General features: G+C 44.2%; 2 protein-coding genes and 1 long non-coding RNA gene across 6 annotated transcripts; 2 read left to right on the forward strand and 1 right to left on the reverse strand.

Moving 5' to 3' along the window:
* TTI1 (TELO2 interacting protein 1) lies at window positions 636-38,007 on the reverse strand. Of its 2 annotated transcripts, none has more exons than XM_005688546.3 (8): window positions 37,969-38,007; window positions 28,509-30,848; window positions 23,075-23,284; window positions 20,044-20,192; window positions 16,539-16,679; window positions 14,047-14,251; window positions 13,668-13,755; window positions 636-1,384 (listed from the first exon to the last, which is right to left on the reverse strand). In XM_005688546.3, exons 2-8 carry the CDS (start codon window positions 30,805-30,807, stop codon window positions 1,201-1,203), a joined length of 3,276 nt encoding a protein of 1,091 aa, XP_005688603.2. In that variant the 5' UTR covers window positions 30,808-30,848; window positions 37,969-38,007; the 3' UTR covers window positions 636-1,200. The 2 variants fall into 2 exon arrangements, with proteins under 2 accessions (XP_005688603.2, XP_013824371.2); XM_013968917.2 differs by lacking the exon at window positions 636-1,384 and adding an exon at window positions 11,686-12,448.
* Window positions 38,069-93,842, forward strand: RPRD1B (regulation of nuclear pre-mRNA domain containing 1B). 2 transcript variants are annotated; one of them, XM_018056846.1, is made up of 7 exons: window positions 38,069-38,659; window positions 43,600-43,729; window positions 52,686-52,819; window positions 60,790-60,902; window positions 62,441-62,567; window positions 68,847-69,022; window positions 92,547-93,676. In XM_018056846.1, the coding sequence occupies exons 1-7, from the start codon at window positions 38,509-38,511 to the stop codon at window positions 92,562-92,564; spliced, it is 849 nt and encodes a 282-aa protein (XP_017912335.1). In that variant the 5' UTR covers window positions 38,069-38,508; the 3' UTR covers window positions 92,565-93,676.
* Window positions 112,789-115,727, forward strand: LOC108637373. Of its 2 annotated transcripts, XR_001918978.1 has the most exons (4): window positions 112,789-112,967; window positions 113,101-113,214; window positions 115,097-115,161; window positions 115,422-115,727. It is a non-coding gene; the product is annotated as an uncharacterized LOC108637373 (long non-coding RNA). The 2 variants fall into 2 exon arrangements; XR_001918977.1 differs by lacking the exon at window positions 112,789-112,967 and having other exon boundaries at window positions 113,043-113,214.

Genomic DNA, 130,410 nt, shown 5'->3' on the forward strand with positions numbered 1-130,410 from the left:
AAATTTTTTGAATGCTATTCTGTGGGTTAGTTGCTCACTCGTGTCCAAGTCTTAACAACCCCATGGACTGTTGCCCCTCAGGTTCCTCAGTCCATGGGATTCTCCAGGCAAGAATACTGGAGTGGGTAGCCATTCCCTTCTCCAGGGGATCTTCCCGACCTATGAATCAAACCCAGGTCTCCTGCATTGTAGACAGATTCTTTATCATATGAGCCACCAGGAAAGCCCAATCTATTCTGGTTGTCCGTTAAAAAAAAAAAAAGTTTGGATATGACATCTGGGATTTGCTTCAAAATAATGCAGGGGCTGAGTGGGGGCGTGGAGGTAACTGGGAAGGGGAGGGATGAAGCAGGGCTGGCCAAGTCCTGACTGGTGCAACTGCGCCACGGCCACCTGGCCATCAGTAGACCATTATCCATGACAGACAGTTGGAAAATACTTAAAAGGTATCCAAACAATTATCAGGAGTATTTGCTTCTAGAGAGGGAAATCAGATGTCTGGTGAATGAGGATGGGAAGAATGACTTCTCAGTGTTTTGTACCACTTGGATTTTATACCATGAGTCTGTATTATCCCTTTACAAACATAAACTCATTTTTAAAAAGTCACCCAATTGAAATAACAAACTTCAAAGTGAGGTCTTGATCATACTTTTCATCCAAGAAGTGCCTTTATTTCACCTCCTTCCAAAGAACAGTGAGGTTCCATCTCCTTATTTGAGGAGAGGGAGGTCTGTGAGTTGGCGCTGCCGGCCAGTGACCAGAAAACTCGTGGATGGGTGTCACTTCCACGTGGTCCCTGAGTGCTCACAGGACACACACGATGCACAGGCCTCTGCCCAATGTGTTCCCAAGCTCTCGGGTATGGGTGTGTGTGTGGGGTGGCCTGTGAGGCAGCTGGGGACGCAGAGGTGGTGCGCTAAGGAGTTAAGCCCTTAGAGCTGCCAGACAATGTCATTTGAAAACACCAGGTATGAAATATAAATAACAGTCGGCTGCTTTCCTTCAATCCAATTTCTGAGCAGTTGTGTGATCGATCAATTTATAAATCGATCGGCTGTCTAATCCACCTTGGCAGCCTTCTCCGCTGCCACCGCCACCGCCCTCGCCAGGGTGGGGTCGGCCCCACGTCCTCATCCTCCTCGGCAGGGGAGGGAAGGGACCTCCTCTGGCGTCCACTTGGCTGCCCGGGGAGGGGAGTCACTGCAGCTCCGGAAGCAGGCGGAGCACGTTAGCTGAGTAGGGGTTCTGCTGCCTGGTGGCCCCTCGCAGCTGCACAGGGTGGAGGCTGGGGTGGGGAGGCGTGAACTCCTCTGGGCAGTAAAGTTCGTTCAGGAGGAACCAGGTAGAGTCTGGGTCGACCTTCATCAGGTGGAGGAAAACGCTGTGGAGAGATGGAAAAGGACTATGGGGGTGTGGAGGGCTGCTGGGCTCCCCGCACCCCCAGAGGCTCTATACTGGGCGATTTGTGAAAAAAACTGATAACCACATCACTTTGAACAGCAGAACAAAACCCGCTTTAGTTCTGAAGACCATTATGATGGTCCCAAAGTCTAACAGAAAGAGAGGTAAAGAGTTTCATTTCCGTTGACAGAGAGAAGGAAAGTAATTAGTCTGAGCGGAACCATATTGACATCAAACAAGCTCTTGGCAAAGAAAGTGGTTAAATTCTTGGCTACAAAGCAGTTTTTAGAAGGAAGGAAATGGATAAGGCCCACCTCCATTACAAGGTCCTCTTTGCTCACAGCACCAGTCATGGGCAGGGACTCTCTGTCCTGCTTGGGGAGCCTGGGCAAAACCCTCAACTCGTGGGCCTCAGGTCCTTATCTCTTCCCTCCAGCAAGCTGCTGAACTCAGTAGTCGAGGCCTCTGACAGCCATGGAATTTTGGTGGTCTGGATTCACCCACAGAGAGATCTGATCCAGTTGTTTCCCATGGCAGGATCGGCTAAGCCCTGCCCTGAGACCTTTAGGAGACACCAAGTACTGGTCACAAACACAACACAAACACAGTGGAAGGGCCTGGGCTACCCAGCGCCAGGCACCCACCACAGGTGAGGTTCTTTATCTTGGTCTGAATCATGGGGTCACAACCCTTGCCTCTTATCTGCTCACATTTCATTTCTAAACAATGCCTGGGGCCATGGCACTGGGCAACCCAGGTGTAAACTTCTTACGCTCGGCTGACTCAGCGATGCAGTGTCTGGCTTTTCAGTCTCAGGAAGGGTGAGGCCCTTCCCTAGCTGGGTGGCTCTCTTGCAGCCATCCTGCCCATCTCAGCACCTGTGCCACCTGCACAGAGAGGGCGGCCTTCCCGGCCACCTCGCCCAGGTGCTTGCCCGACTTTTCCTTCTCAGGATACTCTTCCCAGCATTTGTCAACAGCCTCTTGACTGACCATCTCCCTTCCTTATAGCACAAGCCCCTGAGGCCAGGGACGCCTGTTTCCCTGCTGTATCTCAGGTGTTTGGTGTGCCCATGGTAAGCACTCAACCAACATTTGATTGAACCGGTTTCATGTTTAGTAAGGAAGGGACTTATCACGCTGCACACTCATGACTTAAGATAGCATCCCTCGCTGAAATAGTTGTTCAATCGCTAACTCATGTCTGACTCTTTACAACCCCATGGACTGCAGCACGCCAGGCCTCTCTATCCCTCATCATCTCCCATCGTTTGTCCAAGTTCATGTCCATTGCATTGGTGATGTCATCCAGCCATCTCATCCTCTGATGCCCTCTTCTCCTTCTGCCCTCACTTTCTCAGCATTGGGGTCTTTTACAACCAGTTGGCTGTTTGCATCAGGTGACCAAAATATTAGAGCTGAAATAACTATATTCTATAAAATGACCTAAAGAAGAGGTGAATGGCTCACCACTAAGGAAGGATCCACTGATGTCACTAACGGGAGTCACATTACCACAGACGTCACTAGCTGCGTGATTTATCTTCATCTCAGCTTCCTCATTTCTGAAAACGGGAGATACACTTCACCCAGGGCTCTGCTGGGGTTTAATAGGGAAAATGCAGATCCGGCCCTACACAGGGCTGCCCGCATGGGATGCCTGTCTACCAGCTAACAGCGGACAGAATCTATCTGATGGATCACGTTTTATTCTTGATGACCATTCTGAGGAGCCTCTCCCCTACTACTGGGCGTTGGATAGAACTTAAACAGTTGTGGCGTGCCTGCTCTGTCATGTCCAAAATGGTTGCTAACTGGTGCTAAATTCTGGTTTTTAATTTTGTTAATCTGAAAAGCCTGTGCCCTTGGGGGACGGATTCAGGATGTACTTCAGTGGAGCCAGTTTTGCTTCCTTCCTTGGGTTTAACAGATGTGGGCTCAGGTGGCCAGGGAGACAGGTGGAGGGGGCACTCTGGTTTTCTGACCTGTCTAGTGCCTGAAGTTTTCTTTACCCAGGATAATCTTGGGTTTATAACCTCAGCGGTGGCTCCTGGAGAAGTGATTAGAATATTCTAATTCATTGTTTCCACTTCACCGCAGAAAGGAGATGGGGCCTGCGTAGGAGACAATTTTTGTTTAAAAACAAAAATATCTTTGATAATTACAGTGGCGAGGGAAGTGATGAAAAAATGCACCAAAACTGGGAAGCAGACTTCTATTTACACGTGATACAGTTGACAGTTTTCCCTGGTGCCAAAGGCTGTTAGAATGCAAATGATTTCATTTGATTTTTTTTTTTCTCCCCCTTCAAGAACTGGAACAATTCTTCAAGCGTCAGCATGGGTGCACACTCTCAACTTCAAGGAGTATTTTGATCTGGGCGACACCCAGCCAAGTGGTGCTGCAGCCCAGATCAGTCACCACTCTGTTCTGCAACGCTGAAGTTCATTTTCGGCATCCCTTTTTAACTTGCTAAATTCGGGTGTTGCATTCGTTGGCAGGAAAGGAAAAGGAAGGAAGCCACTCTTTCTGCCCTTCAGGATCCCTAAATAAGACACTAACAGGGAAGAAGCAAAGGAAAAATCACGTGCAAAGTTCATCTTCTTCTAGAAGCCAGGGCCAAACTCTTGGAAGAATTATTTTGGGTCTCATTCCCGAGCTCCTAAAGTGATAGAATCCCCAGAATGGCAGGTTGGCTATGCTGGTTTCTTCTCCCTGCGTCTGGAAGCAAATTATTTTGCCTCTGTGAACCTGTTTTCCTCTTTCTCCAAAGGAAAATAATCACACTGGCCCCACCCTCTTCACAGGTTTGTTCAGAGGCTCTAAGGAGATGAGGTGCAGGAAAACACTTTGAAGTGTATGATGAAAACAACTGTTCCTTCCAGAAAGAGTGTGTGTGTCTCAGGAATAACTATCACTACCAACCCCGGCAGGACTGCCACACCATGGAAAAGTCTCAGATACTCTGCAAGGGGCGGAACGTTTGTCTTTTGCTTCAGGCACCATCTGCTTCCTGTTGACTTGGTAGGGGCCCCAATTCTCAGCCACAGGGGCTGTGATTTTGCCCATTATTTTCGGGAAGGAATGAATGCGCTGTTCTTTGTCCTCCGTGTGCCTGAGGTCGGCAGCAATTACTGTGCCGTGCAACTGTGCCAGGTGGCTGGTAGACAGAGCTGTGCTCTTTGCTTAGCAAAAGACATGCGACCTGCTGAGCTCTAAACACTGACAAATTCTGAACCCAGACCCTCGTTCACTCTGAGGCCCTGGGAGCTGAGCCTGAGACCCAGGAGATGTTGTCTGACTACTCAGAGGCCCGGCTTTGCTCCAACCTCTAGGACCACCCTGTCCTGGGCCCGGTTCCTGCCCTTTTAGGGGAGAGGGGCATCCAGACAGGGAAAGGCAGAAAGCTGAAGACCCTGAAAGCATCCTTCTGCATAATCGAAAGATGAAAGACAAAGAGGAGACCTCTGTTTTGAATTGATTGGAGTAACTGCCTGGAAAATGTTCCTAATACATCTTGAGACATGGCTGGGATGGCTGGTGAACACGCCAAATGGCCAACTCCATCTTTTTTCAAGCCCCCCCAAAACACTTAAAAAAAAATATATATATATATGTACACCATTTAACTCCTGCACAAAAATTTCTTTCTCCTTCCCCCAGGCCCAAATCAGTGGCTCCAGGGGGCACAGTTATCAAGAGATTATCTGGTCCCCAGAGTTCTGGGAGGCACTCGGCTGGGCCTCTTGCCTCCGAGTGTCCTGAGGCGAGTGATTATCTCTCAATAACCTGTAGGGCCATGTAGCTTAAATGATAACTTGACTTTAAAAAATTTAGAACTCGCCGTTAGGCAGTTTCTAAGCAACCTCTGTTTCCATGGCAAAGAAGCCTGGTGTTTATACTGATTTTTCACTTAAAATGCGGTTTTATTGAATTTCACTTCATGCAGGCAGCCATTTCCCTGCACTTCAGCCCTATCTACAGTTGACGGGTATCAGTAAGTACCTAATAAACTCCAGACACCAAACCAACAGAACGCGACTCATTCCTTTACGATCAAGATCAGGTGCTCTGAGTGACGAAGCCGGGGGTGGGGGCACCTGGGGGGCTGGGAAACGTGCTGCTCGAATCTGATTGGCTGGGTCTGGTCCCATCTCTGCATGGTTCACCAAATGTTTACTGGCGCCTGGTCCAGCGCAGGGAGCTGCATCAGGTGTGTGGGACACAAAGATGGGTGGACAAAGGCTCTGGCCTCAGGGTTCCCTGTCTGGTGGGGGAGGACAGATGGACCACAGACACCCACCATGCGACATGAAGAGGGCCAGGCTCAGGTCACAGCTGGGACGGAGCCGGGGAAGGGCTCCTGAGGTAGGGACCCAGCAAGTCTTTCCTGGACATCAGTGGGATTGGTTCTAAGCCCCTTCCAGCTCCAACATGCCCCAGCAGTTCTCAAATCTGGGGGCTGAATCCTGGGCCTGTCCATCCCAAGTGGGGCAGAACCCAAAAGACACCCTTCTGCTGAAGACGCGAATATTATGGAGTACGTCCTCACCATCTCATGCTAGACCGCGCTGGCTTCAAGGGGAATTCTAGAAAACTGCCGGCCAATCGAGGCTCGGCAAAGCTAAATAAACCGTAACTGAAATTCAGTGCTCCCAGTTCTCCTGGGTGACAGGCTATTCTTTCTCGTCAATTACTTGCTTGAGGGATCTGCTGCTCCTTGTCTCCTTCTGGATTTATAAAATGCTCTCATGAGCTGTCTGCATAAATGCCAGTGGTAAAGAACTTGCGGCTCTGAGAGGTTTATTTATTTATTTATTTGGGGCATTGAAAGAAGTTACTCAGGGTGTCTCCTTAGGGACATGACACAGGCTGTCTCTATGTGGGTGTGACTAAACGCAACTGGAGGATAAACTCACTTGTTGGAAAGCAGGCATACTGCAAAGTGATTTTGGCTTCCCTGTGGTTCCCTTTCTGGCAGAACAGCCACCACGCTCTTCTCTTCCCCGGCCACCTCTTCTCCCATGATTCTGTACCTGCTGACTCGGTACATGCTGATGCTACAAATGAGGCTGTGTGTTTCCTTTTAAATAAACGGATGCTAAGGGTATCCATGTGTCGGAGTCATCAAAGCAGTGGGGCGATGCTTCCATACTTGGTAATTTACTCTAATGGGTCTCGCTTCATTGGTTAACCAGTATTTCAAGCCTGTCCTCTCTTGCTATTCAATTTAGCCATCTTCCCCTGCACGGAGGCTGTTTTTTGTTTCTAAATGTTGGAAATGGAGGATTATGACTTGGAGCAACGATTTACTCTCCAAATAAATACCACCAATTGCCTTTGCAGCTATACATACTCGTTCGACTTAACTATATTTACCTGTTCACAGTCATTCATCTATCGATCGCCAACCTGCACACTCACGCAGAGGCCGGTATTAAAAACATTTTTAAACGCAACCGGGACAGGAATTAAAACCATAAACACTAGGGGAAGCTTATGATGCTAATGCAGTCCCTAAAGTACCAGAAGACAAAGTATCATAGTTGCAGTGGAATGACTCCATGGCTTTGTGCATATTTAAAAAGATATGGCACTGAGAGGCCCAATCTGTTACCGACAATTCAAAAATAAGCCAGAGCCGAGAAGGGTTTAAATCCCACTGGGGCCGGATTTAAAAGCAGTCCTTCCCATCTGGCTAGCTCTTCCGGCTCCAGGCCCTACTGACAGCCCAGATCCCACGATGGCAACGCTGCTGGGCATGGATCTCAAAGTGGCCCTGGCCGTCTGTACTCTCCGGCTGCCCTCCCTGGAAGATTCACACCCTTGCAGAAAAAGACATCTTCCTGGTAGCCTACCTGTTTTGCGCCCCCTTCCCTGCCACCTTCGAACTCTTGTCCTGCAACCCACACTTGGGCACCAAGCCAGCAGCCTCCACTGATGGAGCTGTAAGAAACAGCTCTAGGAAATGTGTTTCTGTATTTACTGTTAGGAGGCTGTTAGGAGTCATCAGTCACAAATGTACCTAGTGTTCTTCTAAGATGACCCAGGGGTTCAGTACCAAGGGAATTCCAGAGAGGGCTGCCTTCTAAAAGCTTTCCGTTCTGACTTCAGTAATGACTAGAAGTCGCACAGCAGGTATGTCTTCCTCTCTGCCTCCTCTGTTAGGAAGCCCAGAGCCTGCTGCAGGCTCATCTCTAGCAGAGGTGAAGAGTTCCAAGTCTGTGTTTTACAAATGAACCTCAGCCCTGGCTTCACTTTGTTTTCCCTCTTCTTATTTTTCCTTTAAAAAATGTCTTCGCTTCTTATTTACCTTGTTGCGTACACTTTGTTTGTAAGATACTCGAGGTCTTTTTGGAATAAGGAGGAAGTTTAAATAATGATGACTACTACTGATTGACTTTTTACTCTGGGCTGACATTCTGTGTTATAGACTAATATACATGACTTTGCTAAATTTTTGTAATAATTTTATCATGCAGAAAAAAAAAGATATGCTTATTCTAGTCTTGTAGATGAGGAAACTGAGACTTCCAGAAGGAAATTAATTTGCCCAAGGTGATACCACTACTAAGCAGTCATGTGAGGCCAACTCTACTGTGGTCTTCACCTTTGAACTCTCAGCACAGTATCTGGTGAATAAGAGACTCTAAAGCATCTTTTGAATAAATACATATATAATAAGATAATTGAGGCCATGTCCCTGGCTACTTCACTTGGCACTGAGATTGTCAACATTCACTCCTGCCTCTTAGGTGTTCATGTCAGACCTCAGACTTCACAAAGGGATAAAATGACCACTCTGTAGTTGGCCAAGGCTTTTGATATCTGAAATCCACTTGGTGCAGGCTGTCCAGCTACCAGGCTCGATCTCCCATCATGAGCATCACGGTTCCCGACCCAGTATGGCACATATCAATTGCATGCAGGCCCCACACTGGGCTTTACCACTGGGTGGTAGATTGGATGACCCTGGCAGATTATCTGTCACGTGACAACACCGAGAAAGCAGGGGAAGGATTGGTAGCATTTGATTTAATTGGTAGCACAGAGGTCCCTGGCTTCCGATCTGAAACCCAGCAACCCACTTCGTCTGTAATTTGCATGGCAGATGTCTCTTATCTTTGACACCAGGAAATCATGCCTATATCCACACAGTGAACAGCTTCAGATCTGAGTACATTTTTAGAACAGTGAGACTTGAAAAGCAGCAGTGCCTGCCAAAAGATGGATAATAGGAAAGCTAACTACTGGGTCTGGATTTGTCCACTATTAATCAAATGTCAAAGGGAAAATATTAGGAGTGCCCTCATTTCCATGCTGGGTGTAGTCTGAGGGGGAAACAGCTCGGCAGCCCAAGCTCAAACACATTGCCCACACCGTTTAAGGGGGTGAGCTGCTAATTTCAAGCTCAGCTGAACTAACGGATCACCTCTGTGGCTGCTGATCCATTCAAATATAATAAGCCCACATGTGGGTAAAGAGAGGAGTTGGGGCTCTGACGGGGATGAAATGAACAAGCCTCTGCCAGTATGAGTTCGTCCAGGGTTTGAGGCAGTGGCTGCATCTTTGATGGGCTGAGATCCTACTGCTAGAAAGAATGTGGGGAAGTCAGTCAGCAAATGAACATTCAAACTTGGTCCTGGCTGCTCGAGCAAAAGTGGTAAGGGAAAGGTGGAACAACTAACATGAAAAAGATCTTTCAGGGACTTCCCTGGAGGTCCAGTGGTTAAGATTCTGCACTTCCAGCCCCCAAAATACCATGCACAAGGGTATACATGTATGTGTAACAAATACCCAACACATCATATATTTGGCAAATTTATATATCTCCCCACATGGATGATTCCCTGGTGTCTCAGATGGTAAAGAATCTGCCTACAACACAGGAGACCTTGGTTTGATCCCTGGGTCAGGAAGATCCCCTGGAGAAGGCAATGGCTACCCACTCCAGTATTCTTGCCTGGAGAATTCCATTGACAGAGGAGCCTGGTGGGCTACAACCTATGGGGTCACAGAAGAGTCAGACACGACTGAGCGACTAATGCTTTCCATACGGGTGTGCACATACAAATAAATAGAACTCCAGAATGGGAGCATCATGAGGGCACAGGCCTCCTCTCTCCTGCTCCCCTCTAGTTTTCATGCCTGGAACAGTGCCAGGCACGGAGTAGCTGCTCAGTCAATCAGCAGCATGAATGATTGCCGAGTGGAGTCTTACGCACTAACACTAAGCATCGGCGTGCCATGTCTGGAGGAAGCTGTTATCACCAAACCCAGTTTACAGGGAAAGGAGATGAGGGGCAAGGAAACAAAGCCACCTGCTCAAGGTCTAGTCGCAGAGCTAGGAAGATGTGAACCTGGGTTTGCCTGCGTCTAGGACTGGAGCCCCGGGCCTATCTACACAACGTCTGTGGGAGGCTCTCTCCCTTTCCCACCACATGCATAAGATCCGCAGCATCCCGCACTTGCCCAACCAGGAGGTGTACCAGCTGGTCACCACCTGCTGGCACCTTGCACCCCCACCTGGCGCCTCAGGGTGACAGGTGGAGTTAGGACTGGGGGGGTGGAAACCGGGTGGCCTGAAAGCATTGTCCCTCCCTTGCTGGGCATGGGCTTCCAAGTTTGAAAAAACAGATATTGCCCAGTTCTTGTTCCGTTTAGCCTGAGGGTGGGAGACTGACTGGATGATGCATGCAAAAGGCAGGGAACCTCAGAGGCTGCTCGGAGAGAGGCCTGAGGAGTGTGGTTTTAATGGAGCTGAATTGAACCAGGTTGAGAGCATGTACTGATTGGAAGGAAAAACAGGAATTTGGGGGAATGTGCACTCATCTCAGATTCCTTTCATGTAGGAGAAGGAAAAGCTCCATGGTCAGAAAGACACAGAACCATGGAGGCCCACTGCATGCTGGGAGGTACCTCAAAGGCCACTGGGGCCACTGGGGAATTTATGTCAGTTAAGTTCTCCAAGGCTGAGATGGGGGTGTGGCTGATAGAACATGTTATTTTGTACTCAGTGCTTATTCTCAGGGACTGGGCCTTATTTATAGCTCCTGACATGCTGACCCCTCCTCCCACACCCCAAACATGGTTTTCTCATTTGTTATCCACTGAAATCACTTAACTAGGTGAACTCTGGGAGAGTTGGTATGTTTTCTTGCACAGCCAGTTAACAGTGACACCTGGTGGTAACAAACAGCAAGATTATACCCCTACTCCTACCACCCACCCCCATGCCCCCCATCCCGCCCCCTCCCCCCAACCAAGCTGCAAGATTTATATTCCTCCTTACAAGGCACATTCGCTAGATAAAAGCATTAAACTGGAATGGCATCTCCGTTCTTAGCATTTATGGCCTTGGTTATATCAACCACCCCCTGATCAATTTCCATTTCTAGAGTTTACAGCCGGGATGTAAAAGCCTGCCACAAAGGCTATATTTAATATGACAAATTAAAAAAGCAAACACAGGCTTGGTCATTCTTTAGAGCCAGGAGAAGTAAACAGGAGGAAGGAAAAATCCAACTGTGAATACACACAAAGGGGAACTTGCCTGGAGCTGCTGAGTCTGCCTCCATCCCCACATGAGGCAGGCCCCCTGCCGAGGTCTCACCGAACCCCCACCTGCCAGACCTACAGACACAGCTGCTCCTCCATCTCCTTTCTGCACTGGGTTGGGGGCGGTGGGCCTCAGAGCAGCCACCTACCCTCCCAGGTTTCTTCACCAGCCCCGCCACAGCCAAAGCGAGCCAGTCACCTGCCCAGTGCTGGAAAGTCACTACCCCGGAGGGAGTTGGGGCATCTCTGAACGGCTCTAGTTTGTACTAGTTCTTTTGAATACGGAGCTGAGGTTTGAGTTTTTGTAACCCTCTGGTTACAGAACTCCCTTGTGGGCCCTGGCAAAGAACACACCACCTTTTCTTCTCCCCCAAGTGCGTAGGGGTGTCACTGACAGTTGCTGGGGGGGGGGTAACACTGAGGGGCAGGAGTGGAAGCAGGGGTCTGGGGTGAGGCTTCTGCAGGGGATTGCGTAAAGAGATGAGGGTGCCTGGCCTGGCAGCTTGGAGGTAAGGAGAAGCAGACAGTGTTAAGAGAGATATCGCAAGTTCGATAGACAGGCTTCACTTCTGGAATGGATGCGGCGTGTGAAGGAAAGAGGTGAATTAAGGGCTAACAACTGGATGGATGTGCGGTCATTTGCTGAGCTGGGGCCTGTGTCTCACTCAGGGGACCTCGTTCGTTAGTCCCTGGAGGTCTGACTGCTTTCATACTCATTGGCCCACCCTTCTCCCTGTCTTTGCTCTGCAATCAGACTCACAAAGGGACCAGGCTGCCTATTGTCTCACGCTTCTTCTCCCATTTAGAGAGCTTATTAATTTCTGAATCAAGATGCCAAATCAGCTCCGAATCAAGGACAACACAGGTATTTTTTCCCCCTGACTTCAAAATAAGTTTACAGATGATGCGTTTGTGAAGCAATCAACCTTGCACTTCCTCCCTGCCTGGCAGAAGGAGGTCATCTGACTCAACCCTGAGTGGAATGTGGTGGAGCAAACAGAAGGCACTGCGGTCAGGCCAGGCCGGCTGGCAGCAACCTCCTCCTTCCCCATCCGCCTCCTCCCGAGGCACCTGGAATTACAACTCAAGAGTCAGCAAGGTCCAGTTTGGGTTTGATTGCTTTCAGTGGCAAAAAAGAAAAGAAAAGAAGATTAGAAATGAAAAGATAATGAATTGTGAATATTAGCCTGTTTGATGGGTCTGAATTTGAAGGACAGCTATGGGGAGGGTGGAGGAAAAGTAGAATGAGATGGGAGATGAGAAAAACCAGACCTTTCAGACTCTCGCTCGTAGCAGACACCCAGAAGAATCTGCTTCCAGATGGATCCGTCATGTTCGTGAGTTGTACTTTAAATCAGAGCACAATTAGCTTCAGAGACTCTGCCTGGGGGAGGACGATTTTCATCTTTAAGGAACAAGAATGTCTGGGGACAAGAAGCCGGTTGAGATGCGCCCCTGTGCTCGAGAAACCACGACTGATTCTGGGCCTAGAGGATGTGACAGGAAAGGGACAGAAAGAAAAAAGGGAACTGGGGAAATCAAGAGCAGAAAACTGCAAAGGATAATAAATCAATTCGAAGAGATATTTCCATCACTCCCAGAGAGCACAAGGTTTATAAGGGAGCAAGTGGGCTTTCCTCACTCACAGACAGAGAGCAGCCTTCCAGCCCTTCAGGGGGCGAGATGACGCCAACCCTACCAAGGAAGATTAGGGGCATGTTTCCAGAAGCTGATGGAGTGGGAGGGGCTGTTTCTTTGCCTGGGGAGGTGGAACCGTAAGGCCCAGGGCAGAAGGCAGTGCCAGGCAGACCAGCCACCTTTTGCCTCCGCTGCAGACGTCCAAGGATGGCAGTTCCAGCGCACAGGCTGCTGCCGGCTAGAAGGAGGGCTCAGGAGAGGGGGGTCAGGGTGCACTGTGGGTCTCAAGTCGGGGGAAGGCTGCTGTGCTCAGTTTTAGTTTTTGCTGAATATTCCTTAGGACTCTAGGAACCAGACATAGGTTCTTCTGTTAGAGGTGGTAGAGCTATTCTTCAATAAGCAAATCTCTTAGAAATGAGAATCACATAATTTCAGAGTTGAAAAGGCCCTTTAAATCATTAGTCTAGGGGTTTTGAATGATTCTTGGTTCACAGACTCCTATTATATATCAGATGAATGATGTAGACTCCATCTAGGAAAAGACATGCATGTGTCTGCTTGCGCGCGTGCATGCATGCACGCACATGCACACATGCGCACACACACACACACACACACACGCACACAGTGCTACATATGATTTGTGAGGGTCTGTGGCACCCGAAGACCATTAAGACATTCTGTGGAGCCAAGGTTTGCTAAATCAATAACCCAGTGCTTTCGCTTGGCGAGTGGGGGAGCTAAGAGAGAGGTGCCAGGGTCACCAGGGAGGAGAGCTAGAAGCCAATCACTCTCTGCCTGCTCCCCTCCAGGACACTGTCTTTATGCTTTTGGCCCCTTTGGAACTGTTGCTGACGCTGCACCAGAGGAAAAGGTTACTTTCAAAGAGAAAGGCGTCTAGTCAAAATGCCATCTCTGGATGTTGGCACAATTAAAGAACCCATCTTAACCTGGCGAGGAGAGAGAGAAGAGAAAGGAGCAGAGATGCCTCCACTCTGCTCGCCATTAGCAAATCATCCATAATTTAGGACAAACGTAAAAGAGATGCGGGTGATCAAGCAGACGTACCTCCTGGCCGCCTCTTGTAATTTCACAGGCTGTTTGGCACTGAGGTAAATCAAGCAGGCGTCCGCCACTTTATTCAGGTCACCCTCACCTGCAGAGAGGAAAAACAAAACAAGCGTTGGCCCTCAGACTTCATCAGGGACGAGCAGTAACCCTCTGCTGCTGCATGAAACTGGAACAGCTCGGCAAGATGCATGGGCTGTGTACTCCATCCCCAAGTCAAAAAACACAGCAAGGTAAATGGATAAATGAGGCTGAAGTGAGACGGAAGGATGTGCACAGGAAGGGAGATTGAGGGGAGCAGGGCCAAGTAAAGAGGGCAACAGAGGGGTGAGACAGAGAGGATGGGGTGTGGGTCCAGGCGAAACTGGCTGGTACCTACCGAGGTCCAGTCTCTCACAGAGGGGGCCCAGGCCCTGTAAGACGGCCAGCTGCAACTTGAAGGCCAGCGTGTGGGAGTAGACTGGTCCAGCTCTGGCACTGACGGGAGCCTGGCTGACCAAAGAGCCAGCCAGCTTTGGCAAGACATCTTTGCAGAACCGGCTCCTTAGAAAATCGCCACACTTGCCTCCCAGGGTACGCAAAACCTGCAGAAACAGTGCCTAATCCGGTGACTGAACATTGCTAAGGCAGCAAGAGCATTTAAGAGGATGTTTGGTAATTCAATTTCATCTCAGTCTCTGCTTGAAAAAAAAAAAAAAAAGAATTATTGCTGTGAATTCCTTGCCCATGGTTTGTGATTCTGACAGTTATGAATTCGGAGGTCTCTGTTCCTGAGGCATGGCTGCTTCTATCCATAAATACAGATTACGTGGAGAATAATTCAAAGGAATCTTGAGTTGGATGAATAATATGGTTAATACCTGGATTTTCCTCCCTTTTTTGTTTAAAAAAAAAAAAAACCCAAGAGCTTAAAGCAGTTCACATAGATCATCTCTTGAATCTTCCTAACAGCCCTTGAAGGAAAGACTTGTGCTTGTTAACTCTAGCTGGCTGAACACACACAAACCAGCCCAGGAGCCCAGGCCCAGCTCAGCGGCTGCCATGTGTAGGCATCAGGATGGCAGTGACTGGCCGAGGTCCTTGGCTGGGTCTGGGCAGGGACCCTGGTGGGCAGAGCTGAGTCAGAGTTCCTTCTGTTCCGTGGCACAGTCTCTTATGTACATCATCCTCATTCCAACTTTCACAACAGGCAGTCTCTTTGCATGTCTCGTTTCAAACTTTCTCTAGCAGAACATATTGAAACGTTTTGCCCCACTGCACAGGACCAAGTGTACAGGATAATAAGAATTTCTTTAAAAATTGGTAAGCAAGGCATATCCAGCACAGAGAACATTTGCCGACTTTGTAGAGAATGAGGCACTTATTTCAGGGCCCTCAGCTGGACTGCACAAGGCCTGACGGAGCTTAAGGGTCACCAGTGGGTCTGGCAGTGGGAAAGCAGCCTCAGTTACAGCGCATACACCTTTATATTTTTTGGTTTTTCCACACTTGCTGTCATTTCAGATAACCTATTAATTTTCTTAAAGGAAACAGCACAGATGAGTACAATTTGAGCAAGACCTCCTTCCTCCTCCCTTCCCCTAACTTCTCTTCTTCCCAACCCGCCCCACCACCAGCACATCTGTGTGTCACCTTGCACATTTTGCTTTTGAAAATACATCAGCAATTTTGTATGTTATCAGTGTAAGCTTGCATTTTGGTCCAGTATATGTTGAAGAATCTTACAGAAACACAATATACTTCTGCCAAGCATATCTGTTGCATCCCTGGCTTCATTTTATATCCCTACACATCTTTTTTTCTTTGCCTTATCTTGCTCACCCACTTCTAATTTATGTTAGCTTGCCATGGTAAATGTATCTCTGTAAGCTGCCTTAAGTGCTTTTTAGAACAAGGAAGGATATAAATAAATAAGCCGAAATATGTGTGCTAACATAAGCCAAACTAACTCAAGGAGAATAATACCATACATACACAGAAGCCTTTTACCTTTTCGAAGCATCTCATCAAATAGTCCCATTTTATCCTCGACATCAACAACTATGAGAAAGGTGGGCTAGGTGGCCACAAGCTTCGTCCAGAGTTGCTCAGCTGTACAGAGGATGCCCACTGCTAGACTGCAGACCCTCGGCCTCTTCACCTTGACTCTCTGTGCCATGCACAGAAGGTGGGCATGAGCTCACAGATTCAGGTTCTATCACTCACTATCTGTGTGATCTTTGTTTTGAATTTTGACTGTGCTGGGTCTTTACGGCTGTGTGAGGGCTTTCTCTAGTTGTGGTGAGCGGGCGGTGTGTGGGGTTCTCACTGTGGTGGTTTCTCTTGTTGTGCAGCGTGGGCCCCAGACTGTGGGTTCAGCAGCTGTGGCACAAGGGCTTAGCTGCCCTGAGGTATGTGGGATCTTCTGGCACCAGGAATTGAACCTGTGTCTCCTATATCAGCAGGCGGATTCTTAACCGCTGGACCACCAGGGAAGTCCCTAGCTGTGTGATCTTGAGGAAAGTTCCTTAAAATCTCTGGGCTTGTTTCCTGCTCTGTCAAAGATGGGGATGTTAGTATCTTCCTTGCAAGGGTGTTGTAAGATGAGCTCACACATGGAGAATTGCCAAGGGTGCTGCCTGGGGCACAGGAGGTGCTCAGTGGATACTGGTGGCCCTTTCATCTACTAGCTCACTCATTCTGCTTCAAATTCAAAAGGAAACTGACTTTCATTTTTTTTCTCTGTGCTTTTCTTATTTTTCTGTACTTTCTTCAAGGTATAGTAGGTCACATCAGATAAAAAGAGAACCAATCCCCTCAAAACACTGCTGAGCTTCCAGCTTACATCCCCCCATCCCTATGACTGATGGCAGTGGGGCACCAGTGCGGTACCTTGAAGGCTCTGAGCACCGCCAGGGGGTCATCGTTGGTGAGTCGGTGTACGAGCGAGGGCCAGGCCCGATGAGCCAAGGGAAGCAGCTGGTTCTTGTGGGACTGCAGAACAACCACGCACAGATCCAGCACATCCAGGACCTGAAAGGGAAGAGGACGTGATTGCAGCAGACCGTAAAGGCTTGAAACCAAATATCTGCAATCAAGTCGCCACTTAAAAAGAATAAAGCTTAGACCCTCATAAGTCAAATAAACATTCATGAGTTCCTGACTACATGCCAAGCACTGGTGAGGTATACTGGGTGGGAGGCACACAGGAACAAAATACGTACGTTCATGATACATATGTTTCCTTGCCTTCATGGGGGGCTTATGGTCAACTGGGGAAAGACCCAAGGTCTTAGACCTTAGCTAAGACAAATAAAGGGATGAATGAATGCTAACTGTGACAAGTGCTACAAAGGACAAAGTCAAGGCAGAAATGCAAAGACACTAAAGGGAGGGCTCTACACCACACAAACTGCCAGGAGGGCTGCTGGGCTGGCTTCTTCCTCTGTCAAAAGTGGGGAGGCCAGTATCTTCCTTGCAAAGTTGCTGTAAGGAGATGAGCAAGGCAGAAACAAGGTAGTTAACTTCCACAAGGAGGTATAAAGGATGAGCAGGAGCTAGTCACATAAAGAGCGGAAGGGTTGGGACTTCCCTGGCAGTCCAGTGGCTAAGGCTCGGCACTCCCAATGCAGGGTGCTTGGATTTGATGCCTGGTCAGGAAACTAGATCTCACATGATACAACAAAGATCTCGCATGTAGCAACTAAGACTCGGTACACCCAAATAAATGAATAAATAAAAAGAAACTAGAGCAGGGCAGCCTGGAGCGTGACAGAGGAGGGGTAAGATGGGGCTGGACCATGAAGGCATCACGTTAAGACTTTTTTATCGGGTACTAAATGCAGTGGGGAGCCAGGGGAATGTTCAGGAATGTGATATGATACAATTCATGTTTTAAAAAGGTCACTCTAGATGCTGAGGGGAGAGGGGACTTGAAGTGGGAGGGAGAAGAAGTGAGGAGGCCCTGGAGGAAGCTGAGACATATGTCCACTTGGGTGGAGTCACACGGCCACATGCTGGAGACAGAGGCAGGATGTGAAGCATTTGAGATCTGTTTTGGAGATGAAATGGCTTAAATTGCTGCAGGACTTGCTCTTTGGGGAGGTGAAGAGAAGTATTAAAAAGAGCTGCTTGGATTTAGGCTTAGCAACTGAACAGATGCAGGTGCAGCTTTATGAGACAGGAACAGGGGAAGGGGAGGAAACTGGGAGTGGCGAGGGAGATCGGGTTCTGTTGCCTCTAAGCAGAGAGGTCAAGTAGGCAGCTGGGACATTGGTCGACCTCAGAAGAGAGGTCTGGGGTAGCCTAGATGTCAACTCGTTTTTTTACCTTTCCTGAAAATATGTCTCCTGATCTCTCACGTCTCAAAGTTCACTGAAGACAGACGGCCTGCTCAGGGTCACAGGCAGCAGTCACCATGATGAGCAGGGCAGGCTGTTCCCCAGCACAGAGGGGGTGAGGGTGCATATGTGAGTTAGGAAGACAGAGTGAGGTCATGCAGATTGGATGCCTAGTGTGTGCTGGTCATAGGAAGATTGGAACAGAAACAGAAAACAAAACAGGCCCTGCCCTTGAGGGCCGAATAGTTAGGGGAAGAAGAGAAGCCTCAGGAGAGCAGGGTAGTACTCGGGGAAATGGCTTTGGATTTCTGTTCCGTCACTAACCAGGCAAGTTAGATCATACCCCATTGACTCAAAGATGCACGCTTTCCCCCTTCTGCCTGAAATGTTCTTCCTCTCCATTTTGCCCCTGCAGGGCTGGTTCCTTCTCAGCCTTCAAGCTTAAACATCACCCAACAACCTGGTCTAAATCAGAACGTAAGCTCCCTCTTATTCAATAGGCTGTGGGAGAGTAGGTTTCTAAACACGTTTACTACAGGGGTGAGTTTTCTATCACAGAACCTCTTATACCCTCACAGCATTTCCTCCATGTACATGTGTGTTTCCGTGCATCACCTCTTTCCCCTCGAGAGTCAGAAATTTCCATGAAGGCAGGGATCACGTCTGCTTCATTTCCTCCTACACACCCTCTCATCTGTAGCAGTCCTCAATAAGTACTGAGCGAGCAAGTGAATGAGTATAAACGCCACATCTGATGCTGCTTTTCATTTATAGCCAACAACTCAGTGAGGTAGGTCATCATCACGCCTACTTTATAGATGAAGCAGAAGATGCTCAAAAAGGTACACTGATCTACTCCAGGTGATGTGGCTAGTGAGGGGCAGAGCCAGGATTTGAACTCGGGTATGCCGATCTGACTCCAGTGCTGACGTTCTCCATAGCTACAGTGTTTACATGGCAACTGGGCTTCCCTTGTGGCTCAGCTGGTAGAGAATCGGCCTGCAATGCGGGAGACCTGGGTTCAATTCCTGGGCTGGGAAGATCCCCTGGAGAAGGGAAAGGCTACCCAGTCCAGCATTCTGGCCTGGAGAATTCCATGGATTGTGTAGCCCATGGAGTCACAAACAGTCTGACATGACTGAGCAACTTTCACTTTCATACATGGCTGCTACAAAGTGTCCAGAAGAGGGAAGACACTTTGTTAATGTATCAACCAGACACCACTACCAAAGGCACCTGAAAAATGACTCCTGAATGGAACAGAAAATACTAAGTATCTCTGGGAAGACTAAACAAGTCCCACAAAACCCAGATGCTGAAGTTTGAAGCAATCTGTGGGCCAGGGTTTCCCAGCCCACTGCCCCTGGTCAGGGCAAAGTGCCCTCATTGCTATCAGTAATTCATGGAGGCGGCTGTGTTTCTCACTCCTGCTTGGGGGTAGGCAGGAGCGGGTCAGGCTGTGCTTTCCTTTGGGTGTCAGATCTGCCCCCAGGTGATCTGAAAGCTGTGTCCCCCATGCTCACCCTGCCCCCATGCCCCTGGCCTGTTATCAGAATCACTACTGTATAGTTTAAGACCTTGGTGATGGGGAGGCTGCTTCAGAAACTGCCAGCAAGTGAGGATGTAAGATTAATAAAAGTGTTGATGCTTGGCCTAGGATGAGAATGGAAGCGGAAACAGAGATAAGGGCTACAGTCAGGCTTGGAAGAATGACCACTTTAAAGTTTTAAAACCTGTGTCCCATATTAAGTTGGCACAGAAAATGATATCCTTCCCAAAGCTTATGACTCCCCCACCCCGCCCCTTGGAGATGCGATGACTCTCTGAAACTTTGTGCTTTTTAATTCCATCAAGGGGATTCAGCTCCCTTTTGGCATCTGGGTCGATACAGAAAGACTAAGATGGCATCCCACAGATAAATTCCTCCTGGGGCCTTCTCTTGGCCACCGCACATGCACCGGAGATAAGGGTGGCTTCTGCTCACCCTGCAGTCACTGCCCGCAGACCAAACCTCATCCCGCTGCTCTGTGAACGCAGGGGTAGGGCTGCACACTGACCTTCAAGCGGATTTTCAGGCTTTTATCTGACATCAAGTGGATGCAGCGCTCCATCACGTCCGTGGCTATCTGGATCTGCACCGGCAGTGGTGGCTCCACATGGGGACCGGTGTCATTCCCCTCCACTTCGGGAGGGTCTGACTGCTCCTCTGGAAAAAAAGGATAACTGGGGGCAGTGTTTTCTGAGAGATGCTGCACCTCAACTTAACCTCCCAATCTCAGATCTGGAGTAAGACTTTAGAGGGAAAATGTCAAGGAACTGATCCCAAGAAAACCATGTAAAAAAGGTGGGTCAAGCTCTGAGTCAAGATATTCACCAAAGTATTACCTCTAATAGCTAGTGAAACCCTCCATGTCCACTGTAGGGAGATGGTTATATAAACCACGGTATGATCCATAGAATGAATGGCATGTTATGAAGGCCTGAAAATTTGTGTGTAACAAGGGTTTTAAGGATGAGGGAAAATGCTTATGAAATACATTGTGTTAAAAAGAGAAAAGCAGGATACAAAATTGCATACACAGTGTGAGTACTATTATATAAAGTTTTATATAAAGACAGGAGGAAGTACAAAATATTAACAGAGATGGGGTCACAAGACAATGATTTTTATTTTTTCCCTATACCATTAGCCTTTTCTAAGTTGCCATTCATAAATATTTAAAATAAAAACATAAGAGGGCAAGGTTCTAATTGGGAGCCCTGAGGCTGGGCAGTTTCCTGGTGGGCCTCTGGCCCTTTATTCTCTTTCCTCCCCTTTTGACTAAGGGGGTACGTGCTGTCTTCTGTACCAGCCTGGAAGCTCTTTTGAGGGCCAAGATCAAGCCTTGTACATCCTGGTATGAGGGATAACACCAGGGCAGCTTGATACAATATACAATGATGGGGTTTGGTCAGAGGACTAGTCTTGCCTCCACATCCTACTAGCAGCTCCTCTCACCCCATGTTACCTCACCTGAAAAAAATGGGGATAAAGCATGTATATCTCATTGGCTTGTTGAGAGAATTAAATGAGATGAATGTCATCAGTTATTTATCTTCACTGCCTGGAGTGCTACATTGCATGAGATAAGTGTAAGTTTGTAAATTAAAACAAAAAACACTTGAGTAGTGTGAAACCCAGGCCGAAATTCCTTCCCTGAAATTCTTCCTCCCTCTGCTTATAGCCTCTAGCCTCCCCCACCATCCTCAATATCAGCTGTGCTCATTTCTATGGAGCTGAGCATTGCTCCCCTAACTTTCTTCCATTTCAGTTTCGTCTGCTGGAAAAACAGAATCTTAAGAGTCTACATCTGTCTCTAACAATGCTGAAAAGATAAAGGAAAATGTGTTTATAGGATGCTTGGATTTCCTGGTGAAAGGGGCCTTAGATACCCAAGGTGCGCTTATGGCTAAGACAAAAAACCCATGTCAAACCACTATCAATCTAAACATTCCTTGTAACGCCAAGTGTGTGTTGTGTACTTGATGAATGATAATGATAAGAACGACAAGGCTGTGCTCTGCTTCTAGAGGAGGACTGGTTGTTTGAAATTCACCTACTGTGGAATGCTATTTGAGAGCTGTGGATTCTTGCTACTGGAATAAAAATTTGATTCATTCACTCCACTCCTGGCGAACATCAACTAGAACCAGAAGTTCCTAATCATGAAAGAATGGACTCAGGGATGATGCTAGAATTTCAGACAGGAATGGCCAATCTGGATTACCAGGGATCAAGATGCCTCTCCTTCACGGTTTCTAGGCTTGGTTAAGGGGTGCAGTTTACAAGGATTGGGTTGGCTCCAGAAACAAAAAGGAGAAGAAAAAGCTGGATGGATTTCTGATTAGAAAATTCTGTTTCTAGAGAGAAAAACAACTCAGTTCTGCATAAACTTGTTTCTTGGTTGTCATGCTTCCCTGCTATTTAGAAGGAATTTGTTGTAGTTAGCTGCATTGAACTACTATTTTCTGTTATCCTGAAAAAGTATTGGCTTCAGTTCACCAGAGCCTCAGAGTAGAGACTGCCAAAAAAAAAAAAAAAAAAAGAGAAATCTGCTCAACTCCAACCTAACAAACTAATTTGGGACTCAGTTCGATTTAGGATAGTTCTGAGACCACCAAGCTCATTATGACTTGGCATTTTATGTTTGCAGAGGAGATTCTAATAATTTATTAATCCTTCCGTGACCTGAAGCTCCAGATTGAGCTTGTGAATAAAACAACAGGCCAGAGCTTCAACTAGCCTAAACTCCCTTCTTCTTTATCATATCAGTTGGTAAGAAAAACACTGGAATCTCCTCCTACCAATAAATAAAATAAATGGACAAAGCGTATGAAAAGATAATGGGCGTAAGAAAAAAAAAAAACTGTTAGGAAAGATGCATGCAGAAAGATGTTCAACCTTTCTAGTGATCAAAGACATGCAAAGTGAAATAACCAGAACCAATCTGATTCAGCGAGAAGTAAAACTGGTGACAGCCGTTGTTGGCAAGGCTGTGGTGAAACCAGTATTAATCCTGTACTGCTAAAGGGAAGGCGTAAATTGACACAACCTTTCTGGAAGGCAATTTGGCAGGCGTAAAATAATGTTCATATCCTTGACCTAGAAATCCCACTTCTGGGATTTATAAAGAAATATGCAAAAGGAAGGAAAAGGTCACATGCACAGAATCATACACTGAAGCACTGTTTATCAAAGTGAAAGCAACCTAAACTTCCCACGGGGGAATGGATGCTTAGTAGCAGCTATTAAAACATTAATTATGAAAACTCCATAGCAACGTGAAGAGTTCTTTCTTATATAACTGAATGCAAAAAGGGTATCTATACATTTCAACTGCGGCTGCAATCAAATAAAAACAGGCGTGCAACAGAAAAGGATGGAAAAAAGGCAACACACAAAGTGAGAATGCCTATGTTAGCACGGTGGGCTATGAATGACGCTTATTTCCAAACTTTCTATAACGATGTTTCATTGTTTTTACAATAATCTGCTTCAAACATTAAAAAAAAAAAAAAACAGTTGAAGCCAAAATAAATGATAGTTACCGTCTTCATTATCAAGATCTGAGACATTCCCAGCTGCCACATCCTTTTCCTTGAGGTAGTTCAGCACGAACTGTTCAATGTCTTCGGCTGTCGTGGGGTTCTCAAGGCCTTTCTCAAGACTTGCTGATCTCTGGCTCAAAGGACTTCCCTCTTCCCTTACACTTTGCTCCTGGAGTTGCCCGAGATGACCCGTGTCTGGGAACCACTGAACTGTAAATAAAGTGTTATAACGATCACCTTGGTCATTGACAATAGGCATTAGTCCCTTCTAACTAGAATAAGCTCTTTGCTGTGGCCTGTGTGGCCACCACAGGATCCAGTCTCTACTTCTCTCCAACCTTCTCTTCTAACCACTCCTGGCTGCCTGTTCACTGACTGTCTTCTGGTTCCTCCAATCTGTCAGGCAGCCTCCCACCTATGAACTTCTGCACGTGCTGTTCTCGTTGTCTGGAATACTTTCACCCCCTACGTCACATCTGGTTAATTCCAACTCACTTTTCATGTCTTAATACAAATATACCTCACCCAGTAAAGCCACTTACAAGTCTCTTATATGCTATATTAGACATGTTCTTCATGTCAACTCATCACCATTTGCAGTCACTGTATTTACTTTCTATGTATTGTTTAGTGTCTGAATATCCCATTAGACATTGTGCTCCAGTGATCACCCCTGCAAAGTCAATCTGCCCAGCATGGAGTGGATGCTCAAAACACATGCTGAAGGAATAAATATGCCAGACTGAAGGACAGCTACAAGAGACAAAATTCTAAGTGCAGACTACATTGCTCATCAGCAGAAGAGAGGTTCAGCAGAGCCTCGAGAACTAACAAGTCTCACACAGGTGTTTGATACAAAATGCTTCAGAAGGCTGGCATTTTCTCTCCAAAGCTTTTCCTTCTTCAGTGATTCTCCAATACTTTTGATGTGTCACCACGTAATAAGCTTCAAATGGTACCGAATCAGTGGTTTTCAAACTGTGCCTTGAGGAGCCCTAGGGCTCTGCAGAAATGTCTCAGGGTCACAAGAGGAAGGGCACCCAGAGACAGCAGGTTAAAGGGTGGGAACAGGGTTTCTCTGCCTTCTGCGGCCAGCACTGCTCTAGTTTTAACTCTTTTTATATATTGGGGTCCCCCAGGGCTTCATTTCAAAAATGGCACTTAATACTTAAAGAACAAACCAATAAGAAAGCCCTGTAGCCTGAATTTTTGTCCTCCTTTTACAGACAGCAGGGGAAAGTCTCTGATGACCGTTGGCACCTGCTAATCTCCTTTCTGCTTCCCTGGTGGCTCAGTGGTAAAGAATCCACCTGCCAAAGGAGGAAATGTGGGTTTGATCCCTGGGTCAGGAAGGTTCCCTGGAGAAGGAAATGGCAACCTAGTCCAGTATTCTTGCCTGGGACATCCCATGGACAGAGGAGCCTAGTCCTTGAGGTCACAGTTGCAGTCCTTGAGGTCACAAAGAGTCAGACACAACTTAGCAACTAAGATAACAACAGCAACAATCTCCTTTCTATCGAGGAGTATCTGCAAAGAGTCACAGCAGTAGCAGATGGGCTATGCCCGGGCCAGGCAACTGGGAATGGCAGAGAGCGAATGCTGGACATGAGAACCCCTGGTTCAGTATTTGAAGGTTCCTACACAAAGGGATTGATTACGCCAGTGCCTCACTGCCCAGACCTAAACCTGTCCTTACTGTACTCTGAGGGACTGCATTCCCAGTGAGTTAAGGCCAGTACCCAGCATTTACACTGCTGAAAGCAGACATGCTGCGAAGATTATTTTCTAGATTTAAGGCTACTGCCAGACATTACAAAGTCTTTGCTCACAAATGGCTTTTAAACATACGAAAAGAAGCTCAACCTCACTCTTAATGCAAATTAAACCATAATAAGGTGCAATTTTTCTCCGACTGGATTAGCAAAGATCAAAAAGCTAAGGTAATATACAGGGTGGGTGGGGGGGGTGTGTGACAAAATTGCTGCTCTCTTATACTGCTGATGGGAGTTTAAATTGGAGTAACCTCTTTACAGAGCAATTTGAAACTGTATCTCTCTATCAAAGACTTAAATGTAACACTCTCTAAGCCAGCAATTGTCTTAGGAATTTACCCTATAGATACACTTAGACATGTCCAAAATGACCTACAAAGATACTCACTGCAGCATTCTGCCGGGGGCGGGGGTGGGGGGAGCGGGGGTGGGGGGGGCGGGGGTAGGCAGCGGCACGAAAAGATCAGAACAAACAAAATGTCCACCAAGAAAGGACTGCTTAAATCATGGTGCAGCCACGCTACAGAGCACTATGCGGCCACCAAAATATGGCAGCTCCGTGTGTGGATGGCACGTTCTTCGGAGGCCAAGGTGTGTGGCATGGATGCTTTCTCATTTTTCAGAGACTCAATTTTTTGTTGTTGTTGCTGTTACAAATAATCAGCCAACCAGTAGCTGGTGCTAAGCAGTAATTTAACTGACAGTTCTTGCCTTCACTATGGAACCTTATGGCTTTTTAGTCAATGAGTGTGAAACGCTGTGCTTATAGTAACTCGGTTTCCTAAAAGGCATACCAGGTTCTTTAAAAACCTTTAGGAAGTTCCCTGAGACCACACTTTCACTCCCATCTTAAGAGAACGTGACTATCAGTTAGAAGAAGAAAAGCCAGCAGGCAGTGCTACTTTGCTTCATGCGGGGCTGATCCGTTCCCCACAGTACTGCTTACCATTCAAAATGCAAGTGTTATCTGGGTTACTTTGAAACTTCTGGAATAGCTATCCCCACTTTGGCAGCTTTTCCTAGGATGTTCTCAAGTCAAGCTTTTGCCATCTTCATTTCCCTTTCTACAATTTAAGGAAAGGGTGCTATATAGGATCCCTCCTTTAGAAATGATCAAAGACACTGGCAATCTAAGGCAATTCCATTTTCAAGGCCCAAAATGAGATATCTCCTGAGAGAATATATATATATATATATAAATAATTCCATAGACAGAGGAGCCTGGCAGGTTATAGTCCATGAGGTTGCAAAGATTCAGACATGACTGAGTGACTAACACACTTTGGCCTTTCTTGATGGCTAAAGTGGATAAAGAATCCATCAGCAATGCAGGAAATACTGGAAGAGGGTTCGATCCCTGGGTCCAAAAGATCCCCTAGAGGAGGAAATGTTGACCCATTCCAATATTCTTGCCTGAATAATCCCGTGCACAGAAGAGCATGGCGGGCTACAGTCCAAAGGGTCATGAAGAGTTCACAATTGAGCAGGCACAACTATCATAGGTGTGTGTGTGCTGCACAGCATGTGAGATCTTAGTTCTTCAACCAGGATCAAACCTGAGACCCCTGCATTGGATGCATGGAGTCTTAACTGCTGGACTGTCAGGGAAGTCCCGAGGATATTTTTAATAGGCCTTTTCTTAACATATTTTTAAAAACTCAAATTAAGAGATAGTAGAGTTCTCCAAAGCACTAAGGGCAGGAGTCTAGGCCCTGGAATATTTGGGCCATGGAAGCCATTCATAATCTAAGATCTACAAGCAGTCAGCAAGTGTTAGCTGCACTTCCATGAGGGCAAGGCCCTGGAACATTTGGGCCCTGGAAGCCATTCACATCTAAGATCTACAAGCGTCAGCAAGTGTTAGCTGCACTTCCACGAGGGCAGGGACCAGGTTCTCCTTGGTCATCGCTACTATCCCAGTGACTAGCCCAGGACACAGGCTTCTTTGTGGTTGCAAAATACAACCCTGACTTTCCTTTGGTCTACAAGGCCTGTGGGATTCACATTTACCCACCCTTTCAATTTCATCTAGTGTCACTCTCTCCACAGTGACCTCTCTCCCATTCTCCAAAGACCCCAAGCCCTTTCTTCCCTCCAGGTCTTTGCCCCTGCTATTTGCTTGGCCTGCATATTCTTAAAAACCCTAAAAAGAACATGACAGCTCCATGATGAGCCCTTCTCAAACTTCGGGTCATAGCTATAATGTCCCTTCTTCCGAGAAGCCCCTCCTGACCACTCTGCTACTGTTCCTGTTACCCTCTCACAGGAGTAGGAAAGCTCCTTGAGTTTATCCGTCCTGTTCACTGCTGTATTCTGATTATTTAGCACAGTGTCTGACATCTAACAGGCACCGTTTAATTAATGAATGAATCACAGAACATTGACATTGTATGTTCATGAATGAATGCTGGAAGCGGGATCAGCTACAGGGCAGAAGACTATCCCTGTTCAGTCATCTTCCTTGAGAAACTTTTCTTATGTGGTCTTGGCTTTGTCAGCTGACAGAATGAGGTCAGCGATCTTTCCACCCTAACTCTTGCCTGGAAGATCCCATGGGTGGAGGAGCTGGAGGCTGCTGTCCATGGGGTCGCTAAGAGTTGGACATGACTGAGCGACTTCACTTTCACTCTTCACGTTCATGCATTGGAGAGGGACATGGCAACCCATTCCCGTGTTCTTGCCTGGAGAATCCCAGGGACGGAGGAGCCTGGTGGGCTACTGTCTATGGGGTCACACAGAGTTGGACACGACTGAAGTGACTTAGCAGCAGCAGCAGCAGCAGCAGCGGTACTGAAATAAATACTGGATATATGTTCTTTGCATAAAAGGAGCTCATGTATATATAGCTCGTTTTTTAGTTTTTTATTTTTTTCATGCAAAGATGGACTGTCCAGTGGAGGGATTCTTTTTCTTAGAGTCCAAAACTTTGCCATTTTAATGGTGGCTAATACCTCCAACAGACACCCAACAAGGTCAAAGGGAAGGAGAGAAATTCAAACCAACTCATACAATTAAAAGGTTAAAGTTTCTAGGCCTGCTCTGACGTGGCAGTCGCTAGCTACATGTGGCTATTTAAATAAAAATAACTCAGTCCCTCAGTTGCACTTGCTGCAGGTAGTTAAGTGTACTGGACAGAACACATATAGAACATTTCCACCATCACAGAAAGTTCTGTTGGACAGTACTGTTCTGGATTATCTGCGGACTGAATAATTCATGCTAGTTCTGTTCTCCATTAGCAAAGGTACTGCTAACTCTAAATACTGTCAGAAGCAGTCTGGTATATTGAAGAGATCATAAATCCTGACTTTCCTCCTTATTAATTGTGTGACCTCGGCTAAGCAGGAGCTCATTGAGCTTTACTTCTCCTCTGTAAGATAAAAATAACGTTTACACTTATAGTGTGCAGGGTTTATGTCCCTGGGATAGAGCAGGGGCGTTGAGCCTCTTGGGATGAAAGAGACTGTTACAAGCATAAGAACATAAGCAATGGAACCCTAGCATAACATGTGGGACCAGATAAACAACTATACAGATAATGAAACAATGTCTTTCATGGCATAACCACAAATAAACAAACTAACCAAAAAAAAAACAAGATGCAGTAAACAAGGATACTAGTCCTTTCCTCCCATCAGCATTAAAAGGGGCTCTCGATTTACCTAACGCTGCCATCAGGGCGTGCAGGACACTGACAAAAGTTGCAGCTTTCTTATCATAAAATTGGTCCAGGGTGGTCAAGACATCTTGAACCACGTCTGCCACCAAAGGAAGCAGGCTTGCATCCGAGTTCTGTAGCATGACTTCCAGGACCTTCGGGGTGTGGGGGTGTAGAGAGAGATGACGCAGGTTTAAAGAGATCCCGTTCACCAAATAGTCGGAATTCTCATTGATCAGGTGCTGCAGGGAGTCGTAGCCACAAGCCTGGCAGATGTCCGTCATGGTGCTGATGGCCGCCTGACTGATGAGCAGGGTTTGGTCCCCAGCCTTCTCCAGTACTGGATAGAGGGCTGACATCAAGAGCAAACGGAAGTCCTTCCCTAGTGCGTGTGCAAAGTGGCCGATCCCTTCCAACTGGATGCATATCTGCCAGATGTTGCTGTTCATGGAGCAGACCGTGGGACTCGGCTTTGAGAATGCAGGGGAAGAGGTAGGCGGGCAGCTGTGTGCACCAGAAGCGAGGGCCTGAAGGCCTGTCCACCCCACCGTCAGCTCCTCTCCCGTGTCTTCAGTTTCCACACAAGTGACCAAATACCAGTTTTCTTGGCTTGTGTATACTTCAAGTATGGAGGTCACAATCTCCCTCAGCTCCTCCGGGTCAGCTGGAGTGTGTTTTTCATGGAGATTCTCCACCCCTAGCCCAGCAGCTCCCACGACCAGCTCATTCAGAATCATGGCGGCCTGCTTCCGGTACACCACGGACTCGTGGTACAGTTCCATAAAGTGATCCACAAGCAAGTAGAGGTTCCCATAGAAACCAAGCAGCTGACAAACCTGCCTCAAGAGCAGAAAAACCCTCTCGTCGGTGAAGAAGCGGAAATATCTCCTCTGCATCTGAGCCCAGGGCCTCTCGGTTGGAGTCTCTGGAGAAGCCAGACGTTCGGAGTTCCAGCGCCGCTCTTCAACAATTTTGACGTCAGCCACGTCTAACTCCAGGACTTGGATAAGCGCTTTGGAAAGGCGCTGGAGGTGGGCCACCGAGTTGAGGACGAAGTCTACTTTGGGGCCCAAGAGTTTCAGGTACCCGAGTAACAGGGAGAGAGTGGAGAATCGGCCCTGGTCGTCTTGGGAGCTCATCAGGCGGGGAAGGGACGTGGCCAGGGAGTGCAGATTTTCTGACAGGACGTCAGCGAAGGCTCTGCTGCCCACCACCACCTTCTCATCTGCAAAACACCTCAGGGCTTTATCGCACTGGGCTTGGACGTCAGGACTCTCATCGTTTACCAGACTCACCAGGGCCTTCAGAAGGGGACCAGCTGACTCGATCAGTGACCGACTACACTTTAACAGAAGGGCCTCGACAAAGTCTATCAGCTCCAGCCTGACCTTCCAGTGTGGGTGGACTGAAATGCACTCTGTTATCTTTTTAATAAGGATGGTCAACTTGTCACCAGTACTTTTTACCCAGCTAGCCTCCCTGTGAACCATCAGCTCTGCTACTCTGCGCTCCACGGCAGGCTTCGCCCGGACCTCTGAGACCCTTCCGAGCTGGTCATCGGCCATAATGAAACTCACTGTCTTGTAAAAGACCTTGAGGGAAGACACGACGATGCTGTGCCCCTGTTTGAAGTCTCCTGTGATGACTCTGGTGAGGGTAGTGGAGAGTCCAGGTAAAAAGGAAGCAAACAAATCCCCCAGCTGCTTCTGCTGGAGGGCATCCAAGGAGTGGGGATGGTCCTGACAGTCACACTGAAAGAGCAGAACCTGCAGACATGTTAAGGCAGCCATTTTAATTTCCTTGGATTTCTCCTGTTCTGCGAGGCCCAACAGCAAAGATACAGCAAATCCTAAGCGAGGCAGAATGGAGGGCTCATAAAAAGTCAGAAGGATGTCCCCATAAGCCGAGTGCATCAACGTGCCGAGGCCCCGGATCACAGCCAGTTTCAGCTCCTCGGACACAGCCGCAGGTTTCTGAGAGCTGGGCGAATACAGGCAGGCAGAGAGCTCCGAGAAGAGCTCCTGGAGGAGCTCTTGTTCCTTGACGCATGTTGAAGAGAGGACAAAGGTGATGCACTCCACCACGCTCTGGATCAAGCGCTCTCTTTTGGGGCCTGGGGTCTTCAGGGTAAATCGCAAAGGGAAGAGGATGTACTGCTGAAGTTCCTGAAGGGCAGAGTCACTCACGGCTTGTAACTGGGCCTGAAGACGCTCCACATTCTCTACCGTCTGCGTCTTGGTGAGCTGAACACAGACCGGACGCAAGACACTGAAGGCCTCCTCCGGGGTATCAAACACTGCCATTGTGCAACAGCCTTCCTCTCATTGAGGAAACATCCTGCAGGCTGGAGGGAAGGAGACTTTTCAGTACAGAAGGCCACGCTCAGAGCAAATACAAAGTGAACTCGCACTCATCACTCAACAGACGTTCGGCAGGGGCCTAAGCGCCAGTCACTGCACGAGGTGCTGGGGGAGCAACAGAATGGAAAAGAGCCGGTTCCTGGTCTTCAGGAGCTCCCAGTCCAGTGAGGGAAGCAGATATATAGTGACAACACGGTCTATGAAGAATTAGGAGAGACCGGTGCTTACTGTCCGACATGAGCCTGGAAGACCTACATGTCTTACACTCAGACAGCCTGGGTTTCACAGGAGGAAAACGCTGAGGCAAGACTTGATCAAGGGAGGAGTGAACAGAAACCTCAGTGAATTTCAACATATGCAGAGGCCCATGAAACACTACCCAAAATAAGATACAGAATTATTTCCAGCACACTGAACGGTTCCCTCATTCCCTTTAGCAATCAATTCCCACTTCCCCTACCCACTGGTTACTTACCCAGAGGTAACCATTACTCTGACTTCTACCAGCATGGACTAGTTACGCCTGTTCTTATCATAGACAGGTTCTAAGCAGAGGGTGATTGGATCAACTTTACTCACTGAAAAAGACTCCCTGGCAGCTAGTAATACAGGAGAAGACTCAGAACTGGGTGGGACTGAAAGCGACACAAAATGAAAGGGAGCGGCCGGAGAGATGGGAAAACCAGGAGCCCACACGATCACAGAGACCACGGGAGAAGAGAGGTTGGGGCAGGATGGAGAGGTGGAAGGCAGGCAGGCAGGGAAAGGAGACAGGTTTATAGGTAATCAAAGGAGCTCAGCAACTTTACGCAAGAGAAGCTCTTTTTCTCTACGAGGGGAAATGCAAAGTCATGGGCTGACAGTGAACAAGAAGGAGGGGAAACAGAGGGCTTGAGGAGAGAAATGAAAGTCTCCAATATTCCCTCTGGGGAAAGCAAAGCATGCTGGGAAGACATTAAAGTCTGGTCCCAGGGTACTGAGGATTGAGCTGAAGCTGGAGACCATAAATACATGTGGCTGTAAAAGGCAGGCACTGGATGGAGGCTTAGAGATCACCTAGCCTGGTGGTGTGTCTCTCTCTCTCTATTTGCTGGGGGCTTCTGAACAGATGATGACAAGAAAGTGTCTGCTGGCACTTCCCTGGTGGTCTAGGGGCTAAGACTCCATACTCCTAATGCAGGGGACCCAGGATCGATCCCCGGTCAGGGAATTAGATTCCACATGCTGCAAATAAAAATCCTGCATGCCATAACTAAGACCCAAGGCGGCCAAACAAATAATTTTTTATATTTTTTTAATAAAGGTGTCTGTTGCTTCTCCCTGTCCCAATACAGCTGGCAGGCAAGTGGTGCCTGGTAGGTGTGGGCAAAACCTGCTCAGCCCAGAGAGAGACAGCTGGTCCTGGATTTCTCCCCTGGGGTCAGGAGGGGGCTCTGGGGCAACGATTAGGTTCTCATATCCCGTATAGAGTTTGGTCCCCAGAGTTCTACGAGAGGAAGGGCACCGCTGGTCTGTGAGGTTCCTAGTCTCTGTGACCTCCAAGAAGCCAGGGAAGGGAAGAAGCTCAAATCTTCTCTTATTCAGGCTAACAAAATGCCAGGTATGGATGCCAGAAAGCTAAGTCAAAGACTACCGATGCTCCATCAGCACCAGCTCACACACCGATGATCTGGAGGTACTAGTAACTGTGACAACAGAATGAAAGAAGTAACCACTTAATGGGACACAGACGTCAGGAGTAGGAAAGGCAGACAGAGCAGCCCTGAGGTGGTGGACCTTAGAGTAACAGAACAGCTAAAGGAGATCCAAGGTTTCCCGGTGGCTCAGCAGTAAGCAATCCGCTTGCAAATGTAGAAAACACAGGTTCAACCCCCCGGTTGGGAAGACCCACTGAGGAAGAAAAATGGCAACCCACTCCAGTATTGTTGGTTGGGAAATCCCATGGACAGAGGAGCTTGGTAGGCTACAGTCCATGGGGTCACAAAGAGTCAGACAGGACTTAGCGTGACCCAAACAACAACAAAAGGAGATAGATAAAAATCTGAAAAACAGTAATAAGGAAATTCAACTACAAGACAAAAAGATATCTCTTAGAATTTTAAAAACATGTCTTTCCATACCAAAAACACTCAACTGATTAAAAAAAACTTTTTAAAGACAGTTAATCGCTGCGATCCTATTAGTGATTGGCAAGATCAAGTAGAGCTATCTTAAAACTGAGCATAAAAACAAAGAGACAAAAAATGTGAGGCTTGGAGGACAGATCTGGGAGAACCCACATATAAATAGCTGGGAATTCTAGAAGGAGAAAAAAGAACAGATGGAAGAGCTAAGACAAATAAACAACTGAAACACTTCCCTGAGCTGCAAAAGGATTTACCTGGAGATTGAAAAGACTGGAGGATACACGTCTAGTCACATTCTGGTAAAATTCCTGTACACTAAAAAATAAAAGCGGGGGGAGATCACATATGCCTTCAGGAAGAAACAACATATAACTTAGAAAAAGACCAGCTTTGGACTTCTCATTTGCAGTAGAAGACAGTGGAATAGCATCTACTGACTGCGAATAAAGGATTGTGGCCCCCAAACCCTACTTACAGTAAAGAGATGCAGCCGTCAGGGTCAAAGAGCCACAGACAAGGATTCAGAGAGAGTAGCTCTGCACGTCCTACCACAGGACTCCATTCAAATAAGTGACTCAAAACAGACTTAAAATGGGAAGATGAATGAAGACGGAAACACTACTTAGTAACTTTTTTATCTTTTAGCATAGAAAACTTCCTTCAAATAGAACAGTTTAAATGGAAGCTCAGCATGTAAAACTGATAAAAGCAGTGTCTGGATAAAGCTGGGTGGAAGGCCTGGGGTTCTGCATTTCTCTTATTCATCTCAGGAGTTTCAGGAAGATAACCTGGGGGTCCCAGGATCTACGTTCTCAGATTACATGACGAAAACTGTAACAAAGCTAGTGAAGTGAGACCACGGCCTGTCCCAAACTGAACTCATCTGCTCTTTCTGCTGTATTCCCTTCGTGATTTATGGTCCTCGCCTGGGCTAGACACCTTAGACTCTGCATTCTTTCACCTCCCTTTAAAAAAAGAAAAAATTTATTTTTGGCTGTGCTGGGTCTTCGCTGCTGCCCAAGCTTTTCTAAGGTTGCGGCGAGCAGGGGCTACTCCTCATTGTGGTGGCTGGGCTTCTCACTACAGGGGCTTCTCCTGTTGTGCAGCACAGGCTTCGGTGGGTGCGGCTCCCAGGTCCAAGAATTCGCAGGCTTCAGGAGTTGCGGTGGGTGAGCTCAGTAGTTGCAGCTCCCAGGCTCTAGAGCACAGGCTCAGTAGTTGTGGCGCACAGGCTTAGCTGCTCTGCGGCATGTGGGACTCTTCTGGACCAGGGACTGAACCTGCATCTCCTGCTTTGGCAGGTGGATTCTTTACCACAGAGCCACTGAGGAAGCCCCTCACCTCTCTTAATTCCACTCTTCCCTTAAGCTTCATCAGTTCTACTCCTTCAAACCTATTGATGCTTATAATCATCTGTTTAATATTGGACTGATCACAATGGTTTTTCTTTGGCAACCCTTGCCTTGTGTGTATGTCCTTCTTGAACCCACATTTCACACTGACATGTAAGTAATTTTTTAAAACGAAAACCTGGATCACTCTTTTCCATGGTTAAAATCTGTCACCTGTTCTTTGTAGCCTGCCTAAAGTACAAATGCCTTTGTACCATGGCGTACAGGGCTCTGCACCATCAGGCCCATGCTCATCAACTTCATTTCTCGCTGCTTCACCCCTTGAAATGGAAACTGCACCATGTGAAATGATACAACTTGCAATTCCCTAAACAGGTGGTGCTGTCATATTCACCTTTCTCCTTGCACTGTATACACTGCTATTACAGGATTCAGCATGCTGAATTATTTTGTTTGTGCCTGTTTTACCTACTTTAGACTAGGCAGCCATACACCTAGAAGCTGCAAGAGCATCTGGCATATGACAAAGCACTCAAAAACATCTGTACAGATTCTCCTTTCAAATAGCTCCAGCAGAGGGTAGCAGGCCAGGACACCCAGTGACAACTAGAGAAACCCAGAGGAATTTCAAAAACCGTTTCTTAAAGCATCAAATAGTTGCAGAAGCAACAAAGACCAGATGGACTAAGACTCCAGTGAAGGATGGAAGTCATAGTGAGTCAACAATCAACAGCTGGTTTGTTTGCTTTCCTTTGGTCTATTTGCTGATTTTGGACATGGCTCAAGCTTATGATGAGGCCCAGGCCGAGGGCTGTCACTGATGAAAAAGCAACGATGATGCTTTTAATGTGGTCATATAGGATTGGGGTTCTATAAGCAAAACCATAGTCTTCAGGAATCTCAAAATACATGACTTCTGAGAGGAGGCTGCTGCTGGGGGACAAATGGCTGAGAAATGGCTAGCAAAATGAAAGAGATTAACCCACAGATTCAAGAAGTTCAGCAAACTCCAAGCTGATAATACAAAGAGAAACACAGAGACACATCATACAGCCAAAAAGCCAGAAATAAAGAGAAAAATCTTAATATGGCAGTAGAAGTGATAGAAAACTTCTCTAAAGAAATCTCTCTAAAGAAAAAGGAAATCTTTGTAATGTTGGAGTAGCCAAAGATTTCTTAAACAGGACACAGAAAAGAGCTAACCACAGGAAAAAATGGATAAATTGGATGATGTTAAAATTAAAACTTTTGTTCACCAAAAGATACCATTAAGAGGGTGAAAACAACCCATAAAGTGAGGAAAGATATCTGATATGTCTGATAACACATCCATATTTATAATAAAGATTTTCTATAAATCATTAAGGAAAAGACAACCCAGCAGAAACATGGAAAAGGACTTGCACAAGCATACCACAATAGAGGACATCTAGATGGCCAATAAACAGATGAAAAGATATGAACAGATATTAACATCATTAGTATGGAAAATGCAATATAAAACCACAACAAAACACCATTACACATTAAACTGCAAAAAGGGGGAGAAAAAAGCAAATACTAGGTGTTGGCAAGGATATGAAGCAACTAGAACTCTCATTCAGTGCTGGTAAAGGTTAAAGCATCTGCCTCCAATGCCGGAGACCCAGGTTCGATCCCTGGGTCGGGAAGATCCCCTGGAGAAGGAAATGGTAACCCACTCCAGTATTCTTGCCTGGAGAATCCCATGGACAGAGAAGGCTGGTAGGCTACAGTCCATGGGGTCGCAAAGAGTTGGACACGACGGAGCGACTTCACCTTAAGAGTATAACTGGTACTACTACTTTGGAAAATACTTAGGCAGTATCTATTATTCTTAAGATAAACAAACATACACACTATGATCTAGTAAGCGCATTCTTTGATAAATATACCCAACAGAGATGCATATAATAGATGTGTTCTGGAATACACTATCCACAATTGCCTCCACATTAAAAACTACTGCACATCTATAGTAGAATGCATAAATAGCAGTATATTCTCCCAATGGGATACTGTACAGATGAAGATTTACCACAATTGAGAGTCTTCAAAGAATGGCTTATGGGTTCAGAAATACATAAACCAGCTTTCTGTAAGGAAGAGAGTGTAACAAATGGCTACTTTGGCATGACTATAAAAGGTGCTCATATATAACACCTTTATGGGATGGCCATGAAATCACACCTGTGTGACAATATGTCAATTACAGAAGAAACTGTTTAGAGATTTAGAAGCTTAGGTGTCCTAGATTCTATTCCTATAAAATGCAACCCTGATTACTTAAAGTGGTACTGCAAAGTCTGATGTTTATATAACTTATAGCAAGAGGCATTCTGGCCCAGAAAGCGATACTGGGATGAGGCACTCAGAACAACCTGATTCTCTGGGTGAGCAGAGAAGACAAGCCAGAGTTCAACTGCGGCAGAGACTGACTGAATAAACCAGTTCTTGACTCTCATCTTTTCCAAGTTCAGTGGAGCCCTACTGGGTTGTGGAAAGCAGTCCCTGGGGAGGTGTTGGAACAGAACTGCAATCAGTGTTTGAGTGAACCCATTTCCCTGGCAACCTCTCCCCTCCTCCCTGTCTCTTTCTGCTTTGTCACACGCATGGGCGATATAAGACCTCTGTGCCATGGTGTATAGGTGCGGAAGACAAATGAGACACTCTGTATAGGATAAGGTGCTATACTTTTGTTGTTTAGTCGCTAAGTCGTGTCCCATTCTTTTGTGACCCCATGGACTGCAGCCCACCAGGCTCCTCTGTCCATAGGATTTCCCAGGCAAGAATACAGGAGTGGGTTGCCATTTGCTTCTCCAGGGCATCTTCCAGACCAAAGGATCCAACCCGAGTCTCTTGCCTTGGCAGGCAGATTCTTTACCACTGAGTTACCAGGGAACCACCCCTCCCCCAGAGTACAGAGTATTTCTGTTTCTGAAAACACAGTGTCAAATAGTGTTTCTTAAAGGTTAACGAACCCACTGACTTTCTTATCCACCCACAAAGTTAACATATGGTACTTAAATTTGAGCAACAAATGGACCCCCCTAGAGGGCAGCCTTTAATTCCCCGAAGAGCAGGAAGATCCCCTGGAGTAGGAAACGGCAAACCCACTCCAGTATTCTTGCTTGGAAAATCCCATGGATAGAGGAGCCTGGCCGGCAGTCCATGGGGTTGCAAAGAGTCAAATACTAGTGAGCACGCACGCAGGCACGCACAACAACCAAGAGCACAAAGGTGTGCTTTACAGCGGTGCCGTCACAAACTGAACATCGGAACTGGCCACTAAGGGTGGTTCTGGAGGTGGAGTGGGAACCCACCACGTGGGGAGGGGGGCGTCACCTCTGGAGAAAGATGAGCAAAAGCCAAGATGTGGAGGCAGAAAAAGTGCACGTGCGTGGCTCGGCGGAACCAAAAAAAAAAGCTTTTTGTGGTGGGAGGTCAGAAAGCAGGAGGAAGAGTGTGGCTGCGGCCTGCCAGGTGAGGGAGAAAGGCCCCGTTCCATTCCCAGGCTATGATCTCTCAACCTCATCGTCTTTCTGGGGTTCCCCTCTAAGGGCTCGCGGTTGCTGGGCTCCCTCCTGCTCGCGCCACTCTTCCCTTACCTCGTCATCCAGCCTTTCCCTCACTCTCCCGCCTCCTCCGCCGCGCCGGAAGTGACGCCTAATTCGCGCACCGCCCAGCGCCAGAAAGGTTCTGTGGGAGCGGGAGAAAGGGTTCCGATGAGGCTCACTGCGCCGGCGTGCAGGCGCGAGCGGTCAAAGCGCCTTCCGGAGGCCGTCGAGTTGCGCTCTTTTCCCGGTCTGCCGCTCTCGGAGTACTGAAGAGCGAGATTCAAAGAGGCCTTCAACACTAGAGTGTTTTCTACACTCTGACTCCCCCCACATCGGTGCCCCACCACTTCTGCGCTTGCCCTTTGACCCTGCGCCCGCGGCGGGGTGAGAGGTCGGTGGCCATCTTGTGGCGGCTGTGCGGGTGGCTGTTACTGCGGAGACCCATCCCCTCCCCCTCCGGGCCCCCCGGCCGTCTGTCAGTCCGTAAAGAGTCCCGCAGCGGGTGGAGTGAGGCCCCGGCCTCGTGCCGTCACTCTTGTCGCCGCACTGGGCGGCCTAGGCCGCTCCCTGCCGGGCCTCGCCGCCGCCACCATGTCCTCCTTCTCCGAGTCGGCGCTGGAGAAGAAGCTCTCGGAGCTGAGCAACTCTCAGCAGAGCGTGCAGACCCTCTCCCTGTGGCTCATCCACCACCGCAAGCACGCGGGACCCATCGTCTCGGTGTGGCATCGCGAGCTCCGCAAAGGTAAACATCCTCTCCGTTCCCCTCCGGTCCTCCCCCGGGTAGCCCTCGTCCGCACCCACTCCCGCGGCTCCTGTAGCTTCTTTGCTGAGCCTTGGCTTTCCAGGCCCGGACCTGTGATCGATTGCGCTTGCTGAGGTTGGAGACAGTGTTATCCTCATTTCTCGGAGAAGGAAACCGAGGCCTCGAAAGGTTTAAGGTGCTTAAGTTCCACCGACCCGGGCTCACGATTCTCAGTTCATCCAGTCGTTTTCCCCCTCTGGCTTCTTCTGACACTTGTGACTGTTATTCTCTCGGCCCCGTTGAGCGCCAGGTGGAGGGTACAGAGCCTGGCCTGTTGTGTGCCAGGCACTCACTAGGGATTTGAAGCCAGATTGCCCAGATCGAGCCCTGGCTCAGCCACTTTTACTAGCTGAGTGATATCTGGCAATTTTCTTCTAAGCCTCTGTTTTCTCATCTGTCAAACGAAAATGAAGACAGTTGGCCCTTACAGAGGCTTTATTCTGTGCCAGTTAGTGTGCTAGGACCTTTCATACATCCTTGCACTCAAAGCTCAGCACTGTCCTGGGGAATGGATATAGTCACTGCCATTACAGAGAAGTTAAGAGGCCACTCCACCTAGACGTAGCCTCTCAGGCTCCTCTTCTCATGCAGCTCTCCTTGGTTCTAGATCCTGCTCAGGATCTGGCCGCCATTGATTGAGCTCAGCCTGTCATGTGCCAGGTCCTGGGTTGGGTGCTTGAAAGCCAACTGCCTGGAATCTAAGCCCGACTTTGTCATTTACTGAGCTCTGGCAGCTTAACTTCTCTGTATCTCAGTTTCCTGATTGTAAAATGAAGATGATGATAAGTGATACTTACAGTGCGTTTGTTCTGTGCCAAGGGCAGTACTGATCTCTTTACACACATGTCATTTTTTTAAAATTCTCAGAGTTCTATGAAGTAGGAACTTGGCAGGTGAGAAAAATCGAGGCTCAAAGGTTGTGTGGTGAAGAGTAATCAGCCTAATCCTCATGAACGTCTAGCATGGTGTCTGGCACAGTGTAGGCACTGGAAAGATACGGTAAGGGGGATACTGGTGACTCCATGTGTGACATGGTGTTTGCCACAGTTGCTTTCAGGGGAGGAAAGATGGGCACCTATATAGCTGTCTCAGGCACCGGTGAGTTTCAGAGCAGAAAGCCAAGGAAATGAAGCGTAGCGCTGTTTTGGACAGCCTGTGTGTGGTAGACCTTTTATAGCATAGGCGGTAACTTTATGTATGTCCTCTGCTCTCTGTGAGCTCAGGATGTCACCCTGTTATGCAGATGAGAGAACCTGTGAGCCTGGGATAACATCAGATTGGCAGACACACAAATCCAGGATTCTTTTGGGAGACCCAATTCTAGTCCTCTGGCAGAGACCCGCCCCCCCTCCCCCAAATATCATGTGCTCTACCAAGGTGTGAGGGGGCGGTCCACCTCAGCCTTCTAGATAGTTGGAGAATAGAGCCTGGGTCTCCCAGAACCTCATTCATGTACCCCACTGTGCCACTCAGATCATCTGAGACGTGGGGAGAAAATTTGAATTGCCTCTATAGGATCCTTTCTAGTAGGATCTCAGAGGCATGTCAAAATCCATCTCAAATGTCACTTCTTTTGTGATGCCATCTTGATTCCCCACCTCACCATATTTGAGTTACTGAGAGTAACAATTTAGAGTTCTTTTGTTTATGAAGCTAAATGGCAGTCCACTCCAGGACTGTTGCATGGAAAATCCCATGGACAGAGGAGCCTGGTAGGCTACAGTCCATGGGGTTGCAAAGAGTCAGACACAACTAAGTGACTTCCCTTTAAACCCTAATCTCCTATAATGGAACCTTATGTTGTAAGTAGGTCAGCATTATTATCCCTGTTTTATAGATGAAAAGATAAAGATATGAAGAGATTAAATGCTTTGTCAAGAGTTATCCAGTTAGGACATGAGCTTTCTGTGATGAAAGAAATGTTTTACATTTGCTGTCCAATAAGGTAGCCTCTTGCCATGAGCACTCAAAATGTGTGACTAAGGAAGTTTCAAATAAATACAATGGAAAATTCAGTTCCTGAGTTTTGTTAGGTACAAAGCAAATATTCATAGCTGCATGTGGCTAGTGGCTACCATATTGAACATTATAGAACTGGAGGCTGGTCTTCCAAGCCTCATGATACAGTTTTCTAATACCCAAGCTTCCTTAATGAATTGAAAATGCCTCCACACTAAAGTGGAAAGGGATTTTGTGCCCTAACATTCAAATTGACTAGCCCTTTAGGTTCTAGCCCACCCTGAGTCTTTAAAAGTGGGCATTTCTGTCTGTAGTCATTTCTTTAAGACACTCACAGATTGTCTTTTTGCCTCCAAATATTTATGAGACTTTAAACTTTTTCCTTTTCCTGCTTGAATACTATTTCTATTCCTGCTGTTATTTCTTTCCATTTCTGAGGAATAATTCTTAATTTATCCCTTTGGACTCTGTTCTAGGTAGAACGGCTCCCTTTATTTTTGAGACAATTTGGCGTAAGATACTCTGTGTTGTTATTTAGTTGCAAAGTTGTGTTCTGCTCTTTTGCAACCGCTTGGACTGTATGTAGCCTGCCAGGCTCCTCTGCCCATGGGATTTCCCAGGCAGGAATACTGGAGTGCTTGGCCATTTCCTTCTCCAGGGAAAATGCTCTTAGATGAACATTTTTCAGTAGTGTTTTGTACCTTAGCCTGAATGCAGGTAAATAAACCTTTTTTTTTTTTTTTAAAGTAGTTTCCCTAGATGTCAGAACTAGCCAAAGTGAAAGTGAAAAATTTTGGACAGCCAGTTACTTAAACTTTGCTCAATAACTGTTTCAACCAATTTGGAATGGGCCTCTGTAGGGAGTGAAAGAATCTATACTGACATATTGGAAAGACAGTTGAACAAGTGAGTTATCACCCAGGGCTGGAGTAGACGGGATGTGTGTGTTTTTGTATGTGTGTGTGTTCTGTGTATTATGACTGTATTTTCAAGTATTCTAGGGTTTTGTAGGTTTTTTTTTTTGTTATTTTGTTTGTTTCGGCTCTGGCTTGTGGGATCTTAGTTCCCACAAGAACTAAGGTGTAGAACCCCGAGTAGAACCAGGCCCTAGGCAGTGAGCGCTCAGAGTCCTAACCACTGGACCACCAGGGAATTCCGTCTAAGGCTTTGATATATTGCCTTTGCACACATGGTGCTACTGTTGACTGTTCGGGACATTGAATGTGGGGGGATGAAGTTTTATCCTAAACAAATTTCCATTGCTAAATTTGAGGGTAATGAGAATTAATTGGCATCATAGATGGTGAAAACCTTGGCCCTGTATCTTCTTAGCTATCATATTTATAATAGTGCACAATGTATCAGGTCTTGAATGGCCTAATAGACATTTTACAATATGGATTCTGGGCTTTAAAAAAAAAAAATAAAGTATATCGTATTTGTAAACCTTCACTTAGTCCGATTTGCTTTGTAGAAGTTCTGTTTTACTTCTGAATCTTCAACTTTCATGGTGTTGTTAACGTAATAGTTTAATTTGCTGCAATATCCTAGAACAAGGTTTACTTAAAAAAAAAAAGCGCTTTTTGCTGTAATCATACCTTTGTAGCAACAGTGGCATATTGAAACTATTGATGCTTATGTTCTGCTTTTGAATAATCATTAGAAGAATTAAAGATAGCTCCAGGTTTTCAATATTCTCATCAGTTGGCTGTCTAAACTAGGTTATTACCAGAAGGTTAATACAGTTCAGTGTATCCATGTTTAATTTTATGAGCACTTTAAGTCATCAGTTTAAACTATAACATGCCTTAAAAATCTTGTTTTTACCTGAGTTATTCTCCTGTACTACATTTTTAAATGTCAGATCTTATGCCTGCTGTGTCAGAATTTATGCATGGTGTGTGCATTTCAAAAGAAACAGAAATGGTTTCTCAGAGCAAGGAATAAGGACTAGTAATTCAGTGTGTAAAGTTTGACAAAGGGCTTGCTTGAGTTTTTCGGGCACTTTGATGTTGAAGAAAACTTTGTTTTGAACTGATTGTGTTACTATTTATTTCTTACAAAGGAAAACTGGGACCAAAAATGATATTGATGTAACTCCACGATTGAAAAGTTATGTGCAGAGAAGCCGGGAAATTCAGTATGTTCCCCTAAGCAACTGTAACTCAGATATATTGCATGAGGTTTTTATGGTTTAATATATGATGCCATGTAGAGTAATAGAGAATGCTGCAGTTAGTAGGTGTAAGAGAAGAATTTTTGTGGGAGCCATGATTTGCATATCCAGATTTCAGACGTGTGTAAATTTTCACTGATTATGTAGCATTAACATATATTTTTATTTAAGATGAATATCCACGGGTACATCTAGAGATTCCTCTGGATTGTAGAGTTGGTATCATTGACTGATTATGGTTATTAAACTGTTGAAAAAGAAATTCTTGGTCCAGGAGCATAAATTACAAGAATCTATTTTAAAATTGAAACCTAACTGAGTTTTTCATTCTGTGGTATTTGATAATTAACAGTGAGTTAGAAATGTTCTTCTTTGCAACAGAATAAATGAAAATCTTGCTTTTGTCTTCTGGAGAATATTAACTGCTCATCCTTTAGGAATCTTTTTTGGATTATCTTCATTTTTATTGCCAATTAATTATATTGATTAAAATAACACAGAAATTAAGATGGCTTTTCTTGTTTCCTGTTTTTTTTCAAAATTGTATTCTCAGTCTATTTTACTAGACATACCCCCAGGAGTTCCTTAAATTGCGGGTTTTTTTGGTTTGTTTTCAAACATAGCAGTCTAGACCTCAAGTGGATAATGTTTGTCTTAGTATTCTTTAGGAGTAGCGTAAGGCGAAAGAATCGTGGATTGAGAATTTCCTCGGTGTAAGCTAAATTATCTTTTCTTTTTTTTCCAGCCAAATCAAATAGAAAGCTTACTTTTCTGTACTTAGCCAACGATGTCATTCAGAACAGTAAAAGGAAAGGACCTGAATTCACAAGGGAATTTGAATCTGTCCTTGTGGATGCTTTTTCTCACGTTGCCAGGTATGTTTTATGTTTAAATGCATTACTTTTCCCTTTTGTTCTTTTTTTGTGATAGCCTTTGTAACTCACCAACTTCATACTTAAAAGAGATGTGCTTTATAGAGAGCATGGTTTTATATTTTGCCTGGGCCCTTGAGAACTATCTCAGACATGTAAATATTTTGTTGTATTGAAGGGATTCAGTCTAACACTTGAAGCACATCTTTTCTCCTAGATGTACTCAATCCTAGATGTACTCACTATTGAATTCATTTCTGGAATATGGTATTTTCCTTGGTTTGGCTGAGTTACCTCATTAGCTTATGGTCAAAAAACAAAGCTAAATTGTACAAGGGAACTTTCCAGTAACAAAACCATGCTATTTAGCAAGAAATTAGTTGCTTGTGCCTTTGTTTTTATTCACTTCCTTCTGGGTGTCTGGACGTCTAACTCACTAAAAATAGTAGTCATTATTGTAACTGCAAAGATAGTAATTATTAGTGTTAAAAGTTTCTCTGGCTCTATCATATTGAGACTGCCACTGTTGTGTTTTGTGACAGAGGACGGCAGCGTAGGGCATACATATAGCTGAGATCATGGAAATTATACATTTCATTAAAAATTTTACCAATCATTGTTATTCATTTAAAAGCAAACTCCTTTTGACACTTAGCTGCCAGAAGAAGCAAAGAAAAATTACTTTTCACTAGAATGTTACTAAGTAAACATATGAAAGTAAACATCTTTGCCAAAGGAAACTGGCAGTGAGGAGACTAGTGGGTTAAACAAAAACTATTCTAGGGTCTAGAGCATAAGTGAAAGACCTTAAGTGTGGAAATAAGTCTGGCATTCCATGAAAGATTTGGAAAGTTTGAAAGAATGAAATGAGAAATTCAGAACATTTTTAAGAGATGGCATCTAGCTTTATAGAGATGGAAACAAAATATTTGTTTGTCAAGTGACTTTTTTTTGTGAACATGGCTACTTAAAAACCAGAATGTGTTAGGAACTTGAAAACATATGGAATCCTCATAACAGTGAATAAACTTAAATCAGACTACTAGAATAGCCGTCTGAAATTGGAGAGAGGCAATTTCTTTGTTTGAGGAGATTTAGTTCACAGTTTCTTAGATGTGGGCTGTAGCTCTGCCTCCAACACTGTCTGAGTGGCCTTGGATATGTTACTTAGCTTTTTGAACCCAAGTTTCATAATTGATTAAAAGGGGATGTTACCACCTATCTCCTTAGAGTTGTTGTGAGGTTAAAGTAAAACAACAGTCTTTGCTCATTCGTGGGAGAGCACTAAATTATAAACTCTGTAAAGAGAAGGACTGTTTCTTTTTTATTCTCTGCTCTGTCCCAGGCACCTAGTGCCTTGTCTGGCATAGAGCTACTGGCTTACGAAGCTTAGGTAACACCATTTAGTCTTGGTATCAGTGATGTCCCAAGAGCTGAGCAACATTGTTGCACAGCCTTGGCACAGAGTAGGGATACAGGAAATAGTCACTGAATAAGTTAACTAATTTAGAGTATAGGAAATTGACTAAAATAATTCCTGTAGGGATAACACACATTTTCCTAAACATTGAACAGTAATCATTAGCTGCCCCCAAATCAGAAAAGGATAAGTAGCAAGGGGTGGGAGAAGAGGGATGAGCAATACCAAGATTAAAAATTCCTTTTCTACTTGGTTTCATCTTAAAACCTATCTAGGAGACATTGTAAACGTGTCTTGGCTAATTCCATGGCATCGTGGGGTAAATAGATCTGATCCTAAAAAAAATAAAATAGGCCTGTTAGCTTTCCTGTTTGCATTCTTCTAGTTCTTTTAAGCTTCTGTTTGGATATTATTTCCAAGATCCCCATGTTTCTAAGTTCCCTCCCTCCTCCCATTCCCATTATTAGGATAGAAAGTCCAGCCACTCCACTTTGATCCTGAGGCACCTTATCAACAATGAGAAATGCTCTCTGTCTTGTTTTTTTGTGTCCAATTAGTGAACAAAGATAGACCCATTAATATTGACTAAAACTGATTAGGAATCTCTATGATAATTTCCTACTTCCTCCTTCAAACCCCCTGCCACCTAGGGTGGTGGGAGGGGAACAAACCTCTCCAGTCAGGGAAAGCTTGCCAAGCTTGTAAGTAAATAAGTGTTAGTTGATCATTTGTGTCTGACGCTCCTTGATCCCTTTGACTGTAGCCCCCAGGGCTTCTCTGTCCATGGACTTCTCCAGGCAAGAATGCTGGAGTGGGTTGCTATTCTCTTCTCCAGGGGATCTTCCCCACCCAGGGATCGAACCTGGGTGTCCTGCACTGCAGGCAGATTATTTACCATCTAAGCTACAGGGCAGAACCCAAGCTCCTGGGAGTAGATATAATTTGAATAGCAGTTTAAGGTAGCCAGGTGACAGTCACATATGCCCTGTGAGCCTTGGGAGAGAGTTAGGATTTTGTCCTGATGGGATGTCAGTGAGGGATTTTAAGCAGGGGCATGATGTATTCCAATTACTTTTGTTCTAGCATCCCTCCCCTTTGGGGTGGAGAATGAACTATAAAGGGCAGGGACATGGGCATGGGGGGTGTTGCACTTGCATGGGCTAGAGATGACATTGACTAGGACTCAGAAGCAGTGAGATTACAGCTTTATTAAATGTGTATGGATAGATTGGCGTGGCTCACTCCCATGTAAAAATGGAGATTTGTGGGAATTAAGTGGGAGCTGGTAGTGAGGGAAACGAGCAGTCAAAGAGTGCATATTTCTAGGTTCTTGACATGAGTATATGGATGACTGATGGCCCTGCTTACTGTGATGGAGATTGGGGTAAAGAATTGGTAGAGGAAATCAGGAATTTTGTTTTGGCTATATTAAGTTCGAGATGGCTGATAGATAGTCCAAGGGGTGATGCCAGATAGGAAGATGGATGAAATAGTTGGAAGCTCAGTAGGAAATTAATTTCTAGAGACATAATTTGGAATTATCCCCCTATACATATTTATTTCCTGTTATAACAATCATGGGTCCCCAAGACCATGGTGATAGAAGCAAGGTCTGATGCTGTAAAGAGCAATATTGCATAGGAACCTGGAATGTCAGGTCCATGAATCAAGGCAAATTGGAAGTGGTCAAACAAGAGATGGCAAGGGTGAACGTCGACATTCTAGGAATCAGAGAACTAAAATGGACTGGAATGGGTGAATTTAACTCAGATGACCATTACATCTACTACTGCGGGCAGGAATCCCTCAGAAGAAATGGAGTAGCCATCATGGTCAACAAGAGTCCGAAATGCAGTACTTGGATGCAGTCTCAAAAATGACAGAATGATCTCTGTTCGTCTCCAAGGCAAACCATTCAATATCACAGTTATCCAAGTCTATGCCCCAACCAGTAACGCTGAAGAAACTGAAGTTGAATGGTTTTATGAAGACCTACAAGATCTTTTAGAACTAATACCCAAAAAAGATGTCCTTTTCATTTTTATAGGGGACTGGAATGCAAAAGTAGGAAGTCAAGAAACACCTGGAGTAACAGGCAAATTTGGCCTTGGAATGCGGAATGAAGCAGGGCAAAGACTAATAGAGTTTTGCCAAGAAAATGCACTGGTCATAGCAAACACCCTCTTCCAACAACACAAGAGAAGACTCTACACATGGACATCACCAGATGGTCAACACCAAAATCAGATTGATTATATTCTTTGCAGCCAAAGATGGAGAAGCTCTATACAGTCAACAAAAACAAGACTGGGAGCTGACTGTGGCTCAGATCATGAACTCCTTATTGCCAAATTCAGACTTAAATTGAAGAAAGTAGGGAAAACCAGTAGACCATTCAGGTATGACCTAAATCAAATCCCTTATGATTCTACAGTGGAAGTGAGAAATAGATATAAGGGCCTAGATCTGATAGATAGAGTGCCTGATGAACTATGGAATGAGGTTCGTGACATTGTACAGGAGACAAGGATCAAGACCATCCCCATGGAAAAGAAATGCAAAAAAGCAAAATGGCTGCCTGGGGAGGCCTTACAAATATCTCTGAAAAGAAGAGAGGTGAAAAGCAAAGGAGAACAGGAAAGATAGAAGCATCTGAATGCAGAGTTCCAAAGAATAGCAAGAAGAGATAAGAAAGCGTTCTTCCGCGATCAATGCAAAGAAATAGAGGAAAACAACAGAATGGGAAAGACTAGAGATCTCTTCAAGAAAATTAGAGATACCAAGGGAACATTTCATGCAAAGATGGGCTCGATAAAGGACAGAAATGGTCTGGACCTAACAGAAGCAGAAGATATTAAGAAGAGGTGGCAAGAATACATGGAAGAACTGTACAAAAAAGATCTTCACGACCCAGATAATCATGATGATGTGATCACTCATCTAGAGCCAGACATCTTGGAATGTGAAGTCAAGTGGGCCTTGGAAAGCATCACTATGAACAAAGCTAGTGGAGGTGATGGAATTCCAGTTGAGCTGTTTCAAATCCTGAAAGATGATGCTGTGAAAGTGCTGCACTCAATATGCCAGCAAGTTTGGAAAACTCAGCAGTGGCCACAGGACTGGAAAAGGTCAGTTTTCATTCCAATTCCAAAGAAAGGCAATGCAAAAGAATGCTCTTTTGGCCAAGAGTGCCTGTGACCAACCCCAACAAAACCCCTAGGTACTAAATCTCTAATGGGCCCCCAGGTAGACGACACTTGGCCAAAATTCTAGACTCCCAGAAGAAAAGCAGGTGATCAGCATAAAACCATACTGTTTGTACAAACAGTTTAAGCACAGTAAATCACCCTCTTCCATTAGGGCGTGATGGGACCATGTCTGAAATCCAAGTTCCCAGATGCCAGTCCATGGCCAGCCCTGTGAGCAGGCCTTTCTCAGGGCAGCAGTCTCAGGCCTGCCGTGTTAACGCTTTTCTCAGTTCAGTTACTCAGTCATGTCAGACTCTTTGTGACCCCATGGACTGCATGGACGCCAGGCTTTCCTATCCATCACGTTTTCTATACAGTTGCAAAGGACTGTTTCTGCTCTGCCGTTACATGAGGTGCTTTTGGAAGTGCTGAGGGTACTTAGCATTTCTGTGCTGAGTAGGCCTGCCATGGGCCTACTGTGCATGGGATTAGAGAGAAACACACGAGCTATGGTGGGTGTATCAAGGAAGGCAGTGCCCTTAGCACTGCAGAGGAAAACCTGTAACCTGGCTTGGCGGGCCCTCGGGTATCCAGCCGACACTTCAATCAGCAGTCCCACATGGGTATAATACATACTTTTCACTTTTTAGATCAGATTTTCAGTGGTTGAATTTATAATAATTAAAATTAAGATACATACTAAGTTGTGTTCCACAAAATAAGTTATATATGTACTTATCTCTCAGTTTATTCATTGATAGGTGGCAAGGGGTTTTTTGGTGTTTTTTCACTTAAATATTTCTAATTAGAATGGAATTAGTACAACTTGAAAAAATATCTCCTCCTGTCATAAAATGATTTTATTGCTTTGGTTGTATCCAGTTCAGGTACTAAAGTGACTTCCACTTCATTGGAGCTACTTACAGCAAAGCGCCATCTGTAAAAAGATTTCTTAACTGTTGTGTCTCTGTCTTTGGACGTTAGGTGGCAAAACTTTGTTTTACTATAGTGCTCAAGGAATCAGCCTATCATGGTTAATTAGTTCACTGATTAAACTAGAGTGCCCTTTTGGCTTTAGCCTTTAGTGGCGAAAGCCTTTGAAGATCTTTTGGTGATAATAGATTTGAGCATCAGTATCCACTGTCCAATAGTGAGACTGCAGCTGTACTATCAGCCTTAATGGAGCACCAGACCGAAGCCGCAGGATTGGTAGGTGATGTTTGGGTAGGTGTCCCTCAATCCTTTCAGGAATTTGTTGACATGATTGGTTTCTCTTCTAGGAAAATTTGCAGATAATGGATTTTATTTATTTGTTTCATTTAAAAAATACATATATTCATTTGTTTGGCTCTGAGCTGTCTTCATTGCATCAGCAGGATCTTTCCTTGTGGCACACAGTCTTTAGTTGCAGCACGTGGGCTTAGTTGCCCCTTGGCATGTGGGATCTTAGTTCCTCTACCAGGGATCGAACCCACATTCCCTGCATTGTGCGGCAGACTCTTAACCACTGGACCTCCAGGGAAGCCCCAAGAGAACAGATTTCATGTTAAAATACCAACCAGTTAAACTCTGGTTAGTTGTGATTTTGTTGTTACAATAGTTAAAATGACTTTATATTTCTAAAGCCTACATTTGATCACATTAGGGACTTTGTTGCCTCCAGGATAAAGGCCATAACGACTTAACAACAAAATAAGGTCCTCTGTAATCGCAAGCCACTCTGTCTATCCCTCCAGTTTCTTGTGTTGTTTCCACACACTCCCTATACACTTCAGCTACCTGAATTACAGCTTCTTGCTCTTCACCTTGTTCCGTTTTGGGGGTTCCATTCAAGGGAGTGGAGATAGCATGAACACAGTCACATTCACCAGTGGCAGCAGATGCTGAGTAGAAAATACGGTTGAGCGTTCTAGAATGTGAAGGTATGGAGAGGTGCTGCGAGATCAAGCCCTAGAGGTGAGGACCTAGACCTTGTTCAGTGTGTTCCAAGCACGGTAACAAACCCCAATGAATGAGCAGATGAATATTTAATTGAATATTTAATTGAATATTTAATTGAATTGACGCCTGACATGAATGACCTCCATGTGATAAAATGGTCTTTGAAAGCTAACTGTCTGATCTACTGAAACTTATCTAAAATTTTATTAAAAACATTGCAGTTCAGCATTTATTGTGTTTATTCTTGGGCATATAGCAGTTGGGGGAAGACACATCCCTGCCCTTGTGAAAATTACATTCAAATGGAAAGAGTATAAACAACAGGGAAACTGTACATACAGCACATCCAAATAGTAAATGTTGTGGAGAAAAATTAAGCAGGAGTAAGGAGTGTGCTTTTAAATAGGAAGATTAGGAAAGGATTCACTGGAAAGGTGCTGTGCGAACAGACACACCTGAAGGAGGAGAGCAGAGGGGCCTTGTTGGGCCTGAGCTGTGTCGGGTAATGTGGTTCCAGGCGAAGTGCAAAGGACCTGAGGCAGGAAGGCCAGGGAGCTGCTGGGGAGGGAAGGGAGAGTGAGGACAGGAGGTGAGGTCAGGGGAATGATGGGCTGGGCCGAGAAGGGGTTTATCGGCTTGAGTAGGCCTTTCACTTTTATTCTGAGGGAGAATGGGAAGAACTGTTGAGAGTTTGGAGAAAGAAAGTGATGTGAACTGCCTTCAGTTAGGATTGGAGTTTGAAAACTTGGGAATAGATGGAGGACAGGGTGGAAGCAGGGAGATTAGTAATGAGGCTGCTGTAGTCATTAGATAAGAAATGATGGTGACTTGGACCAGGCTGATAGCAGAGAAAGAGAAGTAATTTGTTTCTAGATGTATTTTGAAGATGGAGTAGAGATTTTTTTTAATAAATATCAAGGTCATATCTTTAAGTTTTATAAGCTATGAGTGGAAAGTTTCCCCCCTTTTCCTCATCCTGACCTCTGACTTAAAAAAAGGCTGAACAAAAGAATAATTAATTTTGCATGTATCCTGATTTAGTTAGTACTTTGACCCCCCAATTTAGTGAAATTTGCCACTAATAATTCTTAAGTAATACAATCTGACCAGATGAGGCCAAAACCTCAGCTCATCTTTTAAGTTTTAAAAGTGTTGTCAGGGCTGGTGGTGGATGAAATGCCCACCTAAGTTGAGCTTGGTATGGAGGGCTTCCCTGGTGGCTCAGTTGGTAAAGAATCTGCCTGCAATGCAGGACTTCCCAACTTCCCTGAGTTGGGAAGATCCCCTGGAGGAGGGCATGGCAGCCCACTCCAGGTTCTCCAACCCACTGGAGAATCCCCCTAGACAGAGGAGCCCGGAGCCTGGGGGACTCCCGTCCATGGGGTTGCAAAGAGTCGGACAGGACTGAGTGACTTTCACTCACCACTTTTTGAGGTTCTTGTTAAAGCTATATATTGACTTAGATGCTAAGATGTCGGGGTATCTCTTCTTGTGTAAAGCCCCTCAGGGCTTCACAGAACAGAACAATTCATAGTGACGCAGCGGGTGGTGAGGGGATTTGTTTTCCTTTCGAAAGTCTTCCCCCCACACTTCCACTTGCTGTCTGACACTTTGTGATAAACAACTGTCTAACGCTGAGTGTGAGTTATGGTCATTGCCCTGAAAAATGGTCTGTTTTAAGAAGAGTAATATGTCAAGAATAAAACTATCTAGCTTCTTTCATTCAGATATAAATTACAAAGAACTGTATTATGCTCCGTGTGTTCTGAGATTATCTGCTCAACACCTTTGTGTGAACCTGGAATGTAGACCTAGCAAGGAATGAAAATAATTATGAGGTAGTGAGTATAAAGTTGAGATTAGTCTTGACATATATGTGTACAATTGTATTTGTGCATGTTAGAGGTGTTGGTGTGTTAGCATTGATGAGTTGTTACAAATGTATTCCCCATTTTAAACAAATGATTTTAATGATTTTTTTTCTCATCCTAAAAAGTTTTGGCCTGCTTTAATTTTCCAGCAGTATGTCTGGCACCAGATTTAAGTTAATGCATTCTAAAAAGCAAGCTGTCACAATTGATATGATTGGTTTTTGATAATTTTCTGTCAGTGAAAACGAGCCTTTGGCTTTTGCCCTATTTGCCTTTCAAAGAGGATAAAAGACACAGATTACTTTTGTAACATAATCCCTCTCTCTTCCCTACACACCACAGGAAGAATATAGTTTCTGGTGAAGTTTTGAGTATCCATTAATTACAGTATGTACCTTACTCTTCCTTCTGTTTTTAAATATGTAAATCATGTAGTCAGTTGTTGGTGTTTTCTGTTTGTTTTTTTTTTTAAGTAAGTCTGTCCTAATTAAAATAAAAAATCTTAAACTTATATATATCTTTTCATCTTTTCTGGGCAGAGAGGCAGATGAAGGCTGTAAAAAACCTTTAGAAAGATTGCTGAACATCTGGCAAGAAAGAAGTGTGTATGGCGGCGAGTTCATCCAGCAGCTGAAGCTGTCTATGGAGGACTCCAAGAGCCCTCCCCCCAAAGGTAGAGACATCACCACATGCTTACAGCTCTTGGTCTTTGCCTACTTTCGAATCAGATATGAAAAGCTGCAGTGGGGGTTGCTGTGAACCACCAGCGATTATATGATTCTTCAGAGAGAGATGATCATAAATGATGGTGAGAATTTATGTAGTGCTTGCAGCGTGTAAGCCTGATTCTAGTATTCATGCTGTTCATCATCTCGTACCCTGCCTTTTGCTCTGTATTCTCCTTGGTTCGCTCCTGCCTTTCTGAGACTTTCCTTGCACAAGGGAAAGGAACAACACACTTGTTTAGAGTTGTAGGGAACTAGGAAGTACCCTGGGTAAGATTTTGTCCTATCTTTGCCGTTAACTACTATAGGCTCTTGAATAAGTCCTTTAGCCTTTTTGGAACTTGGTTTCATTAAATATTCATGTGGTTTGGGGATGTACTTTTGATGGGTGTCAGCTATCATCAAAAATTGGTTTTGGTCTTTACTGAAAGGTAATGTGTACATGCATGTATGTGAATTTTGCTAAGTCCTTAAAAGCTATGTTGTTTTTTCCTTTGAAGAGGAATAAGACCAAACATTATTTGGTTCTTTGGCTTCTGGTTAGTTGTGATTGAATTCTGGTTGGCATAGCTCTCATGTGACTGCATATATACCCATTACCTGGAGGATCAAGTCTGAGTCCTGACATGGTGTTCTCTTTATAATGTGAACCAGTCTCCTTTTCCAGATTCTTCTCCCATTTCTTCACATGTACCATATTTGGCCATTCCTAACAACTTCCCTTCTGAATGCTCTGTGGTTCCCCTTCCTTTGCATCTGCCGTTACTCTGCCTAAAATGTCTTTCTGCCGCTTATATGTGGTGAACCTACTCTTCAAGATTGCTACTCTCATTCTGACATCTTTGCCAGCTTGTCTGGGCACATGTAGCCAATTCCCTCCTTGTTCCTCTAGTATTTTGTACATGTGTCTGCAATAGAATTTAACCTTGATTAGGAGAAGGCAATGACAACCCACTCCAGTGTTCTTGCCTGGAGAATCCCAGGGACAGGGTAGCCTGGTGGGCTGCTGTCTATGGGGTCGCACAGAGTTGGACATGACTGAAGTGACTTAGCAGCAGCAGCATACATGATGATATTCATTCAGCAACTCTTTATTGTATACCTTTCATGATCCCTTCCAGATCTGAGTTTATATGTGTTTTAAGGTAGGGTAACTTTCCTGTGAAGCTAGAGGTTAGAGGCTTGCTAAGAATGGCATAAGTGCTTTCAGGCTGCAGACCATTGTTGTTTTACTTGGAGTTGACAGAGGGCAATTTTGGGGCCGCTCTGAAGAGCACGATGTTTCCTACTTCAGATTCTGGCCGTGTTTGCGTCGTGTCCTTTGGAGGTGTTCTGCACAGCGTTGGGGAATTAGCTGACATTCTTTTCTCTCCTCTGACTTTAAGTTCATTGGTAAACGGTGCTGATTTCTTAAAAACACCTTTGGGCAAGTAGGAGAGCTCTGAAAGATGATGTTTGAAGCCAAGTGTTGAATTTCAATTCAGCAAACATTTGCCAGACATATGCTATGAGTAAACAGCTCTGCTAGACAGTATAGGAAAGAGCAGAGAGGAGTGAGAAATAGTTCTGCACTCAGGGAGCAGTCAGACTAATTGGGGGATTTGTGGTAGCAGTAGATTTGAAAATAGCTCCATTAGGTTTCTGGGTTTTTTTTTTTTTTTTGGATTGTCTAGACATTAACAATAGAGGCAGTATTCCTTTACTGTGGCGGATGATGCTGATCCAAAGATAATTTCTCTTTTTCTAGTTTGTAAAGATGAAAACACGTATCAAAAGGTTCCAACGTGTGTATTCGTCTCAGCTAACTCACTGTCTTCTTCAGACTTCAATTACCAGAATATTTTACACAGTCCTTTCAGAATGTTGATGAGTTTTTCCAGAAGCTTATTTCCAAATTTAAATAGTCCATTTGTATTGCAGTGTTAATTCATGAGTAATTCTTTGTCTGCAGACAGCTTTATATAAGAGTTTACCCTTGGAATAAAAATTTTCCTGTGGAACTTTGGCAGTTGTAATCTTTTAGAATGTGTGAGTTTAGGAATTTTTAGAACTGGACCTTTTTTGAGTTTATATACCTGTGATAGCTTATGATGAGCAATGTCGGATTTGTGATCTCCAAAGAAGATTTAGCTACGGGACCAGGGACCAGTCTTGATCACTCAAGAGCTTTTGTGTAGCAGAGTTTTATTAAAGTAAGACAAGGGACAGAGAAAGCTTCTGACATAGACATCAGAAGGGGGATGGAGAATGCCCCCCTTGCTAGTGTTAGCAAAGGAGTTACATACTTTTTAATTATTACAATACATCAAAAGAATGTCTCAAGTTTGTGAAAATTTTACCAGACCCACTCCCACAATTTACATTTTAGGATAACAGGATTAGCCAGAAGGTTTTTAGGAAAGAGAACTGCCCTCAAGCGGATACATTGTTGTTATATAATCCTTAGTAGAGTTTAAACTGAGTTGTTTGTTGTGTAATCATCAGTTCCGGGCTTAAAGAAAAAAACTATGTGACTAAGACTAATGAATGTAGAGAACAAAAATATTTGTCCTCTCCTCCTTGAGAATTCCAGACCCCTATCTCCTCCTCGAGATCCCCAGACCCCTCTCTCCTCGGGGACGCCTGGACTTCTTATCAACCTGCCTAGGAATTGACTCTCTAACCTGTCTCTCAGGTACAGGACCCAGAGATTCTAAAGTTGTCTCTCTGTTCTTGGGAATACTCAGGCCGTTGCTTGTCTGGGTGGAACTTCATCGTTTACTTGGGTCCTGCGTAAATCACACAGTACCCTATGGGCGTAGACTTTGGAAGGGAAAGGGAAGTACAAAGGGTGTAGCATTTATTCAGCTCCTGTCTCTGCTGGCTGCTTTTCCTGTTAATTTATGTTAGGTGCTGAAGGACTGTATGTATTAAGTACAGTATTAATACTTAATCTACAGTATTGACTCGAAAGGATAGAGTAATTTTGTCCAAGTAGATACAATTGATAAGTAAGTTTATATAAACCCAGGTCTATATAACTTAAAAGTGTATTTTCTTCACACCGTAACTTTTCCTTGCAAGCACATGGATTCAGTAGACTTGAATTAGGGTATGAATTCATGAGTAGGTCACTCAGCTTCCCTGGACCTTTAGTGTAGTTAGTTTAGCTCTTCAGGGCAAGCATTTGAAAGCAAACTTCCAGAGTATGAATCCTAGCTCTGTCGCTTGCAAGTTGTGTAACCTTGGGCATGGCATTTGACCTCTCTGAGCCCCAGGTTCCTCACTGTACAGTATGGCTATTAATAGTAATACCTCATAGGCTTGTGTGAGGATTACTTGAGATCATGTAGATATGAAGTTATTAATGTGATTACATGGCTTCTTTTTGGCACCCCCTCCCAGTTCTAATATCTAATATTCTGAGTTTCTTAATACAAGCCAATAGCAAAAGTAGGAAGAATCTTGTTAGTATTTTCAGTTGGAAAGCATGGTGGTTCAGAGCACACACCCTAGGCCCAGCTTCCTGGGTTCAGGGCTCAACCTGGTGGTTCAGTCCAGCGAGATGAGACGGGTCGGGTGCTCCCAGAACCATGCCTCGGGTGTCAGTCCTCGGTTTGCTTCACATCTTTTTCTCCCCACAAGTAGGAGTTAATGTGTTTTTAAAAGAAAAGTCTCTTATTTTGCAGGGAGGGAACAAAGAATGAGGGAGCTATTAGAAATAGTATTTCCTCTCTTTTCATTACAAAAGTGATATAAAATCTGTGGGGTTTTTTTTTCTTTCTTTTCTTTTTTTTTTTAATCTTGGAAATTTTTAGTAGATCTTTAGAAGGTCCAGGTTTTTGGGTAGATGATTGCATTTTCTAATGTAATTGGGGATCCTTCAGGCTAACTTTTTGCCTTAGAATTAGTTTTACTGTCAGAAAAACTAGTCCATAGGCAGGTCTATGCATACTGTAAACCCTTCGGTCATCAGAGCATTTGATGATTAGCTGAGTGCAAGGTCCCCTGGAGACACGGGAATGAGTTGGAGGACAGAACAGAAGGTGTGCGAGATGAGGACAGAAGGAACTTTGCCCCTGAGATGTTTGCCCTGCCTATGAACAGAGTGAGTGAGGGTGTGAAAAGGGGATGAGTGGAACTGCTGTGGTCAGAGCTGAATGGATAGCGGAAGGTGCCTGGTCTGAAATCCACTCAGGAACGGGCCTGGCATATGCCTGGGTCGTTTTAATGGTTGTGTGTCTCAATTGAGGATTCTGGGCATCCTCACTGCTAACTCTGCACATGAGCAGAGGAGAGTCCGGTTCATGTAAAGGACAGTGGGGATGGTCATTTGTGGCACAGCACCAGGGTTTTCCAAGTACTGTGCTTCCTCTTCCCTCAGGAGGTTTCAGGCTCAGGTGTGTTGACACTTTCCTGAGCATCGTAGGGCTGTAGAGGAATAAGGTACTGAAGGTTTCTATCAGAGAGGGAAGGCCCGTGCCTGCCAACGGCCATGCAAAGTAGCAGGGCCAACTGCTTTCAAAGCGAGGCCCGTGGGGTTAGAGGGAGACGGTGACGGTTGAAAGGGAGTGCTGAGAGTGATGCTGCCGTTACCACTCATTACCAAGTAGGCTGAACCTCGGTGGCCTTTCCAGGGTTTTGCATAGAGGCCTGATGGGGCCAGAGCTCAGCTTTAGTGAGAGACAGAGTATAGTCCATGCTGGAGAAGGAGTGATTGGAAGAGGCAGGATGGGACAGCGGTCTGGATGAGGCATGAGAAAGGACAGGTGGCTGATAAGAGGCTTTGGGAAGAAGCAGAAAGCAGGCATATGGAAGAATTCCTCACAGGTGTGGAATCTGTTTCAAGTTGGGACTTGGGGAGAGATTCTGCCGTTCTCCAAGGCATGGTACTTGGAAGATAGAGCCAGTGGAAGTGTTCATAATGGAACTAGATAGCTCAGAAAAGGTGGAGCCCTGTGGGGGAAATGATAAATAATTTATTTCCAGTAGGTCCTCTAAGTGGAGACAGGAGAGAACCGGAAACATAGGATGATGATGGTTACTTCCTATTACACCCTCTTCCATCAGGATGTGAAGGATGGAAACAGCCCTAAAATTGTCATCAGTTTGATTTCAGTTTTGCGTTGCTGTGAGTGAGTGACAGCAAGAACTCCCACTTAGGAGGCAAAAAGCTTTTGCTGTAGGACCCGGACTTACTAAACAAGCTCTCTGGCTTTAGAGAAACCTCAGCTGATGGGCCTTGACATTCTTATGAAAAATGAGGTGGGGAGCAGTGGGGAAAGCAAAGACATAGGTATGTGTAGGGCTTCCACTCTCTGAATTCAGTGGTTCTGAGTGACCTGAGATGTTCAGTGATACGTGGTTTTTATATGTAATAATTTCTGTATGAGAGTTGGAAAATTGAAGGACTCAAGTTTTATACGTTTTTCTACCTTCTTTAGTGTCTTTAACAGTTGTTTTTTCAGCATTCTCTTCTAGGTGTTTGGAAGTGAACAGAACAATACTGTAAATTCTTTTTTGCTCCTGTGCTTACATTCTTGTGGCTACTAATCAAACATAGCCACTTTGACACTGTAGTGACTGGATGTCGACAGGGTCATACCACACGCTACACACTACTTAGGCAGCCACTGTGTGCAAAGGTATTTCATATGCAAATTATAGCCTTACAGCTTTTCTGTTTGAAAAATACAGCCATCCTTGCTTTGCATAGTGCAGGACTGTAAAAATGACTGGTCAAGCTGAATACCATCAAAGTGATTTTAATAATCAATGTGGAAAATTACAATTGTTCTGTGACTTTTAAAATTTTTTTGTCAAAGAAAGAAAAACTAACTCACTGTTGATCTCAATTGTATAAGAAAACAAAAAAGTAAAGATTTATTTAGCATTTTTAACATAAGTTAGTAACATGAGTTGCGATGTTTATTTCTCTGTAACAGACTTATCAAGAGTGATTTGAACAAAGCTCGTTGCATCTTTCCCGTCTTTGTCATACTCCTCTAACTTTGGATCAGTTTCCAACGTTTTTTCCTTTGTGCCGTCAGTGTTGTGAAGTATCTCTTAAGCGTTCCTCTAAAGTGAATTTTGTCAACATTACTTCCTCCAGGACATTGTCATTCTTTTCATCACAACCACTTTCTTCATTTATGTTGATTAGCTGGCCTTCACTGAGTTCCCTCTGGCTATGAATCCGGAGTCTCTTGAAGAACATGACAAGGGTCCGCATCCCTACAGCCAGTTGTCTCTTGTGCAGCCCCATTTATGTTTCGTGTGAATTTCATTTCCAGCATTAATTTTAGGTTTAGTTTCTTTGTTGCTCTTTCATCTTTATCAGTCAGTTCCCTGTTTTGATTATTTATTTTTATAAAATGTCATGTGGATTTTGACACTGGGAGACTAACAACGCAACTAAACACTTTGTTGCCTGTGTGTGAACTGAATAACAGTGACCAGTTACTGACCTTGAAAGAAGTGATGCGGTCACTAATCGTGATGCCCTTCTGTTATTTACGTAGTGATTTGTGGACCAAAGTTAGCAGAGAGGTTTGTTGTTGATGCAGTTACTCTGGGTAAATACGCCATGACAACTGAAATTTAAAGTGTGTTGTTGGGGGAATGGTGTCATTTAACCAAACCATGGTAATAAATCTGTGCATAATAGAATAGCACGAAGACAGGACTGCCCGTCATACAAATGCTGCTGTTTCTCTTCTTTAGTAGAGGAAACAAAGCATTAAGCAAAAAGAATGAAACCCATGATACTGACTTGGCTTTCACGTCAAACATAGTTTCCTCAGTTAATATGTAAGGTAGAGAACAGAAGCTACATCCTGGGTTCCAGAAGAGAATGTTGAATTAAGCAGGAAGTATCCGTGTCCCGTTTATAACTCACAGAATTCTTAGGCAGGCGCATGGCACCTCTCCCTTGACAGGAGGAGAGGATAGTTGTGTGGCACTAAGTAAGTTTTAGTTGTGTTCAGTGGAAAGACACAGATGTTGAAATCATACCATTACATGAGTTATTTAGCCTCTCTGGGTCTTCATTTTTTCACCTATAAAATGGAGACACACCATGCCTTAGAACTGTTGAAAGGATCAAATGTAAAGAAACTATTGGGATGCCTGGCACATGTTAGGCATCCAGTAGTTTCTTTACTTTCCAAACTTGAATTTCTCATTCAGCTTTATGTCCCTCAGTTGTTTGGCGTTTGTTTTGTATTGTCCAATTTAATGCAAAAGGAATGATTTTGGAATTAATACCTCCATCATAAAAATTTAAGAGCACATGATACAGATAATTAAAAAATGTAACCCGTTAGCCTCAAAAGTGGTTAATTTTAAAATGTTGACTTAGGTCATTTCTCTTAGTAGTATCATCATGCTCAGCAATGGTTATTTTAAATTTTAGTGTACAACTAGGTTTGTTTTGTTCTTAAAGGGATGATTTAAAGGGTATTTGTTTTTAGAGCTTTTGACACAGTCTTATGGATGGGTCTCTCTCGACTACTTATTTTCTGAAATGATCCCAGAAAGTGTAAAGTCTCTCATTGTACACACGTTGGCTTGCTTCATTATATTTTCTCATGAGGTTTGTTACCTTTTTACTGTCCCTGTTAACTTCTTGTTTTCTTCTAAAGATAATGAGGTTTTTTAGTGAAATAGTTGGGTGAGTTTCACTTTTAGATGCTTTTTGCCGGTGGTGTTTTTCCAGTGAGTCAATCTGAGATGACCAACTGAGGCCATTTTGACTCTTCTCAATAATGTACGGAGTGACCACCACTTGAAAATAAGTGGCAGTTAGGGTTAATGTTAAGCCGTCTCTGGAAAGGTACACCCTTCTACCCTTTTCTACTTGTGACCCATTGTGCTTAGCATTTGACCTGCCTCTTCAGGCTGCAGTGACCCACGTGTGTCACTTTTTTCTTTCCTCTAGCAACAGAGGAGAAGAAATCTCTGAAGCGAACTTTTCAGCAAATACAAGAGGAGGAGGATGACGACTATCCTGGAAGCTACTCTCCCCAAGATCCTTCTGCAGGACCCCTCTTGGTATGTCTTGACCCCCCAGAGCATAGGGCCGAGTGGCTTGAAGTGACCCCTAGTTGAAGGTTCTGGCCACAAGGTGGAGCTAGTGATCAAGAGTATGGAATCACCAGAGGGCAGCTCTTGGCACTGGGCGCAGGATCCACGTCGTGAAGCAGGCTTGATTTTGTCTTTGCATGCCTCCACTCCGGGATGGATTTGTGTTTTGCAGAGTAACTGGATTTGGCGTTTTTTTTCACTCCTATAAATTTAAAATATTCTTTAAAAGTAGTTTATGTAAAGCAGTAGATATTACAAAGACATTCAGAAGTCCTCTACCACGGCTTGTGTTATAAGTAAACAGCGTGTTAGTACCTAAGGATAGTCTGTCTAGCAACAGCAAATTTGCCACACTATAGGCTATTTAAATATTAGACCAGGTGCTAGCATTGACTGAGTTTTTAGCCATATATTTGCATTGTTTGACCCCCTTGTGTAGTTCATGAACTCTGTATGGTTGGTTCATTTTAGCTGTTTGTTTGTTTATGTATTCATTTACAGTCAAAGAAAGTGAGGCTCAAGGAGACAAGTAACTTATTCGGTGTTTCGATTGAATCTGGGCCTGGCTGACTTCGAAGACCATGCACATCTCACTAAGTTGCACTGCCTCTCCTTCTGCCTAATGCAGCTTTATTTTATTGCATGTGGGTGTGTGTAAGGCCAGTGTAAATAGAAAGCATGTCTGATGTGTGTTATGTTAAGATGTCAGATTAGCCTGGGAGTTACATGAAAACAGTGTTAGGCCATGTATCTTTGCATTTGAAAACTTTCAAGAGAACAGCCCAAATGACCAACTTTCAGGATAACCTGACTGCCATCTCCATGGTACTCTGGGGGTCATTGTGAACTAGCTAACCTGTCAGTGTTGTATGTTTCCCTGACAATTAAAAAACCCTTTTTTGCTATACACAGAATATGCATTCTTGGTTTGTTTTTTTTGTTTGTTTTTGTTTTCTTCCCTCTTTGTTTATAATTAATGAGCTTGACACATTTAATTTTGGTAGTGGCTGCTGAAATCAAAAACATCATCTTTGTGACATTCATTTTGTAGAGCAAGTCTAGGAAAGAATTGAAATAGGTAGTGTCCTTTTATTTAAACAGCCAACACACAGGTGGCTAGAGCATTTCATACATGTTCCTTTACTCTGAACTGGAGCCCGTTCTATACTAGATATCATGCATCCTTTGAAACTAAGCAGTGTAAACCAGACTGCATTTTCTTAAGTTTCCAAAAACATACTCTTTAAAAAAAATTCTTTTTCACAGTTATGTAGAATTTCATTTGTGTTCTGCCTCATACTTAGAAATACAGCGTGCATTCTCTTAGAATCCGTATCACTGATTCAGTATACACTCTGGGGTAAGGACAGTGGTTCTTTTTTAAATGTCAGGGATGATCATTTATAGAATTCGCCTTCACCTTGTTGAACTCCAGCTAAGTTTCTCTAAACCCCACATCCCCACATATCTTCACGGATGGTGTTATCTTTGTTTTCTTTGTACAGACTGAGGAGCTGATCAAAGCTTTGCAGGACCTAGAAAATGCTGCATCAGGGGATGCTACTGTCCGACAGAAAATTGCTTCTTTACCCCAGGAAGTGCAAGACGTTTCTCTTTTGGAAAAAATAACAGGTGAGAAGTTAGAGGTCGGGTGAAGGATGAGGGAGGGGAAACATATCTCCAGTGCATCAGACCCCAGGACATGCCAACGTCTGCAGATAGAGACCTTCCACCTGGGGCTGGGTGCTCTGTTGTCTTGAGATTTGCAAACATAACTCACAGACTGAACAGAGGAGCTGCTGGCGTAGTCTGAGCTTGAATACTCGAGGAGTTATTGCGGAAATGCAGCGTGCCTCAGCCTGTGGTACTCAGTTTAAGTAAGGTCTTTTGAAACCAGGGTACAAACTGTGTGTGCAGGAGGGCAAAGGAGGGGGAAGCATTAAACTCAAGACCCCCTCAACAAATAAGAGATGTATGGCTCAGTGTCATGGTTTTTACACTGTACCCTGCCACGCCCCCTTGAGGTTCTTCAGTGCCAGGAACCCCGGGTTTATATGGTTAGTCATATCACCTTGGCCTTGTGGTGATCACCCCCAATTAAACAGGGAGGGGTGGTTGACATTCTTCCCGCTCTATGTGTGGTCAGTCGAGAGGAAGGAGTGCGCGTGAACTCCACACCCCGCCCCGCCCCCGCCCCCACCTGCATTTAGGAAGCAAGCTGTGAGGAGATGTGAGGGAAGGCAGTGCTACTCAGACAGAGGGGCCGGGAAGCCCTTCAGGCAGGAGTGGGATAGCTGGAGAACACAGCCTGGCCTCTTGGCTCGCTCTCTGCTCCCCCCACCCCAGATATCAAACCCACTGGATTGAACAACCTGTTGAGCGTACAGGCTGTTGATCTTTCCCCCTTTTCCCAACCTTTAGCCCCCTCCTGGCCTCGTGTTCTGTTACTCGGCTTCGGATCTTTATAATCACCCTTCACACACACCCTCAGTGCCTTTTGCTCTTTTTCCCCTTCACCCTATAGTCTCCTGGAAAAACCCAACTTTTTGAATCACAGTCTGCAAAACTGAAAACAAGTTAACATAAAATTAGCAGCATGTGTAATTGCATTTGTCTGTTTTCACTGACTTAAAGGACTTCAGTTTCAGTTCAGTTCAGTCGCTCAGTCGTGTCCAACTCCTTGCGATCCCATGAATTGCAGCATGCCAGGCCTCCCTGTCCATCACCAACTCCCAGAGTTCACTCAAACTCACATCCGTCAAGTCAGTGATGCCATCCGGCCATCTCATCCTCTGTCGTCCCCTTCTCCTGCCTCCAATCCCTCCCAGCATCAGAGTCTTTTCCAATGAGTCAACTATTCGCATGAGGTGGCCAAAGTACTGGAGTTTCAGCTTTAGCATCATTCCTTCCAAAGAACACCCAGGACTGATCTTTAGAATGGACTGGTTGGATCTCCTTTCAGTTCGAGGGACTCAAGAGTCTTTTCCAACACCACAGTTCAAAAGCATCAGTTCTTTGGCGCTCAGCATTCTTTACAGTCCAACTCTCACATACGTGACCACTGGAAAGGACTTACATGGCTTTTAAAAAGTATTTATTTATTTTGATTTTTAATTATGGTGAAATACACCTAACAAAACTTGCCATCTTAACCATTCTGAAGTGTGCCATTCAGAAGAGCTGAGTACATTCACGTTGTACAGCCAATTTCTGGGACTCATTCCATCTTGCAGAACTGAAACTGTCTATCATTAAAGTAACAATTCACTGTCCCCATCCACCCCCCAGCTCCTGGCAGCCGTCACTCACAATTGTATGTGGCTGGACAAAACAAATGATAAACATTGGCTAACTTCTCTTCCTATTTCTGTGGATGAGCATGCTGTTTTCTAAAGCAGCCCATTAGCCTAGTAAGCCTGTTTCTTCTTACCCACCCAAGGGCACGTTCCAGCAATTTTCCCCTTTTCTCCTGCATCTCCAGTCCCTCCCCCGCCCCCGCCCCACTGGGTCATTCTCCATAGCATAAAAATACATATTTTTTTCCCATGTGGAAAATTTTTTTTTCTTGGCCTGGTACATTCCTCTGGCTATTGTCTCCTTGCTCTGTTGTGTAGCTGAACATTCTAAATAGATGGCATATACTCATCTGTCTCTATTCTCCCCGCTCCCCCTTTTGGTTTCACTTCACTTACTGCTCTTATCAGTGTTGGCTGATGACTTCCATGTTGCTAAATTCAGTGGTGAATGTTTTCTGCCCATTGTGTGTGGTGCAGAGTATAAAAAGAGACAAAGTTTCTGACATAGACATCAGAAGGGGGATGGAGAGTGCCCCCCTCACTAGTCTTATCAAGGCCTTATATATTTTTGCCCATTCTTAATTTGGCCCAGTTGATCATTTCTTCTTCCTAAAAATACTTTCTCACTTGGTGTGGTAGGCAGAATAATGGTCTTCCCCAAATGTCCATGTTCTGATCCTTAGAGCCTGCAAATATATTGTCTTACATAGAAAAAGGGACTTTGTGGATGTGGTTGAGTAAAGAATCTTGCGGCGGGGAGGTTATTCTCCTGGGTTAGTCGAGTGGGCCGGGTCCTTGGAAGAGCAAGGAGAGCAGGAGTAAGAGATGTGACTGGGGAAGCAGAAGTTGGAGGGATGCATTTTGAAGATAGAGGAAAGGGCCATGATGATAAATGTCAAGATAGTACGTTTGTGTTGTTCTAAGCCACCAGGTTTCTGATGCTGTGTTACTGGCGGCAGGGGGAAGCTGGGACGGCGTATGTTCTGGCCTTCCTCTCTAACCTCGTGTCTTTTCAGGCTCCTTTGTTGATTTCTTCCCTTCTTCTCCTCTTAATTTTGAATAAATTAGCTCTCTTCCCTAGTTAGTTTCACTGACATTTCCTTTCATCCTGTTTGATGACTTTAAATAACAATTTTTGTGCTAATGATCCCCTAGTTTACATCTCTAGGGTTGACCTCTTCCTTGAACTTGAGACCCATACATCCAGCCTCTTGCTCTGAGTGTTACTGAGTTGGATATCCTGAAAGACATTTCAGACTTGACCTGCCTCAAACCAGACTCCTCTTCCCTCCAAATTTGTCTCATGGTCTTCCCTATCTCAGTAGATGACCCTCTCATCATTCCTGTTGATCTGAACTACTGCTTGAACCTGACACCTGTTACCACCTCCGCTGCTGCCGCCTAGTGGGAGTCTCCACCATCTTCACTCGAATTATCCCAGTAGCTTCCTGTCTGCTCTCCCTGCTGCCTCTTGTCCCCCAGTCATCCGTCTGTCTTCAACATAGTAACCAGAGTGATCCACTAAAATAGAAGTTGGATCATGCCCCACTCTGCTCAGAACACTCTAGTCATGTGGGCTTCTTGCCAAGCACTCTCCAAGGGCCCTTGTACTTGACTGTTTCTTCTGCCTGGAATGATCTTCCCCAGATGGTCACATGACTTGTTCTCTCACCACCTCCTTCCAAATGCTTTGCCTTTTTGTTCTCAAGAGTTATCTTCAGCTGGTAAATAAGTAAAATATAGTGTATTATTTATTTCTCTTCCTCCCTGAGAATGTAAACTTGAAGGCAGAAAGTTTTGGTCTTTTGTGTTACTAGAACAGCGTTGGACACACAATAGCAGTCCACATATATGTCAGGCTGCTTGGAAGGGTTGGGGTATGAAAGTCTGACTGGAGTGAGTTTAGTGACCTGGTAGGAGAGAGGGTGGGGACCACGAGGAGAGACAGCTCCGTCGAGTAGCTCCGCTGTAAAAGGAGCAGGCATGTGGCACGGTAGCTGGGGAGTGACCCATGGTCAGAAGGTAGAGCAGTGTGTGCGCTAGTGGGAATGCTTCCGGAGGGAGAGACGGCTGGGGACACACAGGTGACGGTCCCAGACACTTGGGTCTTGGAGGAAGCAGATGGGGTGCCCATGTGTAAGTGACTGAAAGAGGCACACAGCGCTTGTCTGTGGACTTGGGAGGGCAGAGCATTTGAGGGTAGCCACTGGTGAGTTCCCCAAAGTGAGCATCTCACTGCTACATTTCAACTGCATTTTTTTCTTTGGCTCATAAAACTATCACAGGTTCTTTTTCTGGGTTGTAATTATTTGTGTGAATGAATTATTTCCCTTGTACAACTTCGTGGAGTGTGAGAATTGATTTTTTTTTTTTTAATCTCAAAAAGTAGTGTTTTACTTGTCATTTTCTGCCACAGGCCCTGAAACATTTTAATGAAATTAACCATTACAAAAATAGTTTAGCAGTGACGAAGGTAACCAACCTAACGACCCCAGCAGCTTGTTCCTAGACTGTGCCACCGGTCTAGAAGAATAAGTTTTGCTGTCCTCTTTACCCTCGGTGACTGAAACTGTCTCTCTCCTTTGTTTTTTCTTTGGCTCACTCCTCCTCCACCAAGAACATCCTGTTGTTTCCTTGTCCCGGGGGAGCCTAGAAGTACCTGATCTTTGGCATCAGGCCTAATTTGGAATCCCTCAACAGTTCACCTTCCAGTATTCATGTTGAGGCAGCATCTAATAGTCAGGCACTGTTTGCCAGAGAAACTCTGTGGGGAATTCTTAAATCTGGGTTACCTATGATTGTGCTGAACTCTCTCACCTTGACCGCCTGTATTCAGAGGAAGCAACAAATCTGTATCACTGACACTCACTTTCAGCTTATCCCATGGAACTACTGGCGTCTCTAGTGCTTTGTTTCAAAGCACCGAACTCTCTTGATCCTTTAAAGCCTTTTTAGCTATGACAAACCTAGACAGCATATTAAAAAGCAGAGACATCACTTTGCCAAGTCCGTATAGTCAAAGCTGTGCTTTTTTAGTTGTCGTGTACTAATGTGAGAGTTGGGCCATAAAGAAGGCTAAGTGCCAAAGAATTGATGCTTTTGAATTGTATTGGAGAAGACTCTTGAGAGTCCCTTTTACAGCAAGGAGATCAAACCAGTCAACCCCAAATATTCATTGGAAGGACTGATGCTAAAGCTTCAGTACTATCAGCCACCTGATGTGAAGAGCTGACTTATTGAAAAAGATCCTGATGCTGGGAAAGATTAAAGGCAGGAGGAGAAGGGGGCGACAGAGAATGAGATGGTCGGATGGCATCACCGACTCAATGGACATGAGTTTGAGCAAAATCAGGGAGATAGTGAAGGACAGGGAAGCCTAGCGTGCTGCAGTCCATGGGGTTGCAAAGAGTTGGGCACGACTTAGCAGCTGAACAACAGCAACAGCAACATACATACTTAAGTGTTAACCTCACCGTCCCCACACGTAATTAAGTACATCAGATTTTTAAAATACAAATCATCCTTTGTCTTTTCTTACTTCTGAGGTTGAGTGTGGTTCACCACTTTTTCCCAAGGACACCCTTTCTTATACTTTGATTCTTCTGCAGTTTCTTCCCCAATGAGTTGCAACCCATTAATTAGGCCTGAAGTCAGTCTGGTAGATAATAACCAAGCTTTTTCTTTTTTTTTTTTAAATGAGATGGCAGATAGAATGCTCTGTACACACTGAAGGAAATATTGTCTAATAAAACTTTGGTTTCTTTTTTAATATATATTTATATAAAGTGTATTTCTTAGCATGGGTCACATTCAAAAGCATTTAAAAGCTTCTGTCTTATCAGACTCTATATTTTGCTGAACAAGAGGTTTAATGCTTACAGAGATTAAGAAATATAATCTTACAGGTCCATTTTATTTACTTTTAATCAAGCTTTTCTTTTTTTGTCTATTGAATTTGTTATAATGTTGCTTCTGTTTTATGTTTTGGTTTTTTGGCCATGAGGCGTGTGGAATCTTGGCTTTCCAACCAGGGATCGAACCCACACCCCCTACGTTGAAAGGTGAAGTCTTAACCACTGGACCACCAGGGAAGTCCCTATAGGTCCATTTTAAAGCGATGGTTTTGAGTCCACAGCTCCTCAGCAAAGCCCACGATACTGAATCTGTTGTGTAGCTTTTATTGTCTTAGTTTTCACACTCAAGAAATGGGTGCTTACTTTGTATTTCAGATGGATATGCAAAGAATATTTAATGATGTAATATGAAGAAAGCAGTTTTGAAATTTTCAGAGATGGGGAAATATTGTTTCACATATGACTGTAAATCTCTCTGTTTATTTGTAGAGCTTTTGTAGGAATAGGCATTTTGAAGTTCTTTGTCAGATTCACCTCTTTGTACAATTGTCTCATTTCAGAAAGTTCAGAAAGGTCCCATTTTGTTGACAGGAGTAAGTACCTTTGATTTATTTTGCCAGCCAGTCCATTGTGTACAGGTTCCAGCCTATTCTTGGACTTGGGTGTTAGGGGAGAAACTGCTAACCTCCCCCAGAAGTCTTTGCAATTATGCCTGTGTCATTATTTATTGTCTCTCTCTTTTTGGTCTCGCTTGTATTTAGACAAAGAGGCAGCTGAACGTCTTTCAAAAACAGTAGATGAAGCATGTCTGTTACTAGCCGAATATAATGGGCGCTTGGCGGCGGAGCTGGAAGACCGACGCCAGCTGGCTCGGATGTTGGTGGAGTACACCCAGAACCAGAAAGACGTTTTGTCAGAAAAGGAGAAAAAACTGGAAGTGAGTACATGGCAAGGCAGACCCAAACTCCCCAAGTTTACCTTCCTGGAGCCCACATTAGGAGGGTTTTATTATGCCTTAATTAGCACATTTTTTTCTTTAAAACATTCATGAGATGAGAACATCCATCAGATACTGTAATGATTTAAACGAAGTCGAAAATTGAAGTCATGTTTTTTATATGTCCAGGAAAGAACAAAGTGGAATGCAGAAAGCAAGCAATGAAGTCTTAAATCACAGCATTTAGGATCTCATTGCTTTAGTTTGAACTCATATTTCAAGAAAAACAATTGTAGATTGAGGTTTGAGAAGAATAGGCATTCAGCACAGCCAAGGAATGATTGCATTTGGGAAATGCTTAAAACTTTCTTTTGAATTATATTGAGATTTATTTCCAACTTATATCCTTACTAAGGCCAATAAGTAGTGTGCTTCCAAGCTCTGTCTGCAGTCTGTTCTAGAATTTCACATAAACCTAATAATGTTTGTGGAGCCCAGTTCTCAAACTGTTGAGAAGGAGCTGATTTTTACCCTGAGTTGACATTGTCTGAATGCCCTTGGAGAGCGGCTCCAGAACTAGTTTCTCTCCATGCATTTGTCTGGCTTAATTAAATACCTGGTGGTTTATCTCAGTCCTTTGATAACTGAACCAGCAGTTTGGATATCTGGGAACTTTTGCTTGCATCCTGCAGCTAAGCTTCCTTTTAAGGAATGTCTGCCCTTCTTTTTTTCAAAGATATATAGAGAAGAGTTGCAACCAGTGGCTTGGGAAGGGAAGACAGTTTTGAGTTGAAGAATTAGTCACTTCTTACAGGAAACAAGAGTAGATCAAGGAGGGAGGGGATTGTCCCCATTTGCCAACCCTGCACTCAAGAAACACTCTCTCTGGCCCAGAGGGACGGAAAGTGAGCTAGCCCTGAGGCTGCCATGATTATGTTTGCCTTTCAGCACGGTCATTTGACTTGTGCAGGGAAATGAAAGATGGCAATTCTTCCCATGTCGTTACTGCAATGATTACGAGAGCTGTGATGGGCAGTGTTAGTGGGAACTTCATATTCCTAGCCAGCTTGAAAGTGGAAGATGGGAAAGAGATATAAAAATAGTATGGCTTAGATTTAGAAATCAACACTGACCAGAAATCCTAAAGGGAGTTTCATAGGCAGTACCAGACGGTCATTTATCTGAAATGCTCATCTTTCACTGAGGAAGCATTTTCAGCCCTGTGCCCCGGGACTAATAAGAGAGTGTAATTAATGATTCTGGTTGTAAGTCACCATACCATCTGTTGAACTGCCCCTTGGCGACGCATTAAGGGCTTTCTCTGATCTGTCAGACATTGATTATCACGAGCAGCTGCTGTTGGGTGGAACGTGGCAGGCTACCATAGAGGACAGTCTTTGAGAAGGAGATTGGGTTGGTAGAGTGAGTTAACTCTTTGTTCGTCTCCTTTCCTCATGGTTGCACTTTCCTCCCTATGTTTCTTCTGGGGGAATCTTCCTGGTTTCTGATGAACCAATGATTTGCTAAATGCCCCAGGAGGTCATTAAGGCAGAAATGGATCGGAGATTTGGATCCGTTTTGTTGCTTTCCAGCCCCAATTTTTTTACTGACTTGGGCATTGGAATTCCATCGCTTTAAGAATCAGAACAGGTATGTCCCATCACCCGAAAGTGTAGATTCTGAACTCCCAGTTCTTATCCCAAGCCATGTCTGTCAGCCATACGAGTGAAAACTATTCATTGTAAAAATGGAGCTAAATTTGCTACATTTTAAAAAAGCAAACTTAGATATAAGATGTTGAGAGATGGTTTTCATTCTTTATCCATGTTTGCTAAAAATATGAACAGTCTGCTCCCTAGAATCTGAGATTTTTTTTCTCATATCCCATAATAGAGTGATCTTAATTCCATTATATCTTTATGGTGATGATAAAACTTAATAAGTATGTGCCACTTGAAAGACACATTATTACTATGATTTCTTCTAAATCTTCCAAACGTGTCTTACTGATAGGGACAGTACATAAAGTATATGTATTTTTTTAACATTTTTTTTTTTAACATTACCAGTCCTTGTTTTAAAACTGCCACATCAGAAGAGTAATGAAATCTGCTTTTATTTTTTAATCTTTTCATTGCCATCAGTGTATGAACATGGAATTCTTAGACCTCTGGAAATGTAGTTACTTGCTTGAGAGTCTTTTTCTTCCCAGAGTTCTAATTTGATAACACATAACATTTTTTTCTACAGGTTTATATCTTCCTTATATAATAAGTGTACCTCTTTATTCTTTCACTTGAGAATTTTATCTTAGATTCTCAGTGTCTCCTGAACTTTGGGATAGGAAGTGTAATGATTCAGAGCCTAGGACGATTCAGACCCTGAGGCGTAGAAGACAAGAGTTATGGCTCCCAGAGAGATTGTGTTTCTTCCCTCAAGGAAATAATATTTTTGCATAAACAGGATGGTTGAACATAAAACCAAACCAAGGGATTGTATGTAATATAGATCAAGGAGACAATTGGCAATTATGATTGTGGTTGCAGTTACGATTGTGGTTTAAGGTTAGGTCTAAACTTCCTGGCAGACTTTTCATAAGAGGAAGTAGCAACTGAAGAAGGGAAATACATTTGTAAATGGAGAACAACCAAACTGGTGCAGACAGATGAGTGAAGGAAGACAAAGACAGAAGGTATGGGAAGTGGGGTCCCAGAGCCCTCCTGTGGGAATTAGGCGTCATACCCTTTCAACAACAACAAAACTCTTTTAGCAGCTGCTCATTCAGCCAAGAAGTTAGCAGAACCCATGCCAGGCAGGAGATAAGTGGAGATAAGCAGGATATATGCTCTCCCTCAGTGAGCTTCCACTCTAGTACAAGCAAGAATGAAGTTAAAGTAGAATGTTCTCAATAAGGGGAATACCTTAACTCACTATGTCTAAGCTAGAATCAACTGAGGAAAGTTGAAAATGTGATTTGTTTAATATGCTGATTTGATCAGACATTTATTTAAAATAAAAGCGACTTATAAAATGTGCAGTTTTTGAACAATGCTGTGCTTTCAGTGGGCTTCTCTGGTGGCTCAGTGGTAAAGAATCCACTTGTCAATGCAGGAGGCATGGGTTTGATCCCTGGGTGGGGAAGATCCCCTGGAGAAGGAAATGGGCACCTACTCCAGTATTCTTGCCTGGGAAATCCCTTGGACAGAGGAGCCTGGCAGGCTACAGTTCATGAGATTGCAAAGAGTCAGATGCAACCTAGCAACTCAACAACAATGCCTTCAGCAGAGCTTCCAGAGTTCACTAGAATAGGTGTTCTTTGGCAGCTCTTACAGTATCAGGAACGTAATTTTTTTCAGTAAATATTTGTTCTGGGAGTGAAATTCATCACCTGATACAACCTTACTCAATGAAGAGGGTTTTTTAGGTTGCATTTAAAAACTAATTCTTGGTTGTAAAGACTATATTAGTAAAGAAAGGTGAGTATTTGATGGAAACTGGGTTTCCTCCTTTGTATTTCCTTTTTTTTTTTTTTTTTGCCTTTAAATAGAATCATGACTCATTTTTTCTTTACCTATTTTTTTTCTTTTCTTTTTTCCCCATGCTATTGCTTTTGGATGTTATAATAGACATTGGCTTTAAACTCCAGGCAAGTTAGAAGGAAAGCTGCTTAATATTTGTCATGCTTTTGTCGTAAACATGAGAAAACGTAGACATGGGAAAGAGGGCATGCAGCAGGAAGCACAGATAGCAGCATGAAAGGGAGGATCGGGAATGTGGAGGAGCTAGAAGAAAATGAGTTCAAAAAAAGGCAAAGGAGCCAGAAAAGCCTCTAAAACTTCAGTTCTTAGAGCAAAGGGAGAATTTGTTTCTGGGGGACAGAGGTGGCCATCAGCCCCAAGTGATTGCTAGAAGCTCACAAGCCGTAGAGTCGGGGGGACAGAGTTCCAGTCTTGTCACTCTGGAGAAAGCCTGATGTGGTATGTTCCATCTGGGTGTATGCAAAGGGGAAAGAGAGCGAGGGAGGGAAATCTTATTTGTACATGCAGTGAAAAGAAAAAAATCAAAATGGGGAAGGTGCTCATAATTTTACCACCTTGACACATCAGTCCTTTTTTATTTTAACATCATGGTGTTTGACTGTTAACATTCTAGCGATGCTTTAGATCTCTGTGTGATGTCCCTGCCAGTGGTACACACACAGACTGTATGCCACACAGGGACGAGCTCTGGGGAACTGTGTTCCTTTCTGCAGATGTTTTAAAAATACGAGGTGAAACATGAAAATAATAACCCTTTTAAAGTATATGCGTTTCAGTGACACATAGTACATTCATAGTATTGAGAAACCACCACCTGTATCTAATTCTAAAATAATTCACTTTCTGTCATACCAAAAGAAAACCCTATATCCCATTAACCAGTCCCTCCCTGTGTGCCCCTCCTCCCAGCCCCTCATAACCACCAATCAGCTTTCTGTGCCCATGGATATGCCAGCGCTGGATATTTCATATAATTGAGTCTGGCTTCTTTCACTTAGCATGTTTGGGATTTATCCAGATTGTAACATGTATTAGTACTTCATTTCTTCTTATGGCTGAATTGTCCATTGTATAGATATGCAAAAATGTCTACCCATCAATTTGCTGATGCACGGTTGGGTTGTTTCCACCTTTTGGCGGTTATGAATAGTGTTGCCATAAACAGTTGTATGGAGAAGGCAACGGCAACCCACTCCAGTACTCTTGCCTGGAAAATCCCATGGGTGGAGGAGCCTGGTAGGCTGCAGTCCATGGGGTCGCTAAGAGTTGGACATGACTGAACGACTTCCCTTTCACTTTTCATTTTCATGCATTGGAGCAGGAAATAGAAACCCACTCCAGTGTTCTTGCCTGGAGAATCCCAGGGACAGGGGAGCCTGGTGGGCTGCTGTCTATAGGGTCGCACAGAGTCGGACACGACTGACGCAACTTAGTAGTAGTAGTAGTAAACAGTTGTGTATGAGTGTTTGTGTGGACATATTTTTATTTCTCTTGGGTATATGTATACCTGGAAATAGAATTACTGAGTCATAAAGTGAAGTCTATGTTTAACTTTTTGAGGAGGCGCCAGAACTGGTTCCCATAGCAGCTGTGCCATTTTCCATCCCCACATCCTTGTCAACACTTGGTGTTGTCTGTCCTTTTTAAGTTCTAGCCATCCTGGCGGATATGAAGTGATATCGTGTGGTTTTGATTTGCATTTCCCTGGTGACTAACGAGGATGAGCATCTTAGCATGTGCTTGTTAGCCATTTGTGTATCTTTTTTAAGAGCATGTTTGTTCAAGTCCTGTGCCCATTTTTGATCTGAGTTGTTTGTTCTTGAATTGTAAGAGTTCTTGGTATGTTCTGGATATCAGACTTCTACCAGTTAAATGTTTTGCAAATATTTTGTTCCATTCTGTAGGTTGTTTTTTCACTTCCTTCAGTATGCTGTTTGAAGCAGTGAGTTTTGATAAGATCTAATGTGTTTTTCCTTGTGTTGCTTATGTTTCGGTGTCACATTTAAGAATCCATTGCAAAATCCAGGTCATAGGAAGAGTTATTCCTGTGTGTTCTTCTAGGAGTTTTATAGTTCTAGCTTTTACATTGAGGTGGTTGAGTTCATTTTTGTATATGATGTGAGGTGGGGCAGGGGGGTGTGCATGCACCTTCTTTATTTGCATACAGATACCTAGTTGCCCTAGCACTGGTTGTTGTTCCCTACTGAATACTCAGTACTTTTGTTAAAAATCGATTGGCCATAGATGTATGGGTTTATTTCTTGACTCTGTTCTGTTCCACTGATCTGTGTGTCTGTCCTAGGCCAGTATCACACACAACTACTTTGATCACTGTAGCTTCATAGTTTTGAAGATCAGAAAATGTGAGTCCTCAAACTTCGTCCTTCTTTTTTAGTGTCATTTGGCTGTTCAGACCCTCTTTCAGTTCTGTGGGAATTTGAGGACCAGCTTTTCCATTTCCAATAAAGTTTGTTGGAATTTTCATAGGAGTTGTGTTGAATCTGGCGATTGCTTTGGGCACTATTGCCATCTTAACTGTCTTAAGCCTTCCAGTCCCTGAACGTGAAATGTCTTCCCATTTAGTTAGATAGTTCTTTAATTTCTGCTGCAGAATTTTCAAAGGCATGCTGGAGCATCGTTTCCCAGTGCATTTGGTTTTACAGAGGCCTTGTTTAGATACTCTCAGTGTCTGGAACCACAGTAGACAGTGTCCGTCTCTCCTTACAGTGGGCAGTGTTTACCTACCTCTGGAAGGCCTGCATATGTACACATGTGTGTTTAACAGTCACCAGGGCACAGGCAAGACTGCCAGCTTTATTCTGCAGAGGAGAGGCCTGGATGTCTAGGTAAGGTCTTTAACAGGATTATGGAGTTGGATAGGACCTCAGAAGGTATATAGTCCAGCTTCTGAATTGTATAGTCTTCTCTTCAGACCCAGAGTTAGCCCAGACCAGAAATACAATTTAAAGCAGACATCTTGTCATTTTATCAAGTTTGTGTTTTAGTTTATTCATCGTGGTTTTAAAATTTTATTTATTTATTTCATTAGGTCAGGTCACAGCAGAAAGACACTCTACACAGAAGAGTAGCCAGAGTTGATCATTTCAGCAGTCCCAAGAATTTTATTTTAGAGACATGATGTCTTATATAGGGGCATTTAAATGGTTGCAGGAAAGCATTCTGGAATGGCCCCTGTGAAAACCTTTCTGAGTTTGAGAGAGCCCACTTTGCCACCAAGCTCCTAAGTACCCTCCTGCCATAACTCTGCATGCTTTTGCTCTGAGAGGAAGGGAGAAATTGGTCATTGAACTTGGGCCTGTTGCTGTGTCTCCCAAACTTGGTAGGTCACCCTCCACTGTAATGAATAGTCAAGAGTACATGTGACTTTTCCTTTGAGACTCTGGTGGCTCAGATGGTAAAGAATCCGCCTGCAATGCAGGAGACATGGGTTCCATCCCTGGGTCAGAAAGATCCCCTGGGGAAGGGAATGGCTACCCACTCCAGTATTCTTGCCTGGAGAATTTCATGAACAGAGGAGCCTGGTGGGCTATATAGTCAGGGTCACAAAGAATCAGACACAACTGAGTGACTAACACTTTCACTTTCACTTATGACAGCACAGCACAGCTGGGAAGGGGGAAGTGGCCCAGAATCCAGCACTGACTTGTGACTTCTTGTATCTGTTTGTAATTTGGTTCCAACAGACTTGAGAGATTCTTGGGCTATAGCTGAGGAGGCACTAACGGCATCTGTTATTTCTGGCGGCATCCCCCACCTCCCCGCAGGGTGCAGATGGTGAAAGGTGTTCATTCCAGTAATGGGATGGGCAGTAGGTAGGGCTAGAGAGCTCCATTTTTGGTCAGCTTTGGACAAATCCTCCCCTTTCTCCATGGTGAGGGAAGCCAGTATCCCATTGTCCATTACAGTCAGGGCAGATGGGAGCAGATAATCTAATCCGCCTTTTAGATGAGAAGACAGAGCTCAGCGTTCCTTTGAGCAGTTCAGGGTCACAGAAGGAAGTCAGTGAGGAGAGAACCCCAGTCTGCAGAATCCTGACCCCAGTGATCATCTGCCATGTTCCCTGGGAACTGAGAGGCCCTGCCTGTGGGTCCTCTGTCTCGCTCCCGTCCTTAGCGTGTCATTTTCCCCTCCCTAGACTAGCAGCGCTGTCAGCACCGTGGGCGGAAGCAGGCCAGTCTGTTCACGCTGGTCACTTGATCAGCGGTGGGCTGGTGGAATGGAGTTGTACTTGTGTCCTTCCCCACCCAGCAGGCCTTGGCTTGCTCACTGCTTTTTCACCCCTGCTTTGATGTGTGTCCCCTTTTTTTCTTTCTTCTGTTTTTTTTAAAGTTTCCCTTCAGTAGGTGGGGACTTTTTGAGTTGCGTGGTTCTGTAAGTGATTTGGAGTTTGGAGGCTGTGTTTAATCCTTGGATTCCTTCCATTCTTTTTAGGTACTGCTGACCCTTCTAGCTCAGGCCAGATTTGTAGCTGGAGCTCTTATCTATCAGTGTGTGCACTTAGGGGTGTGTGTGTGTCTTTCTATATTAATCTCTTGTTACTCCAGGGGAGAAAAGTCCCCATATAATATACTTCACTTACTTGGTGACCTAAGGGCATGGTTCCCTGACACTTGAGACTTTACTTTGAAAACAGTGACGCAAATTCAAAGCTCTCCCAGCTGTAAATCCACAGCTTTAGCCACAGCATTGTTTTCCTGTTTATCAACTTTTGATGGTTCCTCCTCCTTCCCGGAACAGCTCCACTGAGTTTTAGCAAGTGTGTGTAGCACTAATTCTTCATATTTATTTATAAAGTGCATATATACATTGAATCAAAACAGTATTCGAGCCCTGCATCACTGCTTTGTCTGCCAAAATATTCATTCATTCTTTTTTTAAAAACTAACTTAACTTACTTACTTGGCTAGCTGCCTAACTGCACCAGGTCTTAGTTGCAGCATGTGGGATCTAGTTCCCTGACCAGGGATTGAAACCAGGCCCGCTGCATTGGGAGCTTGGAGTCTTAGCCACCCCACCACCAGAGAAGTCCCCAAACATTCATTCTTACTCAACTAATATTCAGTTCTTTTTCTTTTTTGAATTACAAAAGAAGCACTCACAGGAAACTTAGAAAAAATGAATATAAAGAAAAAAAATAATAATCTCACTATTCAGAGATAACTACTTTTAATTTTGGTATATTTCTTTTATTTTTTCCTCCTGTTTTAAAATTAAAATGATCATATGTTCCTTTAAAAACTTTACGTGATTATTTTCCCTTATTAGCAAAAAACTTTGTAAACATTTTAAATGGTTTCTTGAATATGGTTTGATATTCAGTTACTTTTATTGAAGTTTTTTTTTTAACTTTGGGCTCACTTTTAGTATCTGGATTTTTTAATTCCTAGAAATTTTAAAAAATGGATTCTGTATGTGTGCAGATATCTGCTTATCTTTAAGTATACTCCAGGTCATATGTATTTCAAGGTCTTTGCCTTCAGTAGGCATTTCTGACTTATGGGTTCTTGATCGTTTTCAGAGCATCTTAAGTGGACTAGAACTTCACTGAGCTTTATAGACAGACAGATAGGTAGAAGATACATAGGTATGTGTGTAATGTGTGTATATACCCACAAGTTAAGGATTAATCTTGGTTTTATGAAGGCGTGAATGTTGAAGTAGACAAATTAGACAAATGGGGCTCTCTTCTGGGTTTTAAATTAACTGTTTACATTTGAAACAGCTGTGTGAAGATGGCAACTACTTATTATAACATTGACTTGAGTGAGCATAGCTTTGAGAGCAGAGTTCAGATTACAGAAATTTGAGCTCTTGTTGTCTTAAGTGTCTGTTTGACCCAAGGGGTGGATGCTATTTTGAACAAAGCTCTATTTTGGTTTTTATGAATGTTCCTACTCTTGTTCAGGTGGGCCTTCTGCTCCCACTGTAAGTTGTGGTTTTTGAAGAAAGTGAAACTAGTATTATGGCATGCTCTGCAATTTTGTAAGTTGTATCTCTGACTTTGTTTTCCCTTATAAAATGAAGGGCTTAAAGTAAGGTCAGAATGAGTCTTTTTCCATGTTTAGAGGAAAAATTTGCTTGCTTATAATAAGGAGTCAACATGAAACCTTTACAAAGTCCCTGAGCTCCCAAAGGTATGGCACGCGTCACGTGAAGAAGTGATGGTACCAGTCAACTTTCTCTATGACTCTGCAAGCCTCCTTATTTGTTCTCCTCCTTATTCAGATTCTTTCAACATCTTTAGGAAAAAGTATGGACATCTCTCCTACTCCAGTCATGAGGTTCTTTGAGAATTTTGAGCAGAGTAACTTTGCGAACTTCAACTCTGCAAAAATTTGCTGGTGGTTTTTAAGCATTCTTGGGGTTTTGATAATGATTAAAATAGACTCATCCCACTTTTTCCTTCATGGTGTCTGGTAGGCTCTGTTTGGTGCTTTTATTTTGCCCACCATTGTTTCTGCTCTGTGGGACATAAGACTCACAAGGAGTTATTCCCAGAAATATACCATTTAACCCCAGTCAGGATTTAGTGATGAGGATCCGCAGTGCCCATTCCAGGCTCTTCGCGACTTTCTCTACCGAGGCCAGTCAGTGGTTTTGGCAGCCTCCTATCTTTGGCATGGTTTTTCATTTATAAAAGAACAATTTTACCTTCACCCGTAATAAAGAGGTAGCGCACAGGACCCCTGCTGCTGCTGCTGCTGCTAAGTCGCTTCAGTCGCGTCCAACTCTGCAACCCCATAGACGGCAGCCACCAGGCTCCACCATCCCTGGGGTTCTCCAGGCAAGAACACTGGAGTGGGTTGCCATTTCCTTCTCCAATGCATGAAAGTGAAAAGTCAAAGTGAAGTCACTCAGTAGTGTCTGACTCTTCACGACCCCATGGACTGCAGCCCCCCAGGCTCCTCCGTCCATGGGATTTTCCAGGCAAGAGTACTGGAGTGGGTTGCCATTGCCTTCTCCGAAGGACCTTTAGGACCAAGTTATTTTCCTTTCTGTGTAAAAAGTCTCCAGTAGGCTGGCTGAAGGGCTCCTTCTCAGCAGGTGTATCATGCCTTGCCTCTCTAATATGGTTTTTATATCACGTTCACACGTGTGTTCACACGAACACACCACGCGTCACTACTACTCTCCCTTTTTTACCACATCACTGCGTCGTGGCTCCCCATTTTGTCTCTGCTTACCCCACTGCAGCTTGGCAGGTACATCTCCATTACTGTCTTTAGAATCCCCCACCAGGAGCCTAGGGCTTCCCAGATGGCTTGGCAGTAAAATAATCAGTCTTCCAGTGCAGGAGCCTCAGGAGACTCAGGTTTGATCCCTGAGTCGGGTAGATCCCCTGGAGGAGGAAATGACAGCCTACTCAAGTATTCTCGTCTGGAGAAGCCCATGGACAAAGACGCCTGGAGGTCTACAGTCCGTGCAGTCACAAAGAGCTGGACATGACTGAGCACCCATCCACACCAGTAGTCTAATCTCAAAAGCCTAAAGATATTTCTCCGTCTCTGGCTCTCTTTTTCTTTTCTCTTTTTGGCCTTCTCTGTGGCATTTAATGGGGGCTTCCCTGGCGGCTCAGTTGGTGAAGAATCTGCCTACAATGCAGAAGACCCAGGTTCAGTTCCTAGGTCAGAAAGATCTCCTGGAGAAAGAATGGAATGGCAGCCCACTCCAGTATTCTTGCCTGGAGAATTCCATGGACAGAGAAGCCTGGCAGACTATAGTCCATGGGGTCACAAAGAGTCGGACACGGCTTAGTGACTAACAGTCATCTACATGAAAACCAGGAATCCTAGCCACCAGACCAGCAAGGGCTAGAGGCTAGAAACTATAGCATTTAATACTGTTTATTACTTTTCGTGTGTTTTCCTTCTCTTGATTTCTGGATCCCACCTTCTGCTGGTTCTAGGCTTTTTGTCCTTTAATATGTTTTTCTCTATTCTTGCCCAGTAAATGGATATTCCTTTAGCTTTTTTCTTATTCTCATTCTCTGAAGTGGCTTCAGCTACCACCTCTGTGCTGATGGCTTCAATCTAGTTCTATACCTAGATCCTTCCTTGTACTTAAGACCCATGTATCTAATTTCCATAGACACCTCATACTTAATATGATCACATTCACCATCTTCTCCCTTACAACTGCCATTCATCAGAGCCAGACGCTGGGCCTCATCCAGTGTTTCTCTTCGTGTTTTTCCCACCTCCCACCTGAGTCACTTCACTCACCTGATGTCCCAGTCGCTTCTTCAGCTCCACTGCTGCAGCTCTGCAAGACAGCCTCCCGCCACCTCTCTTCCACATTGGAGTAGTCGCCAAGCCATTGTGATTTTTATCTCCTCAGTTTTTCCTGAATTTGTCCTCCTTCTCTTCATCTCTGTCTCCACTTACCGCTGTAGTCGCAACTGACACCATCTCTCACCTGAGTGTGTGGATGCTCACTCAGTCGTGTCCAACTCTTTCTTATTTATTTGACTGAGCTGGATCTTAGCTACAGCATATAGGATCTAGATCCCTGACCAGGAATTGAACCTAGGCCCCCTGCATTGGAAACACCAAGTGGAGTCTTAGCCACTGGGCCACCAGGAAAGTCCCTGAATCTGGAATTTCTGACTCCAGGTTTTTTCTGTTTTACTATGGAGACCTCCCTCCCATGGGAGGGTGACGTACCTTCAGTCTTATGGGAGAGTTAGGAAATGCATTTTACTTCCTTTTTTTTTTTTTTTTTTTCCTAACAGGAGGAAGTGAAAACTTTTTATTGCTTGTAGAGAGAGCTGTATCAAATGCAGAGCAGTAACCTACAGGCCACCTTGCTCCAGGCAGACCTTTTAGCACTTTAAATTATAACAAACATTGCTTAAAGTTATTTTGTGTGAAAAATGCCCTTTTCCTTTCTGCCCTTTGCTTCTCACTGCCCTGCAGGAATACTTGACTCCACCAGCATCAGGCTCAACAGGAGAAACGGTTGAAAGGTCTGCTTGCACCCTTCATCTTTGCACAGCATCAATAACTTGGTTTTTTTCTTAAAATGGTTATTAAGGAAATCAGTTTGTGGGGGCTTTATTTGCATAAAGCTTGTGGTTTTTGAAGGCTAATTTTTTAAAAAATTAATTAATTATAAATATACTTCCTGTACATTAGTGGTTTGCTTTTACCTGGTTTTGTATGAGGGACCGTTGTATAAATGGTGTAAGCATTTTTGAGGGACCCAGGTGCATTTTTAAATTAGTCTCTTTTTAAAGCACTTTCACAGGCATCTGTTCAATTGTAAATTTTAGCTTTATGATTACATTACGATTTGAAAATTTGCCCAGTCCCAAAATGGAGTTTGGGCTTCCCAGGTGGCACTTGTGGTAAAGAACCCATCTGCCAATATAGAAGACATAAGACATGTGGGTTCAGTCCCTGGGTCGGGAAGGTCCCCTGGAGGAGGGCACGGCAACCCACTCCAGTATTCTTGCCTGGAGAATCCCATGGACAGAGGAGCCTGGTGGACTCCAGTCCCAAGGGTCACAAAGAGTCGGATACAACTGAAGTGACTTCACACACATGCACGCAAAATGGATTTTACTTTTGTTAGTTTCATTTTTATTAATTATGTGTGTTGGGCTTCCCTGGTGGCTCAGATGGTAAAGAATCTGCCTGCAATGCAGGAAACCCAGGTTTGATCCCTGGGTTGGGAAGATTCCCTGGAAGTGGGAATGCAACCCACTCCAGTATTCTTGCCTGGAGAATCTGGTGGACAGAGGAGCCTGGCGGGCTATAGTTGCAAAAGTCGGACATGATACACAGTAACTTTTCATTCTTCTTCCCTTGCTTTTTCAAATCCCTCTCAGAAGGGGGTTTTTGTTGTGATAGTAGAAGCTCCCGTAAACCTTTTGTGTAGAGGGTCTTCTGGGGAGAAAGAAATACTTCAAAAACACTTTGTGGTATGATTTCCAGCTTAAGAAGCCAGTTCCCGTTTGATTCTGCCAATCAGTTCAGTCGCTCAGTTGTCTGACTCTTTGCAACCTCATGGACTGCAGCACGCCAGACTTCCTGTCCATCACCGACTCCTGGAGCTTGCTCCAGCTCATGTCCATCGAGTCGATGATGCCATCCAACCATCTCATCCTCTGTCATCCCCTTCTCCTCCTACCTTTAATCTTTCCCAGCATCAGGGTTTTTTCCAATGAGTCAGTTCTTGACATCAGGTGGCCAAAGTATTGGAGCTTCAGCTTCAGCGTCAGTCCTTCCAATGAATATTCAGAACTGAATTCTTTTAGGATTGACTGGTTTGATCTCCTTGCTGTCCAAGGGACTCTAAAGAATCTTCTCCAACACCACAGTCCAAAAGCATCAATTCTTCAGCGCTCAGCTTTCTTTATGGTCCAACTCTCACATCCATGCATAACTACTGGAAAAACCATAGCTTTGACTAGACAGACCGTTGTTGGTAAAGTAATGTATTGCTCTGCGAATACTTCGAATTGTAGTCATCTTGTCACTTTCCCTCCTGAGAAATGCTGTGTGTGTACTTTTTGGAGAGGGGGGATCTCCCCCTCTGCTCCTCTTGTGACTGTACTACTAAAACAAAAAACAAAAAGGACAGAAGGCAGATTAAGAGGAGAAAAAGAAATGTGTTCTTTTTTTTCATATACACAGAGGTCTTCTAAATATGAGACCTAAGAAGTAACCAAAGCAGGCAGCTTTTATACTTTTTACACAGTAAATTTGTAAGGAATGGACAGCACAAAGAAACTTAGGCTTTGGGTGCTTCATTAGAAGAGAATCTAAACAGAATTTGAGTGTGGGGTAGTAAATCAGAGAAGTAACAGAGTTTGTTTATACGGGCTCCTCAGCTCTGAATTCCTGTCTCTGACAATAAGGGTGTCTGTCTTTCCACCTCCAGATGCAGAAAGCAAACCTTTGACTCTAGAGATTTATTTCCTGCTTTTCAGGGAGACAGAAGAGGATCAGAGTTTTTTTTGTTTTTTAATTTCTTATATCAGTGCTTTTCATGCAGCTTCAGATAATTAATATGCCATGGTATACCATTTTGAGGTAGCCCACTCGGAGCCCCAACAGTAGTAGTCCCTTTATTACTGGTTTTGGTAATGGAGCTGAGAGCCACTGAAGACTAGAATCAGAGCCACAGCTTTCTTTTCCATGTATCTTCCCCAGCATCTTAACTCTGCAGCTCCAGCCCTGCTGTGACACCTCAGAAGGGATCATTTTGAAATGTCACAGCTGCCACTAAGTCACATGGAGCAATGGAGCTGGCTAGGAGAGAGGTGCGAGTCAGTGATGGGTTTTTAATGTTCCCATGTAGATCCTTGAAAAATTAAAAGCAGCATTCTTATTTTCAGCCCAAAGATTTAGATACTGTATTTTCCCATAAAAAATGAAGGATAAGTTAATTAGTTGTAGTTTAAGTTGAAGCTATGATTTCAAAGTGTAGATTTCTAAGTCTATAGCCTCAGCAACTATAGAGTTAAGCCTCCTGGAAAGACAAGAGGGCTGAGGGGGCATGTTAAGTAACCTTGGGGCAAGGTTCAGCTTTCCCTTTCTGCCTGGCTACCTTGGCGTTCCTGTGATGAAGCCGTTCTTTGACTTTAATTCAGTGTGGCAGATCACGTTTCAAACTGGGCCCTTCATAAACTTCTTCATGCATAATAACCCTTTATAATTCTTAATTGGAAGTAGCTGAGCAGTGGTGATTTTTATATACCATATGTCCTATAGCACAACAGGGCCAGATAAAGGAAAACAGGCATCTTGTTACTAGAAATCTTATCAAATCAAGCCCCTGCCTTTGGTGTTATTTCTAACATAATTTTTGTTGTGTAAATACTTCTTAGCAAGGAAAAAAAATAGGTTTGACAGTTTACATTTTGATCTGTATTTGTTACATGAGTTGCTAGAGGAAATGCTTACAATTTTTGTTTGTTTTGAAAGTGAAATTCTCCTCGAAAGGTCGTTGCGACATTGGCCCCTGTCATTTCTAACCGTCTTATCCCCCAGCTCATCTGCAGCGTGTCAGGTCTGGCTTACCCCTCTAACCAAAAAAGGCAAAGAATGTGTCAGCCTCGCTTCCCTCGGCCAGTTGTCTCTCTGCGCTGTGCTGGGCTGTTCCCACAGTGTCAGCTGGGTCCATAGGAAGCAGGGGGATGTTGGACACATTTTCTACTTCTGGTTCAAAGAATCTTTGAGGCAAGATTCCAGAATTTTGCCAGGAACATAAATCCTAGGCTCAGTCTTAGGGCCACACCTCCGTCCTTTACCTTCTCTGTTTTCAGCATTTCTTGGCGATCACAGAAACCCAGGCAGTTCATCATGCATGCCTGCTTCCCCCTCCACTACCTCCCCTCCAGGATCCTGCACCGGGGCAGCAGTAGCCGCAAGCCTGGTAGAACGCCTGCCTGTTTCATGGCTTCCCGTGGTGGGGGTCGGTGGGGAGATGTTTTGCTGCAGTGAGTGCCTGTAGCGAACGGCAGATTCGGCTCAACCCTTCGCCTCTGCCACCACCCCAGTGTAAATTATGCATGAGCAGGGAAGGAAAAGCAGCAGCACTTCCTGGATTTGTCTTGTCTTTCCGTGCTTGCCTGGTAGTGGAGGAAAAGGCAAGTGTCTGAAGATACGAGTGTGAAAAAGAGCCAAGTGAAGTGTGGGTGAGGTGAATCAGCTGGTGGGGAGAGAAGACTGAGAAACAGGAGCAGGGCAGGGTGGCATCTGCTGGTGTAAATGGTGCAGGGCTCCAGCTCGAGTTCTGGACCAGGCAGGGTAGTGGGAGCCTTAGAGTAAAGGCTGAGTCCTCTGTTATACACAAGTGTAAGGTATTTAAAGCAAGGAGCATGTGACCGCCTTGTCGAATCATTTGTCTGTCTGGTACTTGGCGTGCTGCAGAGATTGTGGGACGCAGCACACTTGAGTGAGTCCAAAGAATTTGAATGGGTCTCATCACTTGGAAGTTCGTTTTCATGGTATCTTGAAAAAAATCCTTGATTTCTTCAGAGAACAGGAGTTCCTGAGGGCTCGGGGTGTAGCCTTGCAGAGCTTATGGGTCTTAATTGTCAGAAAGCAGACTAGTACCTTGAGGAAAAAGATGCTTGGATTCTCCTGAGGTCTGTCTCCTTTGCCTGTTTAGAACCTAAGTGAATAACAGGAAGGCAGCTATCAAGGGTGTGCCCTGCCCCAGCTGAGGGAAGAAGTGGAGACAGGTAAAGGCTGGATTTGTGTCTGGGGGAGTAGTTTTATTTGGATTCATGCTTAATTTTCTGTTGGTCAGTGGCAGCATTAAGGGCTTCTTAGGTGGCTCAGTATTAAAGAATCTACCTGCCAATGCAGGTTCGGTCCCTCAGTTGGGAAGATGCCCTGGAGGAGGAAATAGTAACCCACTCCAGTATTCTTGCATGGATAATCCCATGAACAGAGGAGCCTGGTAGGCTACAGTCCATGGGGTCGCACAGAGTCTGACACAAGCTGTACACATATACACTTGGGAAAAGGCTGAGTCTAATTTTTAAAAAAAAGGTTAGGCTATCACAGAGTCAGTTACTACTAAATCTGTTTAGGGGACTATAAAATTACTGTAGCCTCAGTTTGACCTAATCAGAGCTTGGAGTGAGCTCTAACCTGTTTGTCTTTCCTCAAGGCATTAAATGGGGTCATTCAGCTGTCCCAGTTAAGCAGCTACATATTTTAACGGTTTTATTTGTTTATTTATGTTTGTTTTTTCAGCTGTGCCATATGGCTTGTGGGATCTTATTCTCCCCCTGTCCAGAAGTGTTTTAACAGTGTTAAAGGCAGTCTTTACCTGTATTTAGATATTCAGAGTATATACCTAGTGGCTCTTGCTGATACATTTTAACCAGTTGGCCGATTCACCATTTTTCAGAACAATTTTAGGTTCACAGCAAAATTAAGAGGAAGGTACAGAGATTTCCTATATACTCCCTTATCCCCAGACCTGTATTGTCTCCCCCACTATCGATGTCCTCCAGATGGGGCACATTTTTGCTCTTGATGAACCTGCATAGTGAGTAGTGAAAGTTGTTCAGTCTCTTCGCAACCCCATGGACTGTAGCCCGCCAGGCTCCTTTGTCCACAGAATTCGCCAGGCTAGAATACTGGAGTGGATAGCTGTTCTCTTTTCCAGGGCATCTTCGCAACCCAGGGATTGAACCCAGGTCTCCCGCATTGCAAGTGGATCCCTTACCATCTGAGCCACCAGGGAAGCCCTGAGGAACCTGTGCTAACACTGTATTAGTAATTACCTGAAGTCAGTGGTTTATACTAGAGTTCACATCGGTGCTGGACATTCTGTGGGTTTGGACAGATGTGTAATTCATCACTATTGTATTTCTACTACCCTAAAAATCATCTGCTTCACCTATTCATCCCTGCCTTCTCCCCCCAACCTTTGTATCCATGGTTTTGCCTTTTTCAGAACGTCATAGAGTTGGAGTCACACAGTAGTTAACCTTTCCAGATTGGCATTTAGAGTTTTTCCCTGTCTTTTCATGGCTTGATAGCTCATTTATTTTCATTGTTGTTCAGTCACCCAGTCATGTCCAGAGTCTTTGCAACCCCATTGAATGGACTGCAGCTCGCAAGGCTTCCCTGTCCTTCACCATCTCCCGGAGCTTGCTCAAACTCACGTCCACTGAGTTGGGGATACCATCCGACCATCTCATCCTCTGTCATCCCCTTCTCCTCCTGCCGTCAATCTTTCCCAGCATTGGGGTCTTTTCCAGTGAGTCAGCTGTTCACATCAGGTGGCCGATGGTATTGAAGCTTCAGCATCAGTCCTTCCAATGAATATTCAGGGTTGATTTCCTTTAGCATTGACTCATTTGATATCTTTGCAGTCTAAGGGACTCTCAGGAGTCTTCTCAACACCACAGTTGAAAAGTATCAATTTTTCTGCACTCAGCTTTCTTTATAGTCCAACTCACACATCCATACATGACAACTGGAAAAACCATAGCTTTGACTAGACTGGCCTTTGTCTGCAAAGTAATGTCTCTGTTTTTATATGCTATCTAGGTTTGTCATAGCTTTTCTTCCAAGGAGCAAGCACCTTTTAATTTCATGGCTGCAGTCACCATCTGCAGTGATTTTGGAGCCCAGGAAAACAAAGTCTGTTACTGTTTCCATTGTTTCCCCATCTAGGTGTCATGAAGCGATGGAACCGGATGCTATGATCGTAGTTTTTTGAATGTTGAATTTTAAGCCAGCATTTTCACCTCCTCTTTCACTTTCATCAAGAGGCTCTTTAGTTCCTCTTTGCTTTCTGCCATAAGGGTGGTGTTATCCTCATATCTGAGGTTATTAATATTTCTCCCAGCAATCTTGATTCCAGCTTGTGCTTCATCTAGCCCAGCATTTTGCACAATGTACTCTGCTTATTTAATTGAAGTTAAATAAGCAAGGTCACAATATACAGCCTTGACGTACTCATTTCTTTTTAGTATACTCTCCTGTTTGGATGTACCAGAGTTTATCCATTCCCCTACTTGACGTCTTGGTTGATTCCAGCTTTGGGTAATTATGAATAAGGCTGCTGTAAACGGTGGTGTGATGGTATTTGTGTGGGCACAGATATTCAACTCCTTTGGGTAAATACCAGCCAGCATAGTCCATATGGTAAGAGTGTGTTTGGTTTTGTAAGAAGCTACCAAATTGTCTTCCACAGTGGCTGTGCCATGTTGCACTCCCACCGGTGGTGTATCTGAGCATTCCTCTCGCTCTGCGTCTCGCCAGCACATGGCGATGTCTTTTCTGCACTCTGTTCTAGCAGGTATGGGGTGGTATCTCAATGTTGTTTTTGTTTTTCATGTGTATTTTATTTTTTGCTGTGCTGGGTCTTTGTTGCTGTGTACAGGCTTTCTCTAGTTGTAGCGAGTGGGAGCTACTCTTCACTGTGGTATGGGGGCTTCTTATTGCAGTGGCTGCAGAGCACAGACTCTAGGGTGTGTGAGCTTCAGTAGCACAAGCTCCAGACTACGGGCTCAGTAGTTGTGGCAGATGGTCTCAGTTGCCCTGAGGCATGTGGGATCTTCCTGGAACAGGGATCAAACTTGTATCCCCTGCATTGCAAGGTGGACTCTTAACTACGGGGACCACCAGGGAAGCCCTCAGTATTGTTTTAATTTGCATTTCCTTGATGGCATATGATGTCTTTCACAGACATTTTCTCCCAGTCTCAGGCTTATCTTTTCATTCTCTTGGCAGTCTTTTCTAGAGTCGAAATTTTCATTTTAATGAAATCCAGTTTGTCATTTCTTTCATGGATCATGTTGTTGATGTTGTATGTAAAATACTATCTGCTCGCCATTGTATTGCCTTTGCTCCTTTGTCAGAGATCGGCTGACTGTTTATACACTCTGGGCCCTCTGTTCTGTTGTACTCATCTTTTTGTCTGTTCTTTTGCCAGCATTGCGTTCTTGATTACAACAGCTTAAAGTAAGTCTTAGAGTTAAGTAGTGTCTAGCTTTGTTCTTTTAATAGTGTGTTGACTCTTCAGAATCTCTTGCCTCACCATATAAACTTTAGAATTAGTTTGTTTATATCTTCAAAATAACTTGCTGTGATTTTGATTGAGATTGCCTTGGATCTGCAGATCAAGTTGAGAAGAACTGACATTGTAAGAGAACTGCATCTTCCTATCCATCAACATGGAATATCTCTCTCTCTATTTACCTCTTCTATGTTTGATCATCAGAATTTTGTAGTTTTCCTCTTGTAGATGTCATAGATATTTTGTTAGCTTTATACTTAAGTACTTCATTGTTTTAAGACTAATGTAAATGGTATTGGGTTTTAATTTCAATTCCACTAGTTCACTGCCAGTATATAGGAAAGCAGTTGACTTTTATATATTAATGTTGTATCTTGCAACTCTTTTTTTTAATCTTGTTCATTGGCTCCTGCTTTCATCCTTTGTCTAGTGATGCCCTCCTCCTAGACTCATGAACCTGCTCTTAAAATAGAAATGTCTGTGGGTAGAAAACAAGAAGACCTCCCTGGGTCACGAGGACGTGTGGGCCTGATCCATCCACTTTCAGAGTGCTATGAAAAGAGGACTTTAATGTGGAACATACTTCCTTTCATTAAAATGAATTTTCTCTAATGATATCTAGAATATAATAGCAATCTAAACATGATGAGATCTTCATGACCCCGATAATCACGATGGTGTGATCACTCACCTAGAGCCAGACATCCTGGAATGTGAAGTCAAGTGGGCCTTAGAAAGCATCACTATGAACAAAGCTAGCAGAGGTGATGGAATTCCAATTGAGCTATTTCAAATCCTGAAAGATGATGCTGTGAAAGTGCTGCACTTAATATGCCAGCAAATTTGGAAAACTCAGCAGTGGCCACAGGACTGGAAAAGGTCAGTTTTCATTCCAATCCCAAAGAAAGGCAATGCCAAAGAATGCTCAAACTACCACACAATTGCACTCATCTCACATGCTAGTAAAGTAACGCTCAAAATTCTCCAAGCCAGGCTTCAGCAGTACATGAACCGTGAACTTCCTGATGTTCAAGCTGGTTTTAGAAAAGGCAAAGGAACCAGAGATCAAATTGCCAACATCCGCTGGATCATCGAAAAAGTAAGAGAGTTCCAGAAAAACATCTATTTCTGCTTTATTGACTATGCCAAAGCCTTTGACTGTGTGGATCACAATAAACTGTGGAAAATTCTTCAAGAGATGGGAATACCAGACCACCTGACTTGTATGCAGGTCAGGAAGCAACAGTTAGAACTGGACATGGAACAACAGACTGGTTCCAAATAAGAAAAGGAGTACATCAAGGCTGTATATTGTCACCCTGCTTATTTAACTTATATTCAGAGTACATCATGAGAAACGCCAGGCTGGAGGAAGCACAAGCTGGAATCAAGATTGCCGAGAGGAATATCAATAACCTCAGATATGCAGATGACACCGCCCTTATGGCAGAAAGTGAAGAGGAACTAAAGAGCCTCTTGATGAAAGTTAAAGAGGAGAGTGAAAAAGTTGGCTTAAAGCTCAACATTCAGAAAACTAAGATCATGGTATTTAGTCCCATCACTTCATGGGAAATAGATAGGGAAACAGTGGAAACAGTGTCAGACTTTATTTTTTTGAGCTCTAAAATCACTGCAGATGGTGATTGCAGCTATGAAATTAAAAGACACTTACTCTTTGGAAGGAAAGTTTGACCAACCTAGATAGCATATTGAAAAGCAGAGATACTACTTTCCCAAGAAAGGTCCATCTAGTCAAGGCTATGGTTTTTCCTGTGGTCATGTATGGATGTGAGAGTTGGACTGTGAAGAAAGCTGAGAGCCGAAGAATTGATGCTTTTGAACTGTGGTGTTGGAGAAGACTCTTGAGACTGCATGGAGATCCAACCAGTCCATCCTAAAGGAGACCAGTCCTGGGTGTTCATTGGAGGGACTGATGCTGAGGCTAAAACTCCAATACTTTGGCCACCTCATGCGAAGAGTTGACTCATTGGAAAAGACCCTGATGTTGGGGGAATTGGGGGCAGGAGGAGAAGGGGACGACAGAGGATGAGATGGCTGGATGGCATCGCCGACTCAATGCACATGAGTCTGAGTGAACTCCGGGAGTTGGTGATGGACAGGGAGGCCTGGCTTGCTGTGATTCATGGGGTCTCAGACTCGGACACTACTGAGCGACTGAACTGAAACATGAAGAGATACCCTCCCACCTCTTGTACTCCTAAAGAGGAACAAATGAGTTTTTTTTTTTTTTAAGATGCGAGTTGTTTGAATTTAAGGTGGTGTGGGAGTGTTAATCTAATCAACCACCTTTTGATCTCAGGTGGACTTGTTAAATTAGTCTGAGGATCACCCGAGAGTACCGAACCTTGGATTCTGATCCTAGGTCAGCTCTCCAGAGACTCGGTGATTTCAGACTGTCCTTGAGGAATTCCTCCTTCAACTGAAGTACTCTCTGACTGCTCTGGATGGCTCTGAGTTGAGATGGCTTTCATGTGTCAGCTTTGGTCAGAGGATGGTCACAGGGAGCAAGGTGTAACTATTACTCTTTTTGTACCTAGAATTCAGGAGAAGTTCAAGAAATGAATCCGTGTCCAGCAATAGAGAATAGGTCTCCTCTGTTAGCTTCCTGTGACATCTGTAAAAACAAAGGAGAAAACTGTTTGTAGAAGGAAGAGCAGAGAACTTTGACATTTTATTAATAGATCCTCAGATTTGAAATCAGTTTTTTGGTTCAAGAATGAAAGGTGCTTACTGTTACATAATCCTATCTTTTATATATTGTTAATTCATTAGGCAGCTGTGTAGATAGTTACTGTTTGCGGGGCACTGCTGGGCATGGTGGATGCTGGGGAGGCAGTTGGGTTTGGTCCTTGCCTTCGGATGCTTACTGGTTTGTTGGGGGAGTCACTAGGAATAGTTTACAGAAGTCATTATTTTAGTTGTGTAAAGTCTACAGAGGAAAGGAAGGGGCTAGCAGAAGAGCCTCCTTTCTTTACTTGTCCCTTGACTCTGTTTGAGGACTTGTGTGAGCAGCTCTCACTTCAGGGGGAAGGCTGACAGCCAGCAGTCACTTGGGGGCAGAGCCTCCCTGCTCATTTCCCCACTTCCCTCTCCCACTCCTTGCTTGGAATTTGTCTTTACAACTTCAGCTAAGTGTTCTTTTTTTTAACCTATTTCCTATCTTATCACTCTTCTTCAAACCTTTTGCCTCTCGAAGTATATGGAAGGTATCTGGTATGAAGGAATCTAGAACATGAAGAAAAACCTTATGGGTGCTCCACTTCCCCCATTTTCAGATAAAGAAGGATGGAGGAAAGGAGGGAACACCTCCACAGTCACACTGGAACTTGGGAGTCGGAGCCAGGACTAAGCCCAGGGCTTTGTGTCTCAGCCCAGTGCTCTGTTATGTTCCTGTAGGAGAGGCTTTAGTCAGCAAGGGCCCAGTCTCAGGAGCTTCCTTGTCTTTGCAGAAACACCGAAGAGGGTGAAAAAAGAAAAAAGTCGAGCCCCAAAGGAGCCATAAACCACAGGCGTCCTCTGGCCTAGAGTTGTTACCCAAGACCTTTTACCTGGGAGCTGAGGAAAGAGAAGAGTATATTCAGTTCCTGTCATCAAGGAAGTCGTATTTTAGAGGAACGCAGAACTCTGACATGTGGAGAGAGCACCTAAGAGCAGTCCATTAGGGGCGCGGCGCCCAGGAAGCCAGCGGAGATGGGGACCAGTGTACTGGACGAGGAGGAAAGATTTTCCTAGAGATGCGGGACTCAGCAGTTGGCGAAGGAGCAGAGTCAGGACCTTGCCGAGACCAGGAGAAGAAAGAGAGCCCTTCAGGCTTAGGGGGATCCTGAACAAACGGCCAGTGCAGGCTCTGGCCCGTGCAGCATGTGGGCAGGAGCTAATTTTAGAAGACCTTGCACTCAGATCAGTCATGGAGATGGTGTGGCACCATGCTTCCCTTTATCAGAGGAGGGACTTGATGAAAGCTGGGCTTCTGAAAGATAAGTCCAGGGGCCTGTTTAGGGGTGACTGCTAGAAGGCCTCAGCAGGGCCTTGCTACAGTGCCTACGTGTGGAACAAGGAAGTCCTGAACCAGGTGGTGGCGGTGGGAATTTTGAGCTTCTGAAGTCCCTGTCTATGAAGATGCTAACTCTGGGTTAATCTAAGTTTAACATAGAAAATACAGTTAGCTCTAGAGTGGTTTTCCTAGTCATGTCTAGGTGGAGCCTTCAGAATAATTGTAAAGCTCAAGCATTATTTTATCTTACGAAGTATTTTGAAATAGATAAGCACCAAAGACACTACAAATACAAAACATCACTTTTTACTTCCAGATCTCAAGCACTCAGTTAAATACCATTTAATTCACTATCGCCAATATCAAACTCTAGAGCTTTCGTTTTTTGTGTAAAGTCTTGCTTTTGAGCATTTGAAAACCTGAGCCTGGTAGCCTAGCTGAATGTGTGAGGGGCTTTCTGGTCAGGAGCACACACACTAGGAGGCTGAGAGTATCTGTATCAGCTCCTTAACGTAACTGCATTGTCTCCTCAGGAATATAAACAGAAGCTTGTTTTCTCTTTGTCCTTAACATAACTCTTTGTCTCCTCAGGAATATAAACAGAAGCTTGCTCGGGTAACCCAGGTCCGCAAGGAACTCAAGTCCCACATTCAGAGCTTGCCAGACCTCTCGTTGCTGCCCAACGTCACAGGGGGCTTGGCCCCCCTGCCCTCTGCCGGTGACCTGTTTTCAACTGACTAGGGCAGGTGTCATGCCCCAGATTCCCATCTGTACCAGCAGAAAGAAGAGGGCATGTCATGGTTGGAAATAACCTGGAAGCCCCTGGTTCTGTCCCTCATTCAGTCGGCCCCCATCCTCAAGAAAGAACCACAGACTGAATCTCCTCCCTCTCCGGCCTCTCCTCTGTCGAGCACAATTGAGAACAGTGGCAAATGGAATCCAGTTTCAATGTATACTTGGAAAGAATACAAACTCACTTCATGTTTCCATGCCCCTTGGTTTTCCCCTTTTAGCCCTCTCTTGTACACCTAAGAAGTTATGAAAATCATGTGTAGAAGAATCTTGTCCCTCATGACGACATTGTGTCATGAAAGCAGTTGCTCCTTTTCGAGCTGGGCTTGTTCAGGTTCAGGGCAGGCTTCTGCCAAGGGTCTCGGGTCTGGAATCGTTGGCTTTCCTGGCTGCCATCCACCCCAGAGGCTGGAGGCACAACTGTTTGAGCGTCTTCGCCATGAAGAGTTTGCCAAATCTCAGATTCTCCCTTGTTGTGACTTCTGGCAATGTGTTGCCAGAGGTTAGGTGCACGTGTTCTGTGAGCATACTAGAGAATCTAGCAGTAAAGATTCAAAGCTGACCTGGGACATCAAGCCACAGTTCCGAGACAGACTCACGGGGATCACAAGCGTGAATCAAAAATAAGGTATTTGCTCAAGGTTCCTATCAACCTTCCCAGGCTGCTCTGATCAAGGGTCCCACCCTCTCTGTTCAGGAGCACGTTTCTAGAAACATTATCCTTGCCCCACATTGTGAAAGTTTGAGTCAGTTATTAGAAATAGCACAGTGGGCCCCTGAAACTGAAGGCTTTCTGGGAGTCCAGGTTCTGCTGTCGCTTTGACCCCTTTGGGAGAATAGGGCACACACTACCAATTAATGCACTGTGTGGGCGCACGTCCACCGCATGGTGACTAAACTTGAAGCTCTCCCCTGCACACCCAACACTCTGCATGCTTGTCTGTCCTTCAGTTCACACCACTGTACATGTCTCTGCCCCTAGGAGGAGGAGTGCTTTGTGTCAGGTGTCGCTGAATAACCCATCTCGGGAAGGGGGAAAGTGAGGGATATTAATTGGGGGGTCTTAATTCCATTATCATGCCAGCTGACATTATGACTGTATGATGTAGTTAGGATTTTTATCTTACTTTTAGTAAAGGCTAGGCCTGCTGTCTGTAAATCATTCTCATTTGGCAGGCTGATTTTTGACATTGGAAAGGGCAGAAAACAATTCGCCCTAATAGTGTAATAGGAATTAGAGCCCGGAGGCTGAAATCCAAAAGCTATAAAAGGAATTCCTTGGAGGGGGCTTCAGGATTTCCATCATTTTGAGTTGCTCTTTTCAGGATTACCAAAAAAAACAATTACATGTGATTCTACATGTTCAACGTGTTAGAGCATGGTGATGTCTGCTTTTAGAAGTGTAACAGGCTTCCCTTCAGGAAGCTCTCCTGCCTGCCATGAAGCGAAAACAAGGAAAAGTCGCAGCAGGTATGCAGTTTAACTCTGTAGAACCTCGTAGCATTTAAGCTATTTTTCAGATTGAATACGGACTGTGTGTTGGTTACATATCAACACTGCCTGTCGTCCTGTCATTATTAAATTAATGGGTCTGTCTGTAAAGTGTTTCTCCCAGAGGCCATAGGGCAGTAAATGACTTTATCACAATTGCAAAATAAATTCCAGCCTTTGCTGTATCTGCATATGAGCCCCTCCCCATGTAGTGTGCTGCTGCGGTCTTGCAGGCGAGCTGCTTCTAAACAGATTGCCATGGGCATACTCTGCTTTCACCAAGGAAGCAGAATCTTAGCAGCCACAAACCAACCAAAAAGGTGGAGAAGGCATTTGCTCTCATCAGCTAGATGAAAATGTTATATAACATAATGGATTTTGCCCACTGCTGTGTTTTATCTGATTGAGTCTTTGACTAGAGATTGGTGCGTAATTATTACAGCAAGAGCAAGAGATGAAACTGTAGCAATTATGTAAATGAATGTGTTGGCCTCTTAACACCTGTTACTAGTAGACTTCCTATAAGGAGGTTAGTCCTGTTTTTTTTTTTTTCCCCAATGAAATACTTTTGTTTTTTAACTCAATTCTCCCACATCCTCCCCAAGTGTACTTTTTACTTCATTTGTTTAATTTAAATGACCCTTTCTCCTTGTATGTATGAGGTGACCAGGTGGGGTGGGGGTGGGGGGTTTGTTTTGTGTTTTCCTACACTTAGGACATCCATCAGCCTCCAAGACCTTTCCTTTAGGTCATGTTCCTCAGAAAGTCTTCAATCTTCCTTTGTTTTGTTTTTTTTTTCTTAAAGAATATTTTTAAAGCTTAAATTTGTATATTAATTTAGGACTTTATTTAGAAGTATAGGCTGCCATTGGCGGTAGCAGTATATTCTGAAATGTCTCATAGATATATATTTTTGAATAAAGATGGTGTTGTTGAATGACATTGTACAATGTTTCTTTTCCCTTCCCTCTTAGGGAACCCTCAAAGCTTTCTTTGTAATCAGTGGGTAATTAGTAATCACCAATAGAGATTGTACTGTCTGCACAGGATCCTGTCTCAGGAGTTTTTCTGACTGTTAGTGGCCCATAAATACTCAGCTCTTACATTGAATTTTATGGTTCTTTCCAGGGGGTCAGTTAGCTTTAATTAGCCAGTCTACACAGTATCCAAGAGAGGTACCTCCAGAGTTTTATCCTCATTGTACAGAAATGGGACTGATGGGGAGGTCACATGACTCTTTCCCTAGTACCACAGTCTCTGACAGATTAAAACTTGGAAGTTCTTTGATTTCAGTGCTTTTGTTCACACCACGAGGCCTCCTAAGAGAGATTTGATGTTGGCAGTACAGTGAAAGCCACTCTGAACAGTAAAAAGAAACATGGGAGATAAAAAAATATTTTTATGTGGGTTCCTTTTCACTTTCAAATTCATGAGAGCATATTGACTATTACCAGTTAAAATTCAAAATATTGAAAAAATGGTTTGAAGTATAGTCCTTTGAAGCAATTGATACTTTTAGAAGGATGGTTTTAACCTTTGTTATTGGTGAGAGCAGCATTTATCAGAAGTACAGTTATATGTTTATCTCACGATGCAAAAAACTGCTGCAGTCATGGTCCTTCAGGGCTACATATGTAGCAAGTCAAGATGAAGATCAGAGTTGGAAAGTTGAGACTGTGGCATTAATCAAGTTCTTCCTTAAAATATAAAGGCTGGATGTAATATGTGCATCTCAGGAAACAATCTCCTTCTGTGTCCCCAGGTTTCATGGCCTAGTTAATGTCTTCACTCCTACCTATAAATAGTAAGTCCATAATTCCTCAGGTTTAATTAGCACTTCAGGCTACAAAATGTGACTCCAAGGTCCTCAGAGCTGAGGGTGGAACTACCCAGGAGTTCATGAATCTGTCAAACTGCTTTACATTTGTGATGAGAGCCATTAACTGTGTGACCTTCCTGGCAAGTTACTTTTCTCTCTGGGCCTCAGTTTTCCCAACTTTGAAGCGTATTGGATGAAATTATTTCTAGACGCCCTGCCAGCCCTGAAGCATTTGATTTGTTATGTTTCAGTAAATGAACGCAGGGCTGAAGTCTGAGAATGCTGAATGGCATGTCCTGGATTGCCAACAGTACTTGATAAATAGAGTAATAATATCATCATACCATATATACTTATTTTTTAAGAAATATCTATGAAACCCTGGGGTACTGTACTCAATAGAGGTCAGAACATGAGACAGTGACAAGACTAGGAAGATGAGAGTAAGCATAGTAGTTCACTATCTGGGTACAAACTGCCTGTATTTGGTTTATTTGAAATCTTTAAGAAAAAGCCACTCTCTATCCTGGCTTTGCTGTCTTAGTTTCTCTTGAGATCATTCATCTAGCTAAACTCATTTCTCATCACCACCTCTGTGAGATTTTCCATTTAAAAATCATTCTTCCACTCTGAGGCACAGATTCAATTAAGAATCCATTATTCTCCTGTACAGTAGATTAGGATTCTCACAGCTTTATCTCGTGTTGAAAGCCCAGATTGTTCAATTTTTTAAGACTCTGAAATAGTTATTTTGCATTAAGAAGTCATTTCTACCATTGGTTTGGTAAATATTAAAATTAGCAGTATGCATCAGAATGTATCTAATACTTTTCACAAACAAGAGCTGCAGCAAATGACAGTCCCTATCTTCCAATCTCCTGTCACTCTGATGACCTTGGGCACATCCCTCAGCCTCTCGGGACCTCAGCTGCTTAAGGGCAGTGAGTGAGGTTGGATAACTTTTGCCATCATTTCCAGATCTACAGTTCTGCAACTAGGGTTTAAAAATATTTCTTCCTACTGAGAGTCTTATTAATACCACCTTACTCTAGATTTTTTAATGCCAGTTATCTATGGGAACTCATGAAACTGATAAATCAAGTTAATTATAACTATTAATAACGTTCAGTGAATTTAAACCATTAATAACTTTAAATGTTGTTCAGTCGCTAAGGCGTGTCTGGATCTTTTGACACCCCGTGAGTTGCAGCACACCAGGTTTCCCTGTCCTTCACTGTCTCCTGGAGCTTGCTTGGGCTCATGTCCATTGCATTGGGAATGCTGTCTAACCATCTCCTCCCCTGCTGCCCCCCTTTCCTTTTGCCTTAGTCTTTCCCAGCACCAGGGTCTTTTCTAATAAGTTGGCTCTTTGCATCAGGTGGCCAAAATATTGGAGCTTCAGCTTCAGCATCAGTCCTTCCAACTTTAAATGAGATGTAAAATAGGGCCTAATACCATGTCTGGGACAAATTAGGGGCTCAACAGTAGCTGTTAACCGTATTCAATAATGGTTGTAGTTTTTTAAATGTGCGTTTAACAAGATGTGAAAATACATGTCTTTTGGAAGACACTACATACCTATACCATACACTGAATTTATAATGGAGAGAGTCAAAAACCTGAAGCCCTCTTAAATTCCCTAACCCACACTGAAGGTGTAAAAGAAGAGTTCGAGGTGAAGGAGGAGAGTTCTTGGTGTGAATTTCTTTGAGAGAGCCATTTGTGTGTTTTGAGTCTCCTCAGGGAGAATAGTGGGGGTCAGCTGCCCCTCACCTCAAGGCCAAGGAAAGGGGGCCTGGGTAGAAACTTAATGTGCGTCCCCGTAGGGTGACAATCCAGTGGACTACACAGACCCCAGCCTGGAAAAATCTAAAGGATGAGCTACCAGTGTCTGGCTGGGTGCCTTGATGATGGAGCAGATGACAGAGGTGAGTATGGCCTCCACTCCTGGAGCCTGGATGTGGCAGAGCGGGGAAGGGGGTGCGTGCACACCTCCCTAGGACCGGATGTAGGCTGTGTGCGTGTGAGGGAACCGACACGCAGTCATCTCAGAGCCTGAACAAGAGGCAAGAGTTTCCTCCGGGAGGCGAACTTCCAGCTCACCTCTGTCACCAGTGTGGACAGAGGAGCAGAAAGCAGGGCCACAGGGTGGGCATCACTCCTGAGGGGTCTCTGGGCATGAAGACGGCAGGACTGGGAGGGAGAAGCCGCCCTGAGGGGTGCTGGAGGAGTCCATGGGAGGAAGACACAGTTAAAACTTGCCAGGTCGGTGTCCAGTTACCACAACACCTCAACTCAGGATTTTGTTCCTGCTTTGCCTTCATTTCCTCACTCCCACGGCCCTGTCCCTGGAAGGGTCAGAAAGCTTAATACACAAGCAAGACTTCGCCTCCCTAATGCTGTCTTCCAGTCTGCAGCTGGCCTAGAGAAGCCTCAACTTCAAGTGATAAGCCATTTTGATTATAACGGAATTGGACATTTAAATTTCTGAACTGAGACTCTTATACACCTTAAGCGTGACTGTGTGTGTGTATGCATGCTCAGTTGTGTCTGACTCTTTACAACCCCAGGAACTGTAGCCCGCCAGGCTCCTTTGTCCATGGAATTTTCCAGGCAAGAATACTGGAGTGGGTTGCCATTTCCTTCTCCAGGGGATCTTCCCAACCCAGAAATCGAACCGGCATCTCTTGTGTCTCCTGCATTGGCAGGCAGGTTCTTTACCACTGTACCGCCTGGGAAGCCCCAAATGTAACTACAGGATGATATTAAGATGCACTAAGGAAGTGGAGCAAACTCCGGGAGATAGTGAAAGGCAGGGAAGTCTGGCATGCTGCAGTCCATGAGGTCACAAAGAGTTGGAGATGACTGAAGAGAAGTTGCAGAGGCCTGAGTTTTCTTCTAGAATTAAGGGAGAGTAGGAGACAAAAATAAAGTTGCTTTGTGATTGTGATTCTCTACAAGCCTACCTGTTCATTGTAACGGTGGTTGTTTAGTCACCAAGTCATGTCTGACTCTTTGTGACCCATGGACTACGTGTGGCCCGCGCCAGGCTCCTCTGTCCATGGGATTCTCCAGGCAAGAATACTGAAGTGGGTTGCCATTTCCTTACAGTTACACACATGATTTATTTTACGACCTCTAATTCTTCATTCACGGTTTTGTTTTTTTTAACTTAAAAAGTTCACTTCCATATCTTTAATTTGTTTAATTAGTAATTTCAAGAATTATCCTTCTCTGTGTACTTGAACACATTTTTCAATTGTAGTAAAATGCACATGATATAAATTAACCATTTGAGCCATTTTAAAAGTGTATGGTTCATTGGTATTTAATACATTCATGATATTGTGCAACCATCACAGCTTAGTTTTAGAATATCTTCACCCCTCAAAAGGCAACCCCATAGTCATTAAGCAGTCACTCCTAATTCCAAGCCCCTGTGAGTGAAAGTCGCTCAGTCGTGTCTGACTCTCTGCAACTCCGTGGACTATATAGTCCATGGAATTCTCCGGGCCAGAATACTGGAGTGGGTAGCCTTTCCCTTCTTCAGGGGATCTTCCCAACCCAGGGATCGAATCCAGGTCTCCCACACTGCAGGTGGATTCTTTACCAGCTGAGCCACAAGGGAAGACCCTGTGCCAAGCCCCTGGCAACCACTAGTTTGCTTTCTTGTCTTTATGACATTCCCTATTCTGGATACTTACAATGTAAACAGAATTATACAATGTGTGATCTTTGTGTCTGGTTTTGTCCATTCAGCATAGTGTTTTCAGCGTTCATGTTATAGCATTTATCACAATTTTATTTTTTTTATGATTGAATAATATATTGTATAGATATGCCACGTATTCATCAATATTTATCAGTCAACAAACCTTTGAGTTGTTTTTTACCTTTTGGCTATTGTCGGTAGTGTTGCCATGAACATTCTTGTACAAATTTTTGTTTGAACACCTAATTTCAATTCTTTTAGATATATACTTTGGAGTGGAACTCCTGGGTCATATGACAACTCTTTAACTAATTGAAGAACCACCAAATGATTTTCCACAGTGGTGGCACCATGTATATTTCCATCAGTAGTGGATGAGAACTGCTATATTAGGGTTTTCCAGAGAAACAAAATCATCAGGATATTGAGACAGATGTTTTCTTCTAGAATTATATATTTTCAGCTCTTATATTTAAGTCACTGCTGCATTTTTAATTAATTTTTGTGTATGGTGTGAGGTGAGAGTTCAGCTTCATTCTTGCATGCGGATATCCATTTATCTCACCCAGTACCATCTGCCAAAGAGATTATTTTTTTCCCTTGGATGGTTTTGGCATCCCTGTCAAGATCTTGAACGCTTTAAGAAAACAAATTTAAAGGTTAAGTAATGCATTGTGTCTTGATCAATTCGAGTTAACCTTGAAGATCTTTGCCTAGTTCAACTTTTCACAAAATCTTCACAGAGCCTGACTTCCTGATAAAATTGTAAAACTCAAAAATATTCATGAACTAACTCCCAACACAATTTTCTTAAACTGTCTCTGACAACTTGTAATGAAGTCACCATCTGTTAAATAAATGATATTTTAAAGTATAAACCAATGGTGAAAACAACTAGGGTAGAGATTTTGAGGTCCACCCATGAAGGATTAAGTGCGTGGGATTTGCCTTTCACCATAAACAACTAGAAAAGCAGATGAAATACATAAAACAAATGTTTTTAGACATTGGACATCAGGAAGCACAGGCTGTGACTCCCTGAGAGACGGGAAATGCACAAGAGGTGATCACCAATCTTGCTCATTTAGGATGCCTCCAACCTTCAGCACTTCCCGGGTGGCTCAGACGGTAAAGCATCTGTCTACAATGCCAGAGACCTGGGTTTGACCCCTGGGTCGGGAAGATCCCCTGGAAAAGGAAATGGCCGTCTTACTCCAGTACTATTGCCTGGAAAGTCCCATGGACAGAGGAGCCTGGTAGGCTATAGTCCATGGGGTCACAAAATTTGGACACGACTGAGTGACTTCACTTTCACCTTCACTTTTCTTTCAACCTTCAGCACAGAGATGGGGAAACTGACACCCACTGTATCACTGAATTGAAGAGACAGAGGTAGGGGTACAGGAAGGCTGAGGCAGCTAAAATTTACATGGATATGCAACAGAGATATTTTCTTGGGCTCCAAAATCACTATAGATGGTGACCTTTGCCATGAAATTAAAAGACCCTTGCTCCTTGGAAGAAAAGCTATGACAAACCTAGACAGCATATTAAAAAGCAGAAGCATCACTTTGCTGACAAAGATCTGTATACTCAAAGCTATGATTTTTCCAGTAATCATATATGGATGTGTGAGTTGGACTATAAAGAAGGCTGAGTGCTGAAGAAATGATGCTTTCGAACTGTGGTGTTGGAGAAGACTCTTGAGAGTCCCTTGGACTGCAAGGAGATCAAACCAGTCCATCCTAAAATTCCAATATTCATTGGAAGGACTGATGCTAAAGCTGAGGCTCCAATACTTTGGCCACCTGATGCAAAGAGTCGACTCGTTGAAACAGGCCCCAGTGTTGGGAAAGATTGAAGGCAGGAGGAGAAGGAGATGACAGAGGATGAGATAATTGGATGGCATCACTGACTCGATGGACATGAATTTGAGCAAGCTCCGGGAGATGGTGAAGGACGGGAAAGCCTGGCGTGCTATAGTCCATGGGGTCACAAAGAGTCAGACACAGCTGAGTGACTGAACACCTGAACAACAGCATAACAGAGAAGGTAGCTGCACAGAGATAGAGCTCAGAAAATCCCACAGGGTTTCCTGGACCCCTAGGTGAGTTCTGATCAGGACATGGGCTGAAACTCCATGTGACCAGGGAAAGAAAAAAGAGAAAGTTGCATGCCAAGTAATTCCCAGGGTTCCCATAGTTCTGGGAATAGTTGAAGTTTCTGCCAGCCAGAGAAGAGACATTCTAACACACAGTGTTAGATAGAATCCTGCAAAGGTCATGCCTTTGAAGTGGGGCTCAAGTAATCCTAGGGTAAAGGTTGCTTTTGGCCTGCCACAAAACAAGCTCAATATTAATCCTCAGACTGATCTGCAAGCAACTTAACTGCTTGGCAGAACAAAGTCCAGCATGTTTAAAGAAATACAACAAAACCCAACACTCAACAATGTAAAATTTATTATGTTTGGTGCAAAACAAATTCACCAGGCAAAGCGTTAGAAACATATGATCAGAGTCAGGAGAAAAATAATTCCACAGATCCAGAATGACACAGATAGATGATAGGATTAGCTGACAAAGACCTTAACAGATAATATTATAAATACATAAGGATACATAAAGGAAAGCATGAACATAATGAGGAAAGGCATAGGGCATATACTTAAAAAAAAAATCCAAGTCAAATTTTGGAGCTGTTACATGAAATATCTGAAATTAAAATAAACTGAATAGGATTGACAGCAGAAGAAATTAGACCCTCCCAGAAGAATGGGGGCTTCCCAGGTGGCTTAGTGGTAAAGAATTCGCCTGCCAATGCAGGGAACACAGGAGATGTGGGTTTGATCCCTGGGTCGGAAAGATACCCTGGAGTAGGAAATGACAACCTGTTTCAGTATTCTTGCCTCAAAAATTCCATGGATAGTGGAGCCTGGTGGGCTACAGTCCATGGGGGTCACAAAGAGTCAGACATAAGTGATCACACAGAAGAAAATATCAGTGAAATTGAAGGCCCAGAAATAGATATTCAACATGAAGCACAAAGACAAAATGCTTTTAAAGGAATGAACAGAAGAGGCTGTGAAACAATACCAAGTATCAAAAATACATAGCAGAAGGAGATGAGAGAGAGAAAAAGAAAACATACTTGAAAAAATAATGACCATTCTCCAAATACGATGAAAACGATAAAGGCATAGACCCAAGAAACTCAGTAGTCCTCAAAAAGAATACATGAAAAAAAAACCTTACATCCTAAGGCACATCACAGTCAAACTGATAAACCACTGAGAATGAATAAATTAAAAAAAAAATACACCGAGGAACTAATACCAGAATAGCAGCAGACCTCTCGGCATAAGCTACGCAAGCCAGAAAGGAATGGCATGACGTCTTTAATGTGTTGGAAGCGGGGGTGGGGGGAGTCCATAATTCTGTATTTAGCAAAAACGTCCCTCAAAAATGGATAGTGTGGCCAAGATGGTGGAGTAGGAGGACCCTGAACTCAGCTCCCCCCACAGACATACCAAAATTACAACTATTTAGAGAGCAACTCTCTATGAGAACAACTTGAAGGCTAGCAGAATAGGTTCTCCACAACTAAAGACATAGAGAACCACAGCAAGATGGCAGGAGGGGTGGAGATGCGGTGTAACCAGGACCCACACCCTCGGGTAGGTCACCCACTGTAGCGGCATTAGCTCGATCCCTGGTTGGGGAAGTTCCGCATACCATGTGGTGCAGCCTAAATAAATAAACAAGCAAGCAAATGATGGATTGTCGAAGAAATCAAAGAGGAAATTTTTAAAAAACTTGAGTGGGAGACTCCTGGGCATATATCTAGAGGAAAACAGGGTCTGAAAGGATACATGCACCCCAATGTTCACTGTAGCACTGTTTACAATAGCCAAGACCTGGAAGCAGCCTAAATGTCCAACAACAGAGGGGTGGATAAAGAAGATGTGGTACGTACATGCAACAGGATATTACTCATCATTAAAAAGACCGAAGTAATGCCATTTGCAGCAACATGGATGGACCTAGAGAGTGTCACACTGAGTGAAGTGAGTGAGAAAGAGAAATAGCATGTATGACATCCCTTATATGTGGAATCTAAAAAGAAATGGTGCAAATGAACTTATTTACAAAACCAACAAACTCACAGACTTGGAGAATGTACTTATGGTTGTGGTGGCAGGGGGATGGATCGGGGGGAAGGGGTAGTTAGGGAGTTAGGAATTGACTGTACACAGTGCTATATTTAAAATGGATAACCAACAGGGTCTTGCTGTATAGCACAGGGCACTCTGCTCAGCGTTATGTGGCAGCCGAGATGGGAGGGGAGTTTGGAGGAGAATGCACATATGTATATGTATGACTGAGGCCCTTGCCTGTCCACCTGAATCTATCACAGTGTTGTTAATTGGCTATATTCTAATATAAAATAAAAAGTTTAAAAGAAAAAAAAAAGCCTGAGTTGAAGAACTTATGTGTGAACCATATAGCCAAAGGGGGTTAATACTCGCATCAAAATAAACTCACATCAAAAAGACAAGCCTTTTTTTTTCTTTATATATGTATAATTTTAAATTTTCTTTATTTTTAATTGAAGGATAATTGCTTTACAGAATTTTATTGTTTCCTGTCAAACACCAACATGAATCAGCCATAGGTATATATATATCCCCCCTGTTTTGAACCTCCCTCCCATCTCCCTCCCCACCTGAGACATATAGCAAATTCCCATTGGCTATCTATTCTACACATGGTAATGTAAGTTTCTATGTTACTCTTTCCATACATCTCACTCTCTCCTCCCCTCTCTCCATGTCCATAAGTCTATTCTCTATATCTGTTTCTTCACTGCTGTTCTGCAAATAAATTTTTCAGTACCATTTTTCTAGATTCCGTATATGCTTTAGAATATGATATATATCTTTCTCTTTCTGACTTAGTTCACTGGTGTATAATAGGCTCTAGGTTCATCCAGCTCATTAGAACGGACCGCATTTCTTTTTATGGCTGAGTAATATTTCATTGTGTATATGTACCACAACTTCTTTCTCCATTCATCTGTCGATGGACATCTAGGTTGCTTCCTTGTTCCAGCTATTGTAAATAGTGCTGCAATGAACAATGGGATACATGTGTCTTTTTCCATTTTGGTTTCCCCAGGTCATATGCCTAGGAGTGGGATTGCTGGGTAATATGGTGGTTTTATCCCTAGTTTTTAAAGGAATCTCCATACTATCTTCCATAGTGGCTGTATCAATTTACATTCCCACCAACAGTGCAAGAGTGTTCCCTTTTCTCCACACCCTCTCCAGCATTTATTGTTTGTAGACTTTTTGATGGAGGCCATTCTGACCAGTGTGAGGTGATATCTCATTGTAGTTTTGATTTGCATTTCTCTAATAATGAGCTATGTTGAACATCTTTTCATGTGTTTGTTAGCCGTCTATTTCGGAGAAAGGTCTGTTTAGGTCTTTTCCCCACTTTTTGATTGGGTTTGTTTTTCTGGTATTGAGTTATAACGAGCTGCTTGTATATTTTGGAAATTAATCCTTTGTCAGTTGTTTCATTTGCTATTATTTTCTCCCATTCTGAGGACTGTCTTTTCACCTTGCTTGTAGTTTCCTTTGCTGTGCAAAAGCTTTTAAGTTTAATTAGGTTCCACTCGTTTACTTTTGTTTTTATTTCCATTACTCTAGGGGGTGGATCATAGAGGGTCTTGCTTTGATTTATGTCATCGAGTGTTCTGCCTATGTTTTCCTCTAAGAGTTTTATAGAATGAACACCCCCCCCCCTTTTTTTTTAAATGGGCATATATACCGAATATACCTTTTTTCCAAAGAAGGCACACAAATGACCAGCAGACACAGGAAAATATGCTCAACACCACTAATCATCAGGAAAATGGAAATCAAGCAATAATGAGATGTAGTATCATACCTGTCAGAATGGCTATTGCCAAAAATACAAGAAATAACAAGGGTTGGTGAGGAACTGGAGAAGTGGGAACACTCATGCAGTGTTGGTAGGAATGTAAATTAGTACAGCCACTGCGGAAAGCAGTATGGAGAATCCTCAAAAAAAGTAAAAATAGAGTTGTCATATGATCCAGCAGTTCCACTTCTGGGTATTTTCCTGAAGAAAACAAAAGCACTAATTTGAAAAAAAGTGCCCCTATGTTCACTGCAGCATTATTGACAACAGCCAAAATATGGAAGCAGCTTAAGTGCCCATCAACAGATGAATGGATAAAGATTAGGTATATACACACAATGAAATATTAATAACCTGTAAAAAAAAAAAAGAAATCTTGCCATTTGTGACAACATGGGTGGACCTAGAGGGTATTATACCAAGTCAAATAAGTCAGAAAAAGACAAATATCATATGACTTTACTTATATGTGCAATCTAAAAAACAAAACAAACATCACAAAGCAGAAACCGACTCAGAGCTACAGAGGTCAAACTGGTGTTTGCCAGAAGGAGTGGTGTATAAAACAGGTGAGGGAGATTAAGAGGTACAAACTTCCAGTTACAAAATAAATAGAAGTCATGTAATGCACAGCGCAGGGAATATAGTCAATAATTTTGGAAAAACTTTGATGGTGACTGATGGTAACTAGACTTATCATGATGACCACTTAGCAATTATAAAAATACTGAATCATGATATTTTACCCCTGAAACTAATTTAACATTGTAAGTCAATTTTACTTTGTTTTAAAAAGAGAGAAAAATGAAGATGAAAGGAAAATGTTTTCAAAGCAACAAAAGCTGAAATAATTTCATCACCAGTAGACATGAACAATAAGAACTGTTAAAGGAGGGTTTTCAGACTGAAGAAAAACGATACCAAGATACAAATCTGGATCTATACAAAGGAATGGAGAGCACTGAAAATAACTCCATGGGGGAGAATATAATTTTTCTTATAATTTAAATGTCCTTAAAACATAATTGACTGTTTAAACAAAAATAATAATCTAGTTAGAATTTTATGACATATAAGAAAGCAAAACGTATGACAACAATAGCATGAAGTCAGAAGGAGGAGAAATGAGATTAAAAAGATCATAGTATTTGTGACATAATGACACTTGAGGGTAAAAAGTGATAAGATAAAGATGTATACTAGAAAGTCTAAAACAACCATGAAAATAATGAAGAACTGTATGTAGCTAATAAGCAAAGGAGATGCAATGAAATCGTAAAAATTTTTCAATTATTCCAAAAGGAGGCAGAAAAAGGAAAAAAATCGAGCAAAGAATAGAGGAGACAGGCAGAAAACAAATAGCAAGATGATACGCTAAAATCTGATCATATCAGTAATCACATTAAACGTCTAAATACCTCAGTTAAAAGTCAGATACTAAGAAATTTGCTTATTTTTTACTGACCACACCTCATGGCTTGTGGGATTTTAGTTCCCCAACCAGGAATGTAGCTCAGTCAGTAAAGACTCTGCCTGCAATGCAGGAGACCTGGATTCGATCCCTCAGTTGGGAAGATCCCCTGGAGGAGGGCATGGCAAGAACTCACTCCAGTATTCTTGCCCAGAGAATCCCCATGGACAGAGGAGCCTGGAGGGCTGCAGTCCGTGGGATCACAAAGAGTCAGACAGAACTGAGCGACTAAGCACAGCACAGCACCATCAGGCACAGAACCTAGGCCCTCACAGTGACAGCCCTAACCACTGGACTGCCAGGGAATTCCCAATAATAAGAAATTTAGTGTATGGTTTCAGGTGTTGGAGTCACCAAGAAAGACACGACTCACACAGGCTCTAGATGGAATGATGCTTGACTTACAGAGAGAAGAGAGCAAGGTCTGCATTAAGAGTGAGCACGTGTTCCCATGGTCAGCAGGTCCCATCCTGCATCTGACACAGAAAGATGGTCTGCCTGCTCCCCTCTCATGCTGCAGGGGGAGGACCCCGTTCCCTCTCCCCAGGCACAGATAGAAGCGGTGGGGTTGGCCAGGTGCCACTCAAGCAGAACAAAGACATACACATTGAGCCTGTTTGCAGGGAAAAGATATTTGCAAACAAGTGCTTTGCCCAACACTGGCTATGAGAGCTCCTTACTTTCCTGTAAGGAAATGTTTCAGGTCCCAGGAACACTTTCGTGCAACTGTGCAAGAATCACCAGCCTGAGACTTCCTGGTGGCGCAGTGGATAAGAATCTGCCTGCCAGCGCAGGAGTGAAAGTGAAGTGAAAGTGAAGTTGCTCAGTCGTGTCCAACTCTTTGCGACCCATATAGTCCACCAAGCTCCTCCGTCCATGGGATTCTCCAGGCAAGAATACTGGAGTGGGTTGCCATTTCCTTCTCCAAGACATGGGTTCAATCCCCAATCCAGGAAGATTCTACATGCTGCAGATCAGCTAAACCAGTGTGCCTCAATTATCGAAGCCTGTATGTGACTGAAGCCCATGCACCCTAGAGCCTGTATCCACGAGAAGCGACTGTAATGAGAACCCCATGCACTGCAACAGAGTAGCCCTTGCTTGCTGAAACTAGAGAAAGCCTGTGCAAAGTACCAAAGGCCCAGTGCAGCCAAAAATTAATTATTTTTTTAAAAGGATTGGTACACCTTAACAACAACAACAAAACAATCACTAGGCTATGGATGACTGACTTTCTCAACATACTTACTATCTGACACTTTACCAAAGTTTGCCCATCTTTGGATTAATGTAATGTGCATTTCAACCCAGCAGAGACCATGATGCCTTCTGAATTAATGGGCTATGAATGAATGAGGACTCCAAGTATGTTCTAACATGGGCACTTTCAAACTATCAGGCCTAGGCTGGGTAGTTCTCCTCTCCCTGGCCCAGGAACCCACTAGGTTAACTGTGGTGTGTTATATATGCATGTGGGCTCAAAGCCAGTTTAGAATGCATTTCACTTCCTTGGGTAAGATTAAATCTGATAAGTGCACTCAGCATGCTCTCAGTTTCAATTCAGTTGCTCAGCCATGTCTGACTTTGAGACCCCATGGACTGCACCATGCCAGGCTTCCCTGTCCATCACCAACTCCCAGAGCTTACTCAAACTCACGTCCATCGAGTTGGTGATGCCATCCAACATTTTCATCCTCTGTTGTCCCCTTCTCCTCCCACCCTCAATCTTTCCCAGCATCAGGGTCTTTTCCAGTGAGTCAGTTCTTCACATCAGGTGGCCAAAGTACTGGAGTTTCAGCTTCAGCATCAGTCCTTCCAATGAATATTCAGGACTGATTTCTTTTAGGATGGACTGCTTGGATCTCCTTGTAGTCCAAGGGACTCTCAAGAGTCTTCTCCAACACCACAGTTCAAAAGTATCAATTCTTTGGTGCTCAACTTTATAGTCCAACTCTCACATCCGTACATGACTGTTGGAAAAAACATAGCTTTCGCTAGATGGACCTTTGTTGGTAATGTCTCTGCTTTTTAATATGCTGTCTAGGTTGGTCATAACTTTCCTTCCAAGGAGCAAGCGTATTTTAATTTCATGGCTGCAGTCACCATCTGCAGTGATTTTGGATCCCAAGGAAATAAAGGCTGACACTGTTTCCACTGTTTCTCCATCTATTTGCCATGGAGTGATGGGACCAGGTGCCATGATCTTAGTGTTTTGAATGTTGGGTTTTAAACCAACTTTTTCAGCCTCCTCTTTCACTTTCAAGAGGTTCTTTAGTTCTTCATTTTCTGCCATAAGGGTGGTGTCATCTGCATATCTGAGTTATTGATACTTCTCCTGGCAATCTTGATTCCAGCTTGGGCTTCATCCAGCCCAGAATTTCACATGATATACTCTGCATATAAGTTAAATAAGCAGGGTGACAATATACAGCCTTGACATACTCCTTTCCTAATTTGGAACCAGTCTGTTGTTCTATGTCCAGTTCTAACTGTTGCTTCTTGACCTGCATACAGATTTCTCAGGAGGCAGGTCAGGTAGTCTGGTATGCCCATCTCTTGAAGAATTTTCCACAGTTTGAGCCCTGGACTTGAAACCAGTTGAGGTCCCAACTCCATCACTGCAGAACGGAGTGAGTTTAGACAAGTCGCTTCACATCTCAGGGTGAGACTGACCTTATCAGGATGATGTAGATTTCCAGACCTCCCTGGAGATCTTTTTTCTCAAGCTTAACATGAACATCATGGAGAAGCAGCACAGGGAGGTTAGGAGCTTCAGCTCCAAACTCCAAGGATCTGAGTTTGAATCCCAATCTCCCCACTTAACTGATACCCTGGCCAAGTGACTTTACTTTTCTGTGTCTCAGCTTCATCATCTGTACACTGGGGATGATAATGTGCTATGCTGTAAGTCACTTTAGTCATGCCCGACTCTTTGCAACCCCGTGGTCTGTAGCCCACCAGACTCCTCTGTCCGTGGGATTGTCCAGACAAGAATCCTGGAGTGAGTTGCCATTTCCTTCTCCAGGGAATCTTCTCCACCCAGGGACTGAACCCGTGTCTCCTAGGTCTTCTGCATTGGCAGATGGGTTCTTTACCACTAGCACCACCTAGGATTATGGGGATTTAATGAATATTACTAAAGTAAGCTGAGCTACAAGAGTATTCATTAAGTAAATAAAAGCTGTTAACCAATATGGAACACTTTGTGCAAATTCTGGGCATGTCAACCTGAAATGCGGTACAGCTGGACTCAGCCGTTCTTCTCTAGAAATCATAGAGCAAAAGCTGTGTCCTCTGAAAGTCACAGCTGTTGTGAAAAGATGCTGGAGAGAGACATGGGCCAAGTGTAGGGGAGCAGCTAGGTCTCTCTATCAAGGTCTCCCAGGAAGGATGACCTGGAACAGTGTAGCCTGGTGATGAGAAAGTAAATATGGTGATGCTCAATATACATAGATGAAGAAGGGCATAAGCATGGTTCTAACTTTGAGGATAAAACTGGGGACAGGAGCTGGAGGTTTCAATGGGGAGAGATTCTGACCCATTATCAGGAAGATGTCCCACCAAGGTTGGCTGAGTCTTCTTGTCTGGGGTGCTATTGGAAGCTACTCAATTAAGGTAGAGAGTTAGACGAGTTGAAGCATACAAGGGCCCTCCCATATTGAATAGTCCTGAACTCTAATATTTCTATTGGCTTTGAGATATAGTCCTGGACTCTAATGTTTCCGCTGGCTTTGAGATTTGACTACTGATAAATGTGGTAAGAACAAAGCCATTGCTTTTAAAGTTCCAAAGTTTTTGAAGCTTGCCAAGAACTCTGTAAGAGTATCTGCCCAGATTCTCTGGGCCACCTCCTGATGAAGTGCTCAGTGGCCTAACATTACTCTAAGCACCCTCCCTCAGCCCCACCCCCTGCTCCCCCGATACCCATGGATTATGAAACACAGGGCAGGCAGTGGTGACAGCTCCTGGCAGGGTCATAGAAAGGCAATTTATCTGAGCACTGTCATTGCTCAAGAACCCGAAGACAGACCTCCAAACCCTCTTTTGATATTAGCACGGATTTCCCTCAAAACTTCAAAAAGACCATCCCGATCTGGTCTCGAGTTTGGCCAGAATGCGATGGCATGCGGATTTCATTTTGATGGCCTAAAAGTCTATGAAGTCATTTCCTAGAGTCATTTCTTATCTGTCTCAACCAAAACAAGCATGGACTGTCCTGGTTCTGAGGTAATTAAAATTCATTAGAATTTGGAAGTACATTACAGCATGACCTGTTATACATGGATTCAGATAAGCCACGGTGTAAATCAAGCTCTCCCTCCCCACCACCATCTACTTGGCCAGCCGCAGAACAGACTGGAAGCACACCACTTGTCCCTATTGGCATCAAACAGTGCCTATGTGACCTGTTACCTGGGGAATAGTTACAGAGGGAATTTGTAAACCCCGAAGGAACAGGGGCTCCAAATTCAAATGCCTTCAGGACCTGGGAAGGCAACAGGAAGCAGGCACTGTGGCCAGCTGTGGACAGACAAGGGTGACAGCCGCTGGGTAGTTTAGCCAAGTGTCATACACTGGAGGGGAAGATCAGGATTATAACAGATTGGCAGATTTTTCTATGAGAATGTGGAAACTTGGATTTGCATGTAAAAATATTTTCGTTTTTAAATGTTGGCAACTAATTTGAATACCAGCTTGGATTTTTTTTTTTTTTTGGAACGTTGGTTGGTTTTTTCTCGGAAGGCTGATTTGTTTCGGAATGCTATATTTTCATTTCAGAACTTAGAAAGTTACTCTCGGCTGAAGATCTGAGATAGAAATTTGCACAGCTGAGCACAGTCTGAGGAAGAATCTCTGTTCAAAGAAGAATCTATTAGCCTCAGATCAGAGCCTGTAAGTACCCTTAAGTTAATCCAGTCCAACTCCTTGCAGCCTACTGTAGAGACACAGGGGCCACTGGCCAGAGAGTGGAGAGGCCTTGGTTCTGGTCCTCACCCTGTCACTGGTTCCCTGAGTGACCTTGCGAAAGTCTGCCCTTCTCTGGCCTCAGTTTCCCTTTTGGAATTGGCCCAGAACCTCTTAGGTCCTGGCCAAATCAAAAGGTCAAAAGCTCCACTTGCGAGGAATGGAGAATGCCTCAAATGGAGAATTTTCAAAGGCAGGGCTGGCTTGTTCTTGACGTGGGGTGAAATGGCTGTTTTCAGACTGGCTGTGCATCTTTGGAACTGGTAGTTGCAGAGCTAAGAAAAGAATTTACCTGAAGGGAGGCTTTGTCAGCAGCTTCTGGAGTTTTTGTGCCGAGGTCTTAGGACTGATGGAGGTGATATGTTAGTGTTTATCAGGGGCCATTGGTGAAGTTTAGGTGGTAAAAGGAGGTTAGTGCGGAGAAGGCAATGGCACCCCACTCCAGTACTCTTGCCTGGAGAATCCCATGGACGGAAGAGCCTGGTGGGCTGCAGTCCGTAGGGTCGCTAAGAGTCGGAGACGACTGAGTGACTTCACTTTCTCTTTTCACTTTCGTGCATTGGAGAAGGAAATGGCAACCCACTCCAGTGTTCTTGCCTGGAGAATCCCAGGGTCGGGGGAGCCTGGTAGGCTGCCGTCTATGGGGTCACACAGAATTGGACACGACTGAAGCGACTTAGCAGCAGCAGCAGGAGGTTAGTGGGGCTCATGGCAGATGGAAAGTGGCAGGCGAAGGGGTCATCCGGGGGTCTGTCTTCTTGTCTCGGTCTCCACTCATTCTGCAGCCCAGAAAGCCCTTCCCCATCTCTGGGCCTTAATTTCCTCTAGCTAGTTTCTGAGCCCCCTTTGAGCCTCAAAATTCTATGATTCTAATGAATTCTGTTTTAAAATTGTAGTTTTATCTTCCCAAGGACTTTAAGTTTAAAAAAAAATTCTCTATGTTTCTTTTCTTTTCTTTCTTTTTTTTTTTTTTTTTTTATGTTTTGGCTGCACCGAGTGGTATGCGAGATCTTAGTTCCCCAACCAGGGACCGAACCTATGCACCCCCTACAAAGGAAGTGCAGATTCTTAACCACTGAACTGCCAGGAAAGTCCCTTAAATATATGTTTCTTAAGCACCCACTGGTGACAAGCACAATGGTTGCAGCTAGCAAAACCAGATTCGGTGGCTGCCATCATGGCACTTAGAGTCTTGGGGAAGGACAGACAGCGACCAATCAGATTAAGGAACAGAGGGCCGGCAACACGCTACAACTAGAGGATGAGTTTTCAACAGACGACTTGAACTCCGTTAGGGTTGGACAGGGTCAGCTTCTTCAAGGAAGTGACTCTTGTGCCAGTATCTCCAGGGTAATGAGGGTCTGACTAGGTGAAGGGTACAAAAAAAGTGTTCCCGGAAGAGGAACAGCATGTGGGAAACCTGGGTCAAGAGGGCACAGGGCCTGTTCGAGAGGAGCCAGCAGTGCTGTGAGGGGAGGCTGTCGAGGTCCAGGGCGAGTCAGACCCTGCAGAATCTTGTTGTCTGTGGAGAATTCTCATGCTGAGGATCACGGAGAGCCTCTGAAGCATTCTCAGCAAAGGCAGACAGCATCAAGTCTGCATTTTGACTCCTCTGAATGCTGTTAGGAAGGGACAGGTGATGGTGGAAGGGATGGTGGGGGCAGAGGGGGGCAGAATAGATACAGGGGGACCAGTGAGGAGATGGTGATGGAGTTATGACATCCTGGTGAGACATGATGGGGGCCTGACTGGAGCCATGACAGTCCAGAGTGGTCACACTCGGAAACGATTTAGGATTTTGAATTAACAGGATTTGGCGATAGATGGAATGAGGAGTCGAGGCCAACTCCCAGCTCTGCAGAGGTTCATCTGAAGGTGAGTCAGCCTTAGGTCTACCTGTGTGTCCCAGCCGCGGCCCCTCTGAGGTGGGCGCCTTGTGAGATGGTCCCCAGTGACGCCCGGCTTCCTGGTTTTCCCACCCTCATATAATTCCCCTCCCGAGTGTGGGCTGGGCTTACTGACTGACAGCTAAGAAATAGGAAACATTGGCAGAGGAAACGCACTGACTGAAACTGCCCACCCTAGCCAGGCACCATAGTAACTGTTTGCCTGAGTTATTTTACATTTTACCACAGGGGTTACTGGAAAGGAACATGGAACTAAGGAGCCACCACCAACCGGAAGAGTTCAGGAAAGGTCCAAAGGAGACACCACGTGTCCCACCACCTCCCAGAATCTTCACTGGAATTCATCGTGGCTAAGCAATGCGTGCACCACCAAGAAGGACCCTGAGTCAGAGTGATTGGCCAGAGACAACCCAGAAAGTAACTCCAACACCATAAAACCCAGGACTGCAAGCCGCGTGGCAGAGCAGTCCTCCTAGGTCTCCTTACCCTCCTGCCCCCAACCCAGGCCACCCTTCCCAATAAAGCCTCTTGCTCTGTCAACACGTGTGTCTCCTCAGACAATTCATTTCCGAGTGTTAGACAAGAGTCCACTCTCGGCCCAGGAAAGGATCCCCCTTCCTGCAACAGCATCACAAGTGGTGGGTGAAGAGGGTGGGTTATTAAAGGTCTGTACCTTCCAGCTTGGATGCTTGTCTTTCTCCCTCTTCACCTCTTACACAGAGGTGGAGGGGGGAGGGCATGGGGGGAGCCCAGCTGCCTTGACACGAGGCAGTTCCGTGCACAGGCACGTGTGAGTGAACTGGGTCATAGCTCTTCAGAAGCTGGCCAACAGCTACACAAGTGAGGGTGGAATCCAATCCTCCCAGAGTCAAGCCTTGACGTGTCTGCCATCTTGCTTCCTGCCTTGTGAAATCTCTTGACCCAGAACCTCCCAGTGAGGCCACATTCAGATTCCTGAGCCACAGAAGTTGAATGTTAATAGTTATTTATTTCCAGCTGCTAAATGTGGGGGTAATTTCTTCGGCAGCAAGGGATAATCAATATAGTCCTCCCTCACATGTGCTCTGCTCTTAACTTCTCTGGGGCTGTGAAGGGAAAGGGTTAACCCTAGGGCCCAGGCAGCAAGGTTAACGCCTCCAGCCTGAGAGTTCTCTAGCGGCTCAGCCAACATGCGGTTCTGCTGCCAGCTAGCTTCAGCCCTCCTATGAGGCAGGGGTCCCCGATAGGGGTGGGGAAGATGGGGGGCATCCAGGAAACTGACAGATTTATTCACAGCCATGCTTCCCTACATCAGCCCGGATGCTACAGCTGCAAGGAAAGCCAGTGAGGCTCTGTGGCCATGTCCCCGGCAGGGGTCAGAGCTGCCTCAGCTCCTGGGTCACAGCATTTTCTAGAGATCATGGCCCTTGATTTAAGGTGTTGAACTACCAGCAGGTGAAAGTGAAAGTTGCTCAGTCATGTCCGACTCTTTGCAGCCCTGTGGACTTAAGCCCCTCCAGGCCCTTCTGTCCATGAAATTCTCCAGGCAAGAATACTGGAGTGGGTCGCCATTCCCTTCTCCAGGGGATCATCCCAACTCAGGGATTGAACCCAGATCTCCCACATTGCTGGCAGATTCTTTACCATCTGAGCCACCAGGGAGGCCAGAAGGAGGTACTAAGGGGCTACCCCAAACCACAGAGACTGCCAATAACTGCAGGCGATATGTAAGGAGCACCTCCCAGGTGATGAACCCTTACATTAGCGATCACGTCTAATCCTCACTAAAACCCTAAAAAAGCAGCAAGGCCTTAGCCCCATTTTGCAGGTGAGAAAACCAAAGCTTAAGCTCAGGTAACTAGAGAGCACAGGTCGGACTCCAAGGTCTGCAGCCACAAGTCTCTGCCTCCTGGGCCCCTCCTGTGAGGACGGTGGATCTGGTGGCTGAGTGCCCGTTGAGGGAGCTGCTTCGGGGGATGAGGTGGAAAAGTCTAGCAGTTCTAGCAGTCCAGGCGTGAGAGCAGCTCTACTGCTCCCTGCTGTGCCTTTAAAGGACTATGTCGAGCTTCTCTTGGAAAACAGTTACAAAAACCAAACCAAGAAAAACAAATATCGCATATTAACACATATGTACAGGATCTAGAAAAATGGTACAGACGAACCTATTTGCAGGGCAGGAATAGAGATGCTGAACAGACATGTGGACCTAGGGAGGGAGTGTGGAACAAACTGGGAGAGTAGCATTGACTTATATAAACTCTCAGTGAGAAAATAGACAGCTCGTGGGAAGCTGCTGCGTAGCCCAGGGAGCTCAGCTCGGTGCTCTGTGATGATCTAGAGAGGTGGAATGGGGGGTGGGAGGGAGGCTCAGGAGGGAGGGAAAATATGTATATTTATGGCTGATTCACTTTGTTGAACAGCAGAAACCAACACAACAGTGTAAAGCAATTATACTCCAAGAAAGAAAAAGAAAGGAAGGAAGGAAGACAATAATGTGGGGGGAAAACCAAAAAGAAACAAACAAACAAAAAAAACAGATTAACATGGTGTTTCAGACTGTGTGGCTCAAAGTGAGACTGACCCAGTCCCAAGCTCTCACTTAGTGACCTGGAGCTAATAATAGATCCTACCTCATGAGGTCTAATGGGGGAGTCAGTGAAGTCAAGCCTTAGCGCAGTGCTGGACACAGAGTAAATCTCAGTAGAGTGCCGTTTGCAAAGAAGGATTTGCCTTTCTCAAGGAGTCTGTGGTGTTGGGGGAAAAGCCCTGACTCTAGGCAGCAGGGAGCCTTGGAAGGTTTTGAACAGGGTGAACCTTCTCCAGTTTTCCCTTGTGGAAAACCCTGAGGCCAACACCCATCCCCCTCGGGGGAGCTGTTTTGTTTGCCAGAGAACTTGGACTTGGTAGATAAGTCTGGTGGGGTGGGGATGGAAGGCAAGAGGCAGGGCAAGAGAAATATCGTTGTGGGTTTTCTTTGAAAGGGGAGTCTAGGCAAGGGGAGTGGACAGCGATAAGATTAGCAATTGTGTTCTGGAGCCGTAAATCCTGGCTCATTTTACCTCCCAGAAGCATTAAGTTAATTTTGACAAGAGCCAAAAGAAAGGAGAGAGGCTGCCTCCTGGGGCCAAGTGTGAGAAGAGCTGAGGTCCAGCCTGGGGAGAACCAGCCTTTAGCCCCCTTGGACCCAGCTCATCCTGTCCCTGCTTGAACCCTTCCACTGATAGGAAGCTCACTCACACACGGAGTAAACCGTTCCCACAGGTTTATCTCTGAATGTTTAGAAGATCTTGTCCTCCAAGGGCAAACCTTCCCTGTGGTAGCTTCCTTCAATAATTCAGTGGGTGGTTCTATGGAAACATATTTGTAATATGTTTATTTTGAGTCCAACAAAAATGCTACATTTTCTCGTTAATTTAGATAACATAGTTGTAGAACATTTTGCCTTACTCTATACGTATTAGCTGTAGCACCTTTGAAAGATGATTTTTATTTCTTTCCAAAATCTTACATCTTTCATTGCTTTTCTAAATCTTACATCTTTCATTTCTTTTTCCCATCTCACTGCGCTGGATAAAACTGCCAGTAAAATGTTGAATAAAACGGATGCAGTAGGCATCTGATCTCAAGAGGAAAAGCTTGCAATATTTTACCATTAATTATGGTGGCCACAGACATAGTCTTTAGCAAAGCATGGAAATTTCCTTCTGTTCATAATGTTGTAGATTATCATCTTTTTAGTTTTAAAATAATGAATAAATATTTATTTTTTTATCCAATGGTTTTCTGAATGGAGTTTTTGCCCTTTAATCAGTTTATGTGCTGACTTGTATGAATAGATTTTCTATTGTTAAATCAACTTTGTGTTTCTGGGATTAGCCTACTTTTGTACCATCCTTTTATATAGTGATTTTTGTGGCTAACACTTTATTAAGGATATTTTCATTTATATTTTTAAATAAAATTGGCCTGTAACTTTCTTTTCTTGCTTTATCTTTGTGCTATTCTGGTCTGTGGGTTATGTTAATCTCATAAAATGAATTAGGGATTATATTACTCTTTTTCTAGTCTCCAGAAAACTAAAATTGTTTCTTCCTTGAATGTGGATAGAATATGCCAGTGATGACCTGAAGGTTTCTTAATGAAAGAGATTCTCAGGGCTCTTAATTGTTAGAGGATTCTCTAGGGTCTCTATTTTGTCTTGTGCCAAAGTTGGTATAAGGTACCTTTCTAAGTTGTTGTCCATTTCATTTAAATTTTCAAATGTATTGATCAGAGTTGTTCAAAGTACCCTATTTTTTCCTTTAATGTTGGCAACATCTGTAGTGATGTTCCACTTTTTATTCCTAATATTGTTTTTTTTTTTTTTTTTTTGGTGCCAGGTCTGTTTTTCTCTAGACTAACTTCATTCAGGGGTTTTTCAATTTTTCTGTATTTCCAAAGAACCGTCTTTTAGCTCTGGTTTAATCTTTGCTTTCTTATTTTATTTTCTGTTCTTTCCTTTATTATTTAATTCTTCCTACTTTTACTGGATTTGTCTTGACATTCTTTTTATAACTTCTTGGAGCGGATATTTATTTTTATCAATTTTCAGCTTCTTATCTTTTCTGACATATGTGTCTAAGACTATAAATTTCCCTTATATGTACAATTTACCTACACTTACAAATTTTGATATGAATTTTCTTTATTATCAATTCAAAATATTTTCTAGCTTTCTTTATCAGTTCTTCAACTCATGCATTATTTAGAAGTGTATTTAAAAAAATTTTTCCCCTATGAATTTATTGGCTGCACCACACAGCATGTTGTATCTTAGTTCCCTGACCAGGGATCAGCCCCATGCCCCCTGCATTGGAAGCTTGGAGTCTTAACCACTGGACAACCAGCAAAGTCCCTAGAAGTGTATTTTAATTTCTTAGAATATGGAAATTGCTAATGCACTCTTATTATTGATTTATACCTTAGTTATAAGAAATAACTAGTTAAATAATATGCTCTATTTTTGTTCTTTGAAATTTAGTGACACTGGCTTTATAGCCCAAGTTGTAGTCAAATTTTGTAAATTGTCTTTTGTGTTTGAAAATAAGGCATTGGATGCAGAATTATATGTGTCTATTAGGTCGAGTTTGTTTGTTGTTTTGTTTAAATTCTCTGAGTAGAGAGTATAAATGCTCTTTCCTACTTGGTTTTCCTCTCTTTTCTGGAAACATAGGCAAACTACACTTCCCAGTACCCTTAGAGATGGTAGAGAACATGTGACCAGTTCCAGCAAAAGATGTGAATGCAAGTGATATGTGTAACTTCTGGGCTAAGGGATTTAAGAGCCAGTGGGCTGCAGTCTATGCGATCTCAAAGAGTCAGACACAACTGATCAGTTGAGCAAGTGTGCACATGTTACCTCCACACTTTCCTTAGAAGCATCTGTGGGATTTGAGGTACCTTCTATTGTTTCCTGTACCATGCAGATATTTGCAGGATCACACTCCTTCCTTCTTCTGTTCCCCATCTGGATTGCAAATCCTCACTTATCCCTCTCCATCCTCCACACCTGGAGACAAGCCTCATTTCCTTTAGAAAAACTTTCACTGGATAGTCACAATGGAAACTAAAGCCATCTTCATCATTTAATCATTTTCTGTTTACTCAACAAAACTACTAAGTGCTAGGCTGTTCCTATGGACGATACAACGATGCCTCAACCTGCTGTTGAGAAGCTGTATCCTGGGAGAAGGCTGATGTGAGAAAAAGGGAGTGTAGGGCTTCCCTAGTGGTCCAGTGGTTAGGAATCCACCTGCCAATGCAGGGGACATGGGTTCGATCCCTGGTCCAGGAAGATCCCATATGCTGTGGGGCAACTAAGCCTGTGTGCCGCAACTACTGAGCCTCTGCTCCAGAGCCTGTGGTCTGCAACAACAGAAGCTACGCAGCTGGGAAGCCCAAGCACTGCAAGCAAGACTGGCCCACACTCACCACAACTAGAGGAAGCCCACACGTAGCAACAAAGACCCAGCACAGCCAAAAATAAATACATCAAATATTACTAATATTAATGAATAAATAATATATTTTTAAAAATATACTTAAAATACTGTGCTGTATTTTTTATTTTTGGCCATGCCAAGTCTTCGTTGCTACACTGGCTTTCCTCTAGCTGCAGGGAGCAGGGGCCGCTCTCTAGTTGAGGTGCACACAACTTCTCATTTCAGTGGCTTCTCTTGTTGCAGAGGACAGGCTCCAGACATGTGGGCTCAGTAGTTGTGGCTCTCAGGCTCCAGAGGATAGGCTCAGTAGCTGTGACAGGAGAACTTAGTTGCTTCAGGGCACCTTGTCTCCTGCATTGGCAGGCAAATTCTTTACCACTGAGCCACCAAGGAAGCCCAATAAGTAAAATATTTATTTAGAGAAAGAAAAAGGAAATGTAAAATGAATTCTATATACCTTCCTTGAATGCCTTTTGGGTGCCTGTCACATAGCTGGGTTCTGAGTATACAAAAGGGAACAAGACGTAATCTCCTCCCTCCAAAATTTCACAGCAGAGTAACAGAGATGAAATCAGGTTTTAAATAATCCTGTGAAATGTAATAAGTGCCAGACACATGATATATGCCTTATAAACCATCCCTGAGTGAACGATGTGAATTAACGTGGGAGTTCAGAGGAGAGAGAAATTATTTCTAATGGAAATAGATCAAGGAGATCTTTGTAATGGCATTCGAGTTGGGCCTTAGAATCGGTTGTTTTGGGGGCATTCAGAGAACTAGCAGAAGGTAGGGACAATCTAGGTATGGGGAGAGTATGAAAAAAAGGAATGGAGTATGCTTTTATTTTTAAACAGCTTTATTGAGATATAGTTCACATACCATAAGGTTTATAGTGTACAATTCAATGGTTTTACGTGTATTAAAGAGCGGGGCAACCATCATAATATAACTTTAGAACATTGTCCATCATCCCTCAGAGGAAACACTCATTTGCCGTCATTCCCTATGCTCTCGACCCTACCTCCACCCTCCCATCCCTGACCCTAGGCAACTACTACTCTATTTTCTATTTGTCTATTCTGGACACATCATGTAAAATAGAATCATAGCATATGCGATCTTTTCATTTAGGATAGTGTTTTCAGATCTCATTCATGCTCTGGTATGCATCAGTACTTTATTTCTTTTTATTGCTGGATAATATTCCATTGTATGGATGTACCACATTTTATTTACCCATTCAGGTGTTGGTGGACATTTAGGTTTTTTCTACTTGCTGGGGGGGCAGTTGTTTATACTCTGAAGCTACTGTGAATAATACTGCTATGAGTTTTCATGTGCAACTTTTTGTGTGGATGTATGTTTATTTTTTTCCTAACTCCAGTAGGAGCAAAATTAATGAGTCAAATGGTAACTCCATGTTTAACGTTTTGAGGAACTATCAAACTGTTCTTTCAAAACAGCTGCACCATTGTATGTTTCCAGCAGCAATGTAGGAGGGTTCCAGCTTGTCCACATCCTACCCATACTTGTTATTATCTGTTTATTGACCATAGCCATCTGGTTACTATGAAGTGGTGAGTCTTTGTGGTTTTAATTTTCATTTATTAATGTCTAATGATGTTGAACATCCTTTCATTTGCTTATTAGCATCTGTATATCTATTTTGGAGAAATGTCTTTCCAAGTCCTTTGTCTCTTTTAAAATTAGATTATTTTCCTTTTCATTATTGAGTTGTAAGAATTATTTACGTATTCTGGATGCTAGTCTCTTATCAGATAGATGATTTCAAATATATTCCCCATCGTGTGTGTTGTCTTTTCACTTCTGGATGGTATCCTTTGAAACACAGAAGTTTTAAATGTTTGTGAAGTCCAATTTACCAATCTTCTCTTTTACCACTTACGCTTTTGGCGTTGTATCAACTGTTCCATTTTTAACCTGGGTGCTGGTTTCATGGGTGGGTTCAGTTTATGATTTGTGGGCTTTTCTGCACATGTACACAAGGCTTTAACAAACAGTTTTTTTTTTTTTTTAAGGGGGTGACAATAAGTGCAGCTTCCTCCCCTGGGTCATTGCGGGGACTGAATGGATAAATGAATATACAGCGTCTGGCACCCCTAGTGCTAATACACAGCAGCTGTTAACTGTTGTTAAAAATCAGTCTCTGCTCCTGATGAATGATCTTGGTCCCAAGTTACTTCACCTCATCAGACCTCACTTTCCTCATCTGTAAAATGGTTAGCACTATGTGTATGCCCAGTCGCTCAGTCATCCCTGACTCTTTGCAACCCCATGGACTGCAGCCCGCCAGGCTCCTCTGTCCGTGGAATTCTCAGCCAAGAATATTCCTTGATGATCTCCTTAATGCTTTAGGAAGCTCCCTCCAGCCACCAGAATGGCTAAAACACAAAACGAAAGAAAATAATTCGAATTGTCGGTGAAGATAGGGAACAATACGTATTTTCCTATGGGTTGCCATTTCCTACTGTAAGGGATCCTCCCAACCCAGGGATCGAACCCAAGCCTCTTGCGTCTCCTGCATTGGCAGGCGGATTCTGTGCCACTGAGGCACCCGGGAAGCCTGTATGGGTTAGTGCCGCCCGTTTCGCCAGGACCACACGGTTTCTCAAGGAGACGTCCGCCTCTGCTGTTAAGGCGAAGCTCCCTGAGCCTCATTTCTCTGTGTGTTTAAGCCAGAGACCTGCGGTTTATCAATCAGTTTAAAATGAGGCAATTTTAAACCAACTAGGATCTTTCGCTCCATCGTGCTTTTTCTCTTTTTAGCTACTCATGAAATGAAAATGAAACACTGTGTTCCCTTCCCAAGAAAGCCCTCCTCATGCTTTTTCTTTCTTTCTTTCTATTTTTAAGTTACTCATGAAATGAAAATGAAAGACAATTCCCAAGAAAAGTGTTTTCTCCCCTTCCCAAGAAAGGTCTCACAAGAGTTTGGGTCAATAAAACAAGGAAGATTAAAAAAAAAAAAAAACAGTCATGACTGAAGAGAGACAAATTTTCAGCTCTGTAAGCATCTGGGTGGCTGCCAAGAGCTGGCTGTGGGCCCCTCAGAGTTTCCATGAGCAGAACAGGCTGGGCCTGGGAAGGAGTGAAGGAGGAGCTGGCTGACACAGAGCTGGCTTCCAGGTGGAGCTGGGGTGCCAGGCTTGGGCAGAGCTGGAGCTCGAGCCTGGCCGGGCAGGGGTCAGGGGAGTTTACTGCAGAATGCTCGAAGACTAGCCCTCCTCTCCCGTTCAGATCCCCACTCTGGCTGCCCCTGCCCTAACCCCAACAATCCTTCCCACCTACCCCTCCCCTCACCTTCCAAGCCTGTCTTGCCCTTGAGTTGCTGCCCAGGAAGACTTCTCTGCCCTCCCCTAAGCATCCCTACTCTCTCCCTGGGGTGGCTGGAGGGAGCTTCCTAAAGCACCAAGGAGACCATATCACCTGCTACTCACCACCCTCCAGTGGGAACCGCTGCATGGTAATACATTTAATAAATTCCAAATCCTTCTCTGGTCTCAAGGTCAAGTCAAGGTCTTGAGGTCAAGTCAAGGTTTCGAGGGGCTTGAAACTTATACCATTGGAGGGGGTTATTCGTTAAAGCACAACATGCATACGAAACGTACATCATAAGCATGTGGCTGGATGGTTGGTGTTCAGTTTCTATGTCATGTCCGACTCTTTGTGACCCCAGGAACCACAGCACACCAGGCTTCCCTGTCCTTCACCATCTCCTGGAGCTTGCTCAAACGCGTGTCCACTGAGTCAGTGATGCCATCCAACCATCTCATCCTCTGTTGCCCGCTCTCTCCTCCTGCCCTCAGTCTTGCCAGCATCAGGGTCTTTTCCAGTGAGTCAGCTCTTTGCATCAGGTGGCCAAAGTATTGGGGCTTCAACTTCAGTACCAGTCCTTCCAATGAATATTCAGGGTTGATGTTCTTCAGGATTGACTGTCTTGATCTCTTTGCTGTCCATTCCCCTGAATTGAACACATCTATGTATACTGGCCCCCAGTTCATGAATCAATCCAGCACAAGCACCCCAGATGCCTCCCTGATGGGCCTTCTCCTGCTTTGGCTGGCAGATTCTTTACCACTGAGCCACCTGGGAAGCCTTCTAGCTACAACCGTTCCCTATCAGCAGTCCCTATCTGACTTCTCACATTCTCACATCATAGCTGAGTTTTGCCTGGGGTTGAACTTCACACAAATAAAATCATTCCATGTGTACTGTGTGTCTGGCATCTTTCCTTAACGTGCCTGTGAGATTCAACTAAATTGTTGCGTGTAGGTGTTGCTTATTTTTCCTCATTCATTCCTGTAATATTACTTTGAATGACTATACCAGCTTATATGGGGCTTCCCTTTTGGCAAAGTGGTAAAGAATTGCCTGCCAATGCAAGAGATGCAAGAGTTTCAGGTTCAGTCCTCAGGTTGGTAAGATCCTCTGGGGGGGGGGGGGGAAATGGCAACCCGTTCCAGTATTCCTGCCTGGAAAATTCCACAGACAGAGGAACCTGGCAGGCTACAGTCCATGAGGTCATAAAGAGTCGGACATGACTGATCAACTGAGCCCAACACAGCACCAGTTTATATAATCATTCCGCTAGTGTTGGACTTTTGGGCTGCTTTCAGCTTTGGGATATTATGGGGGTGGGGGATGTTTGCTAGGAACATTCTCACACGTGTCTTTCAGAGAATATATGGACTCATTTTCTGTTGGGTAAACATCCATGAGAGAAATTACTGCCTCATAAAGATAAATGATTGTAGCTTTAGAAGATATGGCAAATAGTTATCCTAAGTGGTCATACCTATTTACATTCCTCTCACGGTCACATAGGGAAGTACTTCTTGGTCCATCTCTCCACCAACAATTCCAATTTTTTCTCTTTTGCTCTGCATTTAGTCATTCTGGTGAGAAGTTTGTGCTATCACATTGTACATTGAGTTTTAATTCGGAGGGAGACTCATCTTAACAAAAAGAATAGAAGATAAAATTACAAATATAAAACTGAGTAAAGAAGTGATTATTTATGAAGAATGTGAAAAGACATCATAACAAATTGCTCGAGACGCGCAAGTTTCTGATTCCCTCCTTCTGAGCGTTTTTTGAGGCTCTTTCCCAGAAATGTTTATGTTGAAATGCTTTCTGGCAGCAACCTGGCTCCCCTCCCTGCCTGGAACACTCCACAGCTGCCTGTGGTCCTTGTGTGAACAGGGCCCCACACCAGTGAGGGTCCCAGAACCTACAGCATGAACTTTCTGGAAAATGGCCTCTGCACCCACCTGCCCCCGACACTTCCCTGGCCTGGCTCCTCTTCTCCAGGGTCTCAGCTTCCACATCAGCTTCTCAGAAGGCCTTCCCTGCCCTCTTGGTTGAAGAAGACCCTCTCATTTTGTAGGTCCATATCATAAGACAGATGATAACACAGCAGGAGTTTAGGAGCAGTTGCTGTGGACCCAGACTGCCTGGTGGGCACCCTGGCTTCCTTGTTTTCTAGCTGTGTGACCTTGGCTATGTCACATAACCTCTCCGGGCCTCAGTTTCCTTGCCGGTAAAATGGGGACAGTAAGGCTAGCTTCCTCCTGGCAGGGTGTTGAGAGGCCGCAGGAAGCTAAGGTATGTGATGCATTCACTTTTTAAAATGTTTATTTATTTATTTTGCCTGTGTTGGGCCTTCGTTGCTGCGCAGGCTTTTCTTTAGTTGGAGAGGGTGGAGGTTACTCTCTAGTTGCAGTACATGGGCTTCTCACTGTGGTGACTTCTTTTGTTGCAGAGCATGGCCTCCAGGCACTCCAGGCACCCACAGTTGCAGCTCGTGGGCTCAGTAGCTGTGGCCCCCTGGGCTCCAGAGCACAGGCTCAACAGTTGTGGCACATGGGCTTAGGTGATCTGCAGCGAGTGGGATCTTTCTGGATCAGGGATCAAGCGTGGGTCTCCTGCATTGGCAGGCAGATTCTTTCCCACTGAGTCACCAGGGTAGCCCCATATGATGCCTTTAAATGGGTGCTTGGCACCCTTACTCTTATGATTGTTTTGCTGCTAAGCTGCTAAGTCGCTTCAGTCGTGTCTGACTCTGTGCAACCCCATAGATGGCAGCCCACCAGGCTCCACCGTCTCTGGGATTCTCCAGGCAAGAACACTGGAGTGGGTTGCCATTTCCTTTTCCAATGTATGAAAGTGAAAAGGGAAAGTGAAGTCACTCAGTCGTGTCCGACTCTTCGCGACCCCATGGACTGCAGCCCACCAGGCTCTTCCGCCTTTGGGATTTTCCAGGCAAGAGCACTGGAGTGGGTTGCCACTGCCTTCTCCACGATTGTGCTAGTGGCCCCATTATCCTGAACTCTAGTCTTTTTTTCTGACACATCTCATTTCACTCTGGTAATCTGCATGAGTGCTCTGTAGGACAGGACCTCCACTCTATCCCCAGCACCTAACTCAGTTCCTGGACCATAATGGCAGCAAAAAAAGGGGGTGTTGAATGAATGAGTCTCCTCTGTGTATCTCAAATCTGTCCAGATGACTCCAAGACAGCCGCACCCTGGTCCAGGCCACCCCCATCCCTTCCTGCTGACCTTGGTACTAGTTAGAGAAATGACACCTTGATTTTGCCTTTCTCAGATGTGACCAGAGTTCCTGTTGGCTTCCATAGATACAACGCTTTACAGTTTATAAGGCCTGTTCCCATCATAATCACATCTCTGGTGGGGGGTAACAGGACAGTAACTGGGAGTCTCAGTGTGACAAAGTCCTGGAGAGGGAAAGTGATTTCCTCAAAGTCACACAGCAAAAGGGAGGGAAGATGGGACACAGGCCTGGGACTCCTGGGGAGGGGCTGCCCACCCTTCTCAGGGTCTCTCTCATCCCTTCCGGAGAGTACCTCAGGCTGAGCACATAGTAGGCACTTAGGTGTTTTCATGACAAATGGAAAGAGGAAAGTCTGTGGGTGCAGCCTTGGCTCTGGGACCGTGGACCTGCCACTGCCCACCCACGCCTGTTTCCCCACCTCTAAATGGGCTTCACTCACCAATTGAAGGCAGATCCTAGTCTCATCTGGTCTAGGTTGGCATTTGTCCTCTGTCTGTCTGTCTGTCTACTCCAGATGACTTTAGAATGAGCTGACATGGAGTTGGGTTTCCCTGGTGGCTCAGACGGTAAAGAAACCACCTGCAGTTCGGGAGACCTGGGTTCGATCCCTGGGTCAGGAAGATCTCCTGGAGGAGGGCATGGCAACCCACACCAGTATTCTTGCCTGGAGAATCCCCATGGACAGAGGAGACTGGCAGGCTACAGTCCATGGCGTCAGACATGACTGGTCGACTAAGCACAGTACAGACATGGAGTTGGGAAATGATGAAGTGCTTGAAGGGAAACTGGGGCATCTACCTGTACCTCTGGTATCCTTGAGCAGTGGCCAAGAGCAAGGTTTGGAAAAAATGTCCCTTCTGCCATTTTTCTTTTTTTTGGCTGTGCTCTGTGCAGGATCTTAGTTCCCTCACCAGGGATCGAACCTGTGCCTCATGCAATGGAAGCTCAGAGTCTTAATCACTGGACCTCTGGGGAAGTTCCTCTTCTGCCATTTTAAAAGGAGTGCAAAGATCTCAATGAATCATTACGAGTTAGTTGCCCCCAGGTGACCCTCCGATTCCACAGGCTGGGCAAGGAACCGACGTGGTCATGAACATCATGGCCGCATCAGTGGTGCCTCAGTACTTCTCTGCTGCTGCCTTCATCTCTCCCCTGTGACAGCTGGGCTAACTAAGGCCCAGAGAAGGGAAGAGCTTTACCCAAGGTCACCAGCACATCCAGGCAGACCTCCCAAATCCAAATCAAGTCAGATTCTGGGGCTCAGCCTTTCCCCCGCCCTGTTCATTATGAATTATTTATAAGCAGCTTTATTGAGACCTAGGGCACAAACCTTGGAGAAGGCAATGGCACCCGACTCCAGTACTCTTGCCTGGAGAATCCCATGGATGGAAGAGCCTGGTGGGCTGCAGTCCATGGGGTCGCTAAGAGTCAGATACGACTGAGTGACTTCATTTCACTTTTCACTTCATGCACTGGTGAAGGAAATGGGAACCCACTCCAGCGTTCTTGCCTGGAGAATCCCAGGGACGGGGGAGCCTGGTGGGCTGCCGTCTATGGGGTCGCACAGAGTCGGACACGACTGAAGCGACTTAGCAGCAGCTGCAGCAGTGCACAAACCTTGCAACTCACCCTTGTAAAGTATGCAACTCAGGAACTTGTAGTACAAAATCGTGCATCTATTGCACAATCAATTTGAGAACATTTTCATTACCCTAGAAAAAAAAACCTCCCTGATTTTTAGCTGTCACCCCCTCCCAGTCGGCCTTCCAGCTTCCCAGCCCCAGACAATCGCTGGTCTACTTTGTGTCCATACAGTCGCTTCTTCTGGACATTTCCTATAAATGAACTTATGCAATATGTGGTCTTTTGTGATTGGCTTCTTTTCACTGATTGTGATGTTTTCAAGGTCCACTTATGATGGGACATGTATCAGTACTTCATTCCTTTTTTTTCTTGCCAAATAATATTCCACTGTATGGACATGCCACATTTTATTTAATCATTCATCATTTGTTGGACATTTGGTTTGTTTTCGCTTTTTGGCTATTATGAAGAACGCTGCTGTAAACATTTACAGACAACTTTTTGTGTGGTTATGTATTCTCAGTTCTCTGGGGTTTATACCTAGGAGTGGAAATAATGGATCATATGGTAACTATGTCTGAGTCCAGCCTTTCAACACTGGCTTTCTCAGACCTTGAGGGGTGCTTATGTGGGGAAACTTGCTATTCCCAGTGGCCAGAGTCTATGGATCACGTCTCCATCTCACTTTGGACTTAAGTTTAGAAACTTCAAGAAAATATTAATACGATATTTTTTAAACTAGACACATTTTCATAGGCTGAATGTACTTGTTTACCCAGCACACAGATAAAGACGGTCAAAGCCATCTCCATGCTTCCAAACCCACCTTGTGCTTCTGCCGAATCTCTCCCCTGCCAGGGAAAATAGGACTCTGATTTCTCAACACCATGGATGAGTTCATGACCTTCATCCAAGTGGAATTATGTGGAACATGGTCTTTCGTGTTTGCATCTGTTGCTCAACTTCAGATCATTACAGATCCTGTGTTCTCAAGGCTCCGTGTGTGTGCATGCCAAGTCCCTTCAGTCGTGTTCATCTCTGCGACCCTGTGGACTTTAGCCCGCCATGCTCCTCTTTCC

Source organism: Capra hircus, chromosome 13 (genome assembly GCF_001704415.2).
Source record: "Capra hircus breed San Clemente chromosome 13, ASM170441v1, whole genome shotgun sequence".
Classification (NCBI taxonomy): Eukaryota; Metazoa; Chordata; class Mammalia; order Artiodactyla; family Bovidae; genus Capra; species Capra hircus.

What these genes read in the sequence shown, in the direction of transcription:
- TTI1 (XM_005688546.3), bottom strand. Translation starts at nt 30,807, where the DNA reads ATGGCAGTGTTTGATACCCCGGAGGAGGCCTTCAGTGTCTTGCGTCCG. An exon ending in CGCCCTGATGGCAGCGTTAG is followed by an intron (nt 23,285 to 28,508) that starts GTAAATCGAGAG and finishes CTTTATTTACAG; the next exon opens with TTCAGTGGTTCCCAGACACG. An exon ending in TTACAAGAGGCGGCCAGGAG is followed by an intron (nt 1,385 to 13,667) that starts GTACGTCTGCTT and finishes ATCTCTCCACAG; the next exon opens with CGTTTTCCTCCACCTGATGA.
- RPRD1B (XM_018056846.1), top strand. Translation starts at nt 38,509, where the DNA reads ATGTCCTCCTTCTCCGAGTCGGCGCTGGAGAAGAAGCTCTCGGAGCTG. An exon ending in GCATCGCGAGCTCCGCAAAG is followed by an intron (nt 38,660 to 43,599) that starts GTAAACATCCTC and finishes TTTTTTTTCCAG; the next exon opens with CCAAATCAAATAGAAAGCTT. An exon ending in CAAGAGCCCTCCCCCCAAAG is followed by an intron (nt 52,820 to 60,789) that starts GTAGAGACATCA and finishes TCTTTCCTCTAG; the next exon opens with CAACAGAGGAGAAGAAATCT.